Here is a 144,179-nt window from a genome sequence, read left to right on the forward strand (position 1 = left end):
GGGAATGAGCTGTACTGGGTGGCCACGCTACTAGACCCTCGGTATAGGCACAAAGGATGCAGAACAAGCTGGCAAGTATGCTTTACAATGCATTTAAGGGTGATGTCACAGCACAACGCAATAAAGGTACCACTGCCAGTAATCCTCCTCCCATGTCCACGCAGGCAAGGACAGGACGCTTCCAGATCCACCCTCCACCAACGCCTGGACCGGCAGGTACCTGGCCTTAAGTGGGGATGTAGACACTGTGAGCAGCAATGAACTCCTGGACTACAGGGTGCGCAGGCTTTACCTGTGGCCAGAGCTCTCCCAATTTTCCATCCAACTTCTGTCTTGCCCTGCCTCAAACGTCCTGTCAGAAAGGACCTTCAGTGCAGCTGGAGGCATTGTCACTGAAAAGAGAAGTCGCCTAAGTCACAAAAGTGTTCAGTACCTCACCTTTATCAAAACGAATGAGGCATGGATCCCGGAGGGCTACTGCCCACCCGAAGACTAAGTTGCTCCCTACACAGCATCTCTGCCTGCAGGCCGTTTGCCTTCTCCGCCACCACCAACAGGGTCCAGGACTCCAGGCGGATTCCTGAATTTTTAAGCCGCTATACTAATTTTTATGGTGCGTGTACATGCCTGCCTAAATTTTTCTGGCTGCACTGCAGCTGCAACAACAAAACAAAAGGCATGTACGTGCCCATTCCCCTTTGTGATCATTACCTTGCCGCGGTGAAGGGGCTTGCGTATCACAATGAAGCAATGACCTCCGGCTATATGAGTGTCTCGGGGGGTGGCACACCAAAGATAATGAGGTTGTTGCTTCATAGTGGACAGACCAAATTTGATCAGCTGGACAGTCACTGTTGTTCTATCATTGAGCTACCACAGCCCAGCGACCATATGGGCTTGAAAACCGCCACCACCTGCACTCTTGCCATGGTGCGCACCAGTCCAGCACGGCCGTCACTATGCAAACAGCAGTTTGCGTTGCGTTGCACAGTGAGTTTGGTGTGTCAGTGTGAAGCAGTACTCTAATTACACTCCCTGATTGATGTATACACATGCAAGATGTTTTAAAGCACTTTAGGCCTGCAATTTAGCATTCAATATGATTTCTGCCCTCAAAACGCTGCTTGGCGTCAAATCCAGATTTTTTTCCCGGGACTTTTGGTGTCTATCCCACTCATCCATGCAAAAACTCAGATGTTAGACCCCTTGAAACATATTTTCCATCACTTTTGTGGCCAGCATAAATTTTTCTAGTTTTCCAAGTTCGCCTCCTCATTGAAGTTTATTGCGGTTCGTGAACGTTCGCGCAAATCGAACTTTCGTGGGAGGTTCGCGAACTGAAAATCGGAGGTTCGGGCCATCTCTACAACTGAGGAAAAAAGAGGGACAGGGTCCCCAAAGAGGGACAGTTGGGAGCTATGGTGGCCCCAGTGCCCACTATTTACCGTAACAGGTGATCATTTTTGTCCCGGGAGTTTAAGGTTAGGCTTAACAGGGATGGAGTGTGTTGGTTATTAGTTGTCTGTGGGGAGGGGTTATTAGTTGCCCACCGGGGGAGGGCTCTGTGTGAGAGTAGGGAGAGGTTAAGTCATATTGAAATATCTGTAAATGTTTCCGTTATTTCACTATATCAATTACATAGTAGAATATTTGTAAATTTACAGATAATCTACTACCGCTATAATGATTTTTTTGGGGGGTTTACGCCACACCCAAATTAGCGTGCAGCGTTTTGAAATGTACGCCCTTTATCTGTTCTGTGATGTGTGGACTTGTCTCTTCACATTGCATGCTGTGTAGGTGCTACACGTGGGCTCTGCCTACTTCCTTAACTGTTTAGTGTGTACATTAAATGTAATTTTTCCTCCTTATATGTGACGGGACATTTCATGTCTTGATAAGGTTTAATTGATAATTATGTCCATGTGTATCCCTCAGATTCTCCTGACTCCTGAGCTACAAGGTCCCAACAGATAAGTCTCTGACCAAAGCCTACTTACAGCTAGAGAACGGTAAGAATGTCCACTTGTAATGAGGCCATCTGAGATACAACCCTAAACATGACAATGATGACTGATTTATCTTCTACTCTTTCAACACTGCCAAGCAAGCTAATAACTAGCGGTGGTGTTTAAATTTGGCTTATTGAATTTGGAACGCTCAAATATTGCTGCACAGCACACCTCAGCACCATTTCAGTACCGCATGAGCGGACAGGGTCCAGGGCAGCGCACTTACTTGTGCTTCTCAAGACTCCTTCCAAAGCCATAAGGAGAGGAAGTATGGAGTCACGTGGAGCGCTCCGTGAGGCAGAAGTAAGTGCACTGCCCCAGATTTGTGCTGTTCAGCAAAATTCGGGTGTTCTAAATTCAATATGCCGAATTCAAACACTAACACTACATTGAGGAGTACAGCTTCTCCCAGTCCTCCCTTGCCCAGATAACTCCACTTCTTATGTCCAACCATAAGACTGAATACAGGGGTGCTGCAAAGGTTTTTGTGACCCCAAGCAGCACATATTTTGTGGCCCTTTCCCTCCCCTGAGTCAGAGGTCAGAGGCCCCATCTCCTGTTATAATGGGTAGCCAAAGCTGTCTCCTCCCCACACACACCAAAACAGGTAGCCCTCCAGTATTGGTAGGTAGCCAAAGGTGCCCCCAGTATATGTAGACAAGGAGTCCCCCGTATAGGTAGCCACCCCAAGCAAAGGTACCCAAGGTGTTGCTCCAGTATAAGAAACCACCCCCAGTATGTACCCAAGGTGTCCAGAAGTATAGGTAGCCACCCCCAGTATAGGTAGCCAAGGTGTCCCCCCCCTCCCCCTGTGTAGGACATTGGTGTCAGTGTGGGTATGTAGCTTCCTGCAGTCTCCCCATCCCTAACACTCACAGACCTGCAGATCAGTGGTGACCCAAAGGGCGGAGAGCAGCGCACACTTCAAATGCAGGAAATTAACAATGATCTCACTTCCGGAACCTGCTCACGATGCCACTGATCTGAGGTCTGAGTGTGAGTGACAGGGAAGCAGGGGTGGCCAGAGAAGTCCCAGACAGGGTTGTCCTGGCAGTATGGGAGGCCCCTGCTGTCGGTGAGGCCCCAAGTGACCACTTGGTTTGTCTGGGCCAAACAGCACCCCTGCTGAATGTAAGATATGACTCCATCTTTCAGCTCCATCCATTGCAGATGACCACATGCTTCAGTTCTGTGGCTCAACAAGACTAGATACAAAAATGAAAGAGCTTAAAGAGGAGCTGCAGTGAAAATAACATAATGAAAAAAGTGCTTAATTCTTAAAATAATGATTTATAAGTGATATAGCCAGTGTCTGCCCATTGTAAAATCTATCCTATCCCTGATTTACATTCTGACATTTATCACATGGCGCCATTTTGACTGCTGGCAGGTGATGTCTGTGGAAGGACATGCTGCTTTTTTGGCACTTGGAAACATCTATTTCCCACAATGCAACAAGGCTCCCACAGTGTGATGTCAGTACCAGGTGCTGACAACACACTGTGGGAGGGTTTTCACCACAATATCAGCCATACAGAGCCCCCGATGATCCGTTTGAGAAAAGGTAGAGATTTCTCATGGGAAAGGGGATATCAGCTACTGATTTGGATGAAGTTCAATCCTTGGTTATGGTTTCTCTTTAAAGTAAACCAGAGCTGGCATAAACGGAAGACTTGATCGTTACCCGGGGCTTCCTCCAGCCCCATAAACACATGCGAGTCCCTCGCCGTCCTCCCGCAGTCTGCACAGTCAGCCCCAGTAACTGGCTCAGTCACATCCAGTCTGGGTCTTCTGCACATGTGCTGACCTCCCTCTACCTCTACCGATGCCTTACCCTTAACTCTCGCTCTACCAGTGCCTAGCCCTTAACCGCCCCCCCCCTCCCCCTGTGGTCGCTAACACTTACCCACCTCCCACCCCCTCTCCCAACCTTAACCTTCCCCCTTCCTGGAAAGTTGCAATTTGCGGCAAAAAAGGGAAATGTGATACAAATCGTGGCTATTACAATGGGCGCCTATGTACGGCGGTGCCCTTTTTTCTGCAAAGTCTCCTGTGCCTTTTTTTCCTGTTCCGCATGTGAGGACCACCCACTTCCAGAGACTCTCCACCCACTTCCCAGATTTCACCTACTAGCATCCTACTGGGGAAGAGGGAACAGTGGTGAAAATAGCGGCCAAATATATGTCACTGCATGCCACCCATTGCGAAGAACATGATACCCTATGGGCCCCTTTTACTGTGCTCTATACCCTCCCCCACCACTATGGACTTTGTATTTCAACCCCCTATACTGTCACATATATTCTCACCACCCCTATGGACTGTATACCCTCTATACTGATCCATATACCCTCCCCACACCAAAAATCCAACAACCACCCCTTCCATGCTGATGCTAATGTTTTGATTTGGCAATGCTAAGTGTGCAGTATTTGGTCCTGCCAATAAAGTTTTTTTGTATTTGGGCTGCATGATTTTATCCTGACCATATCCAGAACCAATCTTCAATGACAGCCAGGACAAGAAAATGCTTGATATTTGCTTGGTTTGCCTGGCTTTATTATGATTCTGTCTATTTTGCAGGTTTTCCTGGAGTTGATGAAAGAGCAGGAGAATTGGATTTATTGTCGAGTTGGAAGAGTGAAGAGTCTATTATGACATCTTTTTGTTACCAACCCTGTGTGTATGGTAAACCTTTTACTCTTTTGCATTATAAAAAGACCTGTAGTGAGAAGGATGTGGAGGTTGCTATCTGTATTCCCTTTCGTAAGGATACTACATGCTTGGCTGTTGTGCTGGTCGTGAATGAACAAGCTGATATATGACATAAGTCTGGCTTTTTTAGCTACAAGCTTGTTCCAGGAGTGTGAAATTACTGAGCCCCAAAGATCAGCATACTGCCATCGTAAGAGGAGCCCAATTATGATAAAATGCTTTCATGTTTAAAACATTTATTATACAATACAATACAATAACATTTCTATAGCGCTTTTCTCCCATAGGACTCAAAGCGCTTAGGCTCTCTCAGATTCAGTAATTAGTAGGATGAAGTATTCACACAACAAAAGTTATATTTCTGCAAATGCCAGACTGAACAGGTGGGTTTTCAGTCTAGATTTAAACACGTCCAGGGATGGAGCTGTCCTGATATGTTGAGGTAAGGAGTTCCAAAACGTAGGGGCAGCATGACAGAAGGCTCTGGGACCAACAGTTTCTAAGTGGACTCTGGGTATGACTAGATTATTAGAACCTGTGGATCTGAGAATGCGGGGATTGCTTCGCAGCTGTAACATTTCCTTCATGTATCCAGGGCCCAGATTATTCAGGGATTTAAATGTCAGTAGGCCGATCTTGAATAGGACCCTCCATTCTATAGGTAGCCAGTGAAGGGAATGCAGGACTGGCGTTATGTGGCAGTGACGGGGTTGGTTGGTTAGCAGTCTGTCAGCAGTATTCTGTATCAGCTGTAGGCGGTACAAGGCCTTTTTTGGAAGGCCAGTGTAGAGAGCATTGCAGTAGTCCAGTCGGGATGTGATGAAGGCGTGGACTAAGGTTGGCAGATCTTCTGGGGGTATGAGGTGCTTGATTTTTGCAATGTTCTTCAGGTGAAAATAGGATGATTTCACCACAGCAGAGATTTGAGTTCTGAAGTTTAAATCCCCATCAATTAGAACTCCCAGGCTACGCACATGATCAGAGCTGCGTAGATCCGTGCCTCCTATTCCCAGTGGTGAAGACTGCAAGTTAAGTTGTTTTGTTATCATGCTCTGCCCTCCAATCAGAAGGAAGGAAGGCAAGGGTGGATTTATACTTTTTCCACCCCTAGGCCACTTCTTTTGGGGCTCCCATTTCAAGTGCAGCCTCCTCTGCCATGTGTAACAGTGCAAGAGCCCCTCTCTTTCATGTACAAAAGCCTTGTCATAAACTCCCCTCTTCCATGTGTTACTCCCATTTGTAGCTTCTCCTCATCATTTGCAGCCTATTTTTTCATATGCAGCAATCTTTTTTTTCTATGTCCAGCCACCTCCTTGGGTAGCAGCCACCCAAGGCCCAGGCCTAGGAAGCCTTTCCAGAAAACCAGCCCTGTAGGGAGGTCCCTTACCTTGAAAGAAACACACGTTCTAATCACTGGCGTAACAATAGGGCCTGCAGCCCCTGCTCCCGCTCGGGGTCGTTTTGTGGGGGCTGGAGGGGTGGCAGCATGAGGGGAAAGCCTTGGCCAGAGTCGGCGGGGAGAGGGGAAGTCCCCCCCCCTCTCCCTCACTTCGGGGCTCTCCCTTCTGCGCTCCCCTCCAGCTTAAATTACAGTGTGGGCAGCGGGCGGCGGCGGGCAGATACATACCTTCCGTGCGTTCCACCGCATACTCCTCGCAGTAGCGTCTGACACTTCCGGAAGTGACGTCAGACGCTACTGCGAGGCGTATGCGGTGGAACGCACGGAAGGTATGTATCTGCCCGCCGCTGCCTGCTGCCCACACACTGTAACTTAAGCTAGAGGGGAGCGCAGAGGGGAGAGCCCCGAGGTGAGGGAGAGGGGTGAACTTCCCCTCTCCCCGCCGACTGTGGCCAAGGCTTTCCCCTCATGCTGCCACCCCTCCAGCCCCCACAAAACGGCCCGAGCGGGCCCCAGGGGGGGGGCCCGCTCTGAAATTCTGCAAGGGGGCCCGGTGGGGCCTAGTTACGCCCCTGGTTCTAATTCCTAACACGCAAAGTAAGGACTTTATTTCACCATCTTCCTCAGGTTTATACATTTCTAGCTCAAAGTGCCTTCAACAAGTTTGAGTGTCTCCATAGTTCTCTCACTGCAGGTTTCCTTTACAAAACAACTGTAAAAAAAAAAAAAAAGGGTGGGGGGGCACCTGGGGGGTACTTACCTCGGGAGTGTGAAGCCTCTGGATCCTAATGAGATTTCCCCCTTCCTCCTCAGGCAGCCAGATCCAGCACTAGCTCCCCCAAGCAGTCCCACTCTATAATACTTACGTAGCAGCTGCGCACAGTGGCGTAGCAATAGGGGGTGCAGAGGTTGCGACTGCATCGGGGCCCTTGGGCCAGAGAGGCCCCTCTCTCAAATGCAGTTTTAGCTCTCTATTGGTCATGTGCTGGTAATAATCACTTCTATAGATGCTTTGAATAGTAGTAATCATTAAAAAAACTGTTCCCAATTCCCTCCTTGCACCTCTGACACTGTGGTTGCCATTGGCAGGTTTTGGTGCGCCGTATCAATTGTTATGTATACAGTGCTTGGGAGGCCCCAATGTAAAACTTGCAATGGGGCCTATAGCTCCTTAGCTACACCATTGGCTGTGCACATGCCCAGTAGCGGCTCTCCACTCGGGCACCAGGGTGCCAGTTGGAGCAGCTGAGTGGCTATACAATAAAGTTCGGAAGATGAGATCTGGGGGCAGCTCAGGGGAGGGGGGAGTTGCTGGGTCAGTGGTGTCAGGGGGCCCCAGGTTACTTTTGCCCCTGGACCCATTGTAGCCAGAACTGACCCTGGATATAATGGAGGACTGGGCAAACTTTGCGCGGCCCAGGTCGCATTCTGCGTAATTGCGGTCGCATTCTTAACATTCCTAGCCTCCTTTTAACCCTCGCTAATCGCCCGCTTGCGATTCTTTCCCCCCCTCCCTGCAGAGTCATGAGCGGGCGATTGGCAGGGGTTAAAACTCGCCGCTTCCCGCAACGCGTCTCCATGGCAACAGGCAGTCACATGACACACCAGCGTATCACAGCGTGTAATATCCTGGCACATCCTGGCGACGTGTCATGTGATGCTATGTTACCATGGAGACGCGACGCAGGAGTGGGTGAGTTTTAACCCCCCGCTAATCGCCCGCTCGCAACTCTGCAGGGACAGGGGAAAGAGAGGAATCCGTCTGCCTACCGGCAGCCCGGATGTACATTTTGCCCAGTGCTGGTATAGTACCAGGAGGACTAAAACTGGATGAGCTTCAGTCTAACTAGAATGTCCAATAATCAGCACTTTAAACCCTGAAAGTCTTTCTTTCTCAAATAAAAACATATATATATATATATATATATATATATATATATATATATATATATATATATTATTTTAAAATTATCCCTGCATAGTTCAGTGTCTTTACTGGCTGTATAACACAGACATACCTGGCATTCAGTGGAGGTAACCCAGGTCACTTCTTAGTAGCTCTGCATATTTCACTAGGAATAGTGTTCTTGGATTGCTCTCAGCTGCTGGTAAGATGGGAGTGAATTTTCCATATTGTGTATATGTGGAGCCAGCATCCTTACAGGCATGCCGGATCCCTCATCTGCATGCAATCATTGTGTCATTGTAATAAGCTGCAAAGGGGTACAGCAAGTTTTACAGCAGCTGACACAGTTTGCATGTAGAGGTATTCCATCTGTAATTGCACTCCAATGACACTCTGAATAAGCCAGCAGCTGTCTGATCTCTTTTCTCTGATCCTAACCACTGGGACACCTGTCATCTCCACAAGCCCTGAGGGTTTATATTGCATTTATCTAAACTGTACCTAGATTGTAAGCTCGCAAGGGCAGGGACCTCCCCCTAGTGTTTCTTGTTTCGGTTGTATTTTCAAATGTATTAGTATTTTTAATGTCTGACACTACACATCAACTGTATGTATTTGTTCTCTCGTGTTGCTGGATGTGCTGATTGTACAGTTAGTGTGTTCAACTACACATGTATCTATGCTCCCCTTTGTTGTATGTTGGCGTTATAAAAATAAATAATAATAACCACTACACAATTGTATTTTTGTCTGTTTAATATTAATATAAATAGATGATATGTGATGACTGCTGGATGCTGTTTGACGGCTAGAGGGCACCATAGAGCCCCCAGTGGTTTTAGCCATTTACCTAAAGAGACTCTGAAGTCTCCCTAAAATAAGGTTTTTATTTTAAAAACCTCATTAACATTATAGTCTCTCTTAAAATGCCGCAGAACCGCGGCTGAAAACCCCCTCGATCACCCTAAACTCACGTGGGGTACAGGGCAGGCAAAATCCATGACTTTCTTGGTCGTGGATTTTGCTGCCGCCTCTATGCGCATCAATGAGCGCCTATCTCCGCCTCTCCCCCGCCCCTCTCAGTGAAGGAAGACTGAGAGGGGCGGGGGAGAGGCGGCGATCTGCGCTGATTGACGCACAGAGGCAGAGCCGCGCTGCCACTATGCGGAAGTTGCCGGCGTGTACCCCCGTGAGTTTGGGGTGATCGAGGGGGTTTTCAGCCGCGGTTCTGCTGCGTTTTAGGTGGGACAATAATGGTAATGAGGTTTTTAAACTAAAAACCTAATTTTAGGGAGACTTTAGAGTCTCTTTAAAGTTGACCTGTAATCGGGCTTTTAAAAAAATCATTACCTCGGTGGGGGAAAGCCTCTGAATGGTCCAGAGAATTCCACAGTCTCCCTAAACTCCTCTGTTCCTGGGCTAAGACCCTCTTCACCAGAGACGTATCTGGAGGGGTGCACATAGGACACCTGCCATATGTGCCTCTTGTAGCTGTAGTATGGCAGAGCCTCTTACCACCTCCAGCACCGTGTCTCCTGTCCACCCTCCGATGCACCCACCTGTTCTCTGCCTCTGCTCCTCCCCCCGCCACTCCACCCCAAGCATTGACCTGCATCTAAAAATGGGCTTGGCTCTACTCAAGCATAATGGTCTTTGTCCATCATATTTAAGGTTCCCAAAGACCTTGTAAATAAACTAACGAGCACAATACAAAACCACAACTCAGGTATTGCAATACAAACCCACAACTCAGGTACTCTAAATACACTCTTGTCCTACTAAGAACTGGAACATCGCATTTAAACCTCAAGGATTCATCAAGGTCTGAGTTACAATCTCCAGCATAGCAAGTCAAGCCTCCAAGACCCTGAGCTAGCAGCACTACTCAGACACAAAGCTCTCCAGCCATCATATTTTATTTACAAATAACTAAAGCCTAATACACACTGTGCAATATTTTAATAGTTAATACTAGATTCAAAGAAAACACAGTTCTCTGATTGATTACATTGTTTACGAAATGGGACGTATTGAATGCCCCTCTGGTGACCAACTGCTAGGAGTGATCTCTGGATAAATATCCAGGGGGGATACCCAATACTGAAGGGCACCTCTAGTTACCTATATTGGGGGGCTACTGCTGGCCACCTAAAACAGGGCCCCCTCTGGTGGCTACTACCAACCACTGGGGGATAGCTCTGGTTACCTATACTGGGAGGCTACCGAATACTGCCTACTGCATCGCAACAGTGTGCCCAAGTTTCTGTTTTGGGTGATTTTTATTCATGTGTTGTCAGAGCTATTTAACTTAGAAACTACCCTAAGTAGAGCCAATGGCTCAGGGACTTGGTGTGCTAGCCTCCTATGCTGAAGACCCCAACTTGATCCCCTACAAGGTTTGGTAGCATAGTGTTGGTGATCATTCAGCTTCAGTTGCTGGTGATTCTTTATTAAGTCTTCTGTCTGAATGTGAAATATGATGAATGAGCAGATGAGGGGTGTAAAGAGCTGGTGGCTCAGGTGGTAGCAGATCAAACTGCTATGTGGGAACATTTATGACCATGTATATAGTATTTCAATTAAAATTAGGACAAAGGATGTGTGCATAAAGGGCAGTCAGTTTAATATGAACGATAGTAATCTATTGTATGATTGCTTTTTGGTTTGTAGATGTGAAATATGATGGACGAAGAGAATTGTGTATGACCAGAGTTGGTGGCTCAGATGGTTGGAGGTCTGACCTGCTGTGCTCGAGACATGAGTTCAATCCCTCTACTAGGCAAGTTTAACTTGGAAAAAATGTACATAGGTACATTATTAGGTGTGTGTCCTCCCTGCCTATCTGGTAGAGAGGAGGGGGTGGGGGGAAAAAAAAAAAAAAAAAAAAAAAAAAAGTTGGGGGAAATTTTTTACTAAGTATGAAAGTGGGCTGTCTTGAGTAAGACAGCCCACTCCAAATATTGTCAGATGGATAGACCACATAGACATGGGGTAAGGGGAAGAGGCCCCAAGCTATCTGGTGTCGTTGACGCATGTTACAGGCACCCCTCTCGTACCTGGGACTCAGGAGCTGTGGTGGCTTGTCCATGGGCCACAAGGTCTTCACTCAGAGGGGTTGATCTCAGGCGTCTCAGCAGAGCTGTCAGAGTCCAGGATTGAACTCAGGTTTCTCAGCACTGCTGTCAGAGACCCTTACCTCTGAGCTATCTCCTTCTCCTGACTAGATGTGCTCGTCCATGATATTTCACAAGTAAAACAGCTTCAGCAGTAAAAAAAAAAAAAAATGCTGAGACTCAAGTCAGTGATGACACTGAGAAATATCAGCACTTGCCTTTAGCCTAGTAGATAGCATGGTGGATAGACAACTGTGAGACGGTGTCTCAGTTGTGCTGGAGATCTTGGTTCGAGTCTCACTATTTCTTTGTTCACTTCTGAAGCTTTTTAATTGTGAAGTATAATAATAAATAGGTATTTAGACTAGAATCTGGAATCCTAACACACTCATCAGCCATTCAACAAGCTTGCTTTTAACCACTACATCAGAACAAGAGATTGCGCTTGAGACAATTCATACTTTGAATTCAACAGAAGCTTCTCAGCAAAACTTTTGATAGTGTGTGTGCAGCCCATTCTCAGACAACAAAGGAGAATACAGAGTGTTTGTCCACCTTTGTACATTTCCTGTTGCTTCTTCATATACGTGGACAGGTAAAATTATAAAAGATTGTTTTTCACGTGGTTTTACAAATGCTCAGTAGAGGGAAGAGTCTAGATGATCCAGAGGCTTCTACAATCTTTCTCCCTCCCGATGCTCACGAGGGCCCCCTTCTTTTTTGCGGCCATGCCAACAACCATGTACGAGTGCAGATGTAAGTATGGCCTGCACAGTAGTACATAGCCGCTTGTGCGCAGAGGAAAAATCTGTGCACCAGTGTCTCTGTGCTGCAACGTAGGCTTGGGTCAACTTTCTACTGCGCGGCTGCGAGAGCATATTCAAAAAGCTCTTGTCTACTGGATCTTCTATGGTTAACCTGACTCTGATGGCTGGTCTACGTTTATGGAATTGATTTGAAGACTATCTAAAATAATGCCAGTTTGGACACCTGTATTCTGCAGTGAGGCTACATTCACAGCGATGTCACTCTAATAAGCAAATAGTATACATTTCTGGTTATAACATTCGCAGTGATGTCACTGATCTCCTATAAACTGTTAGTATTCATTCTCAATACAGGTACAGTACAGTCCCTTACTTACAAACAGGTTCCATTCCAAGAGTTTGCTTGTAAGTTGAATTTGTTTGTAAGTTGAGTCCTGTGTTAACCACTTAATGACAAGCTGACTTATAAAAACGTCCTGCTAGAGCCTCTTAATGGCTCCAGGACATTTTTATAAGTCAAACAGTGCTGCCGCTGCTGCCTCGCGTGTGCGCACGCCACCGCGCACGTGCATGTGAAAATAGTGGAAAAAAAACACCAAAGAAAAAATACACCTTTATTTCCAAATACTATATTGTCACCAGGCATGGGCTCAAATTCGGATTCGGGTGAGTCCGGATAGTGCTATCTGGATCTCACCCAGTAATTCTGTGCGGGGGGGTCAAGCTTACCTGTGTGACGTCTTCTTCGTCTGTCTCTCGGCGCCTCCCACGATGCGTTCCACGCGTGTCACGTGATTACAAACACTTCCTCCTTCAACCCGGAAGGAGGAAGTGTTTGTAGTCACGTGAGCGCTGAGTGGGACGCATCGTGGGAGGCGCCGAGAGACAGACGAAGAAGACGTCACACAGGTAAGCTTGACACCCCCCCCCCCCCCGCACAGCATTACTGGGTGAGATCCAGATAGCACTATCCGGACTCACCCGAATTCGAATTTGAGCCCATGCCTGATTGTCACCATACTTTGTACTAGGGACATAATTAAAATCTTGTGATAACCAGAACAAATAGGCAGATAAAATGTGTGGGTTTTATGCACAGTAGCAGTGTTATATTAAAACTATAGCAGATGCAATTGGAGAAATAGTGTATTTTTTCATTTTTTCATCATTTTTCCCTTTAAAATGCATAGAAAATAAAGTAATTACTGAAAACAAATATAAACCCCAAAAAGCCCAATTGGTGGTGAAAAAAACAAGATATAGATCATTTCATTGTGATTAGTAGTGATTAAGCTATTGGCAAATGAAAGGGATGAGCACTGAAAGGTGAAAAATCTTGTCCGTTAGGGCCCTTTTCCACTAGTGCGTTAGCGGTTTGCGATTTTGCGATTCCGCTAGCGCAAGCGATTTTACAATCGCTAGGGTTTGCTAAATAACATAGGAATCGCGGTAGGGTATTTCCACTACCGCGATTTGTTTTTGCCTGAAACGCGATCGCGGTGCGGAGCGATATTTGCCGCGATTTTGCTATGCAGTGCATAGCATAGCAAAATCGCGGCCGCAAACGTCGGGAAATCGCCGGTAATTTTTTACCTTTTGCGATTCAGCAGTCGCTAGCGTTCAGCGTAAACGCTAGCGACTTCTAGTGGAAAAGGGCCCTTAGGGTAAAACCCCCTTTGGGGTGAAGTGATTAAACATGGTGGAACGTATTTTCAATGTGCTTTTGCTTTTACAATGTTTTACACTACTTGCAACAGTGTATACAGTACTATATCAACAAAGTATGTATAAAATATGTAATAAAATAAGTAATAAAAAAGTATAGAAAATACACCGCACTGTATATTTTGTACACAAAAGACAACTTTGTTTGTATCTTTGAAAATAATAATTGAAAATGTCAATGTTTTTGAGCTTCATATTTTATTAAAATTACACACAAGTTACAGTATACAGAACACACATTTCATATAATAGCATGAGCACTGTTCTCTTATGTTTATTTAATGTAAACTATAAAAAAAAACTATAAATATATCATAAAATAAGAGTTGAGGATCTGCATTTACATTGTGTAAATACCTGAAAAAAGAAGATTTAAAGCATCTACCAGGTGGGTAACTACAGATCAGGGGAATCTACAGGAAATAAAACCAATCCCGCATTACACTGCGCTCTATTGGACAACGGGGCATCCCCTTGCCCAACATAGTAGTTATCTGCTGCGGTGGTTCCTATATCACTAATCATCAAAGAATATTATAGCAATTTTACACAGGAGATAAAACAATGAGTTTGATGCATCTAGGAGCGCGAGCTCAGCGCACGCTATGTCCTCCTCCTTTTCTGATACAGTAGTCTGTAAACACATATGTCTCTACATACATTATTTTAAATAAGGCCTACCCAGCTGCCCTTTTAGATGTGCCTCCTCCTAGGCTAGAAAAAAGCTGGCTGGTTGGCTTATAAGGCCATCATACACTAAAAGGCTCGGTTCCCACTTGCACAGAAAACATACCTGCACGGTCATTTTTCAGCAACACAGCGAAAGCAACAAGCGCATCTAATGTTTCATTAAAGTGGAACTGTAAATAGTTTTTAAACACAGTGTTTCACTTACCTGGGGCTTCTGCAAGCCCCCAGCAGCCGCCCTGTCCCGCGCCGGTCCTACCTAAGCCTCCGTTCTCCCGCCACCATTCCGTTCTGTTCCTAGACTTCTAAGTCAATGCCAGCGTGGCTCTGGCCAAGCATACCTTTTCTTCGCATTCCCCTCTGCAATAGTAGGGGACGAGAAGAAAGGATACGCATGGCTAGAGCCGCGCAGGCGCAGTGGCCCGGCGGCTAAACCGAAAGCAGCTGGCGGCGGGAGAACGGAGGCTCGGGCAGGACCGGCGCGGGACAGGACGCCTGCTGGGGGCTTGTAGAAGCCCCAGGTAAGTGAAACACTGTGTTTAAAAACTATTTACAGTTCCGCTTTAAATTGTCCGCCCCTATCTGAACAGGACTGTCGCTAGTGGATTCGGAGCCTAATGCTGGGTACACACGTTACGATTTTCCCACCCGATCGTTTCTTTTCCACTCAGTTCTGCGCTCTATTCTCTTATTTTCGCTCGTTTTTCTTATCTTTTTCCATTCACTTCTATGAGAAATCGAGCGCAGAATCGATTGGGAGTAATATCGGACATGAGGGAATTTATCATTCGGATGCATCTATCGTACGTAAAATCGTAACGTGTGTACCCAGCATAAGACATTCTTGATAGATTAGATTTTACATTGCATTAAAACATGAAATCTAATGAAAAATCCATTAAAGGGCACCTAAAGTCAGAAAACTATGGAGGCTGCCATATTTATTTCCTATTAAAAAATACCAGTTGCCTGGCTGTCCTGCTCTCTAGCTGCATGCTTGTTTCAGGTGTGTGATTCAGACATTACTGTAGCCAATCTAGTCAGACTTCAGTCAGAAACATCTGATCTGCATGCTTCAGGGTCTATGGCCTAAAGGATCAGAAGCAGAATATCAGCAGGACAGCCAGGCTTTGTGCACTGTTCATAAGGAAATAAATATGGCATCCACCATTTCCCTCAGATTTACTGTTAGATCGATTATTTGTAACATGTCCAATCTGATTTCCGATCGATTTTCCCTGGAAGTGAACAGAAAATCTGTAGGAAAGTCAATCGAAAATTAGATCGGGCATGTTTGGAAATAATCGATCTGGCAGTAAATCTGCCAGCAAAATCTAGTCGTGTGTACCAGGCATTACAGATAACGGCAATTAGCTGCAAGGCACAAGAGCCAGGGAGATACCATCATTCCTGAAGGGCCTTCCCCAGCTGCCATTGGGCAACTCTGCCTCTCCATGGCTGCTCCCCCTGCCGCTCCCCCCACCTTTTTGCACGCCGCCCTCGCGAGACACATAGGGCATGATTCACTAAGACAAATAGCACGCCTTATCAAGGTAAACATGCCTTATCAAAGTTAACACGCCTTATCAGAGTAGCATAGCGAGCACTACGAACCCGCAGGGGCTCAGGGAAGGACGAGTGGAGCCCTCGTCATTGTCAATTAGCAGGCATAAGTTTGCTGTGCTACTCTGATAAGGTGTGTTAACTTTGATAAGGCGTGTTATCTCTGATAAGGCATGTTATCTCTGATAAGGCATGCTATCTGTCTTAGTGAATCAAGCCCATACAGTGGAGCTTCCAGCGCTGTGACCCAAGGGGGCACCAAACAAACAAAGTAATTGCAGGCCACAAAGTAATTGCAGCCCCCCCCTCCCCCGATCAGGTAGCATTGTTTTCTTTTTTAGTTCAAACCTCCACCTTGGGTACCCTTTAACTGTTTAAACGCTGTTCTGCTACAGGTTTTTTGTGGTAGTGGATTTTATGCTGTAAATAATCTTTTAGAGCAAATGCTGAGTTTCATACCGCTTTAATACATTTTTATTGCGAGTCATTCAGTCCACTTTAATTTCATGACCAGTCTCCTTTAAACCATAAGTTTAAAAGTGCATACGATTTTCAAACGATATCTGAAAAATGAGTCCTTCGTCGGTCGTCACCAATGATTTTAAAGGGAAACTAAAGTGAAGTGAAAAAAAGTGTTTCACTTACCTGGTGCTTCTACCAGCCCCCTGCAGCCCACGCTGTCCTAGAAAGATGCTCCGGTCCCCCTTGGTGGCTCATTATCAATTTCGGCAACAGAGCCTGTCGCCAGCCACTGCGCCTGTGTGGCCTTGGTGTCCTCATTCACCCTGCTGTCGCAGGTGCAGTACGATAAAGTCTGTACTGCGTCTGCGCAGGACGCTGCGGTTGACAGGAGCATGAATGAGGACGCTGATGGCCAGGGCTGCACTGGCGCAGTGGCCGGCAACAGGCTCAATCACTGAAATCTATACTAAGCCAGCACGGCGGAGCGGAGGATCGTTCCAGGGCGGCGCGGCCACAGCACAGCTGCAGGGTGCGGGTAGAAGGCCCGGGTAAGTGAAACGTGAAACTCTGTTTTTTTTCACTTAACTTTAGGTTTCCTTTAATTCACATATAATAAATGCTGTCTCGCATAATTTTTGTTGTTGAATTAACTAAAGTACCAAGAAGACAGTATTGCAGGCAGTACCTGTAGTTCTACACTGTGTAAACTATTTCTAAGCAGCGGTAACTTATTCTGGATAAAGGTATAGTACACACTGTGAAGACATAATGCTTTCCTTAAAGCGCTGAAGCCGATGTTTTGTGTTGAAGGGCGGCCCGGGCTCTTCACACTCTTCCTCCCGTCAGGTCATAGTACTCTGAAAAGTCAAAAAGCCTTAGTAAGTATTCTCTCCATGTTATTCCATGCATTGTATCTCTCAGTGATGTTTTCTTAAAAATATAGAAGTGGCACAGCTACAAGATAGGACAATGGCTTCAGTCCACTAAGCATTAATACCGCATTCGGTAAAACAGAAAATGATTTTGTAATTTCAAATCTTTAGTAAGTAATGTGATGAAACGCGGAAAAGCTGCCACGTGCACTGGCGGCAAGGCGGCTGATTCCGCGTCCAGCGCGGCGGTTTGTCCGCAGCAGCGTGCGTCTGGTGTGGCTGGGTCTGTTAGTTCACACAGGCTGAGGAATACGCGCACGCGCGCTGAGAGACAGAACCTTTATGACAAACGAGGAGGGATCAGCTGACCAGGTTGGTCAGCTGACCTCAAGGCAAGTGACTATTGGTTGATCACTGATGGGTGGCGCCAGAGAACGCTGCGCTAATCGCTATATATAGTCACTGCTCGTCACTTTCAGGTTGTCTGCCGTTGCGAACACTTAAGTGGAAGCACTCAGACCTTAGTCAGATCCTACAGTGTGTTAGAACCAGGAGGACCTGGGAATTCACACTGAGCCAGATTACTTCTGTTTATCATTGTGTTATACTTCAGACTAGTTCCAGGGTGTCGATACCACGGACCTCACACCCAAGACTAGGGAATCTGTGTTATCATTCTGTTATACTTCAGACTAGTTCCAGGGTGTCGAGACCACGGACCTCACACCCAAGACTAGGGAATCTGTGTTATCATTCTGTTATACTCCAGACTAGTTCCAGGATGTCGAGACCACGGACCTCACACCCAAGTCTAGGAATACTTTGTACCATCATATTATACTCCAGACTAGTTCCAGGGTGTAGAGACCATGGACCTCACACCCAAGACTAGGCATTGTTGATATCTGTTATGACCTATTGCATTCCTGAGTATCCCTCTGCTTTCTGATTCGGTACCTACGTATATCTGATTACCTGTTACCAGACCCTGCCTTGCCTTGGATACCGAATCAGTCTTCTGTCTTTGTACCTTATCTGTCTGTGTGTTGCCGACCTGGCTTGCCCGACCCAGAGAGCTATCTCCCTCCTTCAGAGATAGTCTCCAGACCTGCTAGTGACTTCCACCTGTCAGGTGTCACTCACTCGCAGGTCCTTCCTACCTTCACCCTGGGACTCCACCCCTTTGGAGTTCTCAGGTTACTGGAAGGTCTCTGTTCCTCTCTAAAGGCAGTATCGCCCGTACTGCCAAAGACCACCTGCGCCTCGGGTGGTCTTACTCAAAGTCATTACTGTTGCACCAAACACTCACACTATATAGGTGTCCAGAGGTTAGTTATACTTGGATTATCGGTGATTCTGCAGATCACCAATAATCAGATTCTCTCTGTGTGCTGACACCGATCGTTACAAGTAACCAATGTTTGTGGGCTGTTATACATTTTATGTAGCTTGCACTTGCACTTTACTTGCCAGTAGAATTTAAACAAAAATGCTATCTGTATCACGTCTTTCATCCATTTTCCCTGCACTGCAATAATCCATCAATTACCACATAAAATACCACATGATTCGTTAAAATACCACATGAGGTAAAAACCTTAGTGGGTTGTCATGCCATTTTAGGTAAATTACCAGACTAATTATAGGCGTCAATTCACTAAGCATTACTGGATTCGGTAACGCAGAAAAGAGCTTTTTTAGTGCTAGTGATTTGAAAAGCTGGTGCTAGTGTAATGCTATGGAGGATATTTACAAAATCACAACACTCTAGTGGGATCACACACATAGCATTACATTAGCAGGAGCTTTGAAAATCACAAAGCGCTTAGAAAAGCTCTTGTAGTGTGAACTAACCCTCACCGAACATCTTCTTAAAGCGCATTGTCACCATAAAAAAATCAAATTTCAACAGCAACTGGTCTGAGTGTATTAAGTGATAAAGATGCTAATCCTGCAGTCAAAACTTTCAAAACTTTTTCTGCTGTTATGATTAGGAGCAGGGGCGTCGCTAGCCCTATTTTGGGGGGGCACGTGCCCCCAATCTGTCCTGGGGTGCCACGGATCTCCGCCCGGCCGCCGCGTCACTCAGACCTCAGGATCAGGCGGCGAGCCGGCAACCAATCGTGCGGGCGCTAGGACCCAGCGCCCGCACCGATATGCGGAAGTGACATCACTTCCGCATATCGAGCGGGTGCGTCCGGCGCCCGCTGGTACTGGTCGGGTCGCCGTTGATCATGAGGTCTGCTGCAAGGTAAGGGGGGGGGGGGAGCGGCGGCGGCGGCTGGAGGGGGGGCCTCCCTGTCACTCACTCACTCCCTCCCTAAAGGGCCTCCCTGTCACTCACTCACTCCCTAAAGGGCCTCCCTGTCACTCACTCACTCCCTAAAGGGGCTCCCTGTCACTCACTCACTCCCTAAAGGGGCTCCCTGGCACTCACTCACTGCCTAAAGGGGCTCCCTGGCACTCACTCACTCCCTAAAGGAGCTCCCTGGCACTCACTCACTCCCTAAAGGAGCTCCCTGGCACTCACTCACTACCTAAAGGGGCTCCCTGTCACTCACTCACTGCCTAAAGGGCCTCCCTGTCACTCACTCACTTCCTAAAGGGGCTCCCTGGCACTCACTCACTCACTCCCTAAAGGGGCTCCCTGGCACTCACTCACTGCCTAAAGGGGCTCCCTGTCACTCACTCACTGCCTAAAGGGGCACCCTGGCACTCACTCACTGCCTAAAGGGCCTCCCTGTCACTCACTCACTTCCCAAAGGGGCTCCCTGGCACTCACTCACTCCCTAAAGGGGCTCCCTGGCACTCACTCACTGCCTAAAGGGGCTCCCTGGCACTCACTCACTCCCTAAAGGAGCTCCCTGGCACTCACTCACTACCTAAAGGGGCTCCCTGTCACTCACTCACTGCCTAAAGGGCCTCCCTGTCACTCACTCACTTCCTAAAGGGGCTCCCTGGCACTCACTCACTCCCTAAAGGGGCTCCCTGGCACTCACTCACTGCCTAAAGGGGCTCCCTGTCACTCACTCACTGCCTAAAGGGGCACCCTGGCACTCACTCACTGCCTAAAGGGGCTCCCTGGCACTCACTCACTGCCTAAAGGGGCTCCCTGGCACTCACTCACTGCCTAAAGGGCCTCACTGTCACTCACTCCCTAAAGGGGCTCCCTGTCACTCACTCACTCCCTAAAGGGCCTCCCTGTCACTCACTCACTTCCCAAAGGGGCTCCCTGGCACTCACTCACTCCCTAAAGGGGCTCCCTGGCACTCACTCACTGCCTAAAGGGGCTCCCTGTCACTCACTCACTGCCTGAAGGGGCTCCCTGGCACTCACTCACTCCCTAAAGGAGCTCCCTGGCACTCACTCACTGCCTAAAGGGGCTCCCTGGCACTCACTCACTCCCTAAAGGAGCTCCCTGGCACTCACTCACTACCTAAAGGGGCTCCCTGTCACTCACTCACTGCCTAAAGGGCCTCCCTGTCACTCACTCACTTCCTAAAGGAGCTCCCTGGCACTCACTCACTCCCTAAAGGGGCTCCCTGGCACTCACTCACTGCCTAAAGGGGCTCCCTGTCACTCACTCACTGCCTAAAGGGGCACCCTGGCACTCACTCACTGCCTAAAGGGGCTCCCTGGCACTCACTCACTGCCTAAAGGGGCTCCCTGGCACTCACTCACTGCCTAAAGGGCCTCACTGTCACTCACTCCCTAAAGGGGCTCCCTGTCACTCACTCACTCCCTAAAGGGACTCCCTGTCACTCACTCACTCACTCCCTAAAGGGGCTCCCTGGCACTCACTCACTACGTAAAGGGGCTCCCTGTCACTCACTCACTGCCTAAAGGGCCTCCCTGTCACTCACTCACTTCCCAAAGGGACTCCCTGGCACTCACTCACTCCCTAAAGGGGCTCCCTGGCACTCACTCACTGCCTAAAGGGGCTCCCTGGCACTCACTCACTGCCTAAAGGGGCTCCCTGGCACTCACTCACTGCCTAAAGGGGCTCCCTGGCACTCACTCACTGCCTAAAGGGGCTCCCTGGCACTCACTCACTGCCTAAAGGGCCTCACTGTCACTCACTCCCTAAAGGGTCTCCCTGTCACTCACTCACTCCCTAAAGGGGCTCCCTGTCACTCACTCACTCCCTAAACGGGCTCCCTGTCACTCACTCACTCCCTAAAGGGGCTCCCTGTCACTCACTCACTCCCTAAAGGGGCTCCCTGTCACTCACTCACTACCTAAAGGGGCTCCCTGTCACTCACTCACTGCCTAAAGGGCCTCCCTGTCACCCACTCCCTTCCTAAAGGGGCTCCCTGTCACTCACTCACTCCCTAAAGGGGCTCCCTGTCACTCACTCACTCCCTAAAGGGCCTCCCTGTCACTCACTCACTCCCTAAAGGGCCTCCCTGTCACTCACTCACTCCCTAAAGGGCCTCCCTGTCACTCACTCACTCCCTAAAGGGGCTCCCTGGCACTCACTCACTCCCTAAAGGGGCTCCCTGTCACTCACTCACTCCCTACAGGGGTTCCCTGGCACTCACTCCCTAAAGGGGCTCCCTGTCACTCACTCCCTAAAGGGGCTCCCTGTCACTCACTCACTCACTCCCTAAAAGGGCTCCCTGGCACTCACTCACTGCCTAAAGGGGCTCCCTGTCACTCACTCACTGCCTAAAGGGGCTCCCTGTCACTCACTCACTCCCGAAAGGGCCTCCCTGTCACTCACTCACTCCCTAAAGGGGCTCCCTGTCACTCACTCACTCCCTAAAGGGGCTCCCTGGCACTCACTCACTGCCTAAAGGGGCTCCCTGGCACTCACTCACTGCCTAAAGGGGCTCCCTGGCACTCACTCACTCCCTAAATGGGCTCCCTGTCACTCACTCACTGCCTAAAGGGGCTCCCTGTCACTCACTCACTGCCTAAAGGGGCTCCCTGTCACTCACTCACTCCCTAAGGGGCTCCCTGTCACTCACTCACTGCCTAAAGGGGCTCCCTGGCACTCATTTACTGCCTAAAGGGGCTCCCTGTCACTCACTCACTCACTCACTCACTCCCTAAAGGGGCTCCCTGTCACTCACTCACTGCCTAAAGGGGCTCCCTGGCACTCACTCACTGCCTAAAGGGGCTCCCTGGCACTCACTCACTGCCTAAAGGGCCTCACTGTCACTCACTGCCTAAAGGGCCTCCCTGTCACTCACTCACTACCTAAAGGGCCTCCCTGTCACTCACTCCCTAAAGGGCCTCCCTGTCACTCACTCACTCCCTAAAGGGCCTCCCTGTCACTCACTCACTCCCTAAAGGGCCTCCCTGTCACTCACTCACTCCCTAAAGGGGCTCCCTGGCACTCACTCACTCCCTAAAGGGGCTCCCTGTCACTCACTCACTCCCTAAATGGGCTCCCTGTCACTCACTCACTCCCTAAAGGGGTTCCCTGGCACTCACTCACTTACTCCCTAAAGGGGCTCCCTGTCACTCACTCCCTAAAGGGGCTCCCTGTCACTCACTCACTCCCTAAAGGGGCTCCCTGTCACTCACTCACTGCCTAAAGGGGCTCCCTGTCACTCACTCACTCCCTAAAGGGGCTCCCTGTCACTCACTTACTCCCTAAAGGGGCTCCCTGTCACTCACTCCCTAAAGGGGCTCCCTGGCACTCACTCACTCCCTAAAGGGGCTCCCTGGCACTCACTCACTGCCTAAAGGGGCAACCTGGCACTCACTCACTGCCTAAAGGGGCTCCCTGGCACTCACTCACTCCCTAAAGGGGCTCCCTGTCACTCACTCACTGCCTAAAGGGGCTCCCTGTCACTCACTCACTGCCTAAAGGGGCTCCCTGTCACTCACTCACTCCCTAAAGGGGCTCCCTGTCACTCACTCACTGCCTAAAGGGGCTCCCTGGCACTCACTCACTGCCTAAAGGGGCTCCCTGGCACTCACTCACTCCCTAAAGGGGCTCCCTGGCACTCACTCACTCACTCACTCCCTAAAGGGGCTCCCTGTCACTCACTCACTCCCTAAAGGGGCTCCCTGGCACTCACTCACTGCCTAAAGGGGCTCCCTGGCACTCACTCACTGCCTAAAGGGGCTCCCTGGCACTCACTCACTGCCTAAAGGGGCTCCCTGGCACTCACTCACTGCCTAAAGGGGCTCCCTGGCACTCACTCACTCCCTAAAGGAGCTTCCTGTCACTCACTCACTACCTAAAGGGGCTCCCTGTCACTCACTCACTGCCTAAAGGGCCTCCCTGTCACTCACTCACTTCCTAAAAGGGGCTCCCTGTCACTCACTCACTCCCAAAAGGGCCTCCCTGGCACTCACTCACTCCCTAAAGGGCCTCCCTGTCACTCACTCACTCACTCACTCACTCACTCCCTAAAGGGGCTCCCTGGCACTCACTCACTCCCTAAAGGGGCTCCCTGGCACTCACTCACTGCCTAAAGGGGTTCCCTGGCACTCACTCACTCCCTAAAGGGGCTCCCTGGCACTCACTCACTCCCTAAAGGGGCTCCCTGGCACTCACTCACTCCCTAAAGGGGCTCCCTGGCACTCACTCACTCCCTAAAGGGGCTCCCTGGCACTCACTGCCTAAAGGGGCTCCCTGGCACTCACTCCCTAAAGGGGCTCCCTGGCACTCACTCACTCCCTAAAGGGGCTCCCTGGCACTCACTCACTGCCTAAAGGGGTTCCCTGGCACTCACTCACTCCCTAAAGGGGCTCCCTGGCACTCACTCACTGCCTAAAGGGGCTCCCTGTCACTCACTGCCTAAAGGGGCTCCCTGTCACTCACTCACTCCCTAAAGGGGCTCCCTGTCACTCACTCACTCACTCCCTAAAGGGGCTCCCTGGCACTCACTCACTCCCTAAAGGGGCTCCCTGGCACTCACTCACTGCCTAAAGGGGCTCCCTGTCACTCACTCACTCCCTAAAGGGGCTCCCTGGCACTCACTCACTCCCTAAAGGGGCTCCCTGGCACTCACTCCCTAAAGGGGCTCCCTGGCACTCACTCACTCCCTAAAGGGGCTCCCTGGCACTCACTGCCTAAAGGGGCTCCCTGTCACTCACTCACTGCCTAAAGGGGCTCCCTGTCACTCACTCACTGCCTAAAGGGGCTCCCTGTCACTCACTCACTCACTCACTCCCTAAAGGGCCTCCCTGTCACTCACTCACTCCCTAAAGGGCCTCCCTGTCACTCACTCACTCCCTAAAGGGGCTCCCTGGCACTCACTCACTCCCTAAAGGGGCTCCCTGGCACTCACTCACTCCCTAAAGGGGCTCCCTGGCACTCACTGCCTAAAGGGGCTCCCTGGCACTCACTCACTGCCTAAAGGGGCTCCCTGTCACTCACTCACTCCCTAAAGGGCCTCCCTGTCACTCACCCACTCCCTAAAGGGGCTCCCTGGCACTCACGCACTCCCTAAAGGGGCTCCCTGGCACTCACTCACTGCCTGAAGGGGCTCCCTGGCACTCACTCACTGCCTGAAGGGGCTCCCTGGCACTCACTCACTGCCTAAAGGGGCTCCCTGGCAATCACTCACTGCCTGAAGGGGCTCCCTGGCACTCACTCACTGCCTGAGGGGGCTCCCTGGCACTCACTCACTGCCTGAAGGGGCTCCCTGGCACTCACTCACTGCCTGAAGGGGCTCCCTGTCACTCACTCACTGCCTGAAGGGGCTCCCTGGCACTCACTCACTGCCTAAAGGGGCTCCCTGTCACTCACTAGCTAACCTGGGGGTCCCTGTCACTCACTACCTAACTTGGGGGCTACCATATTAAGGGGGCATTCTACCTATTTATGTGAAATGCTGTCTATTTATGTGCCTCATGACTGCTGAATTTGTCTTGTTGGGAGCCTTATGATTTGTTGGGGGCCTCAAGATTGCTGAATTTGTCTTGTTGGGGGCCTCACGATTTGTTGGGGGCCTCATGATTGCTGAATTTGTCTTGTTGGGGGCCTCATGATTTGTTGGAGGCCTCATGACTGCTGAATTTGTCTTGTTGGGAGCCTTATGATTTGTTGGGGGCCTCAAGATTGCTGAATTTGTCTTGTTGGGGGCCTCACGATTTGTTGGGGGCCTCATGATTGCTGAATTTGTCTTGTTGGGGGCCTCATGATTTGTTGGAGGCCTCATGATTGCTAAATTTGTCTTGTTGGGGGCCTCATGATTTGTTGGGGGCCTCATGATTGCTGAATATGTCTTGTTGGGGGTCACATGATTGCTAACTGCGAGACTATGGGAAAAGCTGAATCCTTATCATATGAGACAATAGCATTAAACCTACTTTTTTAGCTTTTCAAAACAGAAAATAAAACTGGGAGGTTCTAAAAAATTGAATACATTTTTCAGGAGTAGGATGGATGAAATTGTTTATCTTTACAGTTTATTTTCAACTTGGATTTTCCATAATGTTCATGTATGAGTTAAAACGTTTGTACAGTATTTAGTTTAGATTGCTGTTGCCACTTTGTGATAGATAAGTGACTTTTGGGTTGCAGTTTGGGCACTCGGCCTCCAAAAGGTTCGCCACCACTGTCATAATCTAATGTTCCACCATTGCTAGGTTCATGTAAATTTGTCTCCACCCTTTACCACACCTATATTCTGGTCCATGGCCCACCCATTTTTCGGTGCGGCGCGATAAGCACGCCGCACAACGTGATCCTCATATTTTTGGCACGCTAGCTGCAGTGTGCTGAATGCTGCTGCCTACAGTATGTACAGTATACGCTGTTCTCTAGTGCCTGCACTGTGTGCTGATTTACCTCCAGTGTGTACAGTGTAAGGTGTTACTCTGTGCCTTTACTGATTGTAAACCAGCTATATTGTATGCTGATCCCTGCTACTTTCAGTATGTACAGTATTAGCTGTAAAGCCTGGTACACAGTACACACATACAATTTTGATTAGCCAATTTTAGCTCTGTTCATAAAATTCATTGTCTGTTGGCCCACTTACTGCACGGGGGTGGTAAAATTGGAGGTCAGTGATTGACCAATCAAAATTGTATGTGCGTATACATCTTTGATCTATGCCTATACTGATTGTAAATTATCCAAATAAAGGACAGGGGGCTCCATCCAATACTTCGATGGGCAGGCCTGTTATCTGTAGCTTACACCGCTGCTAAGTTCATGTACATTTGGCCCCACCCATGGCCACGCCCACTCACCTCATGGCCACGCCCATATATACCTCCCCGCCTGGTGCCCACAGGTGCCCCCGATCTCCAAGGACCCTAGAAACGCCCCTGATTAGGAGTTATCACATACTTAAGGAGCACTGGCCCTTTTAGTAGTCAGTGCCAAACAGTTGCATGCTAGGGGTTCTTTTTATCTATAATATATTCCTCCTCTTTTATTTATTTCCCTGCCTAGCTGCTTATCTAAAACACGATCCCCTGCTCACTTGTGTTTACAAGCAAGGCTGAGGTGACTCAGCAATTGGAGGAGAAAAGAAAAAAGTAAAGGGCAGAAATGACATAAGGATTTAGCCTAAACTGTGGGCAAAAGACATGGCCCCCACCAGGAACAGAATTCTCTTAATTTACTATATAACATTCACTGAAATCAAAACGTGGACAGTACAATACATGTGTTATGTAAGTAGATCAAGTATTTATCTACTTATATACAGTGGAGGAAATATTTATTTGACCCCTCACTGATTTTGTAAGTTTGTCCAATGACAAAGAAATGAAAAGTCTCAGAACAGTATCATTTCAATGGTAGGTTTATTTTAACAGTGGCAGATAGCACATCAAAAGGAAAATCGAAAAAAAAAACCTTAAATAAAAGATAGCAACTGATTTGCATTTCATTGAGTGAAATAAGTTTTTGAACCCTCTAACAATAAAAGACTTAATACTTAGTGGAAAAACCCTTGTTTGCAAGCACAGAGGTCAAACGTTTCTTGTAATTGATGACCAAGTTTGAACACATTTTAGGAGGAATGTTGGTCCACTCCTCTTTGCAGATCATCTCTAAATCCCTAAGGTTTCGAGGCTGTCTCTGTGCAACTCTGAGCTTAAGCTCCCTCCATAGGTTTTCTATTGGATTAAGGTCCGGAGACTGACTAGGCCACTCCATGACCTTAATGCTCTTCTTCTTGAGCCAATCCTTTGTTGCCTTTGCTGTATGTTTTGGGTCATTGTCGTGCTGGAACACCTATCCACGATCCATTTTCAGTTTCCTGGCAGAGGGAAGGAGGTTGTCTTTCAGGATTTCACAATACATGGCTCCGTCCATTTTCCGGTTAATGCGATTAAGTTGTCCTGTGCCCTTAGCAGAAAAACACCCCCAAAGCAAAATGTTTCCACCCCCATGCTTGACGGTGGGGACGGTGTTTTGGGGGTCATAGGCAGCATTTTTCTTCCTCCAAACACAGCGAGTTGAGTTAATGCCAAAGAGCTCTATTTTGGTCTCATCAGACCACAGCACCTTCTCCCAGTCACTCACAGAATCATTCAGGTGTTCATTGGCAAACTTCAGACGGGCCTGCACATGTGCCTTCTTGAGCAGAGGGACCTTGCGAGCCCTGCAGGATTTTAATCCATTGCGGTGTAATGTGTTTCCAATGGTTTTCTTGGTGACTGTGGTCCCTGCTAATTTGAGGTCATTCACTAACTCCTCCCGTGTAGTTCTAGGATGCTTTTTCACCTTTCTCAGAACCATTGACACCCCACGAGGTGAGATCTTGCGTGGAGCCCCAGAGCAAGGTTGGTTGATGGTCATTTTGTGCTCCTTCCATTTTCGAGCAATCGCACCAACAGTTGTCACCTTCTCTCCCAGCTTCTTGCTAATGGTTTTGTAGCCCATTCCAGCCTTGTGCAGGTCTACAATTTTGTCTCTGACATCCTTGGACAGCTCTTTGGTCTTTCCCATGTTGGAGAGTTTGGAGTTTGCTTGATTGATTGATTCTGTGGACAGGTGTCTTTTATACAGGTGACTAGTTAAGACAGGTGTCCTTAATGAGGGTGACTAATTGAGTAGAAGTGTCTAACCACTCTGTGGGAGCCAGAACTCTTAATGGTTGGTAGGGGTTCAAAAACTTATTTCACTCAATGAAATGCAAATCAGTTGCTATCTTTTATTTAAGGTTATTTTTTCGATTTTCCTTTTGATGTGCTATCTGCCACTGTTAAAATAAACCTACCATAGAAATGATACTGTTCTGAGACTTTTCATTTCTTTGTCATTGGACAAACTTACAAAATCAGTGAGGGGTCAAATAATTATTTCCTCCACTGTATGTGTTTTTTTTCCCTGGCATAGTATGGCTAATACTACTGTTTTAGCCATTTTACCCTTGCAGCCAAAAGCCATTTTCACCTGTCAGTGCTCCTCCCATTCATTTGGCCATAACTTTAACACTGCTTCTCACACCTGAACCAACAGAGAGAAAAAGCAACCAGTACATAATTTCTGCACATCCATATAGAATATACAAATAGTACATTTTATTAAACCGCAGAAAAACACATAAAATCAATTAAAAACCATCAGAGAGAATCTGTTTGGATACATGATAATGTCAAACAAATAAAGCGCCTCACCTCTGAAATGATCAGTAACCTAATTCACTTAACTTGGGGTTCAAATAATGAGCCCCAAGTATAGAGTGGAGGCTCAGGTCTGGAATAAAGTGACAAGTGTCTGATAGTTATACAAGTGCTGGTGCACATAAAGAAAGCTGGTGAAACCAGAATATGGTCATAAGATTACAAAGCATATACTGTATGCTCACAACAGGGCCAGTTAATTATATAAGTGCAAAAACGTGATGTGACAGGCATGAAAGATAAAATGAGCATTGGCAAATATACTACACCAGTTCAGCGTTTCCACATTGAGGAAAGATAAGGCAGCGATACATCCAGGTGGTTCCTGATTTGATTATCCTGTACTTGCACAACTCACACCACAGAGTGCAGATGTTTCCTTAATTAAAGGTATATTACATATGCTTCTCAAACCGGAAAGTTTAAAGGAATTCATTTCATTTATTTATTTATTTATTGTTAAATGTATGGTGTACTGTAATTTTACTTTTTTGCCACTAGATGGCACTACAAATACTATCTTGGGTTACCAGGAAGTGTTTTTTTTTTTTTTTTTTACACGGTGTCCAAAAAAATTGAACTTTATCCCAATCGGTAGCTGATACCTCCTTTCCCACGAAAAAATATTTTCCTTTTCACAAACGGATCATCAGTGGGCTCTGTATGGCTGATATTGTGGTGAAACCCCTGCCACAATGGGATGTCAGGACCATGGTCCTGACAGTTTCCTGTCTGTGAACCTCATTCCATTGTGGGAAATAACAGCTGTTTACAGCTGGGTCCAACTGACAAAAAAAGCAAGCAGCATCTCCTTCCACTGACATCACCTGCCAGCAGTAAAAATGTCACCATGTGGTAAATGTCAGAATGTAAATCAGGAAGAGGAAAGATTTTACAATCGGAAAACACTGACTAAATCATATATATATATATATATATAATCAATGAAAAAATTAAGCACTTTTTTTTATTACATTATTTTCAATGGAGTTGCTCTGTCGTTATTACTGTATGAATGGACATTCCATTCATTCCAGGCACTGCAATTGCCCCAGGAAACACTTGTTCCCCTTCACCAATCGCTGTCACATAAATACCACCGGGAACGAGTGGCATGCACGCATGCGCCACACTAACACTATCTGGATGACTATAGTAATAGTCATCCAGATAGACTGAAGTGGTTAAACACCAATTCACTAAAGCTATGACTGCACTGAAAAGTAAAATTACCTATTTGTGAGGTAAATTACTGACTTGTACCTCACACAGCACACCTCAATTGTCAATTCACAAAGAGCAGAGCATTTGGTAAAGCAAGTAAACCGTATGGTATTTTAAGACCCATTTGGACTTGCCGTTAACTAACAATCACCATGCGATAACACTGATAGACAAGGCAGACAGCTAGACAGCAGACAGCCAATAGGAAGAGCCTTCTGGTCCCTGCTTCTCACCCATTTGATCTAATGCCCTGTCTGGCGGGACATCATCCAAAACAAATCCTACAAGTGCAGAAGGAGGAGACATTGAAGAAGGCTTTTTTGTATCCCTTTAGATGTGCAGATCTCTATACTCCTACACAGAAGTGAGACCACATGTGAGGAAACCTTCGTGAAAAAAAGGGTAAAATACTGAATGCGGTATTTTATCAAAACATTTTTCCGAACAGCCCTTCCGATTTCACTAAGTGAGGTATTTTGCTGACCCTTTATTTTTTGTCTCAGCGAATTGAGGCCGATGAGATACATCATTCAAAGGCTCAGTCCACTTCAAACTGATGTTTCAGCCATGGTTTGATTCTGTGCTGTAAGACACCCATAGGCATGATAATAAACTGATCAAGCAAAATTGCTGATATTGACCGCTTTCTGATATAAAAAAGATACCACAGCACAAGTCTTTCTTGGCCCGAAAATCCAATCTGCTAGGACAATTTTTCTTTCAGTAAAGCATTAGACTAGCACTGCATTCCTGTGACTCCCACTACCAAATGGAACAACTCGATTCACTGCTGCACCTCCTACTGCTGTGTGATGGGAGAAGTAGGGCCTGTGGGCCCAGTTTCAATAGCATTGTACTGTTTCTACAAACATTGGCCTGAAATATACTTGAGCTAGTCCCCAGATAGTAAACCAGCTTTATATCTCTTGATTAAGGTACCCATACATCTAGCGATGATGGGTAGTTTAGACTACGAGGCAGATCTCTTGGCAGCCCATCCACCGCAAACCGATTCGCAATCGATTTCAGCATGAATTGGCCACATCCGCCGCCTCGCGCTTCAAACCCCCACAGCGTATGAATGTGCCCCGCACGGTGCCCATCCGTCTTCGGAATCCCACTCCTCCATTTGCACCACACACACTGCCGGCGTTTAGCATGTGGCAGGGGTGATGTGTGAGGCGCAAATGGAAGAGCAGGAAGCTGAAGATGTATAGGCACCACGTGGTGGGCGCACACAGGTCATGTAATATATGATGGCACACACTGGGGGGCACGTTTAAACACTAGGGGGAACAGCGCCGGGGGTTTCGTTTGTTGCTTGTTTTCATCCGATTCAATATTATTAATCAAATCAGATGGTCGATCAGCCACCTAGTCGAGTGATGTATGGCCACCTTTACCCCAATGGTAAGATCTCCTGCTGGCTCCATTTCACTTCCCTTGAGTGAAGGGTTCTCCTCAATGGAATCAATGCTGGGGATCTAATTGCCATTAACCACCTGGGCGTTCCGGACGAGCTCAGCTCATCCAGTAACGCCGCGGTGGATTGCTTGGGCCCTGGTGGGCCGATTTGAATATTTTTTTTTTAAACACGCATCAAGCACTTTGCTAGCTGCGTGTTTTTCCGATCGCCGCCGATCCGCCGCTACCTGCCGCGAAAGAGGTCCTCCTCCCGCAGACCCCTTGTGCAGCCTGGCCAATCACCGCCAGGCTGCGCTATGGGGTGGATCGGGACTCCCTGTGACGTCACGACGTCGATGACGTCATTCCGTTCGTCGCCATGGCGGGGGAAGCCCTGCAGGAAATCCCGTTCAGAACGGGATTTCCTGCTGGGTAAGATCGCCGGCGGCGATCAGAAGAGGTAGGGGGATGCTGCAGGGAGGGGGGAATAATGTAGCTATCGCTAGACTAGCTACATGAAAAAAAAAATTAGGTTAAAAAAAACCTCCCGCGGCTGTGCGCCGCATATAATCAGAACGCCAGGGAGGTTAATGACTAAATCAATGAAAGCTTGGCTGGCTTTTTTCCCATGTAAATGTTTGTGGTTACTCTGAAGTACAGAAGTCATGAAGATGATGGATTGCTGCTCTGTGAGCAGTTACATCAGTGCTGTAATAATGAAACCAGGCCACAGTACAGACTGTATGGAAGTAGCCCAGAAAGCAGCTGGAGGAAGGTCTACTGAGCGATGAAATTGGTTTCCTTTGTGAAGATGCATGGAGACGTCATACAAGTGATGGTTACAATGCAGATTCAGCATTATTTCAGGCATAACTCCACTTCTTCCGTTAAAGTGGTATTACACTCAAATTTCATCTATAGTTTAAAGCATATTGAACATTCCACCATATGGAAGAAAGCTAGAGCCCTGCAATTTTACTTATAGAATACTAATAAGCGTACCTGTAGCTGGAGGGATATCAGCTCCAACAGTGCCTGTAGCACTCAGAGGCGGGGGTGGAGGTACAGCCGGTCTGTGGAATAATTATGTTTATCAAGAGTTAGTATGAGTGATAAATACCAAACCTTACATGCATTTCATGTTTCCGCGCTTTCATGTTACATAAAATGCTTAACATTATTACTCCAGTCCAGGCAGCCCATGTCTGACCTCTCCCTCCAAGACCATCTACCGCCATCAGGAAGTCGCTCGTTGCCCGCAGTAGAATACAGTAAAACCTTGGATTGAGAGTAACTTGTTTTAAGAGCGCTTTGATGTGACTATAGAAGTCACATCAATATAAAGCAGAAACCACTAGTTTATATATAACAGGCGGGAGCAACACAAGCAGCTCCCGCCTGTTATATATAAACTAGTGGTTTCTGCTTTATATTGATGTGACATTTGCTATTCTCCGCTGTTGCCATGTCTGTGCCTCCATCCCCTGGGCGCGCCATCTCCCACCCCTTGGGCTCTCGATCGCCAGGCATGGCGGCTGTTTGGCCGCGTTGCGGCGTTTCAGCCGCTTGAGTGCGGCGGTTCAGCCGCGTTTGTTGCGGCTGTTTGGCCGCCTTTGCCATATAGGGAGACGCAGGGCCGGCTGATTGGTGGTTCACTCCACGTGATCGGCCGGTGCTGGGTAGTGACGTTCCGTCCTGCCCTCTAGGATGCATGCGGATCTCCGTCTGCGTCCCATGCGTCTCCCTAGTAAACGTCTATGACGTTACGGCGCCGCCTCCCCGCAGGTTCCCCATCAGGTCCGGCTGTCCGGTGGGTGTATCCATCTACCTGCGGTGGCGGTTAGGGGCGGCGACGGTGCGCTCTAGGGGTGATGGCTTACACGGACAGGTGAGTGAATTTCAAATCCATTGGTTAAGATTTCATGTAACAAGTTCCCCATCAGGTCCACTTCATACATAGTGGATGGGGATTGGCTAGTGAATTAGATAGCCTGTGATTGGTAGGTCTGAATATGATGTACTATTTAAACTCATTATTCCTATGATAGATTGAGACTGTCATGGCTTGATAAAGGGGCATGTCTTTACACTCCGAAACGTCCGTCGCACACTGTATTCATCTTGACTTGAGGGCAGTCTTTTAATAAATTACCTAATAGCAACTCGATGGTGCCAGCTTCATCCTTTCTGACTATAACTGCTTTTGGATTGTGGAACAAATCAACTGGGTTTCCATTAATTCCTATGGGAAAATTGTCTTTGATATAAAAGAGTGGTATGGATTACTGCTAGATCCCCACTTGTCCGTTCCAGATCGGATCCGTTTTTGTAGAACATTTTTTTTTCCTCCCTTTTTTTTTCTTTAAAAATATCTTTTTGCAGCCTACATTTCCAGTCCGTGGAAACGTATCGCCAGCCCTGGCCATGGGTGGAGGGGCCACCATGCTGAAAGGGGTAGCAGCCAAGACGGGGGGGGGGGGGTTACAGCGGACACCTGGGACACCTCACCTGGGTCCCCCCTTCCCCACTCCCCCTCCAGCTAGTTTCTGCTTAAAATACTTTAAATATCAATGTTATAAAGCAAGCGGTGAGCGGGGAACTTACTTCCTTGCGTTCCACCGCTCACCTCTGTACTTCATTGGGCAGCATACAGGAAGTGACGCGGCGAGCGGTGGAACACAAGGAATTGAGTAAGTTCCCCACTCGCCGCTTGCTTTATAACATTGATTTTTAAAGTATTCTAAGCAGAAACTAGCTGGAGGGGGAACAGGGAAGGGGGGACCCAGGTGAGGGGGGGGGGACAACGCCCCCCTCCCCACCGTCCGCTGCAACCCCCGTCCTGGCTGCTACCCCCTCCAGCATGGCGGCCCCTCCCCACCCATCTATGGCTGGGACACAGAAAACGGATTTGTTTCTGTGTCCAAAACGGGGGTATCCGTTTTCCTATTGCCCTTCACTACCCCTGCGTGTATCAGGATCCATATGCGGTTTCTGAAACGCATTATGCTCGCAAACCAGGGTTCCACTATATGTTATGTCTGTGAGTGGAGCTACCCATTCTCTCCAGTTTTCTGCATGCAAATCTCTGCTGACCCAAGGAGTGAATGCATCACCGTGTGTTGATTTGGTACTCATATTTGTCTTAAGCAGGTGAAAGTTTTAGGCCCGATGCTGTACATACACGTCACTAGCCTGCAGGCTAGCACTGACTCTGTTTCTATGGAGGGGGCGGAGGGACAACCTGCATTCTACAATGTGTGGCCATTTGTGGGCTGTGTTAGTGGGGAGATTGAGAATAATGCACTCAGGGGTCTTTGGGGCGCCAGGTAATCACAAAAGATTAGGAAGTCGACTTGGGCAGTTGCTGCACAAACGCTAGATTTACCCTATGTTTTAGTTTACAGGACCACAATAGCAAAAAAAAAAAAAAAAGTTTAAAATACATATTTATATCAATGTAAAATACATATTTACTTCAATGGACAAACAGTGAAGACTAAAGTCTGACTCTCTATTTGTAGTTTGGTCCATTGATGAGGCACGGACAGCATTGGAGAAAAGGTTATATATACAGTATATAATCCACCAAAACTGAGCAATCCCACTTGCAGCCAAAAAAGGAGGATGCCAGAGTGAGTGCAGGCACAAAGGTGGAGTTCTGCTGCACAGATTGCGGTTTGCATGCGTCAGAGTGACACGGAGCACTGAGGAGTGGTTGCGGTAATACTGTGTGGCAGAACAACACTATGGGCTTGATTCACAAAGCGGTGCAAACACTTTGCACGCCTGTGAAAAGCCCTTTATCACGCCGAAACTTAGTTTAGGCGTGATCTGAAGGAATTTGCGCGAACTCCCGCGCGCAAAGTTTTGCGCGCGTAGCACGGTGCGCTACGCGCGCAGCGCACCGTGCTTCGCGCGAAGTGCCCATTAAGCCCTATGGGACTTTGCGCGCGCACGTACGCGCGGAAACTTCACGCGGGTTAGAGCACAAAGCGGTGATAACTTTGCTGGTGCAAAGGTTATCACGCCTAAAGTCTTTTAGGCGTGATAACTGAGTTATCACCGCTTTGTGAATCGAGCCCTATATTCGTGTCCTTTTTTCCCCTACATGTCACATTTTGATCAAGAATAGAGATGTCGCGAACCCCCCCACCCCCCGTTTTTTTTGTGAACTTGTGAAAACGTTTGCGAATTGGCGAATCATGCGAACCGCAATAAATGGGCAGGCGAACTTTCAAAACTACAAACACTGATTCTGGCCACAAAAGTAATGGAAAAGATGTTTCAAGGGGTCTAACGCCTGGAGGGGGGCATGGATGAGTGGGATACACGCCAAAAGTCCCGGGGAAAATTACAGATTTGACGCAGAGCAGGGTTATAATCCCTAAAAGGCAGAAATCACATTGCATTTCTAAATTGGAGGCATAGAGTGCTTGAAAACGTCTTGTGTGTGTGTAGACATGGCTCAGCAGGTAGTGTAAGTAGTGTACTGCTTCACACTGACAGACCAAACTCACTGGGTAACGCACCGCAAACAGCTGTTTGTGTAGTGACGGCCGTGCTGGACTGGTGCGCACCATGGCGAGAGTGCAGGCGATGGAGGATTTCAAGCCCATATGGTCGGGCTGATTTAACTCAGTGACAGAACAACAGTGACTGAGTGTCCAGCTGATCGAATTTGGTCTGTCCACAATGAAGCAACGACCTTATTATCTACTTGGGTCAGGTGTGCCCCCAACACACTTATATAGCCGGTCATTGCTTCATTGTGTCATTGTGATACGCAACCCCTTCACCGCGGCAAGGTAATGATCACAAAGGGGAATTGACACATGTACATGCCTTTTGTTTTGTTGTTGCAGCTGCAGTGCAGCCTGAAAAATTAGGCAGGCATGTACACGCACCAGAAAACATTATTATAGCAGCCGCTGCTAGCAGCGGCCTTAAAAATTCAGGAATCCACCTGGAGTCCTGGACCCTGTTGGTGGTGGTGGAGAAGGCATTCAAGCGGCCTGCAGGCAGAGATGCTGTGTGGGGACCGATTTAGTCTTGGGGCAGGCAGTCACATGGCGTGCAGGCAGAGATGCTGTGTGGGGATTGCAAAACAGGCCCATTGGAGTACTAGGAGTACTACTTGTGTGCAGTGCAGGACAGCTGCTTCAATTTTATATGACAACAGAAACTCTGTTTGTAGCCATACACCTGACACCAGCTCTGCACTGAAAAAAATCCCCTACAGCAGCTTCCATCCCCTCCCCTCAGCACATCCACGCCCCTCTGGACATGTCAATCAAGGAATGATCCTAATGTAGGAACACCCCCCTCCAATCGCACGCTCGTACAATGATTGATTTGTAAAACAACTACTATTGATGCCCCACAGATCGATTCAAATTTCCCGCAGGGTACGATCGACGGTTCGACTCTTATCAGTTTGAAATCGATCGAAAAGAGCCCCAAAAGGTAAACCAATTTTGTACCGATTTGATTCCTATATCGAATCGATCGGTCGAATCGAGCACAAAAGACCACAAAATTGTCAGGTGTATGGCTACCTTTAGTCTTCGGACAGGCAGTAGCCCTCCGGGATTCATGCCTCATTAATTTTGATAAAGGTGAGGTACTGAACACTTTTGAGACCTAGGCGACTTCTCTTCTCACTGACGATGCTTCTGGCTGCACTGAAGGTCCTTTTTGACTGGCAGGGCAAGCCAGAAATTGGATGGCAAATTGTGACAGCTCTGGTCACAGGTCAAGCCAGCGCACCAAGTGGTCCAGGGGTTCATTACTGCTCAGAGTGTCTACATCCGCAGTTAAGGCCAGGTAGTTGGCTACCTGCCGGTCGAGGCATTGGGGGAGGGTGGATCCGGAAGGGCTAAGGCTTCTTTAGTTGGACTAAAGAATGTCCGCATGTCTGAGATCACCATGAGATTGCTAGAGCATCCTGTCCTTGCCTGCGTGGACATGGGAAGAGGAGGAAGATTACTGACAGTGGCACGTTTATTCCGTTGTGCTGTGACATCACCCTTAAACGCACTGTAAAGCATACTTCCCAAATTGTGTTGCAAGTGCTGCATCCTTTCAGCCTTGTGGTTATTTGGTAACATCTCCGCCACTTTGTGCTTATACCGAGGGTCTAGTAGCGTTGCCACCCAGTACAGGTCATTCCCATTGAGTTTTTTTATACGGGGATCCCTCAACAGGCTGGACAACATGAAAGACGCCATCTGCACAAAGTCGGATGCCGACGTACTAGCCATCTCATCTTGCTCTTCCTCAGAGATGCCAGGTAAGTTCTCCTCCTCCCCCCAGCCACGAACAATACCACAGGAAAGGTGAGCAGCACAAGCCCCCTGCGACGCCTGCTGCGGTTGTTCTTCCACCTCCTCCTAAAAAAAAAAAAACACCTTCCTCATCTGACTCCTCTTCCCCAGACCACTCCTCCTCCTCCCTCCTCCTCTGTGATGCCGCAGGTGTTGATGATGCCGCAGGTGATGTTTCCCCACAACTCTTCCTCCTCTTCCTGATCACGCTCCTCTACAGCTTCATCCACCACTATACGCACGGCACGCTCCAGGAAGAAAGCATTAGGGATCAAGTCGCTGATGGCACCTTTACTGTGACTCACCAGGTTTGCCACCTCCTTAAACGGACACATGAGCCTGCAAGCATTACGCATGAGTGTCCAGTACTTCGGCCAGAAAAGCCCTAGCTCCCTAGAGTATGACCTTTCACTGTAGTTGTACAGATACTCATTGATGGCTTTCTCCTGTTGTAGCAGGCGGTCAAACATGAGGAGTGTTGAATTCCAACAAGTTGGGCTATCGCAAATCAAGCGCCTCACCAGCAAGTTGTTTCTCCGCTGAATATCGGCCAAGCGCGCCATGGCCGTGTAGGAATGCCTGAAATGCCCACACACCTTCCTGGACTGCTTCAGGACCTCCTGTAAGCCTGGGTACTTAGACACAAATCTTTGGATTATAAGATTGAGCACATGTGCCATGCAGGGTACATGTGTCAACTTTCCCAAACTCAAAGCCGAAATTAGATTGCTGCTGTTGTCACACACCACGTTGCCGATCTCCAGTTGGTGCGGGGTCAGCCACTGATCCACCTGTTTGTTCAGAGCAGCCAGGAGAGCTGTTCCAGAGTGACTCTCAGCTTTGAGGCAAGACATGTACAAGATGGCATGACACCGTCATACCTGGCATGCAGCATAAGCCCTGGGGAGCTGGGGGTGTGTACTTGGAGAGGAGATTGCAGCACCAGTAGAGTGGCACTGCCACTCAGCTGAGGAGGAGGACGACAACAGCGAAGAGGGTGTAGCAGGAGGAGTAGGAGAAGAAGGAGAGGAGGTGGCAGCAGGCCTGCCTGCAAGCTGTGGAGGTGTCACAACTAGGTCCGCCGCACAGCCATGTACTCCCTTGCTTGCCAGAGGTCACCAGGTTGACCTAATGTGCCGTATAAGTAATGTACTTGCCCTGAGCGTGCTTTGCAGACCAGGCATCCGTGGTCAGATGGACCCTTGACCCAACGTTGTGTGCCACAGATGAACCCACTTGCCTTTCAACATCACGGTACAGTTTGGGTATCGCCTTTTGAGAAAAATAATTGCGGCCTGGTATCTTCCACTGCGGTGTCCCAATCGCCACAAATTTTCGGAAGGCCTCAGAGTCCATCAGCTGTAACAGCTGGCAAGCTAACAGTTCCACCAAGCCAGCTGTCAGACGCCGGGCAAGAGGGTGACTGGCAGACATAGTCTTCTTGCGCTCAAAGATTTCCTTCACGGACACCTGGCTGCTGCTGTGGGCAGAGGAGCAGGAACCTCTCAAGGTGAGAGGCGGAGTGCAGAAGGGTGGCTGTGAAGGTGCAAGGGAGAAAGCGGCTGAAGATGCTGCACCTGAAGGAGGAAGAGGAGGCGGAGGGTGGCTTTGCTGTTGAGTGCTGCTTTTCCTCAGGTGGTCATCCCATTGCCATTTGTGCTTTTTCATCATGTGCCTTCGTAAGGCAGTTGTCCCTATGTGGGTCTTGGTCTTTCCACGAGTCAATTTTTGGTGGCAGAGAGTACAGATGGCATTGCTCTCATCTGAAGCAGACACACAAAAAAAAGTCCACACCGCTGAGCCCTGGAATGATGGCACTTTGGTGGTGGCGGCAGCAGCTGACCTTGAAGGGCATGTTGGCTGGCTGTCCATAGGTGGCGATACATGGCGCCGGACACTGCCACGAGCTGTTTCTGACGACGAGCTCCCCCTGCTTCTTTCAGCAACTCGTCTCCTCCTACTCCTCTCTGACTCCCCCTCTGAATTGTCCCCCTGTTCATCTTGTCTATTGGGAACCCACATGACATCCATGGCAGTATCATCATCATCTATATACAATGAGATATGCACACCATGCAATTTTGGTTGCAAAAAGAGAGTATATTGTATAAAAGATATAACACAAACTACACAATAAGTCAGAAGGACTATACAATCAAAATCATGTGTAAAATACAATATAGTGTACAGGTGCATAAATACAGCAATGTCCACATTTGAATACAAACATATGTGAAGATCAGGAGAAAATCTTAACCTCTATATCTATAGAGGTGCAGCGTCTATGGACAATCTGAGTCAAGTATCCATTAGTGGGCACATTACATGTAAAAAAAAAGTCCTTGGGATAATCAAATGCAAATGGTATGAGGCATATCAGATAGTTCAACACAGCATGGTTAAGGGGCAAACCCCGCCAAGTATTACCCAGACAGATGGCGTTGTTTCGAACAACAGAGTTTTCTTTCTGAATGGGTGCAAGCAGATGCGGCAAACTGAAGCAGTAATGGCCATCATGTGCGTATCTCATTGTGTGTGTGTGTGTGTGTGTGTGTGTGTGTGTGTGTGTGTGTGTGTGTGTGTGTGTGTGTGTGTGTATATATATATATATATATATATATATATATATATATATATATATATATATATATATATATATATATATATATATATATATATATATATATATATATATATATATATATATATATATATATATATATATGGTTCATTGTTATTTATGAGGCAGCACCCAGAATCATTTTAATTGATTACTATTGAACGCATAACGTTTAAATTTGAGGTGTGCATCCTCACTTGTCTTTTTCCAGTATCATCATCATCCACAGCTTCGCTTGTATCAGACACCTCCAAAACTGCACCAACAACAGGTACTTCATCATCCTCACACCTTAGGTCCATACTGGCGCTAAACTCAGACATATGAGGTGGTGGTGTAACATGCTTAGCGCCCCCATCTTGTAAAAATAATGGCTGTGAATCAGTTAATTCCCCCCAAATAACTCCTGCGAAGGGTCAAATAGAGCTGATGTGGTGCTAGTAGTAGCAGTGGTGGCTTCGGAGAAAGATATGTCACGGTTCCGTGCGGAAGCAGAGAAAGATGAGGTGTTCTGTGTTAAATAGTCAACTACGTCCTGGCAATCTTGGGAGTTGATGGCACGTGCCTTCTGAACACTGTACTTTGGTTCAGGGCCGCACAAAATCACGTCAGCACGACCTCGAACAGACCTGCCGGGTGGCCTGCCTCTGGCTCTGCCTGATGATGAAGTGAAAGGTATGCAATGACTTCACTAATACAATGTGCAGTCACACAGGTGCAGTGAAGAGGTTGCAGTGACTGCTGGTATAACAATGTGCAGTCACACAGGTGCAGTGAAAAGGTATGCAGTGACTGGTGGTATAATACAATGTGCAGTCACACAGGTGCAGTGAAAATGGATTAACTGAGTGTTGGTATATAAAACAGCGTGCGGTCACACAAAGGGTCAGTAAACAGGTATGCAGTGACTGGTATATAAAACTGCGTGCTGTCACACCGATGCAGTGAAAGGTATACAGTGGCTGGTATTACAATACAATGTGCAGCTGTCACACAGGTGCAGTTAACAGGTATGCATGGACTGGTATATAAAACAGCATGCGGTCACACAGAGGTGCAGTGAACAGGTATGCAGTGACTAGTATATAAAACTGCATGCTGTCACACAGGTGCAGTGAAAGGTGTACAGTCACTGGTATTACAATACAATGTGCAGCTGTCACACACACAGGTGCAGTGAAAAGGTAGGCACTGCCCAGCACAGCAATTAGCAAGAACCAGCTGCGACAGACAGGGCTGTATATGCAGTGTCAGTGGGCCACACACACACACACAAAAAAAAAACAAACACATCACAAGAACATTAGCTCTCAGAAGAGCTGTTTTGGTGGTGCTTTTCAGCAACAAAATCAGCAAGGAGCAAACTAACAGACCTCCTAACTATCGCTTTCCCAATTTAGCCCAATTATGTAGTATAGGGGGCGGGTCAAACCACCATAAAGTTTGTGATCGATGCAAACGTTGCACAAATAAGTTTGCATGCGAACCGTTTGGGACATCTCTAATCAAGAACGAAGAGACAGCAGGAAACAAGGACTGTCCTAATTGGCCTTTGCTATTGTGAATGGACTTGATAACCTGTTATAATTGTTTCATCTGTGACTGTCTCCATAAATATTTGGCGTTATTGGCTATTGTGTAATTTAAGATCTGCACCCAACATGGACATATCTCCTAAAGCGCAATACTCCGGGCTCTTTTACACTACATGCGAGTCCGATTCTTGATGCGATTAAAAGAAGTCTTGCATGCTGCGTTTTTTTTTTGGGGGGGGGGGGATTCTTCTGGTGTTGCTAGCAGCCAATGAACATTGCAAATTGGAATCGTGATTGGTAGTGTAAAAGAAGCCTTATACTGTTTATGCATACACATGCATTTTAAATTGTACAATTTTCCACGATAGTGGTCCTTTAAACTAGCGTGTGTACAATGCTCTAGCCCTCCCTGTTATCCAGAAAGGTTTTGAGATGAACCGAGATTTAAAGGGACCCTGAGCAGGTAACTCGACGTCCTCTGGGTCCCCTGGGTCACCAGGTTTCCATTTTTGGTCATCCAAAAGTTAGTGTTGTCTCGCACTCACTACTGGACCAAACCTTAAAGGGAAACTGAAGAGAGAGGTATATGGAGGCTGCCATATTTATTTCCTTTTAATCAATACCAGTTGCCTGGCAGCCCTGCTGATCCTCTGCCTCTAATACTATTAGCCATAGCCCCTGAACAAGCATGCAGCAGATCAGGTGTTTCAGACTTTAAAGTCAGATCTGACAAGACTAGCTGCATGCTTGTTCCTGGTGTTATTCAGATACTACTGCAGAGAAATAGACCAGCAGGGCTGCCAGGCAAACTGGTATTGATTAAAAGGAAATAAACATGGCAGCCTCCATATACCGCTCTCTTCAGTTCCCCTTTAAGAGGGGGTGCTACAGATGAAAAAAGGGGAGAACACCCTCTGTAAATCTTCAAATAAAGCAGGAAGCTGGCTTATCCCATATGTATCTTTATTAGTTTTGTGTATAAAAACATCAACATTTCGGAGCCACGTAGGACTCTCTTATCAAAGCAACATTTGCTCATAGGCAATCATCTCTCTACCGCAATGTGTCAATCAATCTGTAATGTCCAATTGAAAAGAATGGGAGTTAGAGCTCCTCTCAGCAGTTGCTGCTGCCAGTTTAAATCATATTGTGTCCTGCGAGTGCTGAGAGCAAATGTTGCCTTGATAAAGGGGTCCTATGTGGCTCCGAAATGTTGGCATTTTGATACACAAAACAAATAAAGATACATATTGGATGTTCCAGCTTCCAGTTTTCTGGTCGGGGTCCATTTAAATGTGGATATCTGTGTATATCTGTTGGATCCTGCTTTAGGTATAGTACAGTTGCTGCAAATTGTAGGAGTTAAAAATCATACTTGGCATCCCTGCCTGGTTGCCACATCACATACACACAAGCTTCAACAAATGAGCCCAGTTTATCTAACCCATCACAGCCAATTAGAAATAACCCTTCATGCTTTTGATGCTCTGAAGGGTATCTGGTTGCCATGGTATTCTGCACCACCTCAGTGTAGGAGCCTGGATTGGATGTGGCCTCCTGGTAGACTGCATGCATTGTGCAGTAGCACTGTGATCACACTGAGAATCACTACAGCACAGAACTGCAATTTGCTTGTATACAAAGAACAGAAAATGGTAATATCGTACAGGTCTAAGTTGCGTGTTGGTGAAGCCGGTGTATCCAGGGTGAGATGCCTGATGGTGGGTTCCTGTTGGGGCATCGGTGCAGGCAGTACAGGATAAGCTGGGTATGTTATATAGTTTCCGGAAACTCCTGGGTATGGCTCATAATGGTGATGGTACACAAGTGGCTCATCATCCTCAAGTTGCACTGGGACCATACTGGGCTGTAAAGGAGAGAAGACACATGATATGGCAAGAACTGCTGACTTCCCAAACATATTCATCTACTTTCACAAGTAACACCCAAGTCAAAAACCGGAAGACTCAGGGAAAGTCTCCCTTGCACCTCTGGGTTTGGAAAAGCCACAGAAATGAATGCAGGGTTATCCAAAACATAGGCTGGCAGCATATTATGGTGTTCAGAAAGCTGCAGCATCATGCCAGAAATCAGCAACTGGCAGATCAGCAGAGGAAACAAGCAACAGGCAGGAGCAAAGGCGAGAGCCAGTGGACAATCAACCCAGAAGAGGTACCAGGTGTCAGTAATAGGTGTATAATCAGACCAGTGAAGGCACCAGGCAGCAGACAGAAGCAGAGTTGGAATCAGGTCAAAGGTCAGCAGTAAGGAGGATGGCACAATGATAATAGCAGCGTTCTCCCCAGGCTCCTTTAGCCAAGTGCTCCACCCGGCTAATTTTGATAAGCGCCCGGCTGTCATCGGCTCGTCTCGTCATCCTCCTCCTATGCTGTAAGCAGAGTTGCGCTGGCCCTGTATTCCCCTGTCACACCCAACTCGGCTACTTTTTAATGGCACCCGGCTAGAAAAACATTCTGGGGAGCACACTGTTATAGTACCAGAAGGCAGGCAAGAGCAATATCAAGACCAGTCCAGGACATCAGCTGGGTTAGAAGAGAATGCAAGGAAAGAGTGGGACAAATAGGAATCATTGTTCAAAAACAAAGGATCAGATGTAGAGCACTTCACATTTATATGTAGGATTTAAGTAGCCTTAAAGGACCACTACAGCAAAAAAATAGTAAGAAGTTAAAATCTGACAGAACCGACAGGTTTTGGACTAGTCCATCTCCTCATGTAGGATTCTCAGGGTTTTCTAGGTTTTCAAAAGAATTTCCTGAACGTCAGTTTAGCTGCCAAAATAGTAAGATACCAGCCAGCCTCCCTACTCACTTGCACACTATTTTGGCAGTTAGACTTAGCAACTGCAGCTCCGAAAATTCTTTTGAAAACAAAGAACACCCTGAGAATCCCTCATGAGGAGATGGATTAGCCCAAAACCTGTCAGTTCTGTCATATTTTAACTGATTACTTTTTTCGCTGTGGTGGTGTTTTAAAAAGCCCCTTTGGTGCTAAGTCCAGCAAAGAAGCCCTCTGGGAGAAATGTAGCTGTGGGCACTACCACCAGTGGCCTGATGCACAAAATCTCGGTAATATTGCCGTGCACAGATAGCGTACAGCAATATTACCCATACTATTGGGATTGTGTACCGCGAGCTACGCTATAAGTGCAACCCGCTGTACTTAAATAGCACGATTGTTGCTACAGTAAGGCGTGCTATTGACACTCATTAGTAACGTGAGTTGCCATAGCAACAACTGCACTAGTCAAGTACCATGGGTACACCAATAGTCTAACTCGCGATGGTAAGGGTAATATTGCCGTGTGTCGATAGTAAGGGTAATATTGTCGTGTGTCGATAGTAAGGGTAAGCGTGCCGCGCCGGAAAATGGGGGGATGCGTAGCGCGCCGTGCCGAAAAATGGGGGGATGCGTAGCGCGCCGCGCCAAAAAATGGGGGGATGTGTAGCTCGCTGCGCCAAAAAACGGGGGGCTGCGGCGTCGAAAAATGGGCGTGGCCATGACATTGTATGGGCGGGGTTAACATAATGATGTAACAGTGAGGCATAAGAAAGCATTGTTTACGCAATGATGTGGTCAAACAAGGTTTCGCATCATGGGTGAGCAGAAACTGTGTGATGCTATTTAATAGTATACCGTAACCCCAAAGCAGCAAACATAGCCAACTATGACAATTAAATAATAAATGCAGCAACAGCTACCCCAGACACCAGAAAATAATGTGAGCAACATGTCACCACAAAATAAACGCAAAGGGGGCAACATGTCAGCACAAAATAAACGCAATGGGGGCAACATGTCAGCACAAAATAAACGCATTGTGGGCAACATGTCAGTACAAAATAAACGCAATGGGGGCAACATGTCAGCACAAAATAAACGCAATGCGGGCAACATTTCAGCACAAAATAAACGCAATGGGGGCAACATGTCAGTACAAAATAAATGCATTGTGGGCAACATTTGAGCACAAAATAAACGCATTGTGGGCAACATTTCAGCACAAAATAAATGCATTGTGGGCAACATGTCAGCACAAAATAAACGCTATGTGGGCAACATTTCAGCACAAAATAAACGCATTGTGGGCAACATGTCAGCACAAAATAAACGCATTGTGGGCAACATGTCAGCACAAAATAAACGCTATGTGGGCAACATTTCAGCACAAAATAAACGCATTGTGGGCAACACGTCAGTACAAAATAAACGCAAGGGGAGGCAACATGTCAGCACAAAATAAACGCTATGTGGGCAACATGTCAGTACAAAATAAACACATTGCGGGCAACATTTCAGCACAAGATAAATGCATTGCGGGCAACATGTCAGCACAAAATAAACGCATTGCGGGCAACATGTCAGCAGAAAATAAATGTATTACGGTCAACATGTCAGCAGAAAATAAACGCAATGCGGGCAACATGTCAGCACAAAATAAACGCAATGTGGGCAACACCTGGGGGGAAAAAATAATTACTCACCTGACAGAAGTCTCCTCTGGTGTGCAGCTACCCGGACGATCCTCCTGCAGTCTCCCGCGCTGACAGGCAGAGCAGGGCTATGGCAAGATGGCGCCCGAAGCCCTGTACTGGAGACACAAATAGTCTCCAGTACAGGCCTTCGACAGCCATCTTCCCGTAGCCCTGCTCTGCCAGAAGAGGAAGACTAAGGAGGCTGGAGCGGGGCTGCGGGCAATGAACTAGCTCGGCGTCTATAGACGCCGCAGCCAGTTCATTCAGTATGCTGACCAGAGTCCCGAGGCCGGGACATCCCGCAGCTGAAAGTGGAACGTTTCCCGGGACCTCATGCAGCCTGGGACAGCAGACCCCGAAGGCGGGACGCATCCGAGGTAAAGCGGGACGTAGGGTCAGCTTACCCTAACTGTTCCATTGCAAGTCTCAGTGCAAGTCCATAGCTCTGTACACACGCTAGACCGCAGTCATTGGAAACAAATGATTAACAACAGTTCGGCCTGAAATCGTTAAAGAAGTGTGTCCCCCACGACCATTTCCGCCGCCCGGACGTGAAGCTCACGTCCGGGCGGCAGCTCTGCAGCGCTCCCGCGCTTGGGCGTGCTCCCGCCTGCGATCGTGGGCGCGCCCCCGTGTCCGCGTTGTGTCCCCCGGTAGCCCTAGGATCAGTGAAAGGGAACATGGTTCCCGATCACCGATCCCTCTCCCTCGCAGAAAAACCGAAGCGCCTGTGAGGCTTAAGTTCTTATGCCCGGACAGATTTCCGCATCCCCCTTGTACTTCCGCTTAGCGAGAAGTACAAGGAGGGTGAACAAAAATGAAGGTGGCCATCTAATGGCCAAATAGTAAAACTACAGCTACACATTTTTTACATTACAATTTACACACATGGCAACATTAAAAATTAACTGTTTATGTCCCACACCAAAATATTCCCCAAATAAATTTTTTAATGGAAAAAAAAATTACAATTAAAAAAAAAAAAAAAAAGGACATAAATAGTTACCTAAGGGTCTGAACTTTTTAAATATGCTTTTGAAGGGGGTATACTAAAACATTTTTTAAATTATAAGCTTGTAAATAGTGATGGGTGCAAAACGGAAACAATGCACCTTTATTTCCAAATAAAATATTGGCGCCATACATTGTGATAGGGACAAAATTTAAATGGTATAATAACCGAGACAAACGGGCAAATAAAATACATAGGTTTTAATTATGGTAGCATGGATTATTTTAAAGCTATAATGGCCGAAAACTGAGAAATAATGAATGTTTTCCATTTTTTTCTTATTAATCCTGTTAAAATGCATTTACGGAAAAGTGGCTCTTAGCAAAATGTACCACCCACAGAAAGCCCAATTAGTGGCGGAAAAAACAAGATATAGATCAATAAATTGTGATAAGTAGTGATAATAAAGTTATTAGCGAATGAATGGGAGGTGAAAATTGCTCCGATGCATAGGTGAAAAATCCCCACGGGCTGAAATGGTTAGCCAGATTATTGTACACATAGAGTTATCTGTCCTGGCGGATCAATTCGGGTGATAATTGGCATCAGTCATTTGTACCAGACGATGAACCATTCACACTTGCGAATCTCGCATATCCGGGGTCCTCATGTTCGCACTTCCAGTAACAATTTAATAAGAAGACCGTTGTTGTGCTGTTGCTGAATTCAAATGTGCACCCAGGCCTGGATTTACATCACAAGAGCCTATAGGCACAGATCTCCTGGCATGCCAGACTTCCCCCTCCATGAACCTGCAAACCCCGCCGAATCACAGCACAAGTGTCCTGGCTGTCCCAGCTGTCACTTTTCCCTTATATACCATGCCTGCCATAGGTAGTTGCAGGTGCCTTTTAGTATTAGGTAGCCAGAGGAACCCTAAACATTAGGTAGCTAAAGGTTCCCCCGACTGAAGGGAGATCTCATCAGTGGAATGCTGAAAGCAGGGTGAGTAACCTCTCCTTTACACTTTGACTAGGATTAGGGAATGAGGGAGGGAGCCGCCTCTCCATCATCAGGCGCCTGTAGGCACGAGCCTACAGTGCCTTATGGTAAATCCAGTCCTGTGTGCACTGATATCATTCGCTAGTCGTCGTTTTATGACAACCGTGATCTAACATGTACAGAGCTGATCAGTCTGTTCACCGGTAAAGAAAACAGCACTATTTATAATAAAGAACAAGGGCAAGGAAGCAAAACCATATCCACATACAGTAGAACAGGGGTCGAGTCCTGCGTGGACGTGGGTGAACGGCGTCCACCCACTTTTTCTTCAGAGTGAACGCCGTTCACCCTGGCTTGTGTGGAGGGAGCAGCGCAGAGAAGGCGAGCTATGGGGACAGCGAGGATGGGCGGACATCTCCCCCCCCCCCATCCCTCACCTTCGTGCTCCCCTTCCTGCCTCTCCCCTCCAGCGTTTTGAAATGTCGGGCCCGGCGGCGAAAGTGGGTGGAGACTTTCCGCCTTCTTCCAGCCGCAAGGGACGCTCCACTCTGTGTGCGGCTAGAAGACCAGACTAGCCGCACACAGAGCGGAGCGTCCCTTGCGGCTGGAACGAGGTAAGTCTCCGCCCACTTTCGCAGCCGGGCCCGACACTTCACAACACTGGAGGGGAGAGGCAGGAAGGGGAGCACGAAGGTGAGGGATGGGGGGGGGGGGGGGGGGAGATGTCCGCCCATCCCCGCAGTCCCCATAGCTTTCCTTCTCTGCTCCCTCCACACCTGGCTACCTGGGCACATATACCCCTGCCTACATATACTGGGGACATATACCCCTGGCTACATATACTGGGGACATATACCTGTGGCTACCTGGGCACATATACCCTGCCTACATATACTGGGGACATATACCCCTGGCTACCTGGGCACATATACCCCTGCCTACATATACTGGGGACATATACACCTGCCTACATATACTGGGGACATATACCTCTGCCTACATATACTGGGCATAAATACCCCTGGCTACATATACTGGGCACATATACCCCTGCCTACATATACTGGGCATATAAACCCCTGCCTACATATACTGGGCATATATACCCCTGGCTACATATACTGGGCACATATACCCCTGCCTACATATACTGGGCACATATACCCCTGCCTACATATACTGGGCATATATACCCCTGCCTACATATACTGGGCATATATACCCCTGGCTACATATGCTGGGCACATATACCCCTGCCTACATATACTGGGCACATATACCCCTGCCTACATATACTGGGCATATATACCCCTGGCTACATATACTGGGCACATATACCCCTGCCTACATATACTGGGCATATATACCCCTGCCTACATATACTGGGCATATATACCCCTGGCTACATACACTGGGCATATATACCCCTGGCTACATATACTGGGCATATATACCCCTGCCTACATATACTGGGCTTATATACCCCTGGCTACATATACTGGGCACATATACCCCTGGCGACATATACTGGGCACATATACCCCTGCCTACATATACTGGGCATATATACCCCTGGCTACATATTCTGGGCATATATACCCCTGGCTACATATACTGGGCATATATACCCCTGGCTACATATACTGGGCATATATACCCCTGGCGACATATACTGGGCATATATACCCCTGGCAACATATACTGGGCATATATACCCCTGCCTACATATACTGGGCATATATACCCCTGGCTACATATACTGGGCACATATACCCCTGACTACATATACTGGGCACATATACCCCTGCCTACATATACTGGGCACATATCCCACTGGCTAAATATACTGGGCACATATACCTCTGCCTATATACACTGGGCACATATCCCACTGGCTATATATACTGGGCACAAATACCCCTGCCTATATATACTGGGCACATATACCCCTGACTACATATACTGGGGACATATCCCACTGGCTACATATACTGGGCACATATACCCCTGGCTACATATACTAGGCAACTATACCTCTGGCTACATATACTGGGGGCTACTATACTCATGGCTACTTATACTGGGGACACCGATAGACCTGGCTACCTATGCTGGGGGTACCTATTTTGGGGGAACTGCTGTCAGATTATCTGCATTTTTATGGAACCACTGTTATGTATTTTGGGGAACAGCTGCCAGATTATGTGTATGTTAGGGGAACGGCTGCTGCCAGATTACGTGTATTTTGGGGAACTGCTGCCAGATTGTGTATGTTTGGGGGACCACTACTGCCAGATTATATGTCCTTTGGGTGTTACGTGTATTTTGGGGGATCCGCTGCCAGGTTTTGCGTATTTTGGGGAACTGCTTCCAAATTATGTGTATGTTGGAACTGCTGCTGCCACATTATCTATTTTGGGAGAACCACTTCCATATTATCTGTATTTTGGAGGAACTTCTACCAGATTATGTGTCTTTTTGGTGAAATGCTGTCAGATTACATCTATTTTTGGGGGGATACACTACAGCAGAGCTCAAACTTCCTCGGCAGACCTTTTACATCACTGCTAAGGTCATGTATATTTGGCCCCACCCATGACCACGCCCACAGTGTGATTGACCACGCCCATTTTTCTGCGCGTGGCGCAGCCGCAGGAGTTCTCCAAGTGAGTCCACTCACTTCTTTTCCCAGGACTAGACCCCTGCAGTAGAATGCCTCTGTAGTAAACTGCAAGGGACCGGGAAAAGTAGTTTACTAGGCAGTAGCGCGCCCCATTGCTGTATGCACCGATGTATCCCAGCTGTAAAGAAATGAGAGGCCACCTACCACTGGGGTTGGTTGCGTTGGCCCATATCCAAAGCTAGAGAGAGCTGACATTGTCATGTTGTTCATTATGACCTGATGCATCTGGGCATTCTGGATCATCATCAGATCAACCAAGTCTGCAGACAAAAGATATATTTTTAGCGTGGCATAAAAACATTAATTTTGTAAGGCTTGCATGATTTCATACAAAGTGTTATCATTTAGCATGATGCCTTCATAGAGATCTGCTCAAGGAAGTAAGTGGCCTACAGTGCATAGAGGGAAGTGGTGAGCATGGGGGGGGGGGGGATGGTGTTACTGAGCCCCCGAAAGGGTAGACATAAAGCAGGGGCATGACTATGCTGGACCTGGCCCTGGTCCCCCTGCAGAGATGTCGGCAGCAGATTTGCACTGCAGTGATCCTGCCTCCCCCAGCACTCACACTGACCTCTCCTTCCCCCAGCATTTTTCCCTTCCCCAATGGCACCCTTCCTGTCCCTAGCAGCTCCCACAGTGACCTCCCTCAGCACCTAAACTGACCTCTCCCTCCCCCAGAACCCACAATGACTTCCCCTTCCTGCAGCACCCACACTGACCTCTACTTCTTCCAACATCTACCCACACCCCTTCCCCCCATAGCTGGCACCCAGTACTCATACTCACATGACACCAAGTACCTGCACCCAGGCCTGACATTGCACTCAGTACTCACACCTGCACACAGCCTTCCACATGGCAATCAAGCACCCACTTAACCAGTACCCACATTTAAAACCCACATAGCAGTCAATTCCCACCCATAGCCAGCACCCAGTACAGGTATGGCACCAAGTATTCCCACCCATGTCACACCCAGTACTTGCACACAGCACCCACACAACGCAAGGAGGTAAGCGAGTAATTGCTACTCCCTCCAGCTCGGTACCCCCTCCCCAACAATTGACCCTGCAAGGGATGCAGTTGCAGGGGGGCCCAGAAGCCACAGGGGGGGCCTGTTCTTAGAGACTGACAACTAAGGGTAAGGAGAGGAAAAACTTTCTGCACTCTGCACAATTGTTCTAATGACTGCACCAGGCTCAGGCACTGATAACGAATTAGTCAAAGTTTTGTAGACAAAGATTTGTAGACAGTCCCTATTCAGTGGACACGGGGAGGGGGCCCCATCCAAAGTTTTGCAGGGGGGCCCAGTGATTTCTAGTTACGCCCCTGATCTCAAGTACTCGTTAACCTTCCATTGAAGCTTGCGTAGAATGTGTACAGCTAAGTTATCACTACTACGACTGTCCCTATACACTCACTGACCCATTATAGTGGGAGGTTTGTTTAAAGCTGTGTTTAGTGACTAAGTAAGAGATATTGGGCTTGATCCCATTCACTATTTCTCCTAAATTTTCTCCTAGGATATTATTTTTATCTTCTGTTTAAAATACATTTTTTGATCTCTACAATTGAGAAATTACCCAAAAATAGGTCAAGAAGTACTGTCAAAATTAGTCCGAGTATGTTCTTGTTTGCTGGTGGCTTAAAGGGCATTTTACTGATAAGACAAAAAATAACACCTAGGAGAAAAAAACTTAAGAGAAGTGAATTGGATCGGGCCTATAGTGTCTTCTGCACGGACTGGTTAATCAGTTTATCCTAACATGCCACCCTTATCCCTTAACCTCCCTAGCGTTTTGATTCCGTGCGGCGCACGGCCGCGGGAGGGTTTTTGTGACCGAATTTTGTTTTTTTCATGTAGCTAGCCTATCGCTAGCTACATCATTCCCCCCATCCCTGCTCTCTCCCACCCACCCTTCCAATCGCCTCCGGCGTGAATATCTATCAGGAAATCCTGTGCTGAATGGGATTTCCTGCAGGGCTTCCCCCGTCGCCATGGCGACGAACGGAATGACGTCATCGACGTTGTGATGTCACAGGGAGTCCCGATTCACCCCATAGAGCAGCCTGGCGGTGATTGGCCAGGCTGCGCAAGGGGTCTGCGGGGGGGGCCCTCTTTTGCGCCGAGTAGCGGCGAATCGGCGGCGAGTGGCGGCGATCGGGTAAGACGTGCAGCTAGCAAAGTGCTAGCTGCGTGTATGAAAAAAAAATTATGCAAATCGGCCCACCAGGGCCTGAGCAATCTACCGCGGCGTTACTGAATGAGCTGAGCTCGTCCGTAACGCCCAGGTGGTTAAAGAGACACTGAAGCGAAAAAATATATGATATAATGCTTTGTATATGTAGTACAGCTAAGAAATAAAACGTTAGGAGCAGAGACATAAGTCTAATATTGTTTCCAGTACAGGAAGAGTTAAGAAACTCCAGTTATCTATGCCAAAGAGCCATTGAGCTCCACCACTTTCAAAGTCGCAGAGAGCTCTGTCTTCTGAAGCTTATTATCTCAACTGTCAGTCATTGTATTCTACAGAAGACAGTTCAAAAGTTCACTAGCCTGCTCTGTAAAATCATTTACAATGCTGAGTAGTGTGCAAATTGCAAATATTAGAGAATGATGTAATGTTGTAAAAAAAACAACGACTATATAACTGAAAAATAAAATGAGAATATTTTCTTTGCTACTAATGTTCTAGTAATTATGCACACTACACAAACAATTCATTATATCATAATTTTATTTTTCGCTTCAGTGTCTCTTTAAAAGATACATCCGATGTAAAAAAAAAAAAAAAAAAAAGAAGACAAAAACCAGATCGACTTACCTGGGGCTTCCTGCAGATCGGTTATCTGTCCCTCGCCGCAGCCCCGTGTTCCCCTCCGTTGCAGATGTTTTCTGCACCTGCACGACCGTGCTGCTCACGGTTGTGCTCCCGTAGCTGGGAGTGTTCTGCGCAGGCACATTGCTTCTGGCGAGGTCGGCATCTGCAACGGAGGAGACTGCGGACCGGGCCCCCGGCTGGAAGCGGAGCTGCAGCAAGAGACAGACAGGCTGCCGGGGGCTGGAGGAAGCCCAAGGTAAGTAGATCTTGTTTTTTTTTTTCCCCGCACCTGTCCTTTAAGCTATGTGTTCACCAGCAAGACTGCCCCCTAATGTCTGAAGGTCTTGCCATTTTAAAAAGAGGCAACAAAGGCTAGGTTTTGTGGCGTTAGATTGTTTTTACAATCAAGTGCCGGCGGGTCAGCTCTTCTGCACCTCCATGTCATCTGGTGCGTAATGCGCCTGCGCAGTAGTTGTGCACAGGTACAGTACGCGCCAGATGACGTGGGCGCACAGGCACAGAAGAATGTGTCCAAGACATCTGGTGCGTACTGCGCCTGCCACCAACTACTGCGCAGGCGCAGTACGCGCTACGCGGCAGATGACACGGACGTGCGGCCACGAGTGCCTGCACAGGCGCAGAAAAAGACGACCCGTCTGTGAGTCGCAGATCATTATGGGTGGCCAGCGGGACACCGAGGAGGACAGAAATGGCTGCTAGGGACTGGAAGAAGCCCCAGGTGAGTACATAGATTGTATTCGTTGCCTCAGTAGTCCTTTACGATAGCAACAAACAGGTCAATAATAGTCTAGCCCAGCAAGCGATAGAGCTCTCCCGGAAATAAATTTAGTAGTAGCGATTGTTCCTGCTAACGTTGTATTGCTCAGTGCAGTGCAAAAGTGTTCTGTCATCATTATTATTTTTTATTTATATAGTGCCAGCATATTCCGCAGCGCTTTACGATAAGGGGAACATGGGTACAACCAAAAAATGTACAGCAGAGTCTCAAACAGCACAAGTATTGCAACAAAAAACGTTAAACATATGGAGGAGGATGATCATGATGATCATTCTCCCACCACTCCTCTACTGCCCCACTCAAGGAAAATTTACCAACATGCCTAATCGCGCTTTCGATGAATCAACAATCTGACCCAGGGCCGGGCCGAGGCATAGGCTGGAGAGGCTCCAGCCTCAGGGCGCAGTGTAGGAGGGGGCGCAGAATTCATTCAGCTGTCATTCCTAATTGTGTTTAAAGCAGAAAGAAATAAGAAAAGGGGATACATGGCAGTGACTGCAAGCCATATAACTAGATATTAAGGTGTTGGGGAGGTTGTGGGCCCTGTGGCGCCTCTTAGTCTAATAGCAATTAGTGTGTGACGGCTGGGGTGGGAGGGATGGGGGGCGCAGTTTGGTGTCTCAGCCTTGGGTGCTGGAGGACCTTGTCCCGGCTCTGATCTGACCACAGTCAGACATTTATAGTTAGAATGAGCCTACAGTCTGTAGACCTCTGGGCAGATTCCTCTACCCTTACCCTGAGCACTGGAGTGCCACAGGGCTGTGTATTAGGTCCTCTCCTCTATGCACCAATGACTGCCAACCTAAATCAAACATAATTGTTACATTTATTGGGCTTATACCAGACAACGAGGAAGCTGCATACAAGGAAGAAGTTAGGAGCACTGGCGTAGGAGCAGGGGTCGCAGCAGTCGCACTGGCGACGGGGCCCGCGATCTCCTAGGGCCCGTACCGGCCCCTGCTCCCCGCATTCTCCTCTGTCCCCAGGCCCTCCGTGACAGCCGCTTAGCTCCGCCCCCAAATCGCGGGTAGCTCCGCCTCTCACAGGATCGTTCCTGTGAGTTGCTTGATTCTTTCACCGAGCCCTGCCCCTGCAAATCCCATTGGCTGGCACAGCAAGGACAGAGCATGGGAGAAGATGGAGATGAGCCAAGAGCTCCCTTCCCCCAGGCAAACAGAGCGGGAGGTATGAGAGGTGAGTGCTGTCTCCCTCTTTATTTCCCTGTCACTGCTTATCAGCCTTTACTGTATCCAGAGCCCGCAACAGTGCTCACTAACCTTCCTCCACCAGACCCCTGGTAATTTCCTGTCTTTCTATCCACCCCCCAGAATTCTCACTAGCCCCCCCTCAACCTCTCTCCCCCAGACTCCTAATAACCTCCCTCACTCCCCCCTCAATATTCTTCACCCTCCCTTTCCCAGACTCCTAACTGCTCTCCCTTCTTACTCCCCCGACCCCTAATAACCCCCCTGTCTCTTCTCACTTCCCCCTCAATATTCTTCACTGTCCCCCGACCCCTAATAATAGCTCCCCTCTCTCGCCTCACTCCTCCCTCAATATTTCTCATCCTCCCTTTCCCAGACTCCTAATAACCCCCCTGTCTCTCCTCACTCACCCCCCCTAATAACCCCCCTTTTTCTCTTCATTCCCCCCTCAATATTCCCCACCCTCCCTTTCCCAGACCCCTAATAATCCCGCTCTCTCTTCTCACTACCCCCTCAATATTCCTTACCCTCCCTCCCCCAGATCCAATGCTACCGGCGTCACATGGTGCACACGCCTGTTTGCTGAGGACACTGGCCTGCAGTGACAGCTATATTGGCCTGCAGGTGACAGCTATATTGCTGTCTGCTTCCACATCACTTGAAAGAATACATAGGGCACTGGCAGAGTAAGTATGGGGGGGGGGCCCATGTCCAAATTCTGCATCGGGGCCCTGAGGTCTGTAGCTACGCCACTGGTTAGGAGCCTGACTGCATGGTATGACATTAACAACCTGATATTACAGTTGTGTTCAAAATTATTCAACCCCCACTGAAATTGAGTGTTTTGGCCAGTTTGACATTGATTTTGTTCATTTCAGTCATCTTTTTACAATTAAATCAAAGAGGTACCCCCAAGTGACATTCATTCTTAGTACTTAGTACAACATCCTTTTCCAGTTATAACAGCTTTTAAACGTGAAGCATAGCTTGGCACAAGTGTCTTGCAGCGATCTACGGGCATCTTAGCTCATTCTTCATGGGCAAAAGCCTCCAGTTCAGTCACATTCTTAGGCTTGAGCGCTGCAACTGCTTTCTTTATGTCCCACCAGAGGTTCTCAATCGGATTTAAGTCTGGTGACTGTGATGGTCACTCCAAAATGTTCCAGCCTTTAATCTGCAACCATGCTTTAGTGGACTTGGAGGTATGCTTGGGATCATTGTCCTGTTGAAAGGTCCAACGTCTCCCGAGCCTCAGGTTTGTGACGGACTGCATCATATTTTCTTCCAATATCTCCTGGTACTGAAGAGAATTCATGGTACCTTGCACACCCTGAAGCTTCCCTGTACCTGCAGAAGCAAAACAGCCCCAAAGCATGATTGACCCCCCCGCCATGCTTCACAGTAGGCAAGGTGTTATTTTCTTCATAGGCCTTGTTCTTCCTCCTCCAAACATAGCGTTGATCCATGGGCCCAAACAGTTCTAATTTTGTTTCATCAGCCCACAGAACACTACCACAAAAGAAAGGAGCGAGTGTGGCATGCTGCTTAGCACGCCATGGCGTGTAATGCCAGGTATAGTGCCCCCAGTATAGGTAGCATAGTTGCCCCCGTAAAGTTAGCCTAGTATAGGTAGTAAAGTTGCCCCCAGTTTAGTTAGCTACTATAGTTGCCCCCAGTATAGGTAGTATAGTTTCCCCCAGTGTAGGTAGTATAGTTGTCCCAGTGTAGGTAGTATAGTTGCCCCAGTATAGCTAGTATAGTTGCCCCCAGTGTAGGTAGTATAGTTGCCCCCGGTGTAGGTAGTATAGTTGCCCCCGGTGTAGGTAGTATAGTTGCCCCCAGTGTAGGTAGTATAGTTGCCCCCAGTGTAGGTAGTATAGTTGCCCCCAGTGTAGCTAGTGTAGTTGCCCCCAGTGTAGCTAGTATAGTTGTCACCAGTATAGTTGCCCCCAGCATAGGTAGTATAGTTGCCGCCACCAGTGTAGATAGAATAGTTAGCCCCAGTATAGATAGTACAGTTGCCCCCAGTATAGCTAGTATAGTTGCCCCCAGTATAGGTAGTATAGTTGCCCCCAGTGTAGGTAAAATAGTTACCTCCAGTATAGATGGTATAGTAGCCTCAGTATAAATAGTATAGTTGCCTCAGTACAGATAGTACAGTTGCCTCAGTATAGATAGTATAGTTGCCCCCGGTATGGGGGAAGCTTGGAAGGAGGGTCAACGGGGACAGCAGCGGAGAGGGGAGCCAGACCCCCCACCTCTCTCACCTGGGTCCTCCTCCTTCTTGCGCTTCTCCCTTCAGATTAGCGTAGCAGACAGCAGCGGGAGAGGAATTACTCACCTGCTTCCTGTGTTCCAGGTGATGGCACGCAGCGTCATTGTCACGTGAACTAGTCTCCACCATCTCCACCACTTACTATGCTTCCTGATTAGCCGAAGCACAGTGAGCGGTGGAGAAGGCGGAGACTAGTTCACATGACGATGACACTGTGCGCCATTCACCTGGAACGCAGGTGAGTAATTCCTCTCTCGCCGCTCCTGCCTGCCGCGCTAATCTGGAGGGGGAAGCGCAAGGAGGGGACCCAGGTGAGGGAGGTGGGGGGTCTGGACCCCCTCCCCGCCGCTGTCCCTGCTGCCCCTCCTTCTTTTGCTGCTTACCCCTCCTGCAACATGGCCTCTGTGGAAGGCCTTGGTGACACCCCCTGGGACGTCCGTCACTCGGTGCGCTCCACCCTTCTGCACCCAATGGCAGGAACGCTCCTGCTTCCACAGAAGCTGTGGGTTAATTTCTACAGACGCACTATAGAAATTACCTTGGCCAACTGAATGACGGCCTGGTACAAGCACTGAACTACCATCACTGGAGCTTTTTTATAAGACTTGCTATATGAGAAGGGCCAAAAACATTATCAAGGACAACACTTGTCCTGGAAACACCTTGTTTGACCTCCTTACATCAGGTAAATGATTAGACGTTTTCAGTCAATCCGCAAACACACAAACTGAAAAACAGCTTTTTCCCATCTGTTGTAAACTTATTAAAATCTTATTCTTCTCTGAAACAATTAACACTGTGTAAGTACAACTTCTTTTAAAACATTTGAAATACATGGCATACCGTGTAAAATTCCTCTATTTCCACCCTTTGTTACTATCACTATGTTCCTTACATGCACCATAGGCCTGTCATGAAAAGTAATTTTGTTGTGTTACACAATGACAATAAAGTGCTTGAATCCTGATTGAATCAAAGTAATTAAATAGGCTTAAAGTGTACCTGAGATGAAAATGATAAAAAAAAATAAAAAAAAATTCATACATACCTGGGTCTTCTTCCTGCCCCTTTTGGCCTGATCACTCACTCTGCGCCGTCCTCCGCTTCCTGGATCAGTTGCCGCATGCGCAGTGCGGCCGTGCTCGCTCCCCCTTCTCTCTCCCGTGGCCAGGAGAGTTCTGCGCCCGTGCAATAGTACTGCTCAGGCACAGAAAGCTCCCGGTGACTGGAGGGTCGGCAGGGCAGGCGCACATGGCTGGGCCACGCATGCGCAGTAAGCCCCCACTGTAGGAAGACAGAGGAGCCAGGAGGTGGAGGACGGCACCGAAGGAGCGATCAGGCTGAAGGGGCTGGAGAAAACCCCAGGTATGTATGTTTTTATTTTCCTTTTCATCTCAGGTTCCCTTTAAATCTGGCCACAGAGGAGTGGATATTTTATTCTGCTGGTCTTTTATTTGACTTTTGAATCTGGGAAATACAGTTCCAATAGCAAACAAATTATAAATAAGCATTATTTGCATAACAATGTCGGAACTCGGAAGCGCTTCCATGCGTACTCTCACCTTCTTTAGCATGTCCGTATCTCACAGGGTAAGACAGAGGAGGGATGAAGTCCGCCGGCATCTGCTGAATTATGGTTGGCTGGGGAGGAACCTAAAAATGATACAAAAAAGGAAACTGTAAAATTACACAAGTTGTGTGTTTATTTTACACTCTTGTAGTGATACGCATCTTTCGTTTGTCTTTTGTGAGGTTTTTTTTATGCTTATTAGCTTAACGGGAACCTGAAGGGAGGGGTACCGGTATATGGAGGCTGGCATATTTGTTTTCTTTTAATCAATACCAGTTGCCTGGCAGCCCTGCTGGACTATTTCTCTGCAGTAGTATCTGAACAACACCAGAAACAAGCATGCAGCTAGTCTTGTCAGATCTGACAATAATGTCAGAAACACCTGATCTGCTGCATGCTTGTTCAGGGGCTGTGGCTAATAGTATTAGAGGCAGAGGATCAGCAGGATAGCCAGGTAACTGGCATTGCTTAGATGGAAATAAATATGGCAGCCTCCATATCCCTCTCACTTCAGTTGTCCTTTAATCAATACTAGTTGCCTGGCTATCCTGCTGATCCCTTGTGTCTGCAGTAGTGTCTGAATCACACAGATGAAACAAGCATGCAGCTATTCTAGTCAGACTTCAGTCAGAGCACCTGATCTGCATGCTTGTTCAGGGTCTATGGCTACAGGTATTAGAGGCAGAGGGTCAGCAGGACAGCCAGGCAACTGGAAATGTTTAAAAAGAAATAAATATGGAAGCCTCCATATCTCTCTTACTTCAGGTGTCCTTTAAAAAAAATACACCAGTCAGGCATGAGACCTGTGCTCTTAAAGTAAACGTTAAGCCTCGTACACACATAAGAGTACTGTCACCTGCAGGGATTGGGATTTGGTCCCTTGGGTGACACTTCCAAGGCAAGTGATGTACAGACACATCACTAGCCTAGAGGAGGGGCAATGTGCAGCACATGACAGGGCAGCTGCCAGCAGGCGGGGTGAGGAGGAGAAGAATGTTCTCAGGGTCGGGTATTACTAATGATCTAGCCTGCTTGATCTTTAGCGACATCGGGGGACACCTGTACACACACTAGATTCTCAAATAAGACAGTTGGTAAAGTGAACGGACAGACGGGCACCACGACAAATGGCTAGTAATGTATAAATGCCACACATTTAGACATTAGGGCAACAACGCCAGGGCTTTCGTTGTTTTCTCAGTTCGTCCAGATATTGCATTGCTGATCGGGCATTCACTTGGCGGCACCGATTTTCATTCGATTCTGATTATAATAATTAATTACAATTGTCAATTGGCCGCCAAACCGCCTGATGTACAGTGGCTTGCAAAAGTATACGGCCCCCTTGAAGTTTTCCACATTTTGTCAAATTATTGCCACAAACACAAATCAATTTTATTGGAATTTCACATGAAAGACCAATACAAAGTGGTGTATGTCACAAGAGCCCTAGTGGTCAGACCGCAAATTGCCTTCCAATCGGTTTCAGCACACGGATCATGCAAGCTGTGGTCGCAATCGGTGCACGAAAATCGACGGAACTTGGGCAGCAGCCCGACCAGAAGGGAGCCTGTGAGGTATGGTAATTACAACTTTACACACTATTTCAGGGTATCTGCCACCACCACTGGTATGGGCCAGTGGACCCTACTGACTAACTATTTCTCGACCTGCAAATAAAAACAATTAAAACACGCTGTATCCTGTCTAGATCAGGGACGGATCAAGACCAAGTTGCGCCTGGGGCAAGGTCATGTTTTGGCGCCTAAACTGCAATTCATTTTGCCACCTTTTTAAGAATTTTACAAACTGCGCCTGGGGCAAGATACCCGCTTGCCCCCCCCCCCTAGATCCGTCCCTGTCTAGATAACAACAATACAATAGTAGCGTCTCTCCAGAGGTCTGGTTCAGTTTGTGCGGCTGAGAAGCAGGGTAGCGGAACAGTGAATGACTTTGATAAAGTCTTTTATTCACAGGCAATATAAATAATTAATATATACAGACAATTATTAAAATCAACAATTATTGAAACGTTAATAGCCAGTATGAAAAATAAAAGAAAGGGAGAAAAAATACTTAGTTTCATGGAAAGATGTCCTTTTGTGGGAAGAATCATAAAGTCCTTGGTAAAATCCTTTGTTTCAGCTCAATTTAAAATCCAAGCAAAATGGCTTCAAGTTCCGCAAAGTTCTTTGTTTCAGAGCAAGATTCAAAGTTCAGTAAGATGGCTGCCAACCATGTGTCCTCTGGCTGGCAGCAGACCGTTCTCATACAGATGGAATTTGGAGGACTGAGGGAAGGGCCCCTCGCAGACACTTTTGATGAAGCTGGTTTGGGGGTGTGGCAATGCCGGCCCCCCTCTGAATTACCAACCAATCACAGTTCATTTCCTCTGAGAAATTTTAGGTTTTAAACTTACAAACTGCCGTAACTCACAAACGATACACGTCATATTTAGGGGGATAACAGATTCATACTTGTCGGAAAATACAGATTAATATGACATCAGACATGGCTAGTGCAGCGGACCCAGTTCTTGAGAAGGGTCATACCTCAATAACCGGACGGACTATAGCAATGAATTTCATATCAGTACGATGGCCAGATTTTACCGAATAAGACTATATGAATGTCATAGCTGTGCGATGTACAGTTGCCATATAATCAACAAGAGACCATACATCATATGCATTTAGATGGCCCGTGGTCGGTGACGGATAGTCTGGAGTGAAAGCAGGTTTTGAATAGCCCCCTGCTGGGATTAGCTTCCTTGGCTCTGAAAAGACTCCTGGTTTGTTAATTAACATCTGTGTTACACCTCTGGCTTAATTAGCAAGTCACAGGCCCAGGTTTCCTGCCAGCTGGTAAAGGGGGGGAAAAAACTGCCTCTTTAAAAAACCAGGAATGTCAGTCTCTGATTGCTTGCCCGACTACAATCAATGGCAATCGGCGCAATAAACCGATTGCGTTCTAGTTTCTCACGGCTGTTCCGTGACAGTGTACAAGTGGAACGAAAATCATACATGATTCCAATCATTTTTTACAAATAAATAACTGCGAAGTGGAGTGTGCATAAGTATTCAGCCCCCTTTGGTCTGAGTACAGTCAGTTGCCCATAGACATTGCCTGATGAGTGCTAATGACTAAATAGAGTGCACCTGTGTGTAATCTAATGTCAGTACAAATACAGCTGCTCTGTGACGGCCTCAGAGGTTGTCTAAGGGAATATTGGGAGCAACAACACCATGAAGTCCAAAGAACACACCAGACAGGTCAGGGATAAAGTTATTGAGAAATTTAAAGCAGGCTTATGCTACAAAAAGATTTCCAAAGCCTTGAACATCCCACGGAGCACTGTTCAAGCGATCATTCAGAAATGGAAGGAGTATGGCACAACTGTAAACCTACCATGACAAGACCGTCCACCTAAACTCACAGGCCAAACAAGGAGAACGCTGATCAGAAATGCAATCAAGAGGGCCATGGTGACTCTGGACGAGCTGCAGAGATCTACAGCTCAGGTGGGGGAATCTGTCTATAGGACAACTATTAGTCGTGCACTGCACATAGTTGGCCTTTATGGAAAAGTGGCAAGAAGAAAGCCATAATTAACAGAAAAGCATAAGTGTAATAGATTGCGGAAAAGCCGCCGCGCGGACTGGCAGCGAGGAGCCTGGTTCCGCGTCCAGCTTGGCGGTTTGCACGCAGCAGGCTGCGTCTGATGTGGCTGGGTCTGTTAGCGCACACAGATTGAGGAATACGCGCGCCCGCGCTGAGAGGCAGAACGTTTATGGCAAACGAGGAGCGATCAGCTGACCAGGTTGGTCAGCTGATCGCAGAGCAAGTGGCCATTGGCTGATCAGTGGTGGGTGGCGCCGGAGAGCGCCGCTCTATATATAGTTATTGCTGGTCAGTCTCAAGTTGTCTGCCGTTGCGAACACTTACGTGAAAGCACTCAGACCATAGTCAGATCCCACAGTGTGTTAGAACCAGGAGGACCTGGGAATTCACACTGTTACTGATTACTTCTGTGTACTATTGTGTTATACGTCAGACCACGGACCTCACACCCAAGACTAGGGAAACTCTATTACTATTGTGTTATACTTCAGACTAGTTCCAGGGTGTTGAGACCACGGACCTCACACCCAAGACTAGGGATACTGTGTTACCATTGTGTTATACTTCAGACTAGTTCCAGGGTGTTGAGACCACGGACCTCACACCCAAGACTAGGGATACTGTGTTACCATCGTGTTATACCTCAGACTAGTTCCAGGGTGTTGAGACCACGGACCTCACACCCAAGATTAGGCATTGTTTGATATCTGTTATGACCTATTGCATTCCTGACTATCCTTCTGTTTTCTGATTCGGTAACTACGCATATCTGACTACCTGTTGCCAACCCTGCCTGTCCCTGGTTACCGAATCAGCCTTCTGTCTCTGTACCTTATCTGCCCGTGTGTTGCCGACCTGGCCTGCCCGACCTTGTGAGCTATCCCTCTCCATTGAGAGATTAGTCTCCAGTCCTGCTAGTGACGCCCACCCTATAGGTGTCACTTAGCCACTGGGCCTTCCTGCTAGTCAGCCTGGGGCTCCACCCCTTTGGAAGTCTCAGGCTGTTGGAAGGTCTTTGCACTTCCCAGAGGGAGGTATTTCTCATCCTGCCTAGACCACCTGCTCCTCGGGTGGTCTCACTCAAAGTCTTTACTGTTGCACCAAACACTCACACTTTATAGGTGTCCAGAGGTTAGTGATACTTGTATTATTGGTGATCATCAATAATCAGGTATATATCTGTATTCTTGGTGATACTGCAGATCACCAATAATCAGATTCTCTCTGTGTGCTGACACCGATCGTTACAATAAGAAGTCCCGTTTGCAGTTTGCCACAAGCCATGTGAGGGACACAGCAAACATGTGGAAGAAGATGCTCTGGTCAGATGAGACCAAAATTGAACTTTTTGGCCAAAATGCAAAACACTGTGTGTGGCGGAAAACTAACACTGCACATCACTCTGAACACACCATCCCTACTGTCAAATATGGTGGTGGCAACATCATGCTCTGGGGGTGCTTCTCTTCAGCAGGGAAAGGAAAGCTGGTCAGAGTTGATGGGAAGATGGATGGAGCCAAATACAGGGCAATCTTGGAAGAAAACCTCTTGGAGGCCCGGTGCACACCAAAACCCGCTAGCAGATCCGCAAAATGCTAGCAGATTTTAAAACGCTTTTTCTTATTTTTCTGTAGCGTTTAAGCTAGCATTTTGCGGTTTTTTGAAGCGTTTTTGGTGTAGTAGATTTCAGATATTGTTACAGTAAAGCTGTTACTGAACAGCTTCTGTAACAAAAACGCCTGCAAAACCGCTCTGAACTGCCGTTTTTCAGAGCGGTGTGCGTTTTTCCTATACTTAACATTGAGGTAGAAACGCATCCACAATCCAAAAAATGCCTCACCCCGGGAGTATGCGTTTCTGCAAAACGCCTCCCGCTCTGGTGTGACCCACCCCATTGAGATACATTGACCAAGCATATCCGCAGCCGCAAGCGGCTGCAGAAACGCTCAAGAAGCCGCTCGGTGTGCACCAGCCCTCTGTCTGCAAAAGACTTGAGACTGAGGCGGAGATTCACCTTCCAGCAGGACAATAACCCTAAACATAAAGCCAGGGCAACAATGGAGTGGTTTAAAACAAAACATATCCATGTGTTAGAATGTCTCAGCCAAAGTCCAGATCTAAATCCAATCAGGAATCTGTGGCAAGATCTGAAAACTGCTGTTCACAAACGCTGTCCATCTAATCTGACTGAGCTGGAGATGTTTTGCAAAGAAGAATGGGCAAAGATTTCAGTCTCTAGATGTGCAAAGCTGGTAGAGACATACCCTAAAAGACTGGCAGCTGTAATTGCAGCAAAAGATGGTTCTACAAAGTATTGACTCGGGGCTGAATAATTACGCACACCCCACTTTGCAGTTATTTATTTGCAAAAAATGTTTGGAATCATGTATGATTTTTGATCCACTTCTCACGTGTACACCACTTTGTATTGGTCTTTCACGTGGAATTCCAATAAAATTGATTCATGTTTGTGGGAGTAATGTGACAAAATGTGGAAAACTTCAAGGGGGCCGAATACTTTTGCAAGCCACTGTATAACCTTAACATTATTTTGCATTTCTGTGTTCAGTGTGTTGCCATATTTGAAAAGACATTTTGCTTGTTCGTTTTTTTCAGGTGAAAGTAAGGAATTATTTCATTGTAATTTTCCTACTTCCTAGAAATGGTACATTTCTAGAATCCATCCTTGGTGAGCTGTACTGGAATCCACTGGGCTATACTGGGATCCACTTGGCTGTACTGGGATCTACTTGGCCGTACTGGGATCCATATTTGTACCAGTGCAGCTTTTTGTGTGTGTGTTCTGACTTCTGACACCATTATAAGGCTGTTTGCATTCAGAATGATGTTTAATAATCACCGTAGCATACTTTAAATAGGCATTGTACTGCCATATAGTAGAATACAGTAAATTATTCATTATGTTTGGTTATGAGGCCAGAGGATTCTAGGAGACTAGGCATTATTTTCACGCGCTTTGAAAGTCACAGAAACATACATTTCACAGAGATGCACCAGGACAGAGTGCAACAGGACTATAGATGTCACCACCAGTGCTAAATGTCAGAATGTAAATCAGGGAGAGGAAAGATTTTACACATTGGGCAAACACTGACTAAATTATTTATAAATAAATGTTGTAAAAAAAAAAAAAACATAAGCAATTTTATTCATTATGTTATTTTCACAACTCTTTCTCTTTAACCACTTGAGGACCGCAGTGTTTAACCCCCTAGTGACCAGGATATTTTTTTACAAAAATAGCCACTGCAGCTTTAAGGCCAAGCTGCAGAGCCGCACAACTCAGCACACAAGTGATTTCCCCCCACCAACAGAGCTCTCTGTTGGTGGGGTCTGATTGCTCCCCAGTTGTTTTTTTTTTTTTTCTTAATAAATATTTATTTTAACCCCTTCAGGACCGGCCGCCTAACCCCCCTTCAGGACCAGGCATTTTTGCAGAAGGGAGGGGTCGCATTTGGGGGGTCAGGCAGCCGGATCCCTGCAAGGTCTGGCTAGGCAGTGTCCCCCCATGGTGGCCAGGTGTCCCCCCCTTGTCAGCAGCAATCACTCACCTTCCAGGCTCCAGCGACGAGCCGCAGCAGATCCCTCCGCTCCGGCCGGCATCTCAGCTCCGACTGCCGCTCAGTTCCGGGTCGCGGCTTGATGACGTCATCAAGCTGGGACCCGGCGCTGACGTCAGAAGGAGCAGGGATGCCGGCAAGAGTGGTGGGGAGCGCCGATCGTCGCGGGAACGGCAGGGAGGTGAGTGGATCCTCTTCTTTCACCCCCTACCGCCGCAGCTGTCAAATTGATCACTATGATCCGACGGCGATCGTAGTGATCACGTGATCAGCAGCCATACGCGATGGCTGCTGACCACTGAGGGGAGATGCCAGCTGTCATATGACAGCTTAATCTTCCCTCTCCAGTGCGCACGATCGCGTCGGGGCGGTTCGTTAGCGCGGACGTTGAATCAACGTCCAGTCAGAACGGTACCACCACCTGCTGGACGTTGATTCAATGTACCTGGTCCCCAAAAGGTTATATTACCCTATTTTTTATTTTATTTTATATTGCCCCCTCCCTCCCCCCGCCAGCCAATCAGCGTGATCGGCTGCCATAGGCTTCAGCCTATGACAGCCAATCACTCCCCAGCCTATGGAGGGGACAGCCGTGTCACATGGCTGTCCCCAGTACAGAGCTGCCTTAGATCGCAGCGCTGTACGGGGTAAATAGACAGCGGTTTCGCCGTCTAACAAGCTCCGCTCTGCCTTCCAAGTGCGCATTACCGCGCGCGATCTCCTGCTAGCCCCATAGAAGGCCATTCCCGCCAATCGGCATGGAGCGATCCTGGGGCTGCCGCCCCGTTCATGCCAATTGGCGTGGAGCGGTTGGCAAGCAGTTAAACTGATTCAGGACCTCTGATAGTTCAAACTACGCTGCAATTGCTGTTGTCTAAGTCTGATGCTGTAGTTTTAACACCAGGCGGCTCCCATGCACGGGATGCGATTGCGTGTCCCCACTGGCACAGATCTCCGCTGTCCAAAGACAGTAGAGTGCTGCACAATGATCAGGAGCCATTTTCATTGGCTCCTGACCTCTGTGAGCCAATCAGTGATCAGGAGGTGCAACCTTTAAAAAAAGGCTCTGGTCCTTAAAGGTAACCTGAAGCGAGAAGTACATGGAGGATGCCATATTTATGTCCTGTTAAACAATACTAGATGCTTGGCAGCCCTACTGATCTATTTGGCTGCAGTCATATCTGAATCACACCAGAAACTAACTTGCAGCTAATTGTTTTAGATTTGACAAAAATGTCAGAAACCTCTAACCTACTGCGTGCTTGTTCAGGGTCTATAGCAGTGGATCAGCAGGATAGCCAGGCAACTGGTATTGTTCAAAAGGAAATAAATATGGTAGCCTCCATATCCCTCTCATTTAGGATGACCTTTAGGGCCCTTTTCCACTAGCAATCACTAGTGTTTGCGCTGAATGCTAGTGATTGCGATTCAGCAAATGCACAAAATTTCGCGGCGATTTTCCAACGTTTGCGATCGTGATTTTGCTATGCTATGTACTGCATAGCAAAATCGCGGCAATAATCGTTCCGCCGCGCGATCGCGATCACGTAAAAAAATGAATTGCGGTAGTGGAAATGACCTACCGTGATTCTATGTTAAAAGCAAACTGTAGCGATTTGAAAAATCACTAGCGGTTTGCGGTTTTGCGATTCAGCCATCGCAAACGCCGTAGTGGAAAAGAGCCCTTAAACGGGCCAGAGCCTGCCATCCCCAATGAGTTAAAGGCTACTTACACACCAAGACGTTGCGTTTTAGGGGAAGTTAAGGTCGCATAACGTGCCCCTAACGCAACGCATGGTGGTGTTGAAGTTGGACGTCAGATTGAGCCGCGTTATGCAGCTCTTGGTGCGCTGTTTTCCTTCTATCTATACTGATAGAACAGCCGCTCCAGGATAGTGATGGGAAGTCCGGATCTTTCCAAGTATTCGGATGATTCAAATCGGATCATTGAACCGAATCATTTGAATCATTTTACTAGGGAAGCAGACTGGGGGTGAAATGACTGGCAGGACAGGACATTCCCTGCACTGTACATTCTGTATGTTCCTGTTTCTTCCAGACAAACATCCACTGTAAACCGAAGCGTTCATTGTGATGATTCGACTCACAAAAAAGATCCGGATCAAATGAACGATTCATTCATGATCCGGACAACACTATGGGCTTGATTCACAAAGCCGTGCAAACTGTTTAGCACGGGTGTGCTAAACAGTTAGCACGTGAAGTGCCGTTCGCGGACTTTACGCGAGCAAAAGTCCGCGAACGGCACTTCAAGTGCTGTTTAGCACACCCGTGCTAAACAGTTTGCACGGCTTTGTGAATCAAGCCCTATGAGTCCAGGTCACGTCACCACAGTGCAGTGAATATTAATTAGCCATGTGGCTAGTCACTGAGCATGTGCAAGCAGTCTAACGCAGCTGAAGCCCAGTATAACGCACAGTATGCTGCACTTTCATTCAAAGTGTAGCGTTACAATGTAACGCAACATGGGCACTCTGAACAGCATATTGATTTACTGTGAGTTGGGCTGTGTTACAGGCTGCTGTAACGTGGCACTTTGACGTCCCACTGTGAAAGCAGCCTTAAACAATACCAGTTGCTTGGCTGTCCTGCTGATCTTTGGCTGCAGTAGTATCTGTATCACACACCTGAAACAAGGATGCAGCTGATCAAGTCAGAATTCAGTCGGAACACCTGATCTGCTTGTTCAAGGTCTATGGCTAAAAGTATTGGAGACTGAGAATGAGCCGAATCTGCAGGAAATACATAGGTCAGCCACTATATCCCTCTGAGTTCAAGTGTCCTTTGAACCAAACATGTACAGGAAATGCTAACCCCCTCCAAAAACCACACTGGCTGCCTAGCTGGCATGGCATTCGTTTGACTCCAGAAACAAGCATACAGCCAGTGAAGGCGTAGAAAGCTGGAATATCTCATTTGCACCCCATGCATTGAGCTATTTTGAGACTGATTGCATTTAGATTAAAAAAATGACATGTGTCAATCTCTCGCGACTCTCTGTTCATTAACCCCTTAGCCACTTAAGCTCTCAGTCGTTTTCACTTTATGCATCCAAGCAATGTTCACCTCCCATTCATTAGCCTATAACTTTATCACTACTTATCACAATTAACTGATCTATATCTTGTTTTTTCCGCCACCAATTAGGCTTTCTTTAGGGGGTAGATTTTGCTAAGAGCCACTTTACTGTAAATGCATTTTAACAGGAAGAATAAGAAAAAAACTGAAAAAATTCGTAATTTCTCAGTTTTCGGCCATTATAGTTTTAAAATAGTACATGCCTCCATAATTAAAACCCACTTATTATATTTGCCCATTTGTCTCGGGTATTTCACCGTTTAAATTATGTCCCTATCACAATGTATGGCGACAATATTTTATTTGGAAATAAAGGTGCATTTTTTCCGTTTTGCATCCATCACTATTTACAAGCTTATATAAAAAAAAAGAAATAGAAATATTTCATCTTTACATAGATATTTAAAAAGTTTAGACCCTTAGGTAAATATTTATGTGTTTTTAATTTTTTTTATTGTAATTTTTTTTTGGGTTTTTTTTTTATTAAACATTTTATGTGGGCATTTTTGGGAGGGTGGGATGTAAATAGGGCTTGATTTAGGGAAATATATGAGTGTTCATTTTTTTTTACTTTTAAATGTAGTTTTACTTTTTGGCCACAAGATGGCAACCTTGAGTTTGTTTACATTGCGTCACTCTAAGCGTACAATGTACGCTTAGAGGGACATGGGAATTAGAAAAAGAGAAGCTTCCGAGAGAAGCTGTCGCTTTTTCTGCGGGGGAGGGGAATCAGTGATCGGGCACCATAGCCTGATTCACGGATTCCTGGACTACCGAATCCGCGGCCAGGAGCGTGCGTGCTCGTGCGCGATCGGCCGCCGGAGCGGGCGGGAGCGCGCCTGTCCTCCTTGACGTATAAATACGTCAAGGAGGACAAAGTGTTTAAAGACCATGTGCTTAAAGGATACCCGAAGTGACATGTGACATGATGAGACAGACATGTGTAGTAACAGTGCCTAGCACTCAAATAACTATGCTGTGTTCCTTTTTTCTTTCTCTGCCTGAAAGAGTTAAATATCAGGTATGTAAGTGGCTGACTCAGTCCCGACTCAGACAGGAAGTGACTGCAGTTTGACCCTCACTGATAAGAAATTCCCCTTATATCTCTTTCTTGCTCTCAGAAGCGATTTTCTGATAGGAAAGTGGTTTATAGTTGGAATTTCTTATCAGTGAGGGTCACACTGTAGTCACTTCCTGTCTGAGTCAGTACTGAGTCAGCCACTTACATACCTGATATTTAAAGGGGAACTGAAGAGAGAGGTATATGGAGGCTGCCATGTTTATTTCCTTTTAAGCAATACCAGTTGCCTGGCAGCCCTGCTGATCCTCTGCCTCGAATACTATAAGCCATAGCCCCTGAACAAGCATGCTGCAGATCAGGTGTTTCAGACTTTAAAGTCAGATCTGACAAGTCTAGCTGCATGCTTGTTTCTGGTGTTATTCAGATACTACTGCAGAGAAATAGACCAGCAGGGCTGCCTGGCAACTGGTATTGATTAAAAGGAAATAAATATGGCAGCCTCCATATACCTCTTACTTCAGTTCCCCTTTAACTCTTTCAGGCAGAGAAAGAAAAAAAGGAACATAGCATAGTTATTTGTGTGTTAGGCACTGTACATACACATGTCTATCTCAACATGTCACATCGGGTATCCTTTAAACCCCCCTAAAGACCAGGCCATTTTTTACAAAATGGGCCACTGCAACTTTAAGGGCTCACTGCAGGGCCGCACAACTCAGCACACAAGTGACCCCCCCCCCTTTTCTCCCCACCAACAGAGCTGTCTGTTGGTGGGGTCTGATCACCCCCACAGTGTTTATTTATTTTATAGCAAATATTTATTTCCCTTATTTTTTTTAATAAATTAGTACTTTTTAAATTATTTTTATTGTCCTCCCTCCCTCCCCCCGCTAGCCAATCACTGTGATCGGCTGTCATAGGCTTCAGCCTATGACAGCAGAACCCTCCCGAGCCAATGGAGGGGACAGCCATGTCACACGGCTGTCCCCAGTACAGAGCTGCCTTCGATCGCAGCGCTGTACAAGCATAAAAGATGGCGCTGGGAGACCGCTGGGAGACTGAAGGCGGAGCTCCGCCATACAAGCGGCAGCGGCACGCGCGATCCCCTGCAAAACACCCCCCCAGAACTTTACGCCGATCGGCGTTAGGCAGTCCTGGGGGAGCCACCGCGTTCACGCCCATCGGCGTGACGCGGTCTTAAAGAGGTTAATCCAGAAGAAACACGCGCACTCTCCTGCCAGTCGATTACAAATGAATGAATGAACATGGTGCATCCTTTTCTAATGCTAGGTACACAATTCCTATCCAATTCATGGGAATCGGACAATTGTTTCTGACATGTCCGATCTGTTTTTCATCGATAAAAGGATTGATTTTGCAAAGTTATCATCGAAAAATCGATCCCTTTACCGATCAGGAATAGTTTGGTTATGTACACATGACACAACTATTAGATTACCCATTGATCAGATGGGAAATTGAATCTTGTGTACTCAGCATAACAGGACTAGAAGAATCCCTTTCTTGGCATAGAAATGTGTAGTTTGTCTATGGCCCTGTTTCCACTATCGCGAATCCGCATGCGTCTTGCGTATGCGGATTCGCATAGACAATATAAGTAAATGGGCCTGTTTCCACTTATGCGTCTGCGGGAGTGTTTTATTGTGCAGAGAAAATCTGCACGGAACACCCTGCAGAATTCGCGTACTTGTGGAATGCAGGCGAATCGCGCACAATGTATTTAATAGGGAAATCGCATGCGTTTTGCCCATGCGTTTTTTGCCGCTAATTCGCATGCAAATTCGCATAGGTACCAATGTAAATTCATACAGGCAGTGACATGGTTAAAATCGCATATACCCTCACCTATGCGAATTCGGATGCGAATTCACGGCAAAAACGTATGCGGAATCGCATCCGCATGCGATTTCATCAGCAATGGAATCCAGGTGATTCCGCACCACAATAGTGGAAACGAGCCCTACAACTCTCCTTCCTACATTTCTCTTTTGCACATTTTGCAAACAGTTCACTGATGGAATGCTTTGCACAGAGATGAAAATAATGGTGCCTGGGATATCCGCTGCCTGCAGCCTCCACAACCGGCCCCGGTAAGCCGTCCAGTCTGCGAAGGCGGACTGTGCAAGCTCCCATGGCTGAGAGCGTACTGCACAGGCACAGAACGCTCCCAGTGACGGGAGAGCAACGAGGGAGCGTGCACAGCCCCACTGCACCTGCACAGTATGCCCCGGACCAGAGGACTTTCTGGGCAATTTGTGGAGGCTGCAGGCAGCAGAGGATGGCAGCGGCAAAAGAAATGTCAGAAACACCTGATTTGCTGCATGCTTGTTCAGGGTCTACGGCTAAAAGTATTAGAGGCAGAGGATCATCAGGATAGGTGGGCAACTGGTAAAAGTAAATAAATATGGCAGCCTCCATATACCTCTCACTTCAGGTGTACTAAAAGGGTAGGTGCACGCATAACATAACATGAAAGGCTGCATTTTATGTTGTGTGCATATTTTGTGGGTGTTTGCTGTGTTTGTGTTAGAGTCTTTTTACGGCAGATGCGTTTTTCAAACGTTTTAATGCATTTGTGGTTCGCATATGCGTTTTGTATGCATTTTACAATTGCATTTCATGCAGATTATTAGGAAGACAACAGGAAGCAGAAATATATCACAAAACAATTTTTTTTTATAAAAATGCATATTAAAGCGCATGGAAAATGCATACCATTGCATTTCCATTGACTTTCGTTATGTGCGTTTTTATGTGTTTTTGCATATTATGCAACAAAACAATCAGCAACTTTTTTTTTTTTTAACATTATTAATTTACTTAAAGGACCATTATTACAAAACTAGTAAAATTTAAAATACATGTAAACACATTCAAATAGGAAGAATGTTTCTTGCAGAGTAAAATGAGCCATAAATTACTTTTCTCCTATGTTGCTGTCACTTACAGTAAGCAGTAGAAATCTGACAGAACCGACAGGTTTTGGACTAGTCCATTTCTTCATCTGGGATTCTCCGCATGGCCTTTATTATTTCTAAAGAGACAATCCCTGAAAAGGATTTATATAAAGATGCAGACTGCCCCCTACCTGTTTGCACACTTTTTTGGCAGTGCTGCCATTCACTAAGTGCTTTTGAAAATAAAAAAACCCCCTGAGAATCCCCTAAGACATGGGCTAGTCCAAAACCTATCGGTTCTGTAAGATTCCTACTACCTACTGTAAGTGACAGCAACATAGGAGAGAAGTCATTTATAGCTTATTTTACTCTGTAAGAAAAGTACTTCTTATTTGTATAGGTTTACGTTATTTTACATTTTATGATTTTCGCGATAGTGGTCCTTTAATTTATAAATTATTTAGTCAGTGTTTTCCCATAGGGATTCAATTCGATTTGTCATTGCAAAACAATGGCAAATCGAATTGAATCGAATCAAATCCCGATCGGACATGTCAGATTTAATAGAACCGTAATCGAATCGTACAAAGAATCGCATCGTGTAGATTGGGCTTAAAGCCGGGTCTACACGGAGCGATCCGGCGGCTCGATGAGTGGGGACGCAGCATCCCTGCTGCGTCCCCACTCATCCGTCGGATTCGATCCCCCCTCATCCCCGCCGGCGCCGCTTATCTTCAGCTCGATTCCCCGCTATAGTTCGCTCACGGGGAACGAGCGGGGAATCGGTCGCGGCGAGATCGGACCTGTCGGATCTTATCAATCGAGCCGCATCAGCGGCTCGATTGAAAAGACGCATCGTGCCGTGTAGACACGGCTTAAGAAGTGTTTCCATAATGCTAGGTACACATGATGCAATTTTCTGACAGATTTAGATTCAGATCGATTATTTCTAACATGCCCGATCTGAATCTGATACAATTTTTCACGTAAGTGAATAGAAAATTGAACGATTGGAAATCAGATCGGTCAGTAATCGATCTAACAGTAAATCTGTCCGAAAATTTGTGTGTACCTAGCATAGAAGTGTCACTACAGATCCAACTCCGTAAGCTGCTGTATTGTCAGCTGCAGACATCAGGAGACCATTGTACAAACTGCCTCTCAAAGCCATTGTGAACAAGCGGTTTCAAGTGACAAGTCTACCGTCTTCCTTTAGCTCTAGAAACAAACCACACATTCCTGAAGACATGTATACTCACCGCAGGGGGTATTATCTGCACTCCAGAGTAATTCCTGTCCCAAGAAGGATTGCTGTATGGATTGGGGTCTGCAGGCCACTGCTGGGACATAGTAAACAGTGACAATAAGGGGAGAGGACCTAGTTGTAGAGTAAAGACTGAATGAACAGTGACACTGCAGCCAGACACCAGGAAACAGAGGCTGGAGATCAATAGGAGATTGGCTGCTGTGGTAACTGCTGTACACAAACCGCCTGAAGCATGTATACACAGTGATTACACCCTGTATTACCATGTCATTCGGTACACAGTATTAACTGTTCTGTCTTACCTGTTGTTGAAGGATGCCGCTTCTATATACAGCCATCTTCAGCACAGATGACGATCGGATGCGCGCTCATGTTGTGGCTACTGCAGGAAGTTTGATTTGCTTTGATGCACCAATAAACAGGAATGCCATTTTGCCTAGTGGCAATGCTCCAGCAGACAGACGTCTGGCAAGTGTGCAGCAATGTTACTGTTGGCTATAGAGCTGGTCTGTCTCGGCCGAAAGCCAATAGGGATGGCAATGCTTAGGACAACTCATGGAGAAGCATGTGATCAGTTTGATCAGCTGATAGATTTGTAAGGTTTTGATTTGCTTGTCATGATCATGTGTGAAATCAGGAAGCCATCACAGTAAATCCGAACCTTACAAATCTAGTACCCGATGCTATTGCTCGCCCCCCCCCCCCCCCTACTGCTTCTGCTCCATCATGCGCCGCTCCTCATCCCTCGTGTAAGTAGCTTACTGCTTGAAACTATGCCAACTGGATGGTTACCCTGGTAACATGCGTTGCGCTAATAGCGTAACGCACACTACTCCACTGGTGTTAGTACTGGTAAAGAGAAATGTCGCGAACCTCCGATTTTCGGGTTCGCGAACCTCCGCAGAAGGTTCGGTTCGCAAAAAAGTTCGCGAACCGCAATAGACTTCAATGGGGAGGCTAACTTGGAAAACTAGAAACACTTATGCTGGCCACAAAAGTAATGGAAAAGATGTTTCAAGGGGTCTAACACCTGGAGGGGGGCATGGCGGAGTGGGATACACGGCAAAAGTCCCGGGGAAAAATCTGGATTTGATGCAAAGCAGCGTTTTAAAGGCAAAAATCACATTGCATGCTAAATTGCAGGCCTAAAGAGCTTTAAAGGAGTTATCCGGGCTAAATACAGAAAATAAACGCTACTTACCGGGGGCTTCCTCCAGCCCCAAGCTCCCAGGACCTCCCTCTCCGCACCTCTGCACGCAGCCGTTCGCCGGAGCTCCGTCCCGGTCCCCGGCAATGACATCAGAGCGACCTCCAGGTCGCTCTGTACTGCACCTGCGCAAGCTGCGCTGTCAATCACCGCCACGTTGGCCGGAGCGGACTGCGCAGGCGCAGTAGTTCTGCGCCTGCGCAGTCCGCTCAGGCCCACGTGGTGGTGATTGACAGCACCACTCGCACAGGCGCAGTGCAGAGCGACCTGTAGGTTGCTCTGACATCAGCGCCGGGGACCGGGACGGAGCTCCGGCGAACGGCTGCGTGCAGAGGTGCGGAGAGGGAGGTCCTGGGAGCTTGGGGCTGGAGGAAGCCCCCGGTAAGTAGCGTTTATTTTCTGTATTTGGCCCAGATAACTCCTTTAAAATATCTTGCATGTGTATACATCAATCAGGTAGTGTAATTAGTGTACTGCTTCACACTGACACACCAAACTCACTGTGTAACGCACCTCAAACAGCTGTTTGTGTAGTGACGGCCGTGCTGGACTACTGCGCACCATGACGAGAGTGCAGGTGATGGCGGCTTACCAGCCCATATGGTCGCCAGGCTGAGGTAGCTGAATGACAGAACAGTGACTGTCCAGCTGATCAAATTTGGTCTGACCACAATGAAGCAACGACCTTATTATCTTTGGTGTGCCACCCCCACCCGAGACACTCAAATAGCCGGCGGTCATTGCTTCATTGTGATATGCAAGCCCCTTCACCACGGCAAGGTAATGATCACGAAGGGGGATGGGCACATGTACATGCCTTTTGTTTTTTTGTTGCAGCAGCCCGCAGTGCAGTCAGAAAAATTAGGCAGGCATGTACACGCACCCGAAAAATTAGTGTAGCGGACGCTGCTAGCAGCGGCCTTAAAAATTCAGGAATCCGCCTAGAGTCCTCCTGGACCCTGTTGGTGGTGGAGGAGAAGGCAAGTGGCCTGCAGGCAGAGATGCTGTGTGTGGGGACTGACTTAGTCTTTGGTCGTGCAGTAGCCCTCTGTGATCCATTCCTCATTCATTTTGATAAAGGTCAGGTACTGAACACTGTCATGAATTCAGCTGCACTGAAGGTCCTTTCTGACAGGACGCTTGCGGCAGGGCAAGAGAGAAGTTTTATGGCAAATTGCATACCTTCCAACATTTTAAAATTAGAAATCGGGACACAGGCCACACCCCTAACCACACCCCAACACACACCCTAACCACACACCCAAGTCACGCCTACTATAAAGTTTTTTGAATAATTTTTTTTTTTAATATTGATGCCCTTATATTTTTTTAATAAATATATCCCTCATATACCCTGCCCGTGGGTGGGGCTAACTGTAATGTAGTACCAGCTAATGTAGTTACATAAAAAAAAATGAAGTAAATGTACATAATGAGAGACAGTGTTTCCCCAGTAAATGCACATGAGAGACAGCTTTTCACCAGTAAATGCACATAATAAGAGACAGCTTTTCACCACTAAATGCACATAATAAGAGACAGCTTTTCACCACTAAATGCACATAAGAGAAAGCTTTTCACCACTAAATGCACATAATAAGAGACAGCTTTTCACCAGTAAATGCACATAACAAGAGACAGCTTTTCACCAGTAAATGCACATAAGAGACAGCTTTTCACCAGTAAATGCACATAATAAGAGACAGCTTTTCACCAGTAAATGCACATAATGACAGCCAGTTGTCCCCAGTATATGTAGCCAGGGATATATGTGCCCAGTATATGTAGCCAGAGGTATATGTCCCCAGTATATGTAGCCAGGGGTATATGTCCCCAGTATATGTAGCCAGGGTGTATATGTCCCCAGTATATGTAGCCAGGGTGTATATGTCCCCAGTATATGTAGCCAGGGTGTATATGTAGCCAGGTGTATATATCCCCAGTATATGTAGCCAGGTGTATATGTCCCCAGTATATGTATCCAGGGTGTATATGTCCCCAGTATATGTAGCCAGGGGTATATGTCCCCAGTATATGTAGCCAGGGTGTATATTTGCCCAGTATATGTAGCCAGGGTGTATATTTGCCCAGTATATGTAGCCAGGGTGTATATGTCCCTAGTATATGTAGCCAGGGTGTATATGTCCCCAGTATATGTAGCCAGGGTGTATATTTGCCCAGTATATGTAGCCAGGGTGTATATTTGCCCAGTATATGTAGCCAGGGTGTATATTTGCCCAGTATATGTAGCCAGGGTGTATATGTCCCCAGTATATGTAGCCAGGGAGTATATGTCCCCAGTATATGTAGCCAGGGTGTATATGTTCCCAGTATATGTAGCCAGGGTGTATATTTGCCCAGTATATGTAGCCAGGGTGTATATGTCCCCAGTATATGTAGCCAGGGTGTATATGTCCCCAGTATATGTAGCCAGGGTGTATATGTCCCCAGTATATGTAGCCAGGGTGTATATTTGCCCAGTATATGTAGCCAGGGTGTATATGTCCCCAGTATATGTAGCCAGGGTGTATATGTCCCCAGTATATGTAGCCAGGGTGTATATGTCCCCAGTATATGTAGCCAGGGTGTATATGTCCCCAGTATATGTAGGCAGGGGTATATGTCCCCAGTATATGTAGGCAGGGGTATATGTCCCCAGTATATGTAGCCAGGGTGTATATTTGCCCAGTGTATGTAGCCAGGGTGTATATGTCCCCAGTATATGTAGCCAGGGTGTATATTTGCCCAGTGTATGTAGCCAGGGTGTAGATTTGCCCAGTATATGTAGCCAGGGTGTAGATTTGCCCAGTATATGTAGCCAGGGTGTATATTTGCCCAGTATATGTAGCCAGGGTGTATATTTGACCAGTATATGTAGCCAGGGTGTATATTTGCCCAGTATATGTAGCCAGGGTGTATATGTCCCCAGTATATGTAGCCAGGGTGTATATGTCCCCAGAATAGTTAGCCAGGTGTCCTCCCCCCCAGGAGGGGAGCATAGAAGAGGGAGAGCGGTGGGCAGCGGTGGAGAAGGGGGGCCATCTCCCCCCTTCTCTCACCTTAAGGTGCTCTCCCTCCCTCGCTGTCCCCTCCGGAATGAAGTGCGGTGGCTGGCAGAGGGGCGGAACTTACCTTCCGTGTCCTCCGTCTGGTCTCGTCGCCGGCGCGGGATGATTTGCCACTACTCTGGTCTGATCCAGACCAGAGCAGCGGCTGCGGCACCAGAACTTCCGGCCGGCGCATGGAGCGACACGGAAGGTAAGTCCCGCCCGCTGCCAAGCGCCACCGCCAGTCAGCCACACACACATCGGAGGAGAGAGCGAGGGACGGAGAGCACCTAAGGTGAGAGAAGGGGGGGGGGATGGCCCCCTTCTCCGCCGCTGCCCACCGCTTTCCCTCCACTGCGCTGCTCTCCTCCTGCTACAGGCGGCTGTCAATACTGACAGTCGCCCGGGACTTGGGGGGCTCTTACCGGGATAGCGGGAGAGCCCCCCAAAATCGGGAGAATCCCGACGAAAATGGGACGGTTGGGGACTATGCAAATTGGGACAGCTCTGGCCACAGGTCAAGCCTGCACAACCAGTAGTCCAAAGGTTCATCATCGCTGCTCGCAGTGTCTACATCCACACTCAAGGCCAGGTAGCCTGCCGGTCCAGGCATTGGTGGAGGGTGGATCCGGAAGGACTATGGCGAGGAGTTGGACTAAAGAATGTCCGCATGTCCGAAATCACCCTGAGATCGCTGGAGCGTCCTGTCCTTGCCGGCGTGGACTTGGGAGGAGGAGGATTACTGCCAGTGGTACCTTGATTGCATTGTGCAGCCACATCACCCTTAAACGCATTGTAAAGCATCATCGACAGCTTGTTTTGCAAGTGCTGCATCCTTTCCGCCTTCTGTTGAGTTGGTAACAGGTCCGCCACTTTGTGCCTGTACCGAGGGTCTAGTAGCGTGGCCACCCAGTACAGGTCATTCGCCTTGAGTTTTTTGATACAGGGGTCCCTCAATAGGCTGGACAACATGAAAGAGGCCATCTGCACAAAGCTGGATGCAGACGTACTCTCCATCTCCTCTTGCTCTTCCTCAGTGACGGGATGCAACTCCTCTTCCTCCCCCCAGCCACAAACAATACCACGGGAACGTGGAGCAGCAGAAGTCCCCTGTGACGGCTGCCGTGGTTGTTCTTCTTTCGCCGCCTCTTCCTGCTCCACAGAAACACCTTCCTCATCATCAGAGTCTGACTCCTCTCCTTCCCCACACGACTCCTCTTCTTCTTCCTCCTCCTCCCCCCCCTGTGCTGCCGCAGGTGTTGTGGAAACATCTGGTTCGGATGTAAATCGCTCCCACGACTCCTGCTGCCGTAACTGTTCTCATTCACGCTCCTCCACAGCTGTATCCACCACTCTACGCACGGCACGCTCCAGGAAGTAAGCGTAGGGGATCAAGTCGCTGATGGTGCCCTCAGCGCAACTCACCAGTTTGGTCACCTCCTCAAAGGGCTCCATGACCCTGCATGCATTTTGCATCAGTGTCCAGTTGTTGGGCCACAACATCCCCATCTTCCCAGATTGTGTCCTTGTACTGTAATGCTACAGGTACTAGGTGAGGGCTTTCTCCTGGTCTAGCAGGCGAGAGAACATCAGCAGGGTGGAATTCCAGCGAGTCGGGCTATCGCAAATCAGGCGTCTCACCGGCAAGTTGTTTCTACGCTGAATGTCCGCAAAGCGTGCCATGGCCTTGTAAGAGCGCCTGAAATGCCCACACAACTTTCTGGCCTGCTTCAGTACGTCCTCTAAGCCTGGGTACTTGGACACGAATCTTTGCACAACCAGATTCAGCACATGTGCCATGCAGGGTACATGTGTCAGCTTTCCCAAATTCAACGCGGAAATGAGATTGCTGCCGTTGTCACACACCACGTTGCCGATCTCAAGCTTGTGCGGGGTCAGCCATTGCTCCACCTGTTTGTTAAGAACAGCCAGGAGAGCTGCTCCAGTGTGACTCTCCGCTTTGAGGCAAGACATGTCTAACACTGCGTGACACAGTCGTACCTGGCATGCAGCATAGGCCCTGGGGTGCGGGGGCTGTGTAGCTGGAGAGGAGATCGCGGCACCAGCCAAAGAGGAGGATGACGACAGCGAAGAGGATGTAGCAGGCGGAGAGGAGGTGGCTGGAGCCCTGTTTCCAAGCCGTGGAGGTGTGACAAGTCAGTCCGCTGTGCAGCCATGTACTCCATGCTTGCTGCCATCGGTCACCAGGTTGACCCAATGGGCTGTGTACGTAATGTAGCGGGGCCTGCCCGTGCTTGGCAGACCAGGCATCCGTGGTCAGGTGGACCCTTGACCCAACGCTCTTCGCAATATATGACACCACTTGCCTCTCAACTGTACGGTATAGTTTGGGTATGGCCTTTTGTGAAAAATAATTGCAGCCTGGTATCTTCCACTGCGGTGTACCAATGGCCACAAACTTACGGAAAGCCTCTGACTCCACCAGCTTATATGGTAATAGCTGGCGAGCTAATAGTTCCGCCATGCCAGCTGTCAGACGCCGGGCAAGAGGGTGACTGGCAGACATTTGCTTCTTACGCTCAAATACTTCCTTTACGGACAGCTGGGTACTGCTGTGGGCAGAGGAGAAGGAACCGCTCAAGGGAAGAGGCGTTGTGGAGGAGGGTAGCTGTGAAGGTGCAAGGGAGAAAGCGGATGAAGATGATGCACCTGAAGGAGTAAGAGGAGGAGGGTGGCTTGTCTTTTGGGTGCTGCTTTTCCTCAGGTGTTCTTGCCATAGCCGTTTGTGCCTTTTCTCCAGGTGCCTTCGTAAGGCACTCGTCCCTACGTGAGAGTTGGCCTTTCCACGGCTCAATTTTTGCTGGCAGAGAGAACAGATGGCTTTGCTCCGATCTGAGACACACGTTAAAACATTTCCAAACCGCTGAGCCCCCCCTGGGATGATAGCGCTACGGTGGCATCAGCAGCTGACGTTGAAGGGCATGTTGGCTGGTTGTCCATAGCTAGCGATACACGTTGCCGGACACTGCCCCCAGCTGTTTCTGAGGATGAGCTCCCTCTGCTTCTATCATAGAGTCGTCTCCTCCTACTCCTCTCTGACTCCCCCTCTGAACTGTCCCCCTGGTCATCTCCTCTACTGGGAACATACGTGGCATCTGTATAATCGTCATCATAATCCTCCTGCCCAGCTTCGCTTTCCTCAGATACCTCCTCAACTGCACCAACTTCAGGTGGTTCATCATCCCCCTCCTCACACGTTACGTCCATACTATCGCCACCTAACTCAGACGCAGGGGCGTTTCTAGGGTCCTTGGAGATCGGGGGCACCTGTGGGCACCAGGTGGGGAGGTATATGCGGCGCCGCGGCAAAAAACGGGCGTGGCCATGAGGTGAGTGGGCGTGGCCATGGGTGGGGCCAAATGTACATGAAATTAGCAACGGTGTAAGCTACAGATAACGGGCCTGCCCATCGAAATATTGGATGGAGCCCCCTCTCCTTTATTTAGATAATTTGTAAGATGTATACGCACATACAATTATGATTGGTCAATCACTGACCCCCAATTTTACCACCCCCGTGCAGTAAGTGGGCCAACAGACAATGAATTTTATGAACAGAGCTAAAATTGGCTAATCAAAATTGTATGTGTGTACCAGGCTTTACAGCTAATACTGTACATACTGAAAGTAGCAGGGATCAGCATACAATATAGCTGGTTTACAATCAGTAAAGGCACAGAGTAACACCTTACACTGTACACACTGGAGGTAAATCAGCACACAGTGCAGGCACTAGAGAACAGAGTATACTGTACATACTGTAGGCAGCAGAATTCAGCACACTGCAGCTAGCGTGCCAAAAATATGAGGATCACGTTGTGCGGCGTGCTTATCGCGCCGCACCGAAAAATGGGTGGGCCATGGACCAGAATATAGGTGTGATAACGGGTGGAGACAAATTTACATGAACCTAGCAATGGTGGGACATTAGATTATGACAGTGGTGGCGAACCTTTTGGAGGCCGAGTGCCCAAACTGCAACCCAAAAGTCACTTACCGGTATCTATCGCAAAGTGGCAACAGCAATTTAAACTAAATACTGTACAAACGTTTTAACTCATACATGAACATTATGAAAAATCCAAGTTGAAAATAAACTGTGAAGATAAACAATTTCATCCATCTTACTCCTGAAAAATGTATTCAATTTTTTAGAACCTCCCAGTTTTATTTTCTGTTTTGAAAAGCTAAAAAAGTAGGTTTAATGCTATTGTCTCATATGATAAGGATTCAGCTTTTCCCATAGTCTCGCAGTTAGCAATCATGTGACCCTCAACAAGACAAATTCAGCAATCATGAGGCCTCCAACAAATCATGAGGCCCCCAACAAGACAAATTCAGCAATCATGAGGCCCCCAACAAATCATGAGGCCTCCAACAAGACAAATTCAGCAATCTTGAGGCCCCCAACAAATCATAAGGCTCCCAACAAGACAAATTCAGCAGTCATGAGGCACATAAATAGACAGCATTTCACATAAATAGGCAGAATGCCCCCTTAATATGGTAGCCCCCCAAGTTAGGTAGTGAGTGACAGGGACCCCCAGGTTAGCTAGTGAGTGACAGGCGCCTCCAGTTAGGTAGTGAGTGACAGGGACCCCGATAGTGAGTGACAGGGAGCCCCTTTAGGTAGTGAGTGAGTGACAGGGAGCCCCATTAGGTAGTGAGTGAGTGACAGGGAGCCCCATTAGGAAGTGAGTGAATGACAGGGAGTCCCTTTAGGCAGTGAGTGAGTGACAGGGAGTCCCTTTAGGCAGTGAGTGAGTGACAGGGAGGCCCTTTAGGCAGTGAGTGAGTGACAGGGAGGCCCTTTAGGCAGTGAGTGAGTGACAGGGAGGCCCTTTAGGCAGTGAGTGAGTGACAGGGAGCCCCTTTCGGCAGTGAGTGAGTGCCAGGGAGCCCCTTTAGGCAGTGAGTGAGTGACAGGGAGGCCCCTTTAGGAAGTGAGTGAGTGCCAGGGAGCCCCTTTAGGTAGTGAGTGAGTTACAGGGAGTCCCTTTAGGTAGTGAGTGAGTGACAGGAAGCTCCTTTAGGAAGTGAGTGAGTGACAGGGAGGCCCCTTTAGGTAGTGAGTGAGTGACAGGGAGCCCCTTTAGGTAGTGAGTGAGTGCCAGGGAGCCCCTTTAGGTAGTGAGTGAGTGCCAGGGAGCCCCTTTAGGAAGTGAGTGACAGGGAGTCCCTTTAGGTAGTGAGTGAGTGACAGGGAGTCCCTTTAGGTAGTGAGTGAGTGACAGGGAGGCCCTTTAGGCAGTGAGTGAGTGACAGGGAGGCCCTTTAGGCAGTGAGTGAGTGACAGGGAGCCCCTTTAGGTAGTGAGCGAGTGCCAGGCAGCCCCTTTAGGTAGTGAGTGAGCGCCAGGGAGCCCCTTTAGGTAGTGAGTGAGTGACAGGGAGTCCCTTTAGGTAGTGAGTGAGTGACAGGGAGCCCCTTTAGGAAGTGAGTGACAGGGAGGCCCCTTTAGGAAGTGAGTGAGTGCCAGGGAGCCCCTTTAGGTAGTGAGTGAGTGACAGGGAGTCCCTTTAGGTAGTAAGTGACAGGGAGCCCCTTTAGGAAGTGAGTGACAGGGAGGCCCCTTTAGGTAGTGATTGAGTGACAGGGAGGCCCCTTTAGGAAGTGAGTGAGTGACAGGGAGCCCCTTTAGGAAGTGAGTGACGGAGCCCCTTTAGGAAGTGAGTGACAGGGAGGCCCCTTTAGGAAGTGAGTGACAGGGAGGCCCTTTAGGTAGTGAGTGAGTGACAGGGAGGCCCCTTTAGGAAGTGAGTGAGTGACAGGGAGCCCCTTTAGGAAGTGAGTGACAGGGAGCCCCTTTAGGAAGTGAGTGACAGGGAGGCCCCTTTAGGAAGTGAGTGACAGGGAGGCCCTTTAGGTAGTGAGTGAGTGACAGGGAGGCCCCACCCTCTAGCCGCCGCCGCTCTCCCCTCACCTGGCAGTGTATTCAGACCTCAGGATCAGCGGCGACCCGACCAGTACTAGCGGGCGCCGGACGCACCCGCTCGATATGCGGAAGTGATGTCACTTCTGCATATCAGTGCGGGCGCTGGGTCCTAGCGCCCGCACGATTGGTTGCCGGCTCGCCGCCTGATCCTGAGGTCTGAGTGACGCGGCGGCGGCTGGAGGGAGCCGCTGACAGAGGGGATTGCGGCGCGAAGAGATCCGTGGCACCCCAGGACAGATTGGGGGCGCGTGCCCCCCAAAATAGGGCTAGCAACGCCCCTGCTCAGATGTATGAGGTGGTGTACCTGCACCTTCTTCTTGTTGTTGCAGTAGTGGCTGTGAATCAGTGACTTCACCACCACCACCACCAAATAACTCCTGCGAAGTGTCAAATGCAGCGGATGTGGTGCTTGTTGTAGAGCTGGTGGCTGCGGGAGATGAGGTGTTAAATACTCAAGCACGTCCTCACAATTTTGGGAAGTGATGGCACGTGCCTTCTTCTGAGCACTGTATTTTGGGCCAGGTCCACACGAAATCACAGCAACACCACCTCGCACAGACCTGCCGGTGCCAGGTGGCCTTCCTCTGGGTCTGCCTCTACCTCCACCTCTACCTGGTTTGTCCATTTTGTCCATCTTGCGGGGATGCTAGGTATATGCAGTGAGCTGGGTTCACTCAACACAACAGGTAGTTAGATGCAGTGAGGTGGGTTCACTGAACACAACAGGTAGTTAGATGCAGTGAGGTGAGTTCACTGAACAGTAAAGGTAGTTAGATGCAGTGAGCTAACAGGTAGTTAGATGCAGGTAGTTAGATGCAGTGAGCTGGGTTCTCTCAACACAACAGGTAGTTAGATGCAGTGAGCTGGGTTCACTGAACAGTAAAGGTAGTTAGATGCAGTGAGCTGGGTTCACTGAACACAACAGGTAGTTAGATGCAGTGAGCTGGGTTCACTGAACACAACAGGTAGTTAGATGCAGTGAGCTGGGTTCACTCAACACAAAGCTAGGTATATGCAGTGATGAGGTGGGTTAAGTAAACACAACAGGTACTGGGTATATGCAGTACTGGGTAGTACAATGTGCAGCTCCCTGTCACACACACAGGTAGTCACTGAATGTGCTGGGCTGCTGGCAGTGGCACACACACTATGAATTAGCAAGGCTGTGCATGCAACAAAAGTGTCAGTTTGACACACAGAAAAAAAAGAAAAGTACAGGATTAGCTCTGAAAAGAGCTGTTGAGGGGTGCTATAGAAGCAATAATAATCAGCCAGGAGCAAGCTAAGCAGCCAAGAACCTAACTAATCTGTCCCTAGGAGAACATAGTTACATAGTTACATAGTTACATAGTTATTTTGGTTGAAAAAAGACATACGTCCATCGAGTTCAACCAGTATAAAGTACAACACCAGCCTGCTCCCTCACATATCCCTGTTGATCCAGAGGAAGGCGAAAAAACCCTTACAAGGCATGGTCCAATTAGCCCCTAAAGGGAAAAATTCCTTCCCGACTCCAGATGGCAATCAGATAAAATCCCTGGATCAACATCATTAGGCATTACCTAGTAATTGTAGCCATGGATGTCTTTCAACGCAAGGAAAGCATCTAAGCCCCCTTTAAATGCAGGTATAGAGTTTGCCATAACGACTTCCTGTGGCAATGCATTCCACATCTTAATCACTCTTACTGTAAAGAACCCTTTCCTAAATAAATGGCTAAAACATTTTTCCTCCATGCGCAGATCATGTCCTCTAGTCCTTTGAGAAGGCCTAGGGACAAAAAGCTCATCCGCCAAGGTATTATATTGCCCTCTGATGTATTTATACATGTTAATTAGATCCCCTCTAAGGCGTCTTTTCTCTAGACTAAATAAACCCAGTTTATCTAACCTTTCTCGATAAGTGACACCTTCCATCCCACGCATCAATTTTGTTGCTCGTCTCTGCACCTGCTCTAAAACTGCAATATCTTTTTTGTAATGTGGTGCCCAGAACTGAATTCCATATTCCAGATGTGGCCTTACTAGAGAGTTAAACAGGGGCAATATTATGCTAGCATCTCGAGTTTTTATTTCCCTTTTAATGCATCCCAAAATTTTGTTAGCTTTAGCTGCTTGGCATTGAGTACGATTATTTAACTTCTTGTCAATGAGTACTCCTAAGTCCTCCTCCAAGTTTGATGTCCCCAACTGTATCCCATTTATTTTGTATGGTGCTAGACCATTAGTACGTCCAAAATGCATGACCTTACATTTGTCAACATTGAATTTCATCTGCCATGTATGTGCCCATATAGCCATCCTATCCAGATCCTGTTGCAATATGACACTATCTTCCTGAGAGTTAATGATTCTGCACAATTTTGTATCATCTGCAAAAATAGCAACATTGCTCACTACTGCATCTACTAGGTCATTAATAAATAAATTGAAGAGCACTGGACCCAGAACAGACCCCTGTGGTACCCCACTGCTAACAGTCTCCCATTTTGAGTATGATCCATTGACCACAACTCTTTGTTTTCTGTCCATTAGCCAGTTCCCTATCCATGAACACAGACTCTTCCCCAGTCCTTGCATCCTCAACTTTTGCACCAGACTTTTGTGGGGAACAGTGTCGAAGGCCTTTGCAAAGTCCAAGTATATCACATCTACAGCATTCCCAATATCCATATTAGCATTCACTACCTCATAAAAGCTGAGCATGTTAGTCAAACAGGACCTGTCTTTAGTAAACCCATGTTGATGCTGAGAAATAAGATTATTTTCTACTATGAAGTCATGTATAGTATCTCTTAGTAACCCCTCAAATAGTTTGCATACAACTGATGTTAAACTTACAGGTCTATAATTTCCTGGATCAGATTTTTTGCCCTTCTTAAATAATGGGAAAACGTGGGCTGTACGCCAATCCACTGGGACTCTGCCAGTTGCAAGAGAGTCACAAAAGATAAGATAAAGGGGTTTATCTATAACTGAACTTAATTCCCTTAGGACCCGAGGATGCATGCCATCCGGGCCAGGTGCCTTGTCTATTTTTAATTTATTTAGTCTTGCCTTCACTTCTTCCTGCGTTAAGTATTTAATATTACAGTTAGAAGATTGAGACTCTTCCGCCTCTGTAGTTTGCAACAGTGCTGTTTCTTTTGTGAAGACAGAAGCAAAGAAAGCATTTAATAACTCTGCCTTACCTTGGTCATCCACCATTGAGTTCCCATCCTCATCCTTTAGGAGTCCTATACAGTCAACCTTTCTTTTTTTAGAGTTAATGTACTTGTAAAACTTTTTTGGGTTAGATTTGATATCCTTAGCGATTTGTTTTTCAGCTTCAATCTTTGCCTGCCTAATTTCTTTTTTACAATTTTTATTGCACTCCTTATAATTGCTTAGTGCAGCCTCGGTCCCCTCCTGTTTTAAGACCTTATAGGCATTCTTTTTCCTCTTCATTTTATCTTTAACCTTTCTATTCATCCATAGAGGCCTTTTTTTATTCCTAGACATTTTGTTTCCATATGGGATATACATACTACAGTATTGATTGAGTATAAGTTTAAAAGCTTGCCATTTCCCTTCAGTGTCTTCCCCTTGTAGTACATTATCCCAGTTCACCAAACTTAGTAACTGCCTAATTTGAGTGAACTTTGCTTTTCTAAAGTTCATAGTTTTAGTGGACCCGCTGCCCCGTGGCCTATCAGTCACCAGCTCAAACGTTATCATGTTGTGATCACTATTTCCCAAATGTTCTTGAACCTGCACATTTGATACATTATCTGGTCTATTAGAAATGATCAGATCCAGTAACGCATTCCCCCTAGTTGGTTCAGTTACCATTTGAGTCAAGTAATTGTCCTGTAGTGCTGCCAGAAATCTGCTGCTTTTACCAGAATGGGTAGCCTCAATACTCCAGTCAATGTCTGGAAAGTTGAAGTCGCCCATAATTATGACCTCATTTTTACCTGCAGCTTTTTCAATCTGCTGTAGTAATCGCAGTTCTGCAGCTTCATTAATAAGAGGTGGCCTGTAGCATACCCCAATAAGCAATTGGCAACTTTTATTTCCACCATGAATATTTACCCAAACGGACTCCTCATCTTCGCAATCTTCCTCCATCTCATTGTTGAGGACAGCTGTAAAAGAATTCTTAACAAAGAGACAAACCCCTCCACCTTTTTTTCTGTTCTATCCCTCCTAAACACATTGTATCCTTTTAAATTAGCTATCCAGTCATGGCTTTCATCCATCCATGTCTCGGTTATTCCCACAATGTCATAGCCTTTGTCATTCAGAATGAACTCTAGTTCGTCTATTTTATTTGCAAGGCTCCGAGCATTGGTTACCATGCACTTTATATTTTTACCACCACATTTACCAATTTTGTTTACATGAAATTGGCTACTTGAATTTTTACCAACCTCCTTAATCTTTACACTGTCCCCACCCCCCTCTCCACCCTCCATAATGATAGGTTCCCACTGTCTTTTTACCTCATCTTGTCTATGTATTGAGACTTTATCCTCCCGCCTCCCCCCAGATCCTAGTTTAAAATCTCCTCCAACCGTTTAGCCATCTTCTCCCTCAATGCAGCTGCACCCTCCCCATTAAGGTGCAGCCCATCCCTGCTGTAGAACCTGTAGCCGACTGCAAAGTCTGCCCAGTTCTCCAGGAACCCAAACCCTTCCTTCCTACACCAATTTCTCAGCCACTTATTTAACTCCCTAAGCTCCCTCTGTCTCTCATATGTAGCACGTGGCACTGGCAGTATTTCAGAAAACACCACCTTGGAGGTCCTTGCTTTAAGTTTATCTCCAAGTACCTGAAAATCATTTTTGAGGACCTTCCATCTCCCACTAACTTTGTCATTGGTGCCAATGTGTACCATGACAGCCGGGTCTGCAATCTGCAGCAGCTCGCCCTAGTCTAATAGCAGGCAGACGAGTGACTGTGATGGCCGCCGTAGGCTGCCTTATATAAGCCGGGGGGGAGGGGGGGAATCGGACTCCAGGGCTTAGTGTAGCCTGAATGGCTACAATGTGCCTGCTGACTGTGATGCAGAGGGTCAAAGTTGACCTTCAATGTGCATTATGGGGCGAATCGAACTTCCGCAAAAGTTTGCCTGGTGCAGGCGAACGCGAACCACCAAAGTTCGCCTGAAACCGTTCGCCGGCGAACCGTTCGCTACATCTCTACTGGTAAATTTACCAGTGCTTTGTGCACTAGGCTCAATATCAGCTAACTTGGATAAATTACGATGGAATAGCATGGCTAATCTAATCAAAGCAGGGATTTTCAGCGCCTGCCACGCGCTGTGTAGCGCCAGAGTTTGGCGGGACTACAACAGTAAGCTATAGTCCACACCCTGTGCATGGGGTAATGTGGGTATCTGCCGATTGCCGGACCCTGAATTACTTCTCCTTTCCTTTCTTTAGGGTCTAAAAGTGGTGCAACTGTTTTGCTGGCTTTTAGACCCTAAAACCAGGGAAAAATCCTGCTGCTAGAGAGCCTGCAGTAGCCCCTGCACGTTACTCACCTCCCTGGGATCCAGCGCTGCAGTTCTCCCTCCGTCCTCCGGGTGGGGCTGTAACCCTGTAGTGAGATCACCGGCTGTCATGATGACAAACGGCAATCTCACCTGAGAAGTGCAGAGCCTCATAGAACAGAAATGGGAATAGCTTCTGGGCCCCGTGGGAGGTGAGTTAAAACGCCCACTGCGCATAGCACTCTGCACAGACCTCCCAGCAGCTACCCCAAGTTAGGCTTGGGATAACCGCTCCTGGCTTGTTTATTTCCACCCCGAACATGACTCGGGATAACCACCAAGGAGGTTAAACAGGGACTACCAGTACAATATGCCTAGAGTACCTAGAGGCAATCGGCAAGCATTGTGTTTAATTTTTTGAACAGTGACATGGCCCCTTGGTTAAAAAAGTTTGAACACCCTTGTAAGCTAAAAGATACACACCACTGCATCTTTTGGCTTACAAGTTTCTGGATAATAATCCCATCAAGGTTCCTCAGATGTCTCTCCTATTACCTTGTACTTCTGAAAACAGTAGTAAATGGCGGCTGACTATGCTACAGAGGCGTCACTCTAGCTGCTTATACATTGCAAAGGACAAATCAATTAAAGCAGTGTTGGTGCAATGGCTAGGTACGCACTTTTCAGCCGAGCAAAGGTTACATTTTGTGGTGAGAGTTCTACTATTACAAAGCTGAATCATCTGGCACTGACAATAGCAGCCTGGACAGGCCTCAGATCCCATGGCAGGCGTGAAGATAGGAAAAGGTATGTATGTTTAGGAGTAGATTAGATGGGAAAGGGTAGGTGAAGGTGAGTTTGATGAGTTAGGCTACAAGGTGATACCACTAAACGGGAGGGTTAAGGTTGGACCTCAGGAAGACGTTGCTCTTAAAGTGGACCCAAATTAAAAATACAAGATTTCAGAGATAAAATCTAGTTTCTAAATTATAATAATAAATAGCAGCCTTTTTTCAGCTGCATGATGACAAATATAAAATATTTTACATTTATTGGAGGAACCCCTCCCTTCCTTTCATATTGCCGGGACAGAATCCGGCAGACTGGTGGAGAAGGAGGTGTCCGGCAAAGGAGGAATTGCTAATGGCTGCCAACTGTATAACTCTAGTTATGAAAAGAGAAGGCTGAAAAGCATGCATTGAAATGCTCATAGGCTTGAGTGTTTATATATCTTAGTATGTGTCCGAGTGGTGCAACCAAATATTTTAAAATAAAAAAATGTTTGGTTTGGGTCCGCTTTAAGGGGCAGATTAAGGTTATTCATCAGGGTGGAGTTAAGGTCAAGGTGGAAATTAAAGTCAGGTTTCTTTATAGGAGGATCAATTTAAATCAAGTGAAGCCACAAAATAGCGATCTGTTTCCAAAATTTTTGTTTCACACTTTATTATATTCACAAAAAATTATTTTTCTTCTTCAAAAAGGTAGAAAAATTCTTTGTAAAGCAGCAGAAAAATTTGTGGTACAGACATAAAAAGCAATACAAAAAGCAGATCATAGACACAGTGTGCTTTGTTTGATGAATAAAGGTAATTTTAGTTCAGGCGACGACACTAGTCCGTTTCGGGTTATTGACCCTTCGTCAGGCCTTTACAAAGCATAGAGACTTATCTTGACCAGAGGATATATACAGTCATAAAAATGAATTTAATTAGTAAAGAGGTATCTGTTCCAACCAGACACAACCCGGCACCTGACTGATGGCTGACATAGGGAAACTCAGCTGCAAACACAGTGTTTACTAATTAAAATCATTTTTATGACTGTATATATCCTCTGGGCAAGATCATTCTCTATGCTTTGTAAAGGCCTGACGAAGGGTCAATAACCCGAAACGGACTAGTGTCGTCGTCTGAACTAAAATTACCTTTACAAAGAATTTTTCTACCTGTTTGAAGAAGAAAAATAATTTTTTGTGAATATAATAAAGTGTGAAACAAAAATTTTGGAAACAGATCGCTATTTTGTGGCTTCACTTGATTTAAATCAATCCTCCTATAAAGAAACCTGGTACTATATGAGCATAGTGGTGTGCTCAAGTGTGGATCGTTATACTAACAAGAGTTCCTTTTTTGTTACCTGGGACTCATTCCCAACCATATTGAAACGGAAATTAAAGTCAGGCAGCAGAAAGGTGTTAACTTTAGGGTTGCACAATAACACATTACCACATGTGCGAGAACCTAGTGATAAGTTGAAACCTTGTGCTTGCACCAAACTCACCAGCACCAATTATACATGTACCCTGCAAAGCATGATGGTAGCTGAGTATCTGGGAGAGCAGTGGATGGTTCCCTATGACTCAGACCTTTCTCAGTCACTTGACCACCACTGCACCTTGCAATTTCCTAATTCTGGTTCAAACTCATCCCAGTTCCACCCCACACTTCCATTTTCCCTTACAGAGGTGTGATTAGCACATGCGTGTAAAAAAGGCGCTTGGAAATGATGGCACACGGAAAGAGGCTAGTAGATTATCGGCAAAAATACCAATATTCTACTAGAGCAGTGGTAATTCCCATAGTAGAATATGGGTAATGTTTACCGATATTTTACTATCTTGGAAAAGTGGGGCCCCATAAGGAACACTTACAGTATAGCCGCAATAAATGCAGTCAGGGATCCAGGTGTAGTGGCCGTTTGTATGCCAGGCGGTGACTCATAGTCAGCTGTGTAGGTGAACAGCTGATTGTGCTGGCTGGTGTGCAGAGCAGGCAGATGCAATAGCACTTGAAAACGTGAAACGGCAAGGCTCTGTATCAGCACTTGATAGCAGGAACAGCTGTACAGGTGAAGCTATAGGGGCGAGAGACAGCAATGTGTATGTATAGCGGGGCACCCCTACACTCTTACGATTTCAGCTAGGAGTGGACAGTAAAAGTGGTCACTCTCCTCTCTCTCTGAGGCACAGAACCTCTGCTGGGGACACGAGTAGCTGCAGCCATAGCTCTCCTCTCCCAGGGCTGAGGCACAGAACCTCTGCTGGGGACACGAGTAGCTGCAGCCATAGCTCTCCTCTCCCAGGGCTGAGGCACAGAACCTCTGCTGGGGACACGAGCAGCTGCAGCCATAACTCTCGTCTCCCAGGGCTGCGGCACAGAACCTCTGCTGGGGACACGAGTAGCTGCAGCCATAGCTCTCCTCTCCCAGGGCTGCGGCACAGAACCTCTGCTGGGGACACAAGTAGCTGCAGCCATAGCTCTCCTCTCCCAGGGCTGAGGCACAGAACCTCTGCTGGGGACACGAGCAGCTGCAGCCATAACTCTCCTCTCCCAGGGCTGCGGCACAGAACCTCTGCTGGGGACACGAGTAGCTGCAGCCATAGCTCTCCTCTCCCAGGGCTGCGGCACAGAACCTCTGCTGGGGACACGAGCAGCTGCAGCCATAGCTCTCCTCTCCCAGGGCTGCGGCACAGAACCTCTGCTGGGGACACAAGTAGCTGCAGCCATAGCTCTCCTCTCCCAGGGCTGAGGCACAGAACCTCTGCTGGGGAAATGAGCAGCTGCAGCCATAGCTCTCCTCTCCCAGGGCTGAGGCACAGAACCTCTGCTGGGGACACGAGCAGCTGCAGCCATAACTCTCCTCTCCCAGGGCTGAGGCACAGAACCTCTGCTGGGGACACGAGCAGCTGCAGCCATAGCTCTCCTCTCCCAGGGCTGAGGCACAGAACCTCTGCTGGGGACACAAGTAGCTGCAGCCATAGCTCTCCTCTCCAAGGGCTGAGGCACAGAACCTCTGCTGGGGACACGAGCAGCTGCAGCCATAGCTCTCCTCTCCCAGGGCTGAGGCACAGAACCTCTGCTGGGGAAATAAGCAGCTGCAGCCATAGCTCTCCTCTCCAAGGACTGAGGCACAGAACCTCTGCTAGGGACACAAGTAGCTGCAGCCATAGCTCTCCTCTCCCAGGGCTGAGGCACAGAACCTCTGCTGGGGAAATGAGCAGCTGCAGCTATAGCTCTCCTCTCCCAGGGCTGAGGCACAGAACCTCTGCTGGGGACACGAGCAGCGGCAGCCATAGCTCTCCTCTCCCAGGGCTGAGGCACAGAACCTCTGCTGGGGACACGAGCAGCTGCAGCCATAGCTCTCCTCTCCCAGGGCTGAGGCTCAGAACCTCTGCTGGGGAAATGAGCAGCTGCAGCTATAGCTCTCCTCTCCCAGGGCTGAGGCACAGAACCTCTGCTGGGGACACGAGCAGCTGCAGCCATAGCTCTCCTCTCCCAGGGCTGAGGCACAGAACCTCTGCTGGGGACAGGAGCAGCTGCAGCCATAGCTCTCCTCTCCCAGGGCTGAGGCACAAAACCTCTGCTGGGGACACGAGCAGCTGCAGCCATAGCTCTCCTCTCCCAGGGCTGAGGCACAGAACCTCTGCTGGGGAAATGAGTAGCTGCAGCCATAGCTCTCCTCTCCAAGGGCTGAGGCACAGAACCTCTGCTGGGGACACGAGCAGCTGCAGCCATAGCTCTCCTCTCCCAGGGCTGCGGCACAGAACCTCTGCTAGGGACACAAGTAGCTGCAGCCATAACTCTCCTCTCCCAGGGCTGAGGCACAGAACCTCTGCTGGGGACACAAGTAGCTGCAGCCATAGCTCTCCTCTCCCAGGGTTGAGGCACAGAACCTCTGCTGGGGACACAAGTAGCTGCAGCCATAGCTCTCCTCTCCCAGGGTTGAGGCACAGAACCTCTGCTGGGGAAATGAGTAGCTGCAGCCATAGCTCTCCTCTCCCAAGGGCTGAGGCACAGAACCTCTGTTGGGGACACAAGTAGCTGCAGCCATAGCTCTCCTCTCCCAGGGCTGAGGCACAGAACCTCTGCTGGGGACACGAGTAGCTGCAGCCATAGCTCTCCTCTCCCAGGGCTGAGGCACAGAACCTCTGCTGGGGACACGAGCAGCTGCAGCCATAGCTCTCCTCTCCCAGGGCTGCGGCACAGAACCTCTGCTAGGGACACAAGTAGCTGCAGCCATAGCTCTCCTCTCCCAGGGCTGAGGCACAGAACCTCTGCTAGGGACACAAGTAGCTGCAGCCATAGCTCTCCTCTCCCAGGGCTGAGGCACAGAACCTCTGCTGGGGACACGAGCAGCTGCAGCCATAGCTCTCCTCTCCCAGGGCTGCGGCACAGAACCTCTGCTAGGGACACAAGTAGCTGCAGCCATAGCTCTCCTCTCCCAGGGCTGAGGCACAGAACCTCTGCTGGAGACACGAGCAGCTGCAGCCATAGCTCTCCTCTCCCAGGGCTGCGGCACAGAACCTCTGCTCAGGACACAAGTAGCTGCAGCCATAGCTCTCCTCTCCCAGGGCTGCGGCACAGAACCTCTGCTGGGGACACAAGTAGCTGCAGCCATAGCTCTCCTCTCCCAGGGCTGAGGCACAGAACCTCTGCTGGGGACACGAGTAGCTGCAGCCATAGCTCTCCTCTCCCAGGGCTGAGGCACAGAACCTCTGCTGGGGACACGAGCAGCTGCAGCCATAGCTCTCCTCTCCCAGGGCTGCGGCACAGAACCTCTGCTAGGGACACAAGTAGCTGCAGCCATAGCTCTCCTCTCCCAGGGCTGAGGCACAGAACCTCTGCTGGGGACACAAGTAGCTGCAGCCATAGCTCTCCTCTCCCAGGGCTGAGACACAGAACCTCTGCTAGGGACACAAGTAGCTGCAGCCATAGCTCTCCTCTCCCAGGGCTGAGGCACAGAACCTCTGCTAGGGACACAAGCAGCTGCAGCCATAGCTCTCCTTTCCCAGGGCTGCGGCACAGAACCTCTGCTGGGGACACGAGTAGCTGCAGCCATAGCTCTCCTCTCCCAGGGCTGTGGCACAGAACCTCTGCTGGGGACACGAGCAGCTGCAGCCATAGCTCTCCTCTCCCAGGGCTGCGGCACAGAACCTCTGCTGGGGACACAAGTAGCTGCAGCCATAGCTCTCCTCTCCCAGGGCTGCGGCACAGAACCTCTGCTGGGGACACAAGTAGCTGCAGCCATAGCTCTCCTCTCCCAGGGCTGAGGCACAGAACCTCTGCTGGGGACACAAGTAGCTGCAGCCATAGCTCTCCTCCCCCAGGGCTGAGGCACAGAACCTCTGCTGGGGACACGAGCAGCTGCAGCCATAACTCTCCTCTCCCAGGGCTGCGGCACAGAACCTCTGCTGGGGACACGAGTAGCTGCAGCCATAGCTCTCCTCTCCCAGGGCTGCGGCACAGAACCTCTGCTGGGGACACGAGCAGCTGCAGCCATAGCTCTCCTCTCCCAGGGCTGCGGCACAGAACCTCTGCTGGGGACACAAGTAGCTGCAGCCATAGCTCTCCTCTCCAAGGGCTGAGGCACAGAACCTCTGCTGGGGACACGAGCAGCTGCAGCCATAGCTCTCCTCTCCCAGGGCTGAGGCACAGAACCTCTGCTGGGGACACGAGCAGCTGCAGCCATAGCTCTCCTCTCCCAGGGCTGAGGCACAGAACCTCTGCTGGGGACACGAGCAGCTGCAGCCATAGCTCTCCTCTCCCAGGGCTGAGGCACAGAACCTCTGCTGGGGACACGAGCAGCTGCAGCCATAGCTCTCCTCTCCCAGGGCTGAGGCTCAGAACCTCTGCTGGGGAAATGAGCAGCTGCAGCTATAGCTCTCCTCTCCCAGGGCTGAGGCACAGAACCTCTGCTGGGGACACGAGCAGCTGCAGCCATAGCTCTCCTCTCCCAGGGCTGAGGCACAGAACCTCTGCTGGGGACAGGAGCAGCTGCAGCCATAGCTCTCCTCTCCCAGGGCTGAGGCACAAAACCTCTGCTGGGGACACGAGCAGCTGCAGCCATAGCTCTCCTCTCCCAGGGCTGAGGCACAGAACCTCTGCTGGGGAAATGAGTAGCTGCCGCCATAGCTCTCCTCTCCAAGGGCTGAGGCACAGAACCTCTGCTGGGGACACGAGCAGCTGCAGCCATAGCTCTCCTCTCCCAGGGCTGCGGCACAGAACCTCTGCTGGGGACACAAGTAGCTGCAGCCATAGCTCTCCTCTCCAAGGGCTGAGGCACAGAACCTCTGCTGGGGACACAAGTAGCTGCAGCCATAGCTCTCCTCTCCCAGGGTTGAGGCACAGAACCTCTGCTGGGGAAATGAGTAGCTGCAGCCATAGCTCTCCTCTCCCAAGGGCTGAGGCACAGAACCTCTGCTGGGGACACGAGCAGCTGCAGCCATAGCTCTCCTCTCCCAGGGCTGCGGCACAGAACCTCTGCTGGGGACACAAGTAGCTGCAGCCATAGCTCTCCTCTCCCAGGGCTGCGGCACAGAACCTCTGTTGGGGACACAAGTAGCTGCAGCCATAGCTCTCCTCTCCCAGGGCTGAGGCACAGAACCTCTGCTGGGGACACGAGTAGCTGCAGCCATAGCTCTCCTCTCCCAGGGCTGAGGCACAGAACCTCTGCTGGGGACACGAGCAGCTGCAGCCATAGCTCTCCTCTCCCAGGGCTGCGGCACAGAACCTCTGCTAGGGACACAAGTAGCTGCAGCCATAGCTCTCCTCTCCCAGGGCTGAGGCACAGAACCTCTGCTAGGGACACAAGTAGCTGCAGCCATAGCTCTCCTCTCCCAGGGCTGAGGCACAGAACCTCTGCTGGGGACACGAGCAGCTGCAGCCATAGCTCTCCTCTCCCAGGGCTGCGGCACAGAACCTCTGCTCAGGACACAAGTAGCTGCAGCCATAGCTCTCCTCTCCCAGGGCTGCGGCACAGAACCTCTGCTGGGGACACAAGTAGCTGCAGCCATAGCTCTCCTCTCCCAGGGCTGAGGCACAGAACCTCTGCTGGGGACACGAGTAGCTGCAGCCATAGCTCTCCTCTCCCAGGGCTGAGGCACAGAACCTCTGCTGGGGACACGAGCAGCTGCAGCCATAGCTCTCCTCTCCCAGGGCTGCGGCACAGAACCTCTGCTAGGGACACAAGTAGCTGCAGCCATAGCTCTCCTCTCCCAGGGCTGAGGCACAGAACCTCTGCTAGGGACACTAGTAGCTGCAGCCATAGCTCTCCTCTCCCAGGGCTGAGGCACAGAACCTCTGCTGGCGAAATAAGCAGCTGCAGCCATAACTCTCCTCTCCCAGGGCTGCGGCACAGAACCTCTGCTGGGGACACAAGTAGCTGCAGCCATAGCTCTCCTCTCCCAGGGCTGCGGCACAGAACCTCTGCTCAGGACACGAGTAGCTGCAGCCATAGCTCTCCTCTCCCAGGGCTGAGACACAGAACCTCTGCTAGGGACACAAGTAGCTGCAGCCATAGCTCTCCTCTCCCAGGGCTGAGGCACAGAACCTCTGCTAGGGACACAAGCAGCTGCAGCCATAGCTCTCCTCTCCCAGGGCTGCGGCACAGAACCTCTGCTGGGGACACGAGTAGCTGCAGCCATAGCTCTCCTCTCCCAGGGCTGTGGCACAGAACCTCTGCTGGGGACACGAGCAGCTGCAGCCATAGCTCTCCTCTCCCAGGGCTGAGGCACAGAACCTCTGCTGGGGACACAAGTAGCTGCAGCCATAGCTCTCCTCTCCCAGGGCTGCGGCACAGAACCTCTGCTGGGGACACAAGTAGCTGCAGCCATAGCTCTCCTCTCCCAGGGCTGAGGCACAGAACCTCTGCTGGGGAAATGAGTAGCTGCAGCCATAGCTCTCCTCTCCCAAGGGCTGAGGCACAGAACCTCTGCTGGGGACACAAGTAGCTGCAGCCATAGCTCTCCTCTCCCAGGGTTGAGGCACAGAACCTCTGCTGGGGAAATGAGCAGCTGCAGCCATAGCTCTCCTCTCCCAGGGCTGCGGCACAGAACCTCTGCTGGGGACACAAGTAGCTGCAGCCATAGCTCTCCTCTCCCAGGGCTGCGGCACAGAACCTCTGTTGGGGACACAAGTAGCTGCAGCCATAGCTCTCCTCTCCCAGGGCTGAGGCACAGAACCTCTGCTGGGGACACGAGTAGCTGCAGCCATAGCTCTCCTCTCCCAGGGCTGAGGCACAGAACCTCTGCTGGGGACACGAGCAGCTGCAGCCATAGCTCTCCTCTCCCAGGGCTGCGGCACAGAACCTCTGCTAGGGACACAAGTAGCTGCAGCCATAGCTCTCCTCTCCCAGGGCTGAGGCACAGAACCTCTGCTAGGGACACAAGTAGCTGCAGCCATAGCTCTCCTCTCCCAGGGCTGAGGCACAGAACCTCTGCTGGGGACACGAGCAGCTGCAGCCATAGCTCTCCTCTCCCAGGGCTGCGGCACAGAACCTCTGCTCAGGACACAAGTAGCTGCAGCCATAGCTCTCCTCTCCCAGGGCTGCGGCACAGAACCTCTGCTGGGGACACAAGTAGCTGCAGCCATAGCTCTCCTCTCCCAGGGCTGAGGCACAGAACCTCTGCTGGGGACACGAGTAGCTGCAGCCATAGCTCTCCTCTCCCAGGGCTGAGGCACAGAACCTCTGCTGGGGACACGAGCAGCTGCAGCCATAGCTCTCCTCTCCCAGGGCTGCGGCACAGAACCTCTGCTAGGGACACAAGTAGCTGCAGCCATAGCTCTCCTCTCCCAGGGCTGAGGCACAGAACCTCTGCTAGGGACACTAGTAGCTGCAGCCATAGCTCTCCTCTCCCAGGGCTGAGGCACAGAACCTCTGCTGGGGAAATAAGCAGCTGCAGCCATAACTCTCCTCTCCCAGGGCTGCGGCACAGAACCTCTGCTGGGGACACAAGTAGCTGCAGCCATAGCTCTCCTCTCCCAGGGCTGCGGCACAGAACCTCTGCTCAGGACACGAGTAGCTGCAGCCATAGCTCTCCTCTCCCAGGGCTGAGACACAGAACCTCTGCTAGGGACACAAGTAGCTGCAGCCATAGCTCTCCTCTCCCAGGGCTGAGGCACAGAACCTCTGCTAGGGACACAAGCAGCTGCAGCCATAGCTCTCCTCTCCCAGGGCTGCGGCACAGAACCTCTGCTGGGGACACGAGTAGCTGCAGCCATAGCTCTCCTCTCCCAGGGCTGTGGCACAGAACCTCTGCTGGGGACACGAGCAGCTGCAGCCATAGCTCTCCTCTCCCAGGGCTGAGGCACAGAACCTCTGCTGGGGACACAAGTAGCTGCAGCCATAGCTCTCCTCTCCCAGGGCTGCGGCACAGAACCTCTGCTGGGGAAATGAGTAGCTGCAGCCATAGCTCTCCTCTCCCAAGGGCTGAGGCACAGAACCTCTGCTGGGGACACAAGTAGCTGCAGCCATAGCTCTCCTCTCCCAGGGCTGAGGCACAGAACCTCTGCTGGGGACACGAGCAGCTGCAGCCATAGCTCTCCTCTCCCAGGGCTGAGGCACAGAACCTCTGCTGGGGACACGAGTAGCTGCAGCCATAGCTCTCCTCTCCCAGGACTGAGGCACAGAACCTCTGCTGGGGACACGAGCAGCTGCAGCCATAGCTCTCCTCTCCCAGGGCTGAGGCACAGAACCTCTGCTGGGGACACGAGTAGCTGCAGCCATAGCTCTCCTCTCCAAGGGCTGAGGCACAGAACCTCTGCTGGGGACACGAGTAGCTGCAGCCATAGCTCTCCTCTCCAAGGGCTGAGGCACAGAACCTCTGTTAGGGACACAAGCAGCTGCAGCCATAGCTCTCCTCTCCCAGGGCTGAGGCACAGAACCTCTGCAGGGGAAATGAGCAGCTGCAGCCATAGCTCTCCTCTCCCAGGGCTGAGGCACAGAACCTCTGCTGGGGACACGAGCAGCTGCAGCCATAGCTCTCCTCTCCCAGGGCTGAGGCACAGAACCTCTGCTGGGGAAATGAGCAGCTGCAGCCATAGCTCTCCTCTCCAAGGGCTGAGGCACAGAACCTCTGCTGGGGACACGAGCAGCTGCAGCCATAGCTCTCCTCTCCCAGGGCTGAGGCACAGAACCTCTGCTGGGGACACGAGCAGCTGCAATCATAACTCTCCTCTCCAAGGGCTGCTTCCACTGATGAAATGGGTAAACTGGGGAACAGGTCTGACTATGGAAGGTATAAGCTCCTGCTCCCCGCTACTATTGGCGTTCCGTGGATCGTGCAGCAGGATACTTCCTGACACTCTAGTGCCATCAAGACTACCAGCATCAAGGTCATGCAAAGCTCCAGCTGCTCTGTCAGCACTGCAAGGACCAGCGAGATAACGGCAACAGTTTGTCCACTGCATCCCAAAAAATAGTGGTAAGAGTAGTGGAGACGAGAGGTCAGTGGAAGAGCTTTTTAGCGTGCTCCATAATTATTGTGTTGGCGTAGGCTTTGATGATATTTGCATTGGAGCCTCTGGCGGCGCCATAATTAACAGGTCCAGCAGTGCGCCATATTAAGTGCTTTGCGATTAGCAGGCCAGCCAGAGCCCCTTTTGGCATCCTGACTGGAGCGATGAACAGCAGCTCAGGCACTCCTACCAGAAGGCAATGTGACATGGGCGATCAAAGACTTTAGCTCAGGCCTCTTTTACATTACATAATGTACTGTACGTGATATGTTGGTGAGTTGTGGTGCTAATCCACCCGATGAGAAAATGCTGGCCCTGGATATTACGAAGCTCCCAGATGCGTTACAAAGTAACGCTGTGGAACACTTCGTCTAATGTGAAAGTTAACATAGACTTTCATGTTACTTTTCTAAACACATCCAAGAGCTTGATTCACTAAGACAAATAGCATGCCTTATCCAAGTTAACACGCCTTATCAGAGATAACACGCCTTATAGGAGTATCGTAGCGAGCGCTTTGAACTTATGCCTGCTAACTGGCAATGACGAGAGCTCCACTCGTCCTGCCCTGAGCCCCTGCGGGTTCGTAGCGCTCGCTGTGCTACTCTGATAAGGCATGCTATTTGTCTTAGTGAATCAAGCCCCTAGTGTGAAAGAGCCCTCAGCAGGAGATTTTCCCCATGGTATGCTATGGCTGCAAGAATACTGCAGGGAGAAAGGGGGCTTCCAGTTACTAAAAACGCCGGCTAGACAGGGGCTTTCATCTTAACAGAATGATGCAAAGAACACCTTAAGTCCGTTTGAAACTTTTATTTTTACATATTCTTTTACAAAAAGAATCAGGAGCAACTTTCAATCTGTCATCATTGATTAATTAGCTTCAACTCTAGGCATGCCTATAAAAATGCAGCTGCTGGGAAAACAGCTGATCCGGAGCTTTCCTAGCAAGGCAGAGACGGATTAAGGTGAAATGGGCTCCTAGGCATTTTATTGGCTCCCGACGACGTGATCACTGTGAGCAAATCCCATTAGTTTACATTGATTGACAGGGTCAGGAGCCAATGACATGCCACAGAGCTCTGCCACCACAGCAACAGCAGAGAGAGGGGCCTGCGGCGATGCGAGAGCGGCGTGACCGGTGGGTATGTGCGGCAATTCATCGGTAAGTGTTGTTTTGTGGTACTGGCAGTCTCTGGTCCTTAAGAGGCCAGAGACTACTAGTATGCAAGGGGTTAAATAAATATGTCTGCGCTCATATTTATTTCATTTCAGGTACCATTTAAGTATAGGAGTTTGTGAATTAAGTTTACCTTTGTGTTTGCCTAACCCCAGGCCTCTGAGGAAGCGTTATAAACAGAAACTGGCTGTTAGGTCAGAGACTCCAAGGCAGTGGCTGCACTTGGTAGAGTTGTCTATAGGTCACATGTGAGCACTACTATTTGCCACTGTTGTACAAGACATCATGAACTTAAAGGGAAGATCCGAGGTAAAGAAAAAAAAAGTTCTGCAGCGAGGGATATATCGGCTGGCAGGTACTGGAGGAAGCCCCTGGTAAGTAGAACTTGTTTTTTTTCCCCTTGGATCTTCCCTTTAATGAGATGGCGTTTTATAATGTTCTTCTGGTACCTGCAGCCTTCCTCTCGTTCTCTGTATGGCAGCATCATCATATTCAGCATTTTATCTGTGAGTCCAAACATAATTGCTAAAAATGGGGACACATAACCAGGTGTATTCAATAAGAGAGTGCGGAGACCAATGCACATGAATAAATGGCACCAAAACTTAGCAATCCGTTACATTTCATTAACATTAATTAGGTCAGCTAAAAAGATGGTTCCTTATTGGTTGCTATACTGCGTCCAGTTTTGGTGAATGTGTCACTGTAAAGGCTCATACACATGTGTAAGGACTTTTGTACACCGGGGCGGTGCAGTATTTTTACCGCACCGCAGCGCCTGGCAACGAAAGTCTATGGAGACTTTCATATTTCTGCGGTACGGCGTGACAGTAGGCTCGTTTTCGCCACATCCCCGATGCAAGTCCAAAACTACGTTATGGCGCGTCTTCTGCGTCGGCCCCAAAAGTCATAGTAGTCTATGGAGATGCATGGTTTTTTAAATAATTACTGGCTCGATGGCAATACGCTTCCGTGGACTTCTGCCTATGCAAGTGCACGTCACTTCCTGCTTGGCCCAATGCCAGATGGCTGAAAAACCTGTTTTTGCAGTGCGGCTGCAGCACCGCCAGTTTGCAGTGTAAAATCGGCCTAACTATTTCACCCAGATATCCTATAAACTTCAGTGTTCTCCCCAGGCTCTTTTAGCCGTGTGCTCCACCCGGCTAGTTTTGATGAGCACCCAGCTGTCATCAGCTCACCTCCTATACTGTAAGCAGAGTTGCGCACAGAAGCACCGGCCCTGCATTCTCTCATATTGCCCCACCCGGCTACTTTTTCATGCCACCCGGCTACTATTTCATACCACCCGGCTGAAAAAAAATTCTGGGGAGAACACTGAACTTGGTCTGTTGGAGGATAGTTGATAGTTGGGCATGTGCACGCTGGTAAAAGGCAAGCCGTAAAACACAATACTGTTATTCTAAGTAAACACATTTTTATGCTTGCTGCAAGAGATAATTGGGCATTAATATATAACTTTTAATACAGATCTAAAAACGGTGCGGTTTGTGCTCCTTATAAATTATATAAACTGAATGGGAGGAAGGAAATTTGCAGTTCAGAGCACCCTGTGATGACTGATAGGTCTATACATTTAACAGGGCTCTTTCCTCCGTCCCCCCTCCCCCCCCCCCATCTATGAATGCATGTCTACAACAAACCGTAACAAAGCAATAGTACAAGCCGTGAGTTAACATTGACATTATGAATGTTTTTTAATTTATTGTTTATGCACTAATAGCACTACTGCACTTAGTATGTTTCCCTGACGAAGCCCCCAAATTATATGGGGGTGAAACATGTTGGGTTAGGTGATGTGTTCTGTAGACATGCAATCATAGATGGGGGAACTATCTATCAGTCATCACAGGGTGCACTGAACTGCAAACCCTCCCATTCAGTTCATATAATTTATAAGGAGTACAAACAGCACAATTTTTAGATATTTATTATAAGTTATGTTTTAGTGCCCAATTATCTTTTGCAACAAGCACAGAAATGTGCGAAAAAAGACAAGATGTCCAACTGATAACAGGAGGTTTGCCCAACCAGAGGATTAACCTACCCAACTATTTTGCAGGTCGGTCACGTATGTAATATACAAATAGTTTAAACAACTTCTTCTTTTTAAAAGTGGACTTGGTGTGCACGCAGTATGTGTGTACTAGCCTTTAAATACTCACATAGATCCTCACTTATCTTAAAGGGTAACTCAATTTTGATAATAAAAAAAGATTTAAGCACACCTTAAGTGGGGCGGTTAGATACCTACCTCTGTAGTTGGAAACCTCTGGATGGTCCAGAAGCTTCCTGGATCCTCCTACAGCCCACTGTTCCAGCACAGGGTCCTTTCATCTCTTGGCCATGCCCCCAGTCATGGATGGGTGCATCCGTACTGAGTATGTAACGCAAGTAACGTCCACACATGCCCAGTACAACACACCTACCCATGCACAGCCTTTTTCCTCCATGCATGAGTGCTTTGTTCTGCTGGGCATGTAAGGACCTTACTCACGCTTGCCCAGTCCGGATGCATACGTCCACAGCTCATGACTAGAGGAAAACCTATTTGACTCTATTGAGGTGGGATTTAGGAGGTTTTTTTATCTCCTCATGGCACTTCAGATACCCTTTAAATATGGCAGCAGCATCTGTTGTCCATTACCAGGAGCCATGCAGCCAATATGCCTTCAAAATTACAACTGGCAGCTCTCTCTTCATTCAATTTTTGATTCTTGTTAGTGGTTTCTGGACTACATGGACTGACTACTGATTGTAACATTAATTTGTCCACACCTGTGCTATTCAACATTGTCATAAACACGTAAAACTTCAGGATGGTTGTTGATCAGTTCCAGGAGTTGGAAGAGTTGTTCCTTGTCAGAGTCTGTTGGCTGGACAGTGATGCTGGGCAAATACTCTGGACCGGAGGAGATGGGCACCATGCCCAGGGTGACGAGCTGGGAGCGGACATCTCGTAAGGAGGACACTTCACAGATGTACTGGAAAATGAGACAATGACAAGATATATGTGAATACTTCAAGACTTTAAAGAGCCAATCTACCCATCGCCTTATGATGGCATGGGTGATAGTATGCGCAGGTATGACACTGAGAGCTCACTTAACCAAATCCCTTCTCAATATGTTCTTCTAAGGAAATCCCGGGATGGGACGCATGGGAGTTGAATGTGCAAGTTGCTCTGTGCTGCTCTTCTGCCCACCCGCTCTTCCTCTTCAAAAACAGACATATCTATAGGATTTCTGTGGACATGTCGTGGAGGAAAAGTGGAAGCTGAGAGAGGCAGGCAGAGCGACCTGCAACATTGAGAAGGCCAAAGAAGGGTCGAGTATACATTCTCATACCTGTGCATAATAATAAGTGCAGTTTTATGCTTCGTGGAAAAAATTTGGATTGGGAGAAAATTTTATTGGCAGGATTAAACAATTGTACACAAATCAAACTGCGTGTATAAATGTGAACGGTTTCCATTCAGAATTCTTTAAACTGACAAATGGGGTCAGGCAGGGCAGTCCTCTTTCCTCATGCTTATTTAATCTGGTACTGGAGACCTTTAGCCAGACCATACAGGTGGAAGGGGATATTAAAGGTTTCAGACTGGGTAAGGAAGAGCGCGAGATATGTGCATACGCGGGCAATGTAATTTTGACATTAACAAACCCAGGAATATCAATAGGAAAAACGCTTAGTTTAGCCAAAATTTTTGGGGATTACGCAAATTATAAAATAAATATAACAAAAACGATGGCTCTTAACCTAGACTGTAGTAGTGACACCAAAAAGAAAGTACCGTAATAAGAAAGCATAAAATACAGTGGCGCAATGACTATATCAAATATTTGGGCAAAATTGCTGCTGCACCAATGGTTAACAATATGATGTGCTAGGATCCACTCTGGAACACCGAGTATCAGTCCATAAATTTTCAAGATCCGCACCATCAAAAGTCCAATTTTATTGTTGTATCAAAATCATAAAAACATGATAAAATAGCATGGGTACATGGCAGATGACACACAGGCGTTTCGGACCATTACAGTCCTTTCTCAAATCATCATAGACCCACACTAACACTCCCCATTAAAACTCATGTTTATCTAGCAAATTGGAGGACCACATAGAGATTTGCTAGATAAACATGAGTTTTAATGGGGAGTGTTAGTGTGGGTCCATGATGATTTGAGAAAGGACTGTAATGGTCCGAAACGCCTGTGCGTCATCTGCCATGCACCCATGCTATTTTATCATGTTTTTATGATTTTGATACAACAATAAAATTGGACTTTTGATGGTGCGGATCTTGAAAATTTATGGACTGATACTCGGTGCTCCAGAGTGGATCCTAGCACATCATATTGTTAACCATTGGTGCAGCAGCAATTTTGCCTAATTTATAACACGGAGTGTCGTTGCCTGCACAATGGAAGACCTGGGTGACAGAGCATCTAGCAAATCCTTTGCCTATTCGCAGGAACAAGCTGCTAGCATTGTCGCTATGGTACCTGTGAGTGGTGGTTTCCTTAAAAAAACCGGACCCTAAGATGATTAAACGTGATCTGGATGGTTTGAAAAAGAGATACATTGACTTAGACCTACACGCCAAAACCTTGGTGGAATACTATAGAGATGGCAAAATACCGAGACAGATCAGAGCTCAGGTGGCACCCATCCTGTTTCCTAAGAATAAGGATTACTGTGGAAGATGGGAGTTCATATGTAATCGGGCAGCGTTTGACGCTATGCTGTGTACAGTCCAAGAGATTATGAAAGAACTTCCATTACTTGAGGAGCAGATTAATGCCAAATTCACTACCTTGGCTGAATTGTTGGAGAAAGAGGATTTTGAAAAGTTTAAAGATTCTTTACAACAGACCCTGAAAGCGTATGAAACATCATTGGAGGAGGTGAAAGGGGGTAAATTCAATAGAGATATACAGGATTACAGTACGGGTTACGTATATCGTTGGCAGAGGGGAGTAGGAGATGGCCAATATAGACGCCCGAGACCTGTTAAACCTAAGAACCCCCGGAAGAAACCAAAAACCCCCAATGAGGGAGATAAAGGGTCATCTGATTTTTTACCAACCACGGACGAGCAGTTCGGTCAATCGGACAGCACAAGCGGAGGGGAGGAAAAAGGTTCCAAAAACAAAAACAAAGAAAAATTGAAAGAGAACTCCAAGATGCAATTAAGGAAGAAAACATAGTCCCGGTGGACTTGGTTGTCAACATCTCATCGTATGAACTTACAGACATTGAACGTCATGTCCTGAATCTTGGATTATCCTTTTGCCCAAGCAATTTTCTTGATTTTTTACAATTAGATTTAGAGTTGACTAAGTTTTTCAGATCATTGAAACTGAAACACTTTTTTTCAAGTGGCTACTTTTCTGCCCAACCACAGGGACAGAGAAATGATTGTCTACAATTAAAAGAGTGGGGATTGAGAAACACCAGTCAGTTTATACCCTCGTCACATGGGGTGATTAATGCATATGTTGATCAGGTGCAGAAAGATATTTATAGCTTACAGGCAGACTTTGAAGCTAAAGAGTGTAAAAATATTACTACTAATCTTTCTTTGCAGGAACGTAAAGCTTTGGTATCACTTTCTATGAATAAATTGATTACTATCTGTGCAGCAGACAAAGGTGGAGCTGTTGTCATTATGGATAGATCTAGATACAGGGAAGAGATACTCAGACAGTTGAGAGACAAGGAAGTATATGAAGAAATTTTAGGTGACCCCACCCCTAATTTAAGACTAAAAATTGAGGAAATGGTAACTGACGCGGAGAAAAATGGCATTATAGATAAAGACCTTAAAAAATTCTTGATTAAGATATACTGCCTAAGATACATAAGAATTTGCAGAACCCCCCTGGTCGCCCCATAGTCTCAGGGATTGATTCAATCTTTTCCAATATGGCGATCTTTTTGGATAGAATCCTGAGACCTATGGTGGTGAATATACAATCCTATTTGAGGGATACCAAACATTTTCTAGAAATTATCTCCACAATTGATAATATTGATGATGACACGTGGTTGGTCACGATGGACGTGAGCAGTCTATACACCTCCATACCTCATGAGGAAGGTTTGGAGGCTGTTGATTTTTACCTGATGCTGTGCACTGACTTTGATGGTAAACAAAGGAAATTTTTGTTGCTACTTCTTGAATTTATTTTGAGGAACAACTATTTTTTGTTTGAATCCACGTTTTACATGCAGCGCAGGGGCACGGCGATGGGCTCGAACGTGGCCCCCTCCTATGCTAATCTATTTATGGGCTTGTATGAGGAAGCTTTTGTGTATTCCAATGCCCTGTTTGTGAAGCATGCGTTGCTATGGCAACGCTACATAGATGATATTTTTTTGCTATGGAAGGGGCCGCGTTTGAGCCTTGACGCTTTTGTGGAGGATTTGCACAGCAGATGTTCTAGTATTAGACTGACCGTCCACTGTGAATGATTTGCTGTTAGTTTTCTAGATACTTGGGTGACCAGAGAGGAGAACATTTGATTACTGACCTGTTTACTAAAAAATGGAAAATGGGTGGAACCATTACATGGGCGTAGCCAACTGTAATGTAGTGGGTAAGTAGGTCAAGCTGTGGCTAGTGAGGTGGGTGGGTAAGTAGGTCAGGCTAGTGGGGTGGGAGGGTTACTAGGTCAGGCTAGTGGGGTGGGAGGGTTACTAGGTCAGGCTGGAGGCTAGTGGGGTGGGTTGGTAGGTCAGGCTAGTAGTGGGATGGGTGGGTAAGTAGTTAGGCAAGTGGCTAGTGGGGTGGGCGGGTAAGTAGTTCAGGCTGGTGGGGTGGGTAAGTAGTTCAGGTTGGTGGCTAGTGGGGTGGGTGGGTAAGTGGGTCAAGCTGGTGGCTAGTCGAGTGGGTGGGTGGGTAAGTAAGTCAAACTAGTGGGGTGAGTGGGAGGGTAAGTCGGTCAGGCTGGTGGCTAGTGTGGTGGGTGAGTGGTTAGGTAGGTCAGACTAGTGGCTAGTGGGGTGGCTAGGTAGGTCAGACTAGTGGCTAGTGGGGTGGCTAGGTAGGTCAGACTAGTGGCTAGTGGGGTGGGTAGGTAGGTCAGACTAGTGGCTAGTGGGGTGGGTAGGTAGGTCAGACTAGTGTGGTGGGTAGGTAGGTCAGACTAGTGGGGTGGGTAGGTAGGTCAGACTAGTGCGGTGGGTAGGTGGGTCAGACTAGTGGGGTGGGTAGGTGGGTCAGACTAGTGGGGTGGGTAGGTGGGTCAGACTAGTGGGGTGGGTAGGTGGGTCAGACTAGTGGCTAGTGGGGTGGGTAGATAGATCAGACTAGTGGCTAGTGGGGTGGGTGGGTAGGTGGGTCAGACTAGTGGGGTGGGTAGGTAGGTCAGACTAGTGGCTAGTGGGGTGGGTAGGTAGGTCAGACTAGTGGAGTGGGTAGGTAGGTCAGACTAGTGGTTAGTGGGGTGGGTAGGTAGGTCCCTCTCAGATAGCATGGCAGCAGATTGCTCCTCACATTGATCCTCGGCTGTTCCCCAAAGGTCTCCCCGAGCTTCAGTACCTGCAAAACAGGGCACAGCCCTGCTGATCCCCCGGAGCACACCATCCACCTCTGCCAGCCAGCGCCGCGCTGCCAACCACTGCGGGCCGGATAGAGATATATATATATCTCATAGCCTGCATATGGAGCAAGACGGATTCATCCGTCAGTGAGCTGCGCACATGCCTGTCTCTACACACACGTCCCAGTGCACAGCTCACAGACATGCACGCGGCACACGGCTCTGCAGAAGGCGGCTAGCGCTAATGCCACACCTCTTATTTGCTAAGCCTATCAAAGCACGAGCTCGCAGGGAAGCGCGAGATCTCGGGTGTAGAGGGGAAGCAGCGCATCTGACAGCCGGATAGGACAATTGCAGCTCGCGATGACAGGGACACGCAGATTTATCAGCCGGGCAGTAACTTATTTGACTTGGGCTCGGAGACAACGGGGCATGCAGTCTCATCAGCCGGGCGGTAATTAAACTTACCCGGGCGCTCCGTCCGGCTGATTGATCCTGGGGAGAACACTGGTGAGTGATCCCACTACTAGACTCATCAGACTTGAGGAGATGAAGTATCGATTTTTAGCACGGGGTTATCTGCTGTTTGCCTACAGGAAGATTTTAAATTTAAATCTAGGAGTGGATTTTTTTCTAGACAGGGTGGTATAAGATTGGGAATTAGAGAGAGGATACCGTGTGTTACAACTTTTAACGTACTGTCAGAAAAGATTAGCCACATCATAAACAAACATTCGCCCATATTAAAGCAGGGACTTCCAACTGTCAAAGAGTTTCATGACTGGCCTCTTATGTCATTTAAAAAGGCACCATCATTTAGGGATAGATTAGTACATAATGATTTGGGTCCTATTGGTAATGAGGTGACAAGCAGACATGGAACGTTTTCCTGTCTGGGATGTCACCTATGTAGTTACATTGTGAAGGGGGATGTATTTACCCACCCCAGCCGGGGGATTAAATTCAAGATTAAGGGTATGTACACTTGTGAATCTAGATTTGTTGTTTATCTTTTGAAATGTCCCTGTGGGCTGGGATACGTGGGTAAAACCACCCAACCCTTGAGGGATAGATTATCATCCCATAAATCGCATATTAGGAATCAAAATCGGGAACGGTCAGTTTCGGGTCATTTTTGTGAAAAAGGCCACCGATTGTCACAACTTCGGGTTCAGGTAATTGAGGGCATACCAATACAACGTAGAGGGGGAGATAGACATAAATTGCTAGCATTAAGAGAAAATTATTGGATAAAGAAGCTGGGTACAATTGAACCTAAGGGTCTTAATAGAGATTATGATTTATCTGGTTTAATTTGAATATGATTTGTGATTTTGTATAATATGTGTGATATTTTGTTTCCACAGGGGCTACAGTCCTGGGAGCTGATAACAGTTGTGATGATGTGGGTAAATATGAGTTTCCCATTATATTTTTTTGATTGCCATCATTGTGTAGCCAGTTATATGGGTCTCTGCAGTCCTCTTCCAATCCAGGATTAATAGGCGTTTTTGTGTCGCTGGGACGGTGGCCTCTGGGACATGTGATGTCTGTTTACGTGCCCTGTGATTGGCCACTTCCTAATAGCTTATGTTATGTGTTGAGCTGCGCCCCCCGGCTGGTCATTTGACGAGTGTGGGGATGGGCGTAGTCTATATGAGTGATGACCCTATTACGCTTTTTTTGTGACGGTGCCGCCGGGTCGCCACGCCCCTTGTGACGTTGCCGGCTTATTCCAGCACTCTCGTCGTCTCCGCAGAGACTTCTGTTAGTGCGGACGTTGTCGGTGCACGGCCTATTGACCGGTTTCGCCTGTGGGAGGTAATGGCTGATGGGCAGTGGTTTACCACGCCCCTTGTGGCGTCGCCCATTCCTGCCTTCTCCGCAGAAACTTTTTGCCAATGCGGACGCTGTTGGCATGCGGCTGATTGGCCGCTCTGCCTGTGGGAAGCACTGGCTCCATATGATTGGATGATATGAAGTCCTTCGCATTGCGGACGCTGTCGGCCTCTATCTCATTGGATGGGAGGGGACTGTGGAGAGCCATTATGGATGAAAGTCTATACATAACTTTTGTGGACACTATGATCTGAAAACGTAAGTCCCTTGTAGAATATTACAATGGTGACAAGTGGAGAGTGTCACAGGTTGTGTTTTATATTTGATGAAAGTACTTTTGTAGTGACTTATCCGTGGGCTGCATGATTGGGCAGTCACAGCTCCTGGGTTGTATCTGATTGGTGGACATTTCTCATACATATGCAGGAACATTAATGAATCAGTTCTCTATGTGGTCCTCCAATTTGCTAGATAAACATGAGTTTTAATGGGGAGTGTTAGTGTGGGTCTATGATTATTTGAGAAAGGACTGTAATGGTCCGAAACGCCTGTGTGTCATCTGCCATGTACCCATGCTATTTTATCATGTTTTTATGATTTTGATACAACAATAAAATTGGACTTTTGATGGTGCGGTTCTTGAAAATTTATGTATCAAATATTTGGGGGTAAACATATGTAGTGACACGCAGCATCTTTTTGATAGTAATCTTGGTAGTGAATTAGACTTCTGTATAAGTACGCTAAAACGGTGGGAATTACAATGATTTAACTCTCTGGGGAGAATAAATGTAATAAAAATGAATTTATTACCAAGACTACTCTTCAAACTACAAAACATTCCAGTAAACATACCTCCGAATTGGTTTGTTGCCCTACATAAAATCTTTTCAATGTATATCTGGAGAAACAAAGTGGCAAGATTAGGATATAAAAAAAAAAATCACCAGGGATAAAAAACAGGGGGGTTTGGCAGCGCCTGACCTCTCAAGGTACTACCAGGCTATTTTACTACCAGGATCCTATAATAAAATATGGGTTACGATGGAATATGAAAGTGTGGATAGGCAAGGGGCGCTGTCCTAGGATAAAAAAAAAAAAAGAATTCGTAAGTCTCTGAGGAATTCAGATCACCCATTCATTATCCCCACTAAAAGCAATTGTAAACTACATTAAAAATCAGGTCGAAGGTACGCCTCCGTTAATGTCAATCCTAAATAATTCAGAATTTACCCCTGCAAAGCAACGAGGTTGGTTACTAAGGAATAAACTAGATGTGGATATAAGAATAACTGGCATAACACAAGGGAAAGCCTCTAGTACTAAATTCGGGAGACTATAAGTATAAAAAGTTTCCTTGCGGAATTGAAGAAAAAAGATGGACCAATAAGATGCAAACTAAATAAATAAGAGGAAAATTCAAAGATAAGGCAGTTCCCGAGAACAAAGCACAATCTTATACAGAGAAAAATGGGAAAGTGAATTTGGTGAGAAACTAGATGAACTCGTATGGGACAATCTCATACCAAACATCTGGGTATCTAGAAATACCAGCATTCAGTTACTACAATTCAAGATAGTCTCCAGGTGGTATCTTACCCCTGAAAGACTTTATCAGATGAACTTAAAAGATAACAAACAGTATTGGAGATGTGGAGCTGAGGTGGGGAATTTATTGCACATGCTATGGCACTGCTCAACAATACAACTTTTTTAGAGGGAAATTGAGTGTTTCATCCAAAAATGTATAACCCCAGGTAGTGGTATAGATGCCACGGTGGCAGTTTTGGGCCCAGTCAAAAAGGAGAAGACAATGACCTCAATTCACTAAGATCATGCTGGAGATAATAAGGCGAGAGAAAACTTACCTCCACACAGTGAGAGTGTTATCTTATCTCTTCATTCCTTAACCTCCTGAGCGGTATGGACGAGCTCAGCTCGTCCATCACCGCCGGAGGCTGCCGCTCAGGCCCTGCTGGGCCGATTTTTATCAAATAAAAAGCAGCACACGCAGCCGGCACTTTGCCAGCCGCGTGTGCTGCCTGATCGCCGATCCGCCGCGAGCAGCGGTGAAAGAGGGTCCCCTCCAGCCGCCCGAGCCCTGCGCAGCCGGTCCAATCAGTTCCGGCCAGCGCTAAGGGCTGGATCGGAGGCGGCTGACGTCAGGACGTCGGCTGACGTCCATGACGTCACTCTGCTTGTCGCCATGGCGACGAGAAAAGCAAAACAAGGAGGGCCACTCATCGCGGCCCTTGTAACTTCTGATCGCCGGAAGCGATCAGAAATATGCAACAAGAGCGCCCTCTACTGGGCTTTCATGCAGCCAACTTTCAGTTGGCTGCATGAAATAGATTTTTTTTTAATTAAAAAAAAAAACCCTCCCGCAGCCGCCCTGGCGATCTCAATAGAACGCCGGGGAGGTTAAGTTACCTCCTCTGTAGTTAATTGACCTCCTCTGTAAGGCCCATACACACGTCGGATTTCCGCGAACAACGGGTCGTTTGAACGTCCCGTCGTTCGCTCGCTAAATCGGGCGTGTGTGCAGACTGTCGTTCGCTTGATAAGGGTGAGTTTGAGCGATCCGCCCGGCGGAGGATATTGGGAGGATATTGAGGAGAGGGAATGAATGGGGAGTGTTTGAGGTAAGGAAGGATGATTGAACTCGGCGTACATAAGTTTTGGTAATATCTATAGTTTGGTCTGTCAAAGAACAAGTTTGATGTTTTTAATCTCTTTTTGATTTTTTTTTCTCTTTAGGGCTCGTTTCCACTACTGCGAGACGCACGCCGGCACTGAGCGGGTGGGCGGGATCGCAGGCGAATCCCATGAGCCGTGCCATGCACGGCTATGGGATTCGCAGCCTCCGCCGCGAATTCTGCGGGGAGTTCCGGCCGAATCACTCCCGCAAGCGATTCGGGCGCGGCGCCGTTATCCCCTATGGCAGAGTTTCCCTGTGCGATTCATGTGCGGGGAAACTCTGCGGAATCGCGGCGGAACCCGCGATAGTGGAAACGGGCCCTTATTAAGCAAATAAAAATTATCAAGCGATGATGCAAAATGATCCCAACATAAGTGGGCTTCAATGAAGCACATTTGATTAAGTGGGGTACGAAATGTACATTGAGTGTGAAAAGAAAAAAAGTGCGATTTTATTTTAACCTCCCTGGCATTATGATTATTTCCTGATTTAGGGTTTAAAAGCCGTGCAATTTTTTTTACAAGCTTTTAGACACTATAAAACAAGGAAAAAAACATACCACAGAGAGATCTGCAGCAGCTCCTGCATATAACTCACTCAGGCACTGGATTACCAATCTGAGCTGTGGATTTCCGTCCCGAGCCTGACTCGGTAGGCCTGAACGATTTTAGGAAAAGATTGAATTGCACGATTTCTGTCTGAAATTGCGATTTCGATTTGGTTCACGATTTTCTTTCAATCAAGCTTTAGCATATCACACAGTCCAGCTCAGTCACCTCAGCTCAAATGCACAGTGCCCACAGCACACATCATCTTGCACACACACAGAATTAGTCACACGGTGTCAGAGTGATCTGGTGTGCATTGTGCAGAGTTGCAAAGGAGGCAGGGGGCGGAGCCATGATAAATCTTAGCCTAGATGCCTGGCTCGTAGTCGTACTGTCTGTCACTGCCTGGCCAAACTCTTGACTGACAGGCCTTCCGTGGCGCGCTAGGCTAGGAGCAAGAGAGCACAGGAGTCTGCGGGTGAAGAGAGAACCGAGAGCCTGTGGGCAGAATCTACCGCCCGCCCAGCTGATGAAGTGCCAGGCTGGGCGGAGCGAAAGTGTGAGAGCCTGCCGCGGCCGCCCGCCCAGTCAATGACGCGCTAGGCGGAGGGAGAAAGTGAGAGGCTGAGCCCTGTGATGACGTCAGAGGTGGAGGCGGCACTAGGAAGGAGTAATGAGCTGGTTAGAACCGCTAAGCCGCCGCTACTTACACGGAGCGGCATGCGGAAGATGGACTGCCTGCCTCTGCCTGGCTGAACTGATACACTGCAGGAGGGCGGGAGGGATATCGTGAGAAATCGCGGCATTCACGATCACGGAATCGTCATTTCCGTGATCGCGATTTCGGTTTTAAATCGATAAATCGTTCAGCCCTATGACTCGGGATTACCGCTAAGGAGGTTAAATAAAACCCAAAAAGAGAACTTAAGGCCCCGTTCATATCACAAACACGGAATGCCATGCGTGCGTAACGCAACGCATGCAAACGCACACCATCCGCGTTTGTGTGCGTTGCGTGGCTGATCCCATCACTGAAAAGTGAATGGGACAGCCACGCGTTTTTGCAATAAATGCGTGCAGCAGGCGTTCCCGGACCGTATGCAGTGTGAACATCAGACAGTGCACTCTAGGCACTGTCTGATGTCGTGCGTGTCTGCCTCCTGCACGCGGCTGGAAACGCGCGCAGTGTGAACCCCGAGATCCTCCACAGCCCAACATTCCAGCACAGCATACCTTTATATCTATTTTGACAAAAGCTTGATCGCATCCAGTGCTCACCTGTGCTACCCCACCCTCTGTGCTCCTCCCCGCCCTCTGATATAATGAATGCATAATGTAATGAAATAAGCAAGTGTAATCTGCTCTGCAAGTTCCACTGTAATACCAGAACATCCCATCTCACCTTGTAAACATCCTTGTCCTCCTGATCCAATGCTTCCTGGACATCCTCTGCTCCGGCATGAATGGCAAACTCCAGAGCCTGTTCCATTGACACAGGACTGCCATCCTTATCATAGGGCTGCACTGTCACAACACCCTTCCTAGTGAAGCAGTGCAGAGCTCCATCTGTCGCTGTTCCTCTGCAGACAGCATTGAAAACAAAGAAGACTCATGACTGATCTCTACACAAAGCCGGCAGAAAACATGTCACATTGGAGCAAGTATATGGAACTTAGGAATTAAATACGAGATTAACCAGTTTAACCTCCTGGGCGATTATCCCGAGCTAGGTTCGGGGCAGAAACCCGCAGCTAAGAGCGGTGATCCCGACCTCTGCTCGGTGTAGCCGCCGGAGGCTGTGTGCATTTTCTACATAGGTTTCTACATACCTCCCGGGGATCCTGACGTCGGCTGGCATTCTTCTTCCTCTCCTCCGGGGCTTTGCTTCCTGCTGGTGAGATCGCCGGCAGTCGTCATGACGACAGCCAGCAATCTCACTTTAGAGTGGCAGTGCCACCCGGAGGATGGAGGTATAACTGCAGCGCTGGAGCCAGGGAGGTGAGCGATTGCTGGGGCTGTGCAGATCTCCCTGGCCTGGCAGCATGATTTTTTCCAGGTTTTAGGGTCTGAAAGGATGCAAAAAAATTGTACCGCTTTTAGACCCTAAAATCCGGAAAGAATCAGAACGCCAAGGAGATTAATGCCTGGTACACACCATGCAATTTCCCCTCAGATAAATGGGTCGAATCGATTATTTCGGCCAGGTCCGATCTGATTTCCGCTTGCTTTTCTGATCAATTTGGTAAAGAAGTGATCGGAAAATCAATCAGAAATGAGATTAGACCTGTTGGAAATAACTGATCTGACCCATCTATCTGATGAGAAATTGCATGGTGTGTACCAGGCATAATATATTAGTTCCAGGTGAGTCATTTAGAGAGAGAGAGAGTGGGGTTGATTCACCAAAGAACTTTAATCTTAAAGTAAACCAGAGATGAAGCACCCTCATGTATTTTACCATATATAGATCACTGAGAAAACACCTACCCTGCTCTCTGTTTCATTCTTCACTGCTCAGCCTGCTTGTTATCAGCCCTGATAAGAATCCCTGACTGAGCATTCAGTCTAGCTTTGCTCAGGAATCATTATAGCTGAGTCATTATAGCAGGGCCAGAATTGGGCAGGCTTGGGCTCGAAAAGACATCAAAGAAGACAGACTCCGCTATAATGATTCCTGAGCAAAGCCAGACTGAATGCTCAGTCTGGGATTTTATCAGGGCTGTTAACAAGCAGGTTGAGCAGTGAAGAATGAAACAGAGAGCATGGTAGGTGTTTTCTCTAATGTTCCCACTGATATATATGGTAAAATACATGAGGGTGCTTCGTCTCTGGTTCACTTTAAAGGATACTTTAGCCCTCACAAAATTCTGAAATTGACGCCGTGTGTAGGGGGAGGGGCGCAAAGGCTAACCGCACCTCCTTTGGCCTGGCGTCTGTCTCTGTTCTTCATAAAAAGGTCCCAGTACAGCGTTGTGGGCGGCACAGCCGCAGTATGTCTGTGGTAGTACGCGCGCACTCACTCCTGCGAGAAGACGTAGCCGGCGTGCATGCATGCCGTCTGACCTGGACATACTGTAAACGCATGCGCTGCTTGGGCACCAAAGAGTACGCACGCTGGCTAAATCTTCCCACGGGATTGTGCGCGTACTCCCGCAGACATACTGCGGTTGTGCCGACCCCTGCATTGTATGGGGAGCTTTTTATGATGAACCGAGAGATGCCGGGCCACCGCACCTCCCCCCCCCCCCCCACACACATGGCGTCCATTTCAGAATCTAGTAAGGGCTAAGGTACCCTTTCACATATGCAGATAGCACACTCGTCATTTATGCAGTTTACTCAACGAAAGTGGCGCATGTATGTAGCACATTACGCTATTTGCGTAAATCGCTACGTAAATTCCCGTAATCTTAAAATGCGCTATCTGCAAACGTTAAGATTCATGTTCTTTAGTGAATGAACCACTATTAACCTTATTCAATTGACTTTTTCTCCCAGGAGAAAGTGTTTCACCTTCTGTTTTAACCTCTTAAGGACCACAGGCTTACACACACCTAGTGACCAGGCCATTTTTTCCAATTCAGCACTGCGCATCTTTAACAGTCCATTGCACAGCCATACAACTTAGCAGCCAAATGAATTTTGCCTCCTTTTCTTCCCACCAACAGAGCTTTCTGTTGGTGGTCTCTGATTGATGCCCCTCCCCCCCCCAATTGGCCTTACACTAAGATACATACACTACACTATAGTTACATAGACATACGCCTTTGAAAGGGATTAGATTGTGAGCCCAGTTTAGTAATAAGGTATTGATTTGCACAGCGCTGAGCTAAACCGCAGTGCTGTACACGTGTTTTTTATCTTTTTTTTCTGTTAATCAGCCTGCTAGCTCCGATCACGGCTGACAGGCTGTTCCCTGTGGGCCCCTATGTGTCTCTGCAGTGAACGTCACTCGCCCGAGAGCTTGTTCACTGCCAAATCTCGTGAGACCACCATGACGCCAATCAGCATTAGGCAGTCCTGGGGGAGCCACTCTGCGACCGCCCATCGGCATTAGGCGGTCGCAGAGCAGTTAAATACTGCACAAGCGTGAGTGCTCAAGAGAGGGCGCTCGTGCGTGTGTAGTACGGAGCAGCCAGTCTTCGGAAGCCCGAGTGCTTCTGAAGACCGCTGAAGCCAGCCCAACCCGGAAGAGAGCAGTCCACAACCAAACCGTTGTGGACTCCTAACGGGGAGCCTGCAGGGGAACGCAAGGACCAGCCCAGAGCCTTCCCTCTTCTTAGGCGAGTATCTGTTTTTTATTTTTAGAATCGCTTCAGACTCCCCTTAAAAAGGCATTTTATGGATAAGATGTAAAAATATCGCCTGGGAGAAAACTTAGAAGAAGTAAATTAAATAAGCTAAACTTGCTTTTTTTAGTTCTCAAAACTATTTTCAATTTAGTAAAGCATATAGGTTGTTTTTTCCCTATTTTACTAGATTTAGAAAAATGCAGATTTGTATGAAGCCGTATTGGTGAAGGTAGAAATTATTTTAAGGCGCTCCTCTTGCGAATCGATCCCTTTGAGTTTGGTAAACTGTGTTAGGTATATGAATCACTGAAGCACCGTATCAGCCAGGGCTCCTGCGTGTAGCCCCGCCCACTGAAGAAAAAGGGCCTCGGCTGGTCTGTACTGCCAGAGCATAAAAACCTCATGCTGTTGTGCCAATTTATGAAAGCTGTGAATCCTGACTGGTGAAATTTCCAGTCAGGAGACAGCTACATGATAAAGGGGTTGTAATAATACTCCCTCCCCTCCACCAATCACACTTCACCTACCCATTTTTGATCAGGAGACGTTTCAAGTCTAGAAAGGAGCGGCTGGTGTTGTCTGTCAGGAGTTCGATGAGCAGGGAGGCTCCCCCGGGGCCTCTTGCCTGGAACAGTGCATACGAGGTTGGTTTAGACTTTTCCTGAAAGAGATGAGACATGATCATGAAAAGGTCAGCTCTGCAGGCCTTATCTGTGCCCAGGAGAGAGACTGATGGCAAAAGCCGGGTGGAGGAAAGCCAAAAGTGCAGTTTAACCCATTCGCGTTCCGTCGTTTTCACTTGAGAAATGTTCACCTCCCATTCATTAGTCTATAACTTTATCACTACTTATCACAATGAACTGATCTATATCTTGTTTTTTCCGCCACCAATTAGGCTTTCTTTGGGGGGTACATTTTGCTAAGAGCCACTTTACTGTAAATGCATTTTAATAGGAAGAATAAGAAAAAAACTGAAAAAATTCATTATTTCTCAGTTTTCAGCCATTATAGTTTTAAAATAATACATGCCTCCATAATTAAAACTGACGTATTGTATTTCCCCATATGTCCCGGTTATTAGACCGTTAAAATTATGTCGACAATATTTTAATTGGAAATAAAGGTGCATTTTTTCTGTTTTGCATCTATCACTATTTACAAGTTTAAAATAAAAAATATATAGAAATATTTCATCTTTACATTGATATTTAACCACTTCAGTATCACAGGTTTTTCCCCTTAAAAACCAAAACAACTTTCACATTTCAGCGCTCCTCCCATTCATTCAGCGATAACTTTATTGTTACTTATCACAGGGGTCCCCAACCTTTCCCGGCCCGGGGACCACTTTTTGACCAAATTTTTTTCCGGGGACCGCTGCGGGGGGAGAGGACGTTGGGTGCGCGTCCTAGTGGACAGTGGAGTGGGTTAAGGGGAGGGGGGGGGGGGACTGGCGAGGGTGCAGTGGCATAGCTAGCATAGTTGCCCCAGTATAGGGAGTTTAGTTGCCCCAGTATAGTCATTATAGTGCCCCAGTATAGCCTGTATAGTGCCCCAGTATAGCCAGTATAGTGCCCCAGTACCCCAGTATAGTGCCCCAGTATAGCCAGAATAGTGCCCCAGTATAGTGCCCCCGGATAGCAAGTATAGTGCCCCAGGATAGCGCCCCGGTATAGCCAGGTGGTGGCCCACGCCGCTGTTATTACCTTAACAGCGGCCGCTCTCCCCTCTTCGGCGCGTGTATTTATTCAAGCAGCGTATCTCCCGGCTGCTCTGTGTGATGCGACAGGAAGCAGGGCAGCGGCTTCCTGTAGCGGCGATATGTATCGCCGTTACTATGGTAACCGAGCCCTTCTTCCTGCGCATCACACAGAGCAGCCGGGAGATACGCTGCTTGAATAAATACATGCGCTGGAGAGGGGAAAGCGGCCGCTGCTTAAGTAATAACAGCGGCGGCCGCGGGGACGGGCAGGAGGGGGGTTGAAGAGGACAGTCCTGCGGCCCAACTGGGAGCATCCCGCGGACCACCTGTGGGCCGCGGACCACAGGTTGGGGATCCCCGACTTATCACACTGAAATGATCTATATATTGTTTTTTTTCGCCACAAATTATGCTTTCTTTGGGTGGTAGTTTTTGCTCTGAATTATTTTATTTTATATGCATTGTAAAGGGAATAATAAGGAAAAAAAAAAAATTATTATTTCTCAGTTTTCAGCCATTATAGTTTTAAAATAAAATGTGCTTTGGTACATAAAACCAACACATCTTATTTGCCCATTTGTCCGGTTTATTACAATGTTTAAATTGTGTCCCTAGTACAATGTATGGTGATAATATTTTAACTGGAAATGAAGGAGAATTTTTCCATTCAGGGATTTTTAATACTTTTTCACCTATTACAAGAACTTTTTTTGAAAAAATATACTCAAGACATCCGTATTACAAAAGTCCCTAAGGTAACTATTTATGTAAAAAAAAATTAAATGATGTAATTTTTTAAAAATTTTTTTAACAAGTGTTTTATTTCTGTAACTGTGGGGCAGGGATGGAAGGGGTTAAAAGTAATAAAAAAAAAATTAATAATAATAATAAACTTGCTATGGAAAACAGTATAGTGGGATAAATAGGTGTATTTTACTTTTTGGCCACAAGATGGTGCTATTGAGACCGTGTTTCTATTAATAGAACACAGCCGAACACAGAAGATGCAACATTAAAGAGACTGAAGCGAGAATAAATCTCGCTTCATAGCTCAAAGTTAGAAGGGGCACGTGTGCCCCTGCTAAACCGCCGCTATCGCGCCGCACAAAGGGGGTCCCTTCACCCCCAAACCCACCCCAGCACGACTTGGTCGTGCATTTGGTCGCTCCTGGAGGCAGGGCTAACGGCTGCAGCCCTGCCTCCAGTCGCGTCTGTCAGCGGCGCATCGCCGCCTCTCTCAGTGAAGGAAGACAGAGGGGCGGGGGAGAGGCGGAGATACGCGCTGACAGACGCGCGTGGGGCAGGGCTGCGGCGGTTAGCCCTGCCCCAACCAGGAAGCGCTCCCCTGCATTACGGAGGGGGATTTGGGGGTGAAGGGACCCCCGTTAAGCCGCGCTATAGCGGCGTTTTAGCAGGGGCACACATGCCCCTGCTAACTCTGAGGTCTGAAGCGAGATTTATTCTCGCTTCAGTCTCTCTTTAAAGAGCTCTGCGAAGACACGGGAACAGTGATCGGGATTGAGAATCAAAAGATTCTCACATCCTGATCACAGATGGAGGGGGCTGCGACGGTGGATCAGCGGAAAACAGTGCGGGGATCGTGAATGCGACGGTAAGGCAGCAGTACGCATATCTACGCCCCTGATCTGCACGTGAAGTTTAAAGGGGCGTGGATATGCGTACCAAGGATCCTAAAGTGGTTAAAAAGTTTAGACCCTTAGGTAAATATTTACATGTTTTTTTTTATTGTAATGGTTTTTTTTTATATTAAACATTTTATTTGGGTAGTTTTGGGAGGGTGGGATGTAAACAATAGGTTTATAATGTAAATGTGTGTTGATTTTAATTTTTTTTTTACTTTTAGTTGTATTACTGTTTGGCCACAAGATGGCGGCCATGAGTTTGTTTACATGACGTCACTCTAAGCGTAACATACGCTTAGAGGGACGCAACAGCCAGAAAAGGCGTAGCTTCCGAGAGAAGCTGTCGCTTTTTCAGCGGGGGAGAGGAATCAGTGATCGGGCACCATAGCCCGATACACTGATTGCCTGGCTAACGAACTACGCGGGACGTAGTTTCTACGTCCAGGAACTAAAATAGGTTAAAGATGAACTTCAGTGGATAAAAAAATAGCTACTTACTCTATATAGGCCCCAGCCCTTTGGATAAGAACACACTAGGCAGAAACACACATAATATAAATCGCATGAAAAAGCACATTTGTTTGTGTTCTGCAATGTGCGTTTTTGAAACGCAGAACTTGCGGCATATTTTTCCACAGCGCATCTAAAATGCACTTAATGTATGTCAATGGTGAATCAGAGGTATTCATTGCACTGTTTTAATGTGTTTTTGTAAAAATTTGATAATGTATTTCAGCTTCCTGTTGCCTTGCTAGTGATGAGCCAGAGGACATCGAAAATGTGTTTTTATACCAGCCACATTCCCAAAAATTTGCATAAAACGCATCAGAAACGCAAGTAAAACACAAAAAAACTGCACTTGCGATTCATACGTGCAAAGTGCAAATGCAGAAAAACGCAAATAAAGACCAAAATTACTTACGGTAATGTCTTTTCCAGGAGTTGGAAGGACAGCAACCCTGAGACTTGTCTCCCTCCATTCAATCTGGACAGGAAGCTAGATTAAAGAGTAACTGTCAGGCTGCAAAAGCTAATTTAAACCTCTATTCTCCTGTGTTAAACAGTTTAGAAGGAAGCCAAAAAGGCAATACTGAAGTTAAAAAAATCTCTCTTACTTTGATGTGTGCTGAACAGCAAGGCTGGTTATTCCCAAGCTGGTAAGGAGGCCACATAACATACTGCAAAGCATTCTGGGGCTGCTTCTTCTCCCCACTCTGCACTACCTTGGGTCCTCCCCCTTCATTTCCCTATCACGTCCTAAGGCTGCTTTCACAGTGGGAAGTTACAGGCTCATGTTACAGCAGCTTGTAACATCACAGCACTGAAAAATCACAAGGCACATGTTCCGTTAGAGTATACTGCATGAGTCGCTATTGTTCCTAGCCACATGGCTAATTAATATTCACTGCACAATAGTGCTGTCCAGATCATGAACCATTAGGATCTTTGATCCTGATCGAATCATCAGGAAGCAGGGAGAATAGGACCTCACAATTAGCTTCATAGTAGACAGACAAACATGAAACCTGCCATGAGCTGTCAGGAGCATCATTCTCTGCAAATACTATATAAAGATTCTGTGAAATCCAAACGTGGACAGTGAAATGCATATGTAATGTAAGTACAGCCAATATTTAGCTACTGATATATGTTTTTTTTCTCTGAGACCCTATACCTAAAAGCTCCTCTTTAAACAACTGAATATGAATTAATCAGGCAGGGCATATAAGCAGCATCCACACATACCTCCTCACTTATAAAGAAGATTAGTCCACACCAATGACGCTTAAAGAGTAACTGTCAGGCTGCAAAAGCTAATTTAAACCTCTATTCTCCTGTGTTAAACAGTTTAGAAGGAAGCCAAAAAGGCAATACTGAAGTTAAAAATCTCTCTTACTTTTGATGTGTGCTGAACTGCAAGGCTGTTAGACCCAAGCTCTCAAAAAGAGGAAAGGCCGCATACTATACTGCAAAGCATTCTGGGGCTGCTTGGGTCCTCCCCTCGGCTGCTAGTGAGAAAGTACAGGCTCATGTTACAACAGCGTAGCACTGAAAAATCTCGGGGCAGAGTACACTGCAGGAGCCCGCTATTGTTCCTAGCCACATGGCTAATCAATATTCACTGCACAGTAGTGTTTTCCATTACGGATCTTTTGTGTGAGTGGAATCATCAGGAAGCAGGGAGGACATGACGACACATTTGGCTTCATAGGAGACAGACAAACATGGAACCTGCCATGAGCTGTCAGGAGCATCATTCTCTGCAAATACTATATAAAGATTCTGTGAAATCCAAACGTGGAAAGTGAAATGCATATGTAATGTAAGTACAGCCAATATTTAGCTACTGATATATGTGTTTTTTTTCTCTGAGACCCTATACCTAACAGCTCCTCTTTAACAAATAATTTTATTAATATACACGGATGGGTATAATAGGGTGCTGTCCTTTCGATTCCTGGAAAAGACATTACCGTAAGGAATTTTGGTCTTTCCTAGGACGTCCTCAGGACAGCAACCCTGAGATGACAAACAAGATGACTAATTTAGGGGGGACAACTGCCTGCAATACCTTTCTACCAAACACTAAATCTGAACTGGCAAGAACATCTAATCTGTAGTGCTTGACAAATGTGTTATGATTTGACCAGGTAGCAGCCTTACAAATTTCTTCTATTGACGCTCCTGCTCTTTCTGCCCAAGAAGTTGAAATTGCCCTAGTAGAACAGGCTTTAATTGGAACATTCAACGGTTTTCCCTGGTGTACATAGGCAAGAGCAATGGCCTGTCTGATCCACCTTGCTATAGTAGACTTGGTAGCCTGTTTTCCCTTGTTTGCACCTGAAAAAAGAACAAGCAAGGCTTCTGACTTTCTCCAATTTTCGGTACGATCTAAATATTGTAACAAACATCTTCTCACATCTAAACAATTAAGACCTAATTCTTTCTCATTAGTCGGGTTGTTGCAGAATGAAGGTAAAATAATCTCCTGGGACCTGTGAAAAGTAGAGACCACTTTAGGCAAAAAAGAAATGTCCATTTTCAGAGTTACCCTGTCCTCACTTATAATGCAGTAAGGCTCCCTGCATGAAAGAGTCTGAAGTTCACATATACGCCTTGCTGAGGTTAAGGCTAATAAAAAAGCCATCTTTAAAGATAACATTTTGTCCGAAATGTCCTTTATAGGCTCAAAGGGTGGTTCACATAAAGCCTTTAATACTGTGTTGAGATCCCAGGTTGGAACTTTAGAACGGATGACAGGTTTCAGTCTCTTTAAGGCCCTGAAAAATCTGATGAAATCCTGTTCCTCACCTAATCTCTTTTCCAGAAAAACACTGAGAGCTGAAGTGTGAACTTTAACCTCCCTGGCGGTTAATTTTTTTTTGCCAAATGGGCAAAAATCCTTTTTTTTTAATTTTTTTTTTGTTTCATGTAAAGCTACCAGAGTGGTAGCTACATGAAACACCACTAGAGGGCACATGTGTTCCTCTAGTGTGATAGTCGCCGGCACTAATAGCAAACATATAACGCGTTCCCTGTTTGGCTTCTCATGTCGCCATGGCGACGATCGGAATGACGTCATGGACGTCAGCCGACATCCTGACGTCAGGCGCACCCGATCCAGCCCATAGCGCTGCCCGGAACTCATTGGTCCGGGCAGCGCAGGGCTCTGGCGGGGGCCCTCTTACGCCGCTGCGTGCGGGCGATCGCCGCAGCGATCGAGCTGTGCACGCGGCTAGCAAAGGGCTGGCTGCGCGCACAGCACTTTGAATGGGGCGAATCGCCCCAATAGAGCCGGAGAAATCCTCCTGCACGGCATAGCCCGAGCTCAGCTCGGGCTTACCGCCAGGGAGGTTAAGTGTACTCATACTAAGTCCTTTCTGGAAACCACTTTGAAGGGATTCTAGTACTGACACTGAGTGATGAATGTCACAAGAATTACTCAAACACCAGTCCGTATAGATGTTCCAGATTTTGGAATACATTTGTCTAGTGACCTTCTTCCTACACTGAATCAGTCTCTGAAAGTCTATTCGAAAAACCTTTCCTCTTTAATAATCTCCACTCAGGTTCCAAGCTGAAAGCTGAAGTAGGTTCAGGTTTGGATGGAAAACTAGCTCCTGAGCTAGGAGGTCCGGACGAAGTGGAAGTATAATTGGATCTGCTACAGCTAACTTCTGTAGAAGAGAAAACCAAGGTCTCTTGGGCCAGAAGGGTGCTATCAGAATGCTCTGAGCTCTGTCTCTCCTGATTTTTGCCAGAACACGAGGGATTAGGTTCAAAGGGGGAAATAGATAAACTTGAAGAGGTTTCTAGTCTATTGTGAATCTGAATCTATTGCCCACGGTCTCTCCTGAGGGCATAGGGAGCAAAACTGAAGACATTTTGTATTGTTCTTGCGAGCAAAAAGATCCACCTGAGGAGGATCCCATACTGCTGTTATCTGTTGAAAAACCTCCTCGTTTAAAGACCACTCGTCCTGGTGAATCTGCTCTCTGCTTAGATAATCGGCCAGCTGATTCAGAGACCCCTTGAGGTGAACTGCCCTTAGTGCATTCAGATTTCTTTCTGCCCAGGATAACATTCTTGATGTTTGAGTCCATAGAGATGCACTTCTCGTTCCCCGACGATTCAAATATGCAACTACTGCGTTGTTGTCTGTGCGGATAAGAACATTGCAACCCTGGATCTGAGGTGCAAAGAACTGAAGAGCCTCCCAAACTGCCTGTAACTCTCTGCCGTTTGATGATCTTTGACTCATCTGTTTGGACCACTGTCCCTGAGCTGGAACCTCATGCAGATGTGCTCCCCATCCCCAAGAGCTCGTGTCCGTGGTGATTATCTTTTGAGGAGGATAATCCCAAAGGCGGCCCTCCATAAGATGCTCTTTGCTTAACCACCAATCTAGAGATTGTTTTATGCTCCCTGGAATCAACAACTTTTTGTCTAGAGAATACAAGTGCCTTTCCCAACTTTTTAGGATCCAATTTTGAAGAGTTCTTGAGTGAAATTGTCTCCACTGTATTGCTGGGAATGATGAGGTTAGGATTCCTAGTAGTTTCATAGCATCTCTTAAGGACACAGTCTTTGATTTCTGAAAAGAAAGGACAAACTTAGAGAAATACACTCTTTTTCAGGAAGGTATAAAGTCTTATGGTGGGTCTACACGTGCCGATGTATCTTATCAATCGAGCCGCTGATGCAGCTCGATTGATAAGATCCGACAGGCCCGATCTCGATGCGGCCGAATCCCCGCTCGTTCCCCACGAGCGGACAATAGCGGGGAATCGAGCGGAAGATAAAAGGCACTGGTGGGGATGAGCGGGTACGGAATCTGACGCATGCGCGGACGAGCGGGGACGTGGCAGGTACACGCAGGGATGCGGAAGAGTCGATTAGCCGCCGGATCGCTCTGTGTAGATTAGGCTTTACACACCTTGCTTATTTGAAACCCTAGGAATTCCATAGACTGAGCAGGGTGCAAAGAAGATTTTTTCCAATTGATGAGCCAACCCAGAGACTGAAGGAACTTTACAGAAACCTCCACCTGGGAAGAAACTGAAAGAAACGAGGAACCCCAGATAAGCAGATCATCTAGATAGGCTAAGACATGTACAGATCTTACCCTTAGTACTGACAACACTTCTGCCATGACCTTGGTGAATAGCCACGGAGCAGAAGATAACCCAAAGGGAAGTGCATTAAATTGATAGTGCCTTACCTCCCCCTGAACCTTTACAGCAAACCTCAGGTACTGTTGAGAATCCAGGTGTATTGGATGATGAAGGTATGCATCTTTTAGATCTAACGATGCTAGATAACAGTTTCCCTCCAACAGGTTGATCACTGTGGAGATGTTGTCCATACTGAACTTTCAATATTTTACCGACTTGTTTAGTCTTTTTAGATTGAGGATGAACCTGTAATCTCTTTGTGGCTTCTTTACTAGAAACACTGGAGAATAATGTCCTAGACACCTTTGGCACCACTCTTATTACTATCTTTAAAAGGAGGGATGAGATTTCTTGTTCTAAGGCCTGCACCTGATCTGGAGATTTTGTAATCAGAAGAACGTTCCAGAGTCTCTGTAAGCTTAGATCCGAAGAGGAAATCTCATTCACAAGGAACCTACAGAGTTTAGACTTGGAAGATGTGTCTCCCTGACAGGTTTTGACCCAGATTCCTCTTCTAGCTGTGTTCACCAAAGCTGTTGTTCTTGCTGATAAACGGAGAGAGTAGTCCGCAGCATCAGATAGATAATTAGATGCATGAAAAATCTTTGGGAAAGACTTCAAAATCTCTTCCCTCGGAACTCCAGACGCGATCTGAGATTGGACCTCAGTCAACCATAATTTCAAAGACCTTGACACAGCAGTAGAGGCTATTGCTGGTTTAAAGTTCAAAGAAGAAGATTCCCATGCCCTTCTTAGTATGTTATCCATCTTATCTATGGGGTCTTTAAGATTTCCAAAATCTTCAAATTGTAAGTCAGATTTTCTGGAAACCTTAGAGATAGCTGGATCTAATTTTGGTGAAACACCCCAAAATTTCTGATCTTCCTGTTTAAACGGATAATGTTTACTCAAAAATTTCGGCCAGAAAGCCCTTCTTTCCGGAAGATCCCATTCCTTCTTAATCATACATTTAAGACTGTCATGAACAGGGATAAACGAGTAGAAAGGTTCTGCTAAACTTTCATACATTTCATCAAGTGGAGTTAAAGTCTTTTGCTCTACTTCAATGCCCATAGATGAATGCATAGCATGCAATAGTTCCTTCATAAAGTCAGTAGAAAAGGCAAATCTCTGTGATTAATCTTCCCGTACATCAGTCTCTGAAGGAGGAATCTCTTCCAGTGAAGATATCTCCACTTCCCCTTCAGATAAATCAGATCCATCTGAGTTATCAAGGCGTCTACGCTTGGAAGATTTTGGCCTCAATTCACTAAGCTTTATCAAACACTTTATCAAATGTTTGATAATTTACCTCATGGGTAAATTCTAAATTTGAATTCACTAAGGTGTTATATATTTATCAAATGTTTTATCGATCAAACATTCGATACTAATAGAACACCTTAGTGAATTCAAAATTAGTTTTAACCCATTCGTTTTAACCACTTCAGGATTCTGCGTACGCTTAAGTACGCCCTTGAATCCTGAAGTGGATTCCATGGACGGCCGCTCGTATGAGCGGCCGTTCCATGTCAGTTCACGGAAGGTGTCTCCGTGAACACCCTGCGAGCCGCCGATCGCGGCTCGCAGGGTAAATGTAAACACACGGGGAAGAACTTCCCCGGTGTTTACATATATACGGCGCTGCTGCGCAGCAGTGATGTAGAGGAGATCGGCGATCCCCGTCCTGCTCCGCTCACAGGGGGAGGGAGAGGGAGGGAAGGGGAAGGAGGCCAGGAAGCGCTGCGGAGGGGGGCTTTGAAGAGCCCCCCCGCAAGCGCAAGCAGCCGGCGGCGATCAGACCCCCCCAGCAGGACATCCCCCTAGTGGGGAAAAAAGTGGGGGAAGTCTGATTGGCCTGGCTGCTATCTGATCGGTGCTGCGGGCTGGAGAGCCCACGCAGCACCGATCAGCAAAAAACCATGTGGTACAGAAGTGGTTAAAATATCCCACAGTTTTATTTTATATTTAAATCTACATTTTAAGTTTTTACTATTTCATTGTCTCTGCTCAATAACACTTTCATTGAAGTATGCAGAGCACAAATCTATGAATTATTGACCCTTTTTTTATCTCTTTCCTGCTCTTGGAAGCCATTTCCTGACAGGAAAGTGTTTTACGGCTGTAATTACTTATCAGTGAGGGTTATGCTATAGTCTGACCCAGTCCGACCTGGTCCTGACTCAGAAAGAAACTGTCACTTGCATGCCTGATGTTTAACTCTTTCAGGCAGAGAAAGAACACAGCCTAGTTTTTTATGTGCTTGGCACTATACATACACGTCACCTCGGTTGTCCTTTCCACTACCCGCCGCGAAAGAGGCTCCCCTCGCAGACCCCTTGCGTAGCCTGGCCAATCACCGCCTGGCTGCGCTATGGGGTGGATCGGGACTCCCCCTGACGTCAATGACGTCATTCCGACGGGGGAAGCCCATACAGGAAATTGCATTCAGAACGGGATTTCCTGTTGGAAATAATCAGAACGCTAGGGAGGTTAAGGGCCCGTTTCCACTGTTGCGACGCGATTTCGCCGGCATCCCGACGCTTGTAAAAACGCATGCGGATGCGTTTCCACATGCGTTTTTACCCGCGATTTCGCATGGCAGGGTGCCATGCAAAATTAACCATGACTCTGCCAGGGCAAAATAACATTGAAAAAGGTGCGAAATCGCACACGAATCGCGGGTAAAAACGCATGCGTTTTTCCTATTAAATACATTAGCGGTGATTCGCATGGATTCCCGACGCAGGCGAATTCTGTGGGTCCCGTCGTGCAGATTTGGCCCGCCGCCAAATCGCTCCCGCACGCCGCACATATGGAAACAGCCCCGGCCACTTCAATGTACCAAGCGAATCCGCATGTCGGCGCCGCATGCGGATTCGTTATGGTGGAAACGAGCCCTAAAGGAAACCTGTAATGACAAAAAAAAAAGGATCCACTTACCTGGGGCTTCTGCCAGCCCCCTGCAGCCTCCCTTTGCCCGCGCCGTCTCTGAACGATCCTCCGGCCCTACGCGGGAGCCAAGTTTCATTATCGCAACTCGCCGGGCTTTGCACCTGCATGGCCCAGGTTGTGCGAGTCCTTGTTCGTGTTCCCCTTGTCTGGAGTGTCCTGCGCAGGATGAGGTTTTCTCGTACTCAGCCTGTGCAGGACTCTCCCGGTGTCGGGAGCACGAACCGGGATACTAGCGGCCAGGACTGCGCAGGCGCAGTGGCCGTCAACTTGCAAGTTGGGGGTAATGAAACTTAGCCACGGTGGGGGACCGGAGGACTGTATGGTAACGGCGTGGGCACAAGGAGGCTGCAGAGAGCTGGCAGATGCCCCAGGTAAGTGAATCTCTTTTTTTTTTCTTTTTAGTCATTACAGGTTTCCTTAAAAAAGAAATAAATAAAAAAAAAAATTCACCATACTCTTGTAATCACCGATGCTTCCAAAAAGCTGTGCTCACATTCCTTCATGCCTTCCCAAATGAAGTGCCCTTGGATATGAACAATAAGGAAAAAAAAATAAAAATAAATCGCACTTAGTGCTCAATACTGCATAAACCAATTAAAAGTGTAGAAAAGTAAATCAATTAAAACAAAACAGCACCATCGGGATGTGCCACCACCAGAAAGGATCAATTTGTCACTCCCCCTGTCGTGCTTTCACTCACCAGAGCGCTGCTTGCATAAGTCACATCTTAAGTCTGCTGAGTGTTACCTCCATAAGGATGACACATGGCACCGTGTTCAATTAACCCAGTTTTTATTCTGCATGCGGATCAATACAGGGAATTAAGCACTCTCTGTGCAGCTGAGCCGCGACCTTCAGTCAACACGCGTCGCTCCTGTCACTTCTGCCGTACTAGAGCATGTCAGTGTACCTACTGGCTCCTGTCCACGTGTTTCGTCATGTAATGACTCATCGGGGCTGGAGGTATGCTTAAAGTGTACCGGAGATGGGGACCCTTAAAAATATGTATACATACCTGGGGCTTCCTCTAGCCCCCTCCGGCCTGATCGCTCCCTCGTCGTCCTCAGTCGCCTTCTCCCAGTCGGTTCATGCTTAACCAGCTGAGCGGTCTGGACGAGCTCAGCTCGTCCAACACCGCCAGCGGCTGCCGCTCAGGCCCTGCTGGGCCGATTTTAATGAAATAAGAAGCAGCACACGCAGCCGGCACTTTGCCAGCCGCGTGTGCTGCCTGATCGCCGCCGCTCTGCGGCGATTCGCCGCGAGCAGCGGCGAAAGAGGGTCCCCCCAGCCGCCTGAGCCCAGCGTAGCCGGAACAAAAAGTTCCGGCCAGCGCTAAGGGCTGGATCGGAGGCGGCTGACGTCAGGACGTCGGCTGACGTCGATGACGTCACTCCGGCGACGATATAAGCAAAACAAGGAAGGCCGCTCATTGCGGCCTTCCTTGTTTATTCTGGGCGCCGGAGGCGATCGGAAGATCGCCTCCGGAGCGCCCTCTAGTGGGCTTTCATGCAGCCAACTTTCAGTTGGCTGCATGAAATAGTTTTTTTTTTATTTAAAAAAAACCCTCCCGCAGCCACCCTGGCGATTTAATCAGAACGCCAGGGTGGTTAAACTAATGCCACACAAACAATTAAATGTTTCCATGTTTTTATTGAACACACCATGTAAACATTCACAGTGAAGGTGGAAACCGTATGTTAACCTAGACTAATGACATCTCCAAAAGCTAATTGGAGTGAGGTGTCAGCCAGCTGGAGTCCAATCAATGAGATGAGATTGGAGGTGTTGGCTACAGTTGCGCTGCCCTATAAAAGACACACACTAGTTTTGGGTTTGCTTTTCCCAAGAAGCATTGCCTGATGTGAATAATGCCTCCCACAAAAGAGCTCTCAGAAGACCTACGATTAAGAATTGTTGACTTGCATAAAGCTGGAAAGGGTTATAAAAGTATCTTCAAAAGCCAGGGCTGTGGAGTCGGAGTTGGAGTCGGAGCAATTTTGGGCACCCGGAGTCGGAGTTTGAGTCGTGGTTTCAGAAACTGAGGAGTCGGAGTCGGGGTCGCATGATTTTTGTACAAAATCCACAGCCCTCTTAAGTATTAGACTAAGGAGTCTGAGTCGAGAAGTCGGAGTCTGAGCAATTTTGGGTACCCGGAGTTGGAGTCGTGGTTTCAGAAACTGAGGAGTTGGAAGATTTTTGTACCGACTCCACAGCCCTGCCAAAAGCCTTGCTGTTCATCAGTCCATGGTGAGACAAACTGTCTATAAATAGAGAAAGTTGAGCACTGCTGCTACTCTCCCTAGGAGTGGCGGTCCTGTAAAGATGACTGCAAGAGCACAGCACAGAATGCTCAATGAGGTGAAGAAGTATCCTAGAGTGTCAGCTAAAGACTTACAAAAGTCATGGCAGATGCTAACATCCCTGTTAGCGAATCTATGATACGTAAAACACTAAACAAGAATGATGTTCATGGGAGGATACCACAGAGGAAGCCACTGCTGTCCAAATGAAACATTGCTGCATGTTTAAAATTTGCAAAAGAGCACCTGGATGTTCCACAGCAGTACTGGCAATATATTCTGTGGATAGATGAAACCAAAGTTGAGTTGTTTGTTAGAAACACACAACACTGTGTGGAGAAAAAGAGGCACAACACACCAACATCAAAACATCATCCCAACCGTGAAGTATGGTGGCGGGGGCATCATATATTGGGGCTGCTTTGCTGCGTTAGGGTCTGGATGGGTTGCTATCATCGAAGGAAAAATGAATTCCCAAGTTTATCAAGACATTTAACAGGATAACTTAAAGAGAAACTCCGACCAAGAATTGAACTTTATCCCAATCAGTAGCTGATACCCCCTTTTACATGAGAAATCTATTCCTTTTCACAAACAGACCATCAGGGGGCGCTGTATGACTGATATTGTGGTGAAACCCCCCCCACAAGAAACTCTGAGGACCGTGGTACTCCTGGCAGTTTCCTGTCTGTGAACCTTGCTGCATTGTTGGAAATAGCTGTTTACAGCTGTTTCCAACTGCCAAAAAAGCATGCAGCAGCTACATCACCTGCCAACAGTAAAAATGTCACCATGTGATAAATTTCAGAATGTAAATCATGGATTTAAAAGATTTTACAATGGGCAAACACTGACTAAATCATTTAGACATAATTATTGTAAAAATGAAGCACTTTTTTTATTACTTTATTTTGTAACTGGAGTTCCTCTTTAAAGAGAACCCGAGGTGGGTTTGAAGAATATTATCTGCATACAGAGGCTGGATCTGCCTATACAGCCCAGCCTCTGTTGCTATCCCAAACGCCCCTAAGGTCCCCCTGCACTCTGCAATCCCTCATAAATCACAGCCACGCTGCTGACAAACAGCTTGTCAGAGCTGGCTGTGTTTATCTCTATAGTGTCAGTCTGCTGCTCTCCCCCCGCCTCCTGCAGAACTCCAGTCCCCACCTGCATCCCTTCCCTCCCTGCTGATTGGAGGGAAGGGACGGGGGCAGGGACCGGAGCTATGCAGGAGGCGGGGGAGCAGCTGAGACTGACACTACAGATGTAAACACAGCCTCACAGCACGGCTGTGATTTATAAGGGATTGCAGAGGGCAGGGGGATCTTAGTGGGGTTTGGGATAGCAACAGAGGCTGGGCTGTATAGGCAGATCCAGCCTCTGTATGCAGATAACATTCTTTAAAACACACCTCGGGTTCTCTTTAACCACTTAAGGACTGCAGTCATAAAACCCCTTAAGGACCAGAGCCTTTTTTTCCATTCGGACCACTGCAGCTTTCACGGTTTATTGCTCAGTCATACAACCTACCACCTAAATGAATTCTACCTCCTTTTCTTGTCACTAATACAGCTTTCTTTCGGTGCTATTTGATTGCTGCTGCGAGTTTTAGTTTTTATTATATTCATCAAAAAAGACATGAATTTTGTCAAAAAAATGACTTTTTTAACTTTCTGTGCTGACATTTTTCAAATAAAGTAAAATTTCCTATACATTTGAGCGCGAAAGTTATTCTGCTACATGTCTTTGATAAAAAAAAACCCATTCAGTGTATATTTATTGGATTGGGTAAAAGTTATAGCGTTTACAAACTATGGTGCCAAAAGTGAATTTTCCCATTTTCAAGCATCTCTGACTTTTCTGCGCACCTGTCAGGTTTCATGAGGGGCTAAAATTCCAGGATAGTACAAATCCCCCCCAAATGACCCCATTTTGGAAAGAAGACATCCCAAAGTATTCAGTGAGAGGCATGGTGAGTTCATAGAAGATTTTATTTTTTGTCACAAGTTAGCGGAAAATGACACTTTGTAACAAAAAAGTTTCCATTTCTTCTAACTTGCGACAAAAAAAAATGAAATCTGCCACGGACTCACTATGCTACTCTCTGAATACCTTGAAGTGTCTACTTTCCAAAATGGGGTCATTTGTGGGGTGTGTTCACTGTCCTGGCATTTTGGGGGGTGCCTAATTGTAAGCACCCCTGTAAAGCCTAAAGATGCTCATTGGACTTTGGGCCCCTTAGCGCAGTTAGGCTGCAAAAAAGTGCCACACATGTGGTATTGCCGTACTCAGGAGAAGTAGTATAATGTGTTTTGGGGTGTATTTTTACACATACCCATGCTGGGTGGGAGAAATATCTCCGTAAATGACAATTGTTTTCTTTTTTTAACACACAATTGTCAATTTATAGAGATATTTCTCCCACTCAGCATGGGTATGTGGAAAAATACACCCCAAAACACATTATACTACTTCTCCTGAGTACGGCGATACCACATGTGTGGCACTTTTTTGCACCCTAACTGCGCTAAGGGGCCCAAAGTCCAATGAGTACCTTTAGGATTTCACAGGTCATTTTGAGAAATTTCGTTTCAAGACTGCTCCTCACGGTTTAGGGCCCCTAAAATGCCAGGACAGTATAGGAATCCCACAAATTACCCCATTTTAGAAAGAAGACACCCCAAGGTATTCCATTAGGAGGATGGTGAGTTCATAGAAGATTTTTTTTTTTTGTCACAAGTTAGCGGAAATTGATTTTAATTGTTTTTTTTCACAAAGTGTCATTTTCTGCTAACTTGTGACAAAAATAAAATCTTCTATGAACTCACCATACTCCTAACGGAATACCTTGGGGTGTCTTCTTTCTAAAATGGGGTCATTTGTGGGGTTCCTATACTGCCCTGGCATTTTAGGGGCCCTAAACCGTGAGGAGTAGTCTTGAAACCAAATGTCGCAAAATGACCTGTGAAATCCTAAAGGTACTCATTGGACTTTGGGCCCCTTAGCGCACTTAGGGTGCAAGAAAGTGCCACACATGTGGTACCGCCGTACTCAGGAGAAGTAGTATAATGTGTTTTGGGGTGTATTTTTACACATACAGATGCTAGGTGGGAGAAATATCTCTGTAAATGAAAATTATTTGATTTTTTTTACACACAATTGTCCATTTACAGAGAGATTTCTCCCACCCAGCATGGGTATGTATAAAAATACACCTCAAAACACATTATACTACTTCTTCTGAGTACGGCGATACCACATGTGTGACACTTTTTTGCAACCTAGGTGCGCTAAGGGGCCTAACGTCCTATTCACAGGTCATTTTGAGGCATTTGGATTCTAGACTACTCCTCACGGTTTAGGGCCCCTAAAATGCCAGGGCAGTATAGGAACCCCACAAGTGACCCCATTTTAGAATGAAGACACCCCAAGGTATTCCGTTAGGGGTATGGTGAGTTCATAGAAGATTTTTTTTTTGTCACAAGTTAGCGGAAAATGACACTTTGTGAAAAAAAAAAACAATACATATCAATTTCCGCTAACTTGTGACAAAAAATAAAATCTTCTATGAACTCACCATACTCCTAACGGAATACCTTGGGGTGTCTTCTTTCTAGAATGGGGTCATTTGTGGGGTTCCAATACTGCCCTGGCATTTTAGGGGCCCTAAACCGTGAGTAGTCGTCTTGAACCCAAATGTCTCAAAATGACCTGTGAAATCCTAAAGGTACTCATTGGACTTTGGGCCCCTTAGCACAGTTAGGCTGCAAAAAAGTGTCACACATGTGGTATCGCCGTACTCAGAAGAAGTAGTATAATGTGTTTTGTGGTGTATTTTTACATATAACCATGCTGGGTGGGAGAAATATCTCTGTAAATGACACATTTTTGATTTTTTTTACACATAATTGTCCATTTACAGAGAGATTTCTCCCACCCAGCATGGGTATGTGTAAAAATACACCACAAAACACATTATACTACTTCTCCTGAGTATGGCGATACTACATGTGTGACACTTTTTTGCAGCCTAGGTGCGCTAAGGGGCCCAACGTCCTATTCACAGGTCATTTTGAGGCATTTGTTTTCTAGACTACTCCCCACGGTTTAGGGCCCCTAAAATGCCAGGGCAGTATAGGAACCCCACAAGTGACCCCATTTTAGAAAGACGACACCCCAAGGTATTCCGTTAGGGGTATGGTGAGTTCATAGAAGATTTTATTTTTTGTCACAAGTTAGTGAAAAATGACACTTTGTGAAAAAAACAATAAAAATCCAATTTCCGCTAACTTTTGACAAAAAATAAAATCTTCTATGAACTCATCATACACCTAACAGAATACCTTGGGGTGTCTTCTTTCTAAAATGGGGTCACTTGTGGGGTTCCTATACTGCCCTGGCATTTTACGGGCCCAAAACTGTGAGTAGTCTGGAAACCAAATTTCTCAAAATGACTGTTCAGGGGTATAAGCATCTGCAAATTTTGATGACAGGTGGTCTATGAGAGGGCAAATTTTGTGGAAACGGTCATAAGCAGGGTGGCCTCTTAGATGACAGGATGTATTGGGCCTGATCTGATGGATAGGAGTGCTAGGGGGGTGACAGGAGGTGATTGATGGGTGTCTCAGGGGGCGGTTAGAGGGGAAAATAGATGCAATCAATGCACTGGGGAGGTGATCGGAAGGGGGTCTGAGGGGGATCTGAGGGTTTGGCCGAGTGATCAGGAGCCCACACGGGGCAAATTAGGGCCTGATCTGATGGGTAGGTGTGCTAGGGGGTGACAGGAGGTGATTTATGGGTGTCTCAAGGTGTGATTAGAGGGGGGAAATAGATGCAAGCAATGCACTAGCGAGGTGATCAGGGCTGGGGTCTGAGGGCGTTCTGAGGTGTGGGCGGGTGATTGGGTGCCCGCAAGGGGCAGATTAGGGTCTAATCTGATGGGTAACAGTGACAGGTGGTGATAGGGGGTGATTGATGGGTAATTAGTGGGTGTTTAGAGGAGAGAAGAGATGTAAACACTGCACTTGGGAGGTGATCTGATGTCGGATCTGCGGGCGATCTATTGGTGTGGGTGGGTGATCAGATTGCCCGCAAGGGGCAGGTTAGGGGCTGATTGATGGGTGGCAGTGACAGGGGGTGATTGATGGGTGGCAGTGACAGGGGGTGATTGATGGGTGATTGACAGGTGATCAGTGGGTTATTACAGGGAATAACAGATGTAAATATTGCACTGGCGAATTGATAAGGGGGGGGTCTGAGGGCGATCTGAGCGTGTGGGCGGGTGATTGGGTGCCCGCAAGGGGCAGATTAGGGTCTAATCTGATGGGTAACAGTGACAGGTGGTGATAGGGGGTGATTGATGGGTAATTAGTGGGTGTTTAGAGGAGAGAATAGATGTAAACGATGGATTTGGGAGGTGATCTGATGTCGGATCTGCGGGCGATCTATTGGTGTGGGTGGGTGATCAGATTGCCCGCAAGGGGCAGGTTAGGGGCTGATTGATGGGTGGCAGTGACAGGGGGTGATTGATGGGTGGCAGTGACAGGGGGTGATTGACAGCTGATCAGTGGGTTATTACAGGGAAGAACGGATGTAAATAATGCACTGGCGAATCGATAAGGGGGGGTTTGAGGGCAATCTGAGCGTGTGGGCGGGCGATTGGGTGCCCGCAAGGGTCTAATCTGATGGGTAACAGTGACAGGTGGTGATAGGGGGTGATTGATGGGTAATTAGTGGGTGTTTAGAGGAGAGAATAGATGTAAACGATGGATTTGGGAGGTGATCTGATGTCGGATCTGCGGGCGATCTATTGGTGTGGGTGGGTGATCAGATTGCCCGCAAGGGGCAGGTTAGGGGCTGATTGATGGGTGGCAGTGACAGGGGGTGATTGATGGGTGGCAGTGACAGGGGGTGATTGACAGGTGATCAGTGGGTTATTACAGGGAAGAACGGATGTAAATAATGCACTGGCGAATCGATAAGGGGGGGGGGGTTGAGGGCAATCTGAGTGTGTGGGCGGGCGATTGGGTGCCCGCAAGGGTCTAATCTGATGGGTAACAGTGACAGGTGGTGATAGGGGGTGATTGATGGGTGATTGATGGGTAATTAGTGGGTGTTTAGAGGAGAGAATAGATGTAAACGATGGATTTGGGAGGTGATCTGATGTCGGATCTGCGGGCGATCTATTGGTGTGGGTGGGTGATCAGATTGCCCGCAAGGGGCAGGTTAGGGGCTGATTGATGGGTGGCAGTGACAGGGGGTGATTGACGGGTGATTGACAGGTGATTGACAGTTGATCAGGGGGGATAGATGCATACAGTACACAGGGGGGGGGAGGGTCTGGGGAGAATCTGAGGGGTGGGGGGGTGATCAGGAGGGAGCAGGGGGCAGTTTAGGGACTAAAAAAAAAAATAGCGTTGACAGATAGTGACAGGGAGTGATTGATGGGTGATTAGGGGGGTGATTGTGTGCAAATGGTGGTCTGGGGGGTGGGCAGGGGGGGGTCTGAGGGGTACTGTGGGCGATCAGGGGGCAGGGGGGGGCAGATCAGTGTGTTTGGGTGCAGACTAGGGTGGCTGCAGCCTGCCCTGGTGGTCCCTTCGGACACTGGGACCACCAGGGCAGGAGGCAGCCTGTATAATACACTTTGTATACATTACAAAGTGTATTATACACTTTGTAGCGGCGATCGCGGGGTTAACAACCCGCCGGCGCTTCCGATTGGCCGGCGGGTTGACGTCGCGGGTGGGCGGAGCCTATTGCCGGTGGATGCGCGCGCATCCCAGCGCGCGATCCCCGGCCAGAGAGTGCCCCAGGACCTGACGCCAATCTGCGTTACGTGGTCCTGGGGCTGCCACTTTGCCGCCGCCAATATGAAGTAGGCGGTCGGCAAGTGGTTAAGGCCATCTGTCCACCAGCTGAAGCTCAGCAGAAGATGGGTGTTGCAACAGGACAATGACCCAAAGCATAGACGTAAATCAATAACAGAATGGCTTAAACAGAAGATAATAAGCCTTCTGGAGTGGCCCAGTCAGAGTCCTGACCTCAACCCGATTGAGATGCTGAGGCATGACCTCAAGAAAGCGATTTACACCAGCCATCCCAAGAATATTGCTGAACTAAAACAGTTCTGTAAAGAGGAATGGTCATGAATTACTCCTCACCGTTGTGCACATCTGATCTGCAACTACAGGAAACGTTTGGTTGAATATTAAATCCAAGGGTTCACATACCTTTTCCACCTACACTGTGAATGTTTACATGGTGTGTTCAATAAAACATGGAAACAATGAATTATTTGTGTGGTATTAGTTTAAGCAGACTGTGATTGTCTATTGTTGTGACTTAGATGAAGATCAGATCATTGTCAGGTTAGTCTGGTCAATGACTATAGGTCAGGCTGTATGCCCATATGACTGACCAATAGCCCAGCCCGTAAGACCTGCACAAACTCCTACCTAAGACAGAACTACAGTAACCCTGCAGGTAGATGTAGCATACAGACTGACAGATAGTATTCACCAAACAAACCAGTAGTTATTATACAAGGCACAGTATTCACAAGTAGTATAGTCACCTGAGGCCTGAAGGCTGAGGCAGTCCAGATGATAGTTAGGGGACTGCAGGCTGGTGAGGCAGTTCAAACACTTTACAGGTAGCGTGGTCATTTCAAGCCAATGTCGGTCCAGGCAGAGTTCAAGAGAGTTCTTAATCAAGCAGGGGTCTATCCAGGCGGCAATCAGACAAGTCCAGGTACAAAGCAAAGTCGGCAAAAGGTAATCCAATCGAAGGCGAAGTTAGGAACAAGCAGTGGTCGACAACGGAAATCAATCTAGAGTAAAGCTCGGTCAGGATACAAGGCAAAATCGGCAACAGAGATCAATCAATCAATACCCAGCAACAAGCCACAGCTAATGCTATCACGGGCGATGTCTGAGGGCGCTCACCTTAGCTATATACAAGGAACAACCAATCAGAAAGTAAAGGAATCCAAATTAACCAATAATGCAGCATAGTGTCAGCAGATCAGCTGACACACAATGTACGCCCGTGGCTGTTTACAGCGGCGGAGTGTGTACTGAGAACGCGTCCGCCGCTTATCCAATGGGAGCTGAGCGTCATGCGCTCCACTTCAGAGAGCCACTGAGACCCAGAGGCTTGCGCCTCAGCGTGGGTCTCGGCGATCCGCCGCCATGAGCGGCCACAGGATCTTACAATCATATTTTAATACCAATTTATGCAGAAATCCATAATTCCAAAGGGTTCACATACTTTTTATTGCTACTGTAGTTATATCAGTGACTGCATCAATTCATCCAAATCTATCTACCGCAACCTACAGCACAGTTCATGAGAGGAGGCACATAGGGACCAGTGATGCTGCTGCTCCTCAGGACACTAAACTTCCTTCTGCTGCATACATGCAGCAGAAGGCGGTGACCAAGCACATACGAGAGCAGAGCTTAGTTAAGGGGGGCTTAATTCAGGGGGCAGGGCTTAATCCAGTTAGGGGTTAGTGACATATCAATCCTGCCTGATGGTGGCACATCCCGGCGAGTGCCATCTTGTTTAATTTTGTTTGAGAGACTTAACAACTTGATAACTACAGGGGTTGTACTCCTCTTATAGACCATAGCAATTTTCAACTTTCAGCGTTCCTCCCAATTATTCCCTAATAACTTTATCACTACTTGTATCGAAATGATCTATATCTTGTTTTTTCCGCTACCAATTAGGTTTTCTTTGGGTGGTACTTTTTGCTAAGAATTATTTTTATTTCTTATTTTATTATTTTAATGCCTTTTAACAAGAATTAGAAAAAAATGGAAAAACATTATCGTTGTTTCTCAGTTTTCTGCCATTATAGTTTTAAAATAAAACATGGTACTGTGGATAAAACCCACACATTTTATTTGCCATTTGTCCCAGGTATTAAAATGTTTAAAGAGTAACTGTTAGCCCAAAAAAATCAAATTTAAATCTCTATTGCAATGTTTTAATTACTTTGTAAGGGAGCCAAAAAGGCAATGCTGAAGTTAAAAAGCAATCTAATTTTTTTACTGTGTAGCCTTTTCCCCAAGCTCCTAAGGAGGACGCAAAGCCGCATAACAGATACTGCAGAGCATGCACAGCATGCCCATGTCTGCCCGACCCCCCTCTCCCCCCCAGGACCAGGTGCCGATGTCTGCCCGACCCCCTCTCCCCCCCCAGGACCAGGTGCCGATGTCTGTCCGCCCCTCCCCCCCCCCAAGAGCTGATATCTTCTCACCCCAAAAAGCTGACACGGAGAGAGAGCGGGAGTGGAGTACACCTACACACTTCCAGCGCCGCCACCGCAGAGCAGCCACCGCCGAGTCACATGTGAGAGAATCACGAGCAGGAGAGAGATGCACGGCAGCGGCTGCTCTGCGGTGGCGGCGCTGGAAGTGTGTAGATGTACTCCGCTCCCGCTCTCTCTCCGTGTCAGCTTTTTGGGGTGAGAAGATATCGGCACCTGGTCCTGGGGGGTTGGACAGACATCGGCTCTTGGGGGGGGGGGGGCGGACAGACATCGGCACCTGGTCCTGGGGGGGGGGGAGAGGGGGTCGGGCAGACATCGGCACCTGGTCCTGGGGGGGGGAGAGGGGGGTCGGGCAGACATGGGCATGCTCTGCAGTATCTGTTATGCGGCTTTGCGTC

The 144,179-nt window shown here is 47.7% G+C and overlaps 2 protein-coding genes across 3 annotated transcripts in view; both read right to left on the minus strand.

The window, feature by feature from the left end:
* Positions 1-14,882: 14,882 nt before the first annotated feature.
* On the minus strand, positions 14,883-75,635 carry LOC137540816 (proline-rich protein 29-like). Of its 2 annotated transcripts, none has more exons than XM_068261978.1 (6): positions 75,491-75,635; positions 59,674-59,764; positions 51,155-51,270; positions 43,545-43,744; positions 32,402-32,472; positions 14,883-17,206 (listed from the first exon to the last, which is right to left on the minus strand). In XM_068261978.1, exons 1-6 carry the CDS (start codon positions 75,524-75,526, stop codon positions 17,175-17,177), a joined length of 546 nt encoding a protein of 181 aa, XP_068118079.1. In that variant the 5' UTR covers positions 75,527-75,635; the 3' UTR covers positions 14,883-17,174. The 2 variants fall into 2 exon arrangements, with proteins under 2 accessions (XP_068118079.1, XP_068118078.1); XM_068261977.1 differs by lacking the exon at positions 75,491-75,635 and adding an exon at positions 75,181-75,328.
* A 27,267-nt stretch (positions 75,636-102,902) lies between these two features.
* Positions 102,903-144,179, minus strand: part of LOC137541339 (translational activator of cytochrome c oxidase 1-like) — a 49,547-nt gene continuing 8,270 nt past the window's right edge. The window contains exons 3-5 of the mRNA XM_068262588.1: positions 120,754-120,887; positions 117,337-117,514; positions 102,903-106,286 (exon numbers count right to left, since the gene is read on the minus strand). Of these exons, the coding sequence (XP_068118689.1) occupies positions 106,086-106,286; positions 117,337-117,514; positions 120,754-120,887 (513 nt within the window). The 3' untranslated portion in view covers positions 102,903-106,085. The remainder of the gene's footprint in view (positions 106,287-117,336; positions 117,515-120,753; positions 120,888-144,179) is intronic.

The sequence above is a fragment of the Hyperolius riggenbachi genome, chromosome 12 (genome assembly GCF_040937935.1).
Source record: "Hyperolius riggenbachi isolate aHypRig1 chromosome 12, aHypRig1.pri, whole genome shotgun sequence".
Lineage (NCBI taxonomy): Eukaryota > Metazoa > Chordata > Amphibia > Anura > Hyperoliidae > Hyperolius > Hyperolius riggenbachi.

Coding starts and splice junctions, on each gene's coding strand:
- LOC137540816 (XM_068261977.1), bottom strand. CDS start 75,270: ATGTCCCAGCAGTGGCCTGCAGACCCCAATCCATACAGCAATCCTTCT. Junction 59,765..75,180: donor TGCAGATAATACCCCCTGCG/GTGAGTATACAT, acceptor TATCATTTTTAG/GTTCCTCCCCAGCCAACCAT. Junction 51,271..59,673: donor ATACGGACATGCTAAAGAAG/GTGAGAGTACGC, acceptor TTTTGTCTGCAG/ACTTGGTTGATCTGATGATG.